At 40.2% G+C, this 144,179-nt stretch overlaps 6 protein-coding genes and 2 long non-coding RNA genes across 10 annotated transcripts; 2 read left to right on the top strand and 6 right to left on the bottom strand.

Annotated features, from left to right (window-relative positions):
* Positions 1 to 59,923: 59,923 nt before the first annotated feature.
* LOC308403122 lies at positions 59,924 to 62,920 on the bottom strand. The gene is made up of 4 exons (XR_013972863.1): positions 62,812 to 62,920; positions 61,952 to 62,217; positions 60,787 to 60,873; positions 59,924 to 60,666 (listed from the first exon to the last, which is right to left on the bottom strand). It is a non-coding gene; the product is annotated as an uncharacterized lncRNA (long non-coding RNA).
* A 7,355-nt stretch (positions 62,921 to 70,275) lies between these two features.
* Positions 70,276 to 71,394, bottom strand: LOC308402609. Its single transcript, XR_013972781.1, has 3 exons — positions 71,286 to 71,394; positions 70,426 to 70,691; positions 70,276 to 70,309 (listed from the first exon to the last, which is right to left on the bottom strand). It is a non-coding gene; the product is annotated as an uncharacterized lncRNA (long non-coding RNA).
* Positions 71,395 to 80,640: 9,246 nt separating this feature from the next.
* LOC308402821 (rac GTPase-activating protein 1-like) lies at positions 80,641 to 88,630 on the bottom strand. Of its 2 annotated transcripts, none has more exons than XM_080891920.1 (17): positions 88,479 to 88,630; positions 88,035 to 88,128; positions 86,829 to 87,031; positions 86,476 to 86,630; positions 86,155 to 86,224; positions 85,954 to 86,007; positions 85,720 to 85,797; positions 85,479 to 85,596; positions 85,181 to 85,329; positions 84,902 to 85,066; positions 84,701 to 84,796; positions 84,314 to 84,512; positions 84,019 to 84,124; positions 83,726 to 83,858; positions 83,434 to 83,542; positions 83,107 to 83,215; positions 80,641 to 82,150 (listed from the first exon to the last, which is right to left on the bottom strand). In XM_080891920.1, the coding sequence occupies exons 2-17, from the start codon at positions 88,117 to 88,119 to the stop codon at positions 82,075 to 82,077; spliced, it is 1,905 nt and encodes a 634-aa protein (XP_080748046.1). In that variant the 5' UTR covers positions 88,120 to 88,128; positions 88,479 to 88,630; the 3' UTR covers positions 80,641 to 82,074. The 2 variants fall into 2 exon arrangements, with proteins under 2 accessions (XP_080748046.1, XP_080748045.1); XM_080891919.1 differs by having other exon boundaries at positions 80,642 to 82,150; positions 88,035 to 88,143.
* A 5,462-nt stretch (positions 88,631 to 94,092) lies between these two features.
* On the bottom strand, positions 94,093 to 100,858 carry LOC308402316 (major intrinsically disordered Notch2-binding receptor 1-like). Its single transcript, XM_080891055.1, has 4 exons — positions 100,058 to 100,858; positions 97,168 to 99,181; positions 96,538 to 96,756; positions 94,093 to 96,255 (listed from the first exon to the last, which is right to left on the bottom strand). The coding sequence occupies exons 2-4, from the start codon at positions 99,169 to 99,171 to the stop codon at positions 96,061 to 96,063; spliced, it is 2,418 nt and encodes an 805-aa protein (XP_080747181.1). The 5' UTR covers positions 99,172 to 99,181; positions 100,058 to 100,858; the 3' UTR covers positions 94,093 to 96,060.
* Positions 100,859 to 100,864: 6 nt separating this feature from the next.
* evc (EvC ciliary complex subunit 1) lies at positions 100,865 to 113,104 on the bottom strand. 2 transcript variants are annotated; one of them, XM_080891053.1, is made up of 20 exons: positions 112,634 to 113,104; positions 112,416 to 112,529; positions 112,103 to 112,192; positions 111,386 to 111,609; positions 111,206 to 111,290; positions 111,008 to 111,106; positions 110,797 to 110,925; positions 110,530 to 110,691; positions 110,199 to 110,415; positions 109,325 to 109,473; positions 109,040 to 109,138; positions 108,752 to 108,964; positions 105,245 to 105,354; positions 104,927 to 105,128; positions 104,618 to 104,830; positions 104,371 to 104,506; positions 103,290 to 103,380; positions 101,591 to 101,717; positions 101,399 to 101,495; positions 100,865 to 101,311 (listed from the first exon to the last, which is right to left on the bottom strand). In XM_080891053.1, exons 1-20 carry the CDS (start codon positions 112,811 to 112,813, stop codon positions 101,163 to 101,165), a joined length of 2,886 nt encoding a protein of 961 aa, XP_080747179.1. In that variant the 5' UTR covers positions 112,814 to 113,104; the 3' UTR covers positions 100,865 to 101,162. The 2 variants fall into 2 exon arrangements, with proteins under 2 accessions (XP_080747179.1, XP_080747180.1); XM_080891054.1 differs by having other exon boundaries at positions 112,103 to 112,189.
* A 262-nt stretch (positions 113,105 to 113,366) lies between these two features.
* LOC308402463 (limbin-like) lies at positions 113,367 to 127,618 on the top strand. The gene is made up of 23 exons (XM_080891344.1): positions 113,367 to 113,888; positions 114,575 to 114,647; positions 114,921 to 115,102; positions 115,208 to 115,264; positions 115,359 to 115,545; positions 115,643 to 115,743; positions 115,872 to 115,937; positions 116,082 to 116,216; positions 116,405 to 116,544; positions 116,718 to 117,042; positions 117,473 to 117,712; positions 117,891 to 118,066; positions 118,293 to 118,452; positions 118,571 to 118,747; positions 118,851 to 119,149; positions 119,438 to 119,612; positions 120,349 to 120,492; positions 120,706 to 120,933; positions 121,081 to 121,313; positions 121,392 to 121,479; positions 121,607 to 121,782; positions 126,742 to 126,843; positions 127,084 to 127,618. The coding sequence occupies exons 1-23, from the start codon at positions 113,664 to 113,666 to the stop codon at positions 127,478 to 127,480; spliced, it is 4,086 nt and encodes a 1,361-aa protein (XP_080747470.1). The 5' UTR covers positions 113,367 to 113,663; the 3' UTR covers positions 127,481 to 127,618.
* A 141-nt stretch (positions 127,619 to 127,759) lies between these two features.
* On the top strand, positions 127,760 to 130,777 carry LOC308402465 (cytokine-like protein 1). Its single transcript, XM_080891345.1, has 4 exons — positions 127,760 to 128,420; positions 128,505 to 128,549; positions 128,864 to 129,010; positions 129,109 to 130,777. Exons 1-4 carry the CDS (start codon positions 128,274 to 128,276, stop codon positions 129,208 to 129,210), a joined length of 441 nt encoding a protein of 146 aa, XP_080747471.1. The 5' UTR covers positions 127,760 to 128,273; the 3' UTR covers positions 129,211 to 130,777.
* A 7,424-nt stretch (positions 130,778 to 138,201) lies between these two features.
* msx1a (muscle segment homeobox 1a) lies at positions 138,202 to 140,315 on the bottom strand. Its single transcript, XM_080891543.1, has 2 exons — positions 139,759 to 140,315; positions 138,202 to 139,554 (listed from the first exon to the last, which is right to left on the bottom strand). Exons 1-2 carry the CDS (start codon positions 140,189 to 140,191, stop codon positions 139,136 to 139,138), a joined length of 852 nt encoding a protein of 283 aa, XP_080747669.1. The 5' UTR covers positions 140,192 to 140,315; the 3' UTR covers positions 138,202 to 139,135.
* Between the last annotated feature and the right edge of the window lie 3,864 nt (positions 140,316 to 144,179).

Genomic DNA, 144,179 nt, shown 5'->3' with positions numbered 1-144,179 from the left:
CTGTGTTCGACTACTCCGCCTAGGCTGCACTGTCGAGCCTAGGCGGAATAGTCGAGCGCAGATCCACTGAGCGCTCAACACAGACAGCATAGTCAGAAGGAAGAGCGCAGGGCAAGCTAGCAAGACAGAAGTTAAGCTCTCCTTGCAACATGGACCTCCCCCACCCTCATTCAGATCTGGCGTTTGGAATTATTTTGATTTTCATGTGACGTATGACCCTGAAGGTAAGCGAGTCATGGACTAAAGTAAAACAGTATGTTGGATGTGCCATGCAATGCTCAATTACATGGGTGGGAACTAGTGTGTTAGCGCAGTTAGCTCGTTAACGTGTTGGCCGTCTAGCCCCACGCACGGGGCGATCGGCGGTAGCTCGTTAACGGAGATTTGCCGTGTTGTGGCGTTAAGGTCATTTCAACGAGATTAACCTGAAAGCACTAGTGGGAACACAACGAATATGACTGCACATTTACGCCGACATCATCCTAGTGCAAAGACCAAAACAACAAGCATGCAGCAACCCCGGTCCGTATCCGGGTCACGGCACCACTAGGTGCGGTGACTCCCAAGCTAGGCGAGTGGCTCCAGCAGATCCCGGGAACAACATCGGAGATCTCTGTCCAGAAGAGCGCAGTCCTGGGAACAGCTAAGATGCTGCGCAGGACCCTCAAGCTCCCAGGCCTCTGGTAGAGGACCCGAGCTTGAAGGATAGACCGCCCGCAGGGGCGTGCTGGGTGTTTTTATATATATATATATGAGACTCACAGCGAGATCCCGAGTTAGTTTTGCGAGATCTCGCAAAAGTCCGTCTTAATTTTTTTTTCTCCCATGTCCCCTGCGGGGCTCCGTAGTACGCATATGTATCAGACAATACAAATTTTTTTATTTATTTGATTAACTTTTCTTCTGACGATGCTGTCTGTGTTGAGCGCTCAGTGGATCTGCGTTCGACTACTCCGCCTAGGCTGCACTGTCGAGTGCAGATCCACTGAGCGCAGCGCAAGCTAGCGAGACAGAAGCTAAGCTCGTTGCAACATGGCAACTGCCTCAACGCTACCCGAAACTGAACCTCCCCCACCCTCATTCAGATCTGGCGTTTGGAACTATCTTGGTTTTCATGTGAAGCATGACCCTGAAGGTAAGCGCGTCATGGACAAAAGTAAAACAGTATGTCGGATGTGCCACGCAATGCTTAATTACATGGGTGGGAACTAGTGCGTTAGCACATTTAGCTCGTTAACGTGTTGACGCCGTCGAGCCTCACGCACGGGGCGATCCGCGGTAACTCGTTAACGAAGATTTGCCACGTTATGGCATTAACGTCATTTCAGATTAACGCTGACAACGCTAGTGGGAACACAATGAATATGACTGCACATTTACGCCGACATCATCCTAGTGCAAAGACAAGTGGAAGCAGACAAAAACAACAAGCACGCATGCTACAAACTTTACCTGAGTCATTTAGACAGCCGTTAGCACATGATTCTCCTTATAGGGACCTGATATGTTTAATATGCTGCTGAGAATATAGCCCAGAAGAAGCGTATAGTATAGCTTTTATTTTGGAAAGAGCCATTTCTCTGTAATAAACTCTCTTTTCCAAAGATGAGTGATTTCTCGATCAGATAGATTTATTTTTTTATTATTTTGTTGTTTCAGCAACATTAAATTTAAAAACCTTACTTTTGAGTTAAAATATATATTCATAATTTTAATAAATGACAAATTTAAAAGGCATGAACATTTTTTTGTGACACCAAAGTATCGAACCGAACCGAACCGTGAATTTTGTGTATCATTGCACCCCTAATATATACATATAGTACTGTAAATAGTATCCCAATAGAGCAATTCGCTCTCAGACTCTTGGATTATGACTCCCATTACGCCCACCATGACGTTTATGTTGCACATCGATTTTGATGTCGCGTCATGTCTCATGTGACAGGGTTATTTTACAGATGTTCCAGTACAATAGGGAGGGAGAACAGTTTGAAAACTTGCAAGTTTGTGGAAAAAGTTAGCAAAAAAATCATTTAGGAGGAAGACTGCAGCTGCTTTTTGCGCCTTAATGCCGGTTTAAATATAAGTGACTGTGAAATGAGGTTGTGGCGGTGAGCAATGAGACTATTTCAACACGTATACTGGGGCCTTTTTCTTTTGGTTACTGGGAGGGAAGAGAGTTTTTCCTTCCCTTGTCGCCACGTGCTTCTTTACAGGGGATTGTTTGATAATTGGGGTTTTCTCTGCATTATTGTAGAGTCTTTACCTTACAATAAAAAGCACCTTCAGATAACTGTTGTCATAATTTTGTGCTATATATTAAACTTCATTGAATTGAATTGAAAAATTTGTTGATGCTCTTACTTGTAAAGGTTGGGTATGTTAGTCAAGTACCCAAGCTCCCGCCCTCCCTGATAGTGAGACAACATGGTGTTAATCAACATCAGTTACTTACCCTTATTCAATAAAGATTAGACAGTAAAGTAAATACACATGAATCCAGGCTGCTGCATTTAGCCTTGTAGCATATGCAAGTCCGCTCAACCTGTGAGGTCAAACTGGTGCCCCAGAAACATCTTGACAGAGATTTTAGAGTGGTTTCTGAGCCTCTCTCCTTGCATCAGTGCTGAAAACTGAACAATTTACCTCCAAAACACTCTGTGGTGAAAGAAACCCTTGCCCTGTGGATAGAGTGTACACCTAACCTTTCCAGACATTTCTAGTCACCAGTCAGGTATTGTGCATTGTCTTGTGAGGCGATGAAATCTACCTCTGCCTTCCCAAATTTGTTCCACAACATCTGCACAAGTGCAGTACTCAACTTCCATTCATTGTGGGAGGGACCCACGGGAAACATCAAGCCCACTGCGCAGTTCTGTACTCCTGGGATTTAAACTGCTCTGGTGATGAGCAGGTGTTTGTGAGAACACAGCAGGAGGCTCCTGGCTATTTTCAGCAACAACACTGAGCGTACCTCAACCTGTTGCTTGATTTAAGCTAGTTATGTTGTGTGTTCTTATTCTCACATTCTATTTGTCAAAAGCGGAGCAATGAGGTTTTACAGCTTCCGGATCATGGGCATATCCAGACAGTCTATGTGACGAGACAGAGGCTTTTTCCATCTCTCTCCAACAAATTGAGCGAGACACCTTCCACCTAGAGACAGATTCAATCGAGTAGATTCATACGTGTGGCATACTGTTCCTGAGGAGAACCAGCCATGACAGAACATGTGGGATAGTCAGTATGAGTAGAAGTGTGACTCAGAACCATTACTAAGTTTTCCCTCATATAGAGCAGCTCCAAGAGGACAAGCCTGTAACTTGCAGACATTTCACCCAGAAGAAAAGTGAAGAAAGTGTGTGCATGTATGATCACCCCACTGAAAAGCCCAGCAGTGGCAAATATGGATCATTATTTAGCAGAACTGGCTTTGTTTGTTAGACCAGATTTTAAAAATAGGAATTATCGGAAATACATATGATTTGAAGTTAAATTACGCTTAAAGTTAAAGCCAAAGAGGCTAGTAGCAGCTTTTAAACTATGTTATGCAGAACTAAAAACTCTCCTAAGACTAACTTATAAACATAAGAAATTGAATTTCCAACCTTTGCATGCAGTGACTTGATCACTTACCTGCCATGAGTATTTGATGTTTGTGAAAGGTAATGCAATTTTACCTTAAAGAAACAGTGAAATACATTTTAAAAGTTCCAGTTCTGTGCTATCTGCCACCTATCACCTGCCATGGAAGAATCATTAATCACCTGTATGCCTATATTCCTGGATATTTGGACTGATAATCTATTCTTGGTGTCACTTCTGCTTTCCCACGCTGCCAAAAATCATATCAGCAATCTTCACTCTAGCCCAATCATTTTCTTGCCCGCCTTCTCCAAGCCAGTCAGCGTCTTTCTCTGCATGCTTTAAATCTCAGTCTTATTTATCAGTCTGCGTTTTAGACTCTCATTCATGCAGCCCGCCTCCTTTCCAACTCTACCTCTGTCATGGTCCGGGTGTGTGCCAGTGTGTCTCCCTCCGAGCCGGCGTCTCCACCCCTGGGAGGGGCCTCAGTGTTTTTGCTGATCGCTTACATCTGTGGGTAATTAGCCGGGGACTCATAAGGCCAGCGTTCTCAATCTCTCTTCACCAGATTCTCTGCTAAACATCAGTCAGTGCAGGCCACCACCATAAATTCCCTACGTGTTTTTTTGAATCACCTTGCCTCACTGTATGTTTGTTTTTTGTGCGCCTCCTTTTTCAGCTACACCTAACTGTCAACCCCTGGCGAAGAGCTTCTACTTGGATGCTGGACCTTCTGGCAGTCCCTCAGGCTATTACCAAAATTACCTACCTGCCTCTCTGCCTCCACGCCAGGAGTTTTTGGATTTACACACCCGGACTACTCACCCCTCTATGTCATCTCCGACCTCCGTTGGCAAGTACGCAGTACGAAGGAGGATTCTGAGCCAAACAACATATTCATATGCCTCCTTATCTATGTTTGAACATCTGCATTCTGTTACAGTGACCCCGACCTTTTCCTGGACCCTTTGTGACTTGCTTTCCAGTCCAATCCCCGGAATAGCTGTCCTCTCTGACCCGGACCAGATCGTTATTTAGTTTAACGTCTACGCTCACCTTTTGTTTATGAATATTTTGTGTAAACATTAAACATTATTCTTAAAATATACTTACGAGCTGTTCGGCGTCTTGCGTTTGAGTCCTGTCACTCGTCTGAAACGGTCTCGGCCGTAACAACCTCATCCTCCAATCTCTTACTGATCCTTCAGAGGCTTTTCTGTACATGTCAGCTAGAGATCCTCATCCAAGTCTCCAAGTGCTTCATCTCTGTCAGTACCAGCATCTATGCTGTGGTGAGTCTTGTCTTACTCGCTGCCATTGCTGGAATGCGCACTGCTACTGTGTGTAGCTTCATCATACAGCAATCACCAATTCATTAGCCCAAATATCAGATTAAACCTCACTTGATGTGGGTTGTGAGGGGGGAGACAGTTCCCTACCACAGAGAAGAAAAAATCAAGTGTTTGGTAATGTCAGGATGCTTCAATTCTTCCAATAACTTTAGCTGCACTGAGTGTTGTTCTTTTAGTATTGCAAAATATTTAATCCATTTTCACTCATGTGAGGAAGTGCACACCGAGGACAAACTTGCAAAGTTCCCCGTCACCTCCCCACCTGTTTGTATCATTAGGTGGTTGATTAGGATGTTGCGTTTTTGTCAGTGCTCATGGCTGCTTAATTTCTGATTTGTTTTCTGGCACACAGTATCAGGCATCCATCAAGCTTTCCTCCTATGTGCATTGGTCTTTGCTACTCTGCTCACCTTTGGACAACATGCTGAGCCACTGTAGGGAGACTTGGGCCAGGTGAACATTCTTTTTGGGAGATTCCCACCATCCCAGCAGCATATGGACACTGTTTACACTCCACCCATCCTACCATCCCTCACCCACCCAATCGTCAATCAAATCCTTCCTACTTACACCATCTGACCCTCGAGAAAGGATTAAAACATGACTGTAATTGCATTCAAACATAGAGCTTTTCCTCCTTTGCCAGAGTGCCAAAGTCCCTGCACACCAGCATCCACATTCATTCCCTGGCTGCACTAGATTAATCTCCCTCTGCAGCATATTAAAGAGTATATGACATGCTCACATCCTCCGATACCTGATTCTGATTCCACTTAGTGGGCCACCAGGATGGAGCAGGGATGTGAGGTATAAGGCTGCAGGAGATGCCAGAAACGGAGGCTGGGGATGCAGAATGGCTGGATGGGTTGTTCCCCTATTAATTAAATTGGAGCAGGTTTTGTAATCTGTGGATATTAGCTACCATGATGCTGCTGCAAGCTGCTGCTGGCTGTGGTTGGTGTACATGAGCAGCTGATGTATGTAGCCCTGGCTGTGCAGGGCTGCAGGATGTCGATGTAACTGGCAGCATGAAATACTTGAATGTGGAGCTTGGGCAATTATCCACGACACAAATGTGAATGAATGTGATTAGATTTATGGTGAAAATTTAAACAACTTGACAAATTGATACCAAATTGATAGCAGGCTAATGCCTCACTCCCTACGCTCAGGCATAAATCAGATGTCGTTTGGATTCCTAATGCAGCCAGATGGTATGTATTTAAGTTACTGTGTTTTTCCATCTGATGGTGGTTGCAAGCTTGTTTTACTGTGAATGTATAATGTAAGTCTGTGCGTGCGTATACGTGCGCATATCTTATTTCATTTTGCTGAAAGCGAGAAAGTGGCAAGTACAGTAAGTTTCTCATTAAAAGTCTCTACAGTGTGCGCTGCTTTTTCATGCAGCTTGGAGAGCATGCTGGAGGAATTTTAATATATCTCCAAAGATCCACCTATCTTGAAATTCACTAAATATTCAGGTTTCTTGTCTCTGTGTTTTTTCCTTCATATCTAAGGTAGAAACTACCCGAAGTGGCACACAGTGTGGCTTTCTGATGTACAACAGGGTGTGAAAACACAAGGCAGCAGTGTATACACAGTTCATAAATCCAATCTCGCACAGACTCAACTGCTCCATCCTGCAGTAGAGCCATTCAGTACCTCAGTTTTTGTTTTTTTTGTTTTTTACAAGAGAAAGAAAAACGCTTTGGTTTATGCTGACCCAGGTCTGATCAGAAATGATGTATAGCAGGCACAACTAGCACAGAACTATAATCGCCTGCCCGGGGCTTTTAATACTGTTTCTCCCTTTCAATTCGGAGGTCAATTACCGGCAGGTTAAAGACATCATTAAACTGGTGTTTCCTGAAGTGCCTCTTGCTCCCTGTCAAAATAACTTATGATGCATTGACAGGATTGATTTTAAATGGAGACCAACAGCGTGCCCAGAATGCCTCGGCACAGGCATCTATTTTCATTATGCATCACGTTGCGTCTCCAGCAAATCTTTCTCTTTCCCTGGACTGAACACGGGTGATTTGTCATTGTGGCTTTTTTCCCTGTTTTCTTTCATACATTTTTCACAATCCGAAGGCTCATTGGTGGACTAGGCTAGAATTCAGCTGGCACTGAATTTTTGATTTAGATGAAGGTTCCCTGTCCAATTATCTGTTGGGTGTGTGTGCATGTATGTGTGTGTGTGCTCGAATTTCTTTCTTCACGTGTCTCTGAATGTGTTTATCTGAGCGCAAAAATTAGCCAAGCCATTAGAGGACTATCTGCGTGTGGACCTCACTGTATGGTGCCGAAGGACTGAACTGACAGATTGACCCATGATCTGTCCATCTCTACCTGGTCATCCATGATGAGCTGGCTGTAAAAGTCACATTTATAAAAGATTGTAGGTGCAGATGTCATATTCTAATCTCTGCTGCCCTATTTCTATTTCCTGCCTGCTGGATATAAACCAGGCAGACCTGCAACTCCTCTGGCTCCACGCAGTCAGCTAATAAGCTGCATTTTCAGAAGCACAGTCATTGCATTTTAACTTACTGTTAGTTTCAGGTCATGTTTTTATGCTTGGTTAAGTTCTGGTGCACCGGATCACCCTTGGGCGTTTTCCCAGCACCTGAGGCTCTGAGATTCTAGACGCACCTTTAGTAATTAAAGGTGCAAATACAGGTAAGAGAAAGCAGGCAACCCAACACAGATATTAAATGAGTTCTTAGGTGTTTTTTGTCTTCAGTTCAATGATTAACATTTGCAGACAGGTACAGGACTGGCAAGACTAAGTCCACTGCAACACTTTGATCCTGAAAAACCGTTTTTTCTTTTTCTATATGTGGGACAGATGGAAGCAGGCCTCATTAAAAATGTCCACGCGTGGCATGCTGGAAGCCTTTTGCAATGCAACATTGATCCTCCACACTGGTGATATAAAATAGTGCTTAATGAATTCTGAACAAAATGATTGAGATTAGAGGAGCTATGCTGCTGCTGCTGGTGTTTCAGTAACAAAAAGAAACAGATAATGGCAGGGCAAGTCAGGGAGATTTAGGGGAGCAGAAAAGATGGGGCTATTCACGAGGGGGATGACACGGTATTGCCCCCTTTTTGCTTCTGGGAGTTTTTGTGTCTTTCTGAAGCTTTGCCAAGTTACTGTGCCCAAACCGTGTGGGGATGAGTGTGTGTATATGACTGTGTGTACTAGTAAGACAGAAACTGTAGGCTAAAATGTGAGATGCAGATATTTTTGAGTGGAGAATAATTTCTCTTTGTGTGTGTCAGAGGCCAACCTTAATTATAATTGCATAGCAGCTCAAAGCAGGGACTCGAACCAAGCCGAAGCCAAGCCATGCTGAACTAGACTAAACCAAGCTTGGACCTCCTCCACTCAACATGCTTTGCGCTTTAAGCCCTGGCTAATTGGGCTAAAGGCAAGCAAAAGCCCCTTCCCAGCTGTGACGGGCATTGGACTGGGAAAAGAGAGCGATGGAGCAAAAGGAAGAAAAGAACAAGGCAGAGACAGGGAAATTAGTTTCTCCCTGCATCAATTTACACATGCCCCATTGGATCAATACCATTTTTCTTCCCTTTTTAGACATTCTCTCTATTCTGTATGCACAGCCTTTTTTATTGGCTCAGCTGATAGGGAACCCCAGATGTTGCATTTGCACAGTTGCCCAGTGATGTAGAGAGACTATTAATGTCCAGGCAATCTGGCCAACTAAATAGGAGGGCCATGTGGAGAGGCCTTCGCTTGTTATTGCAACATGTAGTTCTCCCAGTCTGTCAATTTAAAGATAGGGATTGGCTGTCTCAAGTCCACCTACCAGCTGTTTTTAGCAGCAGGGGCCCCCTAGCCTTGCCACAAGGATGTCAGAGTATCGGATGCAAAAACACACACACACGTGCACGCGCGCACACACACACACACGTATTCACAGCAGACCTCCTGCTTCTCACCAGCAGAGTGACAGCATGACTACTGCATGCTTTCCTTCCATTATTCAACAGCATTACTGAGAAAGAGGAGAGAACACAAATGAAAGGTAACAAGAAAAAGAAAGAGGAGGAGGAGAAGAAAGGGCTGTTTGTGCTCGCACATGATGCTGAAAGCCAGAGACTGTTTCCAAAATAATGGAGGAATCTGTCTGTTTTGCATTCAAAACAAGGAGAGACAAATGAGACAGAGAGCATTACAGGTGAGAGTAGACAATGATAAAGAGAAAGCGGAAAATAGGAAAACAGAACAAGACAATTTGCGAGAGGAGCAGTATTAGTCACAAATTACCAGCCGTGCGGATATAATGGTCAGGAAGGTCTGGTATGAATTAAAAAGAAACTGCATTGGCTGACATCTGAATCTAAGTGAGTTTGCCACAAAGCAAAATTCTCTTATTATCAGTCTTCATGTGTCCCCACAGAGTCTGAGCTATCTCTGACCACAAATCAGGATATGTACTCCGAACAAAGAGAAAAAGAGATCTGGAGACATCGTGCATGATCAGAAAAGGCACTGTATCAGCATCATCTGGAATCCTGTCTTAAATGAAAGATAAGCTGAGGTGATAGCCTCCCCTGTTTCTGAACTGGATGATTAAAATGTTGATTTTAATGTGTTGCCTCAAGCTAAACTTTTGCATTTTCTCCTTGAACACAACATAGTCTCTTAGAATACCTGCCCTCCTAAGAATCAAGGTAGGAAAGGTTTAGCAGTGCAGAAAGAATGATAATTTTGTCCATTGTTAGAGCTGCTGTTTAGTAACACTATTTACTATCATGGAGACCTCCTCTGTCTACCTTTTAAACACTGTCTTCTCTTGGCAGCGATTATCAGTGATGGGTGAAAAACTGTGATACACGAGGAGGACTGATAATGCCTTAGAGAGTGCGTTGGACATCCAGTCTTTTTAGCAAACCGTGCATACCACAATGCTGGGCTCCACTCCAGTGTTAAGGGTGGGGAATATTTTGGCAGGTGGGCTGGCACTACCTGAGCAACCAGGGACTCACCTGGGCTGAATCTCACACTGAACCAGACACTATTTTGACGGTGTGGAAACTAGATAAGTACTTTAAACACTTGTTATCAGTGCACATTGCATCTGTTGGTCGTCTTTGAGAGGATTTAAAAACAGATTGGTGAGGGTGCCAATGCCGCCTGGAAGCATTAAACGCTTTGTGCATTTTTCTTCCTTCTCATTTAAGATTCAACTGGCTTGCACAATTGCTGTATTGTCATGTTAAGAATACAACCCTTTTCTAAGCTGGTGTATTAAACTACTGGTATAGTACTTGAACGGCATTTGTACTGCATCGCGTATCTGATAGTACTGCTACTATCTTCTACCACTGCTTGCAGAGATGTGCACATTTCCTTGCAGCAACACAGCGCCTACCAAAGTTTTCACAGTAAGTTTTCTCTTGGCAAGACTTTCTATTTTTGCCCCTTGTTTATCTTTTCTCCCTCATCATTCACTGTATTCTCATCATTATTCTCCCATTTAGCTCTATAAAACAACCACAAACCATTTATGCTGAACAATGTTAGCCTGAAATAGGCTTTTGTGTCTCTGAAAGGCCAGTCTGTAATTGTGTATAATTGAGAACACTGTACACAATACATTTGTGTGATTTCATATTAGTCCCCTTGAATACACAAAGCTCCAAGTCTGAGTGGTTTAGATTGGATCGCAACAATAAGCCCTACTCTACAGTGCGGTAATTATGCAAATGCAATGCATGTTTCAATCAAATCGTGTACATAAAGCACACTCGTGATGATTCGAATTAATCACAAGGCATTTAGGAAACTTACCACAAATGATTGAGTGCAGTGGAGAACAGTTTGGGTGATGTTATTAGGAATAGTTTTGCTAGTTTAATCAAAGAAACAAAACAATGTAGCAAGATTAGTTAACAAGCAATAAATCTACCTCTTCTTCCTGATTGCACTTTACCTTCTCATCTAATGAAAACTCGTGCATTAGAATACAGGAGGCCAGACACGGTTAGTGCTGTGGCACACTGATAAGATTTAGATCCTATAAGGATATTAAATGATAGCTTGTTTTTCATCTGTAGTCTTGAGAAAAGGTGGCAACATAAACAAACAAAAAACACATATAAGGTGTTAAACCAAGATATGAACGGCCTGTTCTGTCAACACTCACAAGCTGTCACATTTTAGACAGAAAGACCATTTTCTCACAGAAAAATGTCTCTTCATCTGCATCTACTGGAGACTCAAGGAGGGAGTCTTGGTTCAGAAGCCCAGTGTGTGGCTTCAGCTAATAAGGCAGCCCACTGAGACTTTACTAATAAAGCCAATGCTAATTGATATCTATTAATATTCATTTATGTTTACACAAGGCTTTTCACGTCTTTCTTAACACTCTAGCATAGTGACTGTTCATTTTTGGCTGTGTGGACAGTATAAATAGATAAAGCAATCAGTAACCCTTCACCAGCTTTTCAGGGTTTCGCTTCAAATCTCATCCGTGACCTCGCAGATGTGGTGATTGCACATATCTGTATGGCAGGCTTAATGAAACATCTACTTTTAAGAGGTTTACAATCACAGGTTAGTAATTCCAGTTTGACTGCATTAGCTGGCTCCACAAAACCTAAAACCCCAACTGGTATTATGAAGGTGATTATCAGATTTCTCTGTTAAGCCATGTTATCTGTTATCTTTCAGGTTCTCTGCACATCCACATAGGGTGTTGAGATGGGGCTTTTCACGCATCACATGACTTTACCAAACTAAATCATCCCTTTGACCCCCATTGAGTGACATTATCAGATGGCAATGGAAATGTTATCTCTATAGAACATGTTATTATACTTACTTATGTCCTAAAGCAGTAAAAACAGTGAAATAAAACTTTACAGATAAGTTAAATGTATGTTAAAATATAAACACACACACACAGAGCTATTGACTGTAGGCCTATCAGATGATGATGATGATAAAATGGTGATTAAAAATCTATAAAGAACATAAAAAATATAACAGCAAAATGCAAGGCTGTAAATAAGAAAAGAGATTAATGCTGCAGAAAATCATTAATCTTGGGATTTAGTGCACAGAGTGGTAAAATAAACATTTTAATTTAAGTTAATTGTTTTAATGCTCAGTGCACTCTCGGCGCTGCTCTGTTTCTACCGTGACAGCTGCACATTAGAGCTCTGAAACTTTAAACTGGATACATTTAAACATTTATTATCACTGTCCCGCAGCCTAATAAAGGATGCGCTGAAATCACTTTAGTTTTTCAGCAGATCAAAGTGAAATTAATTTTATTGATGAACATGTTTGTTGGTGTATGTTCTGTGGCTGCAGTTTCAGCTGTGAAAAACAGACTGAGCAGCAAATATAAATATAAAAAAATGAGAGAAGGGTTCAACATGTAAACAAATTGCTCTTTGATTCAAAATTATGGTTTATCGTGGTGATGTGTGCTTGAAGATTCAGATATATTCTGATACATATTTTGCAGCAACCAGTAGCAACAGGGATATCCATGCACTGCTGACAAGTACTGTTAGTCATTCCAGCTCTGATTAATGCAATCCAAACCAAATGCCCTTTGAGTGCTACCTGATGACAGCTAGGAACAAAGTTACAGCATTTAGGAGAACATATCATTTGGCTTCTGGGTTTCTGTAAGTTGCTGCTAGTTGTCTTCAAATTTTGCATTAGCTGACCTACCGGAACCACTGTGGCCCCACAGTATCAGATGAAAAGAAAACAACCTGATACTTGGAGAGAAACCAAAGTTATAACTCCCACATCCCTTCATTGCTCATCGCAGAGGTTTCCTCTCTAACCAGATCTGGCATGAACACAAATCCAGTACTGTACACCATGGCCACACGTATCCTAAACATTTGACAGACAGCCTTGGTTCATTCTAATCATTTAATGTAGTTTGTGTGTGAGTTACATTACACACTTTCTTCAGTTCAGTTCAAACTGTCAACTTTTAGAAAAGCTTGAATTCCGTCTATCATCTGTTTTCTTGACAGTATAAAACAAGTCGTAACAAAATTAAAAGTCAAACCGCCTGAAAGAGTTACATAATGAAAAGAGTGTCTAATGAAAACATGTCAACTCCCGCTGAGTGTTGAATTATTTAAAATCAAAAAATGCCATAATGATTTTTGTGATAACTATCACTCCACCTTCACAGCATGCATACCTGTGACAGTTTTTCTAATGGAAAGCAAAGCACTGTCATTTCAAACAGGACTCCTTCCATAGCTGAAATCCTGGGGTGCTATGATTGGGTGACACATGAAACTGGTGTCTAAACCCCTGATGTGTAATTTATGGAAAAAACAGAAATCCTTTATGCTCTCAGGTGTCTAGCTGTGTGAACTAATCAAAAGATGTGCTGTGACAGAATGGGGCAAGATGAGGCACTTGATGTTTTGTCAGTTGTGTTGGCACAGGGAAACGCTGGATTGCTGTACGATTCATCATTTAGGTGTTTTTATCAAAGAGAAAATACACTGGGGCTCCAGAGAGAGGGAGACGGGGCAAGAGATAGACAGAAATAAAGCGAGTGTGCCTGTGTGTGAGTGTGTGCACGGAGGTTACGCAAGTGCCTTCTTTGAACATCCACAGGGAGTCAAAGTTGGCGAAGTTTTTCTCAGAGCAGGACAGAGTGATAGATAGGTTAATGGGTAATTCAGCAGCACTTTACTGAGCTGTGGTTTCTGTGTTGGCCAGGTGCAGATGTGCTCAGTGTCCTGATGAGTCACCAGTTACAAAAAGAAGCAGTGATGACTCAAGGATTTTCATTTTGGTACATCAGTGTACAACAATCAACTGGGTGGTTTAGCTCCTAATTAAGACTGAGTACTTCCAGTCAACATGACATTTAGCTTGAACATAAATCAAGAGTTAAAAAATAAATAAATAAAAGAAGTATAACCAATCTGTAAATAGAAATGGTGTTTTAAGTCTTTAAGTGTGTGGTAGATGATAAGTCATGCATGCAAATTTGTAAATGATGAAAGTTTCAAGAAGTATCTGCAAAATCCAGGGTTGTGAAATGCACGATAGAAGAACCAAACACAGACTCCTGAGACAAACTGAGTAAACTGAAAGTACACCTTTAGTTCAACAGATGGAAGGTCGAAAACAAGCCCATGCAAAAAGGCAAGGAACACACAAGCAAAGGTAAAAGATGCTAAAACAAGGAATGAGGGAAAGACAGAGCTATTTGTTCACAAAGGGGTAAGCAGGACACATGAACACATGAGTATTGAGACAAAGGTGTTGATAATAAAACTCCCCTAACCCTAACAGGTAGGGGAGTAAGATTAATCATACATTGGCAGCGGGGGAAATCATTATTTGATCCTCTGAAAGCACTATAACAAAATTCAGGACCATGACATACAGGTACAGACCAAAAACTGCAAAGCTACAGCAGAGATATCTTCATAGGATTCAAGAGATAGATACCCACTGCTCCACTGCCCTCTCCACACTCCTCGTAATGTTATACAGTATGTAACTATTGTACGCCACTAACTATTTTAGACTCTTTTCTGTAGTTTCTGTTTCTTGTACATGGTTTACCTATGCTCCTCTTCTCTGTCATTTCTTTTCCTTCAAACCCCCAATTAGTAAAGGCAGGCTGCCTGAGCCTGGTCCTGCCAGTTGTCTCTTCCTGCTAAAAAGGAGTTCATCTTCCCCACAGTCACAAAGTGTTTATTTAAAAGGAATTACAAGACTTTTATGGGTTTATCTTTAATATTGTACGGTCAATAACTATAATTTGACTGTACATATAGCTTCCAAATAAATAAAGTAAGGTTGGTTGTGACCTGGTATTATTTATAATTGATTTTGATTGCTATTATACTTGCAAAGGTTGCGAAGGAGAAAACGTTTTATGAGGAGAGGTGGTAAAAATACAGACATTGTGTGCTCAACTAGAAGTACAGATACTAGTGTTAAAAATACTCCAGTGAAAGTACTGATTCAACTTCTTTACTAAAGTAAAAGTGAAAACAGACTTTGAAATGTACTCAAAGTAAGAAAGTGAAAAGTAACTCTTTGGAGGAGGTTTGCACTAGCTATTTTGTACAAAGCTACAGTAACTGAACTGTGTGCTATCTTAATGTAATAATAAAATTATATTAGTAGATGGGAATGCAAAACTTTACTTCAGTCTAAATTGAATTCTAATAAATGTATTCAACTTGAATCAGTTAAGCAAAACATGAGCAGAGAAAAAGAAGGAATATAAAAAGTAGCTCTATTTTCTGTTGCCTTCAATGTAGAGGTTGACTTGCATCCACACCATCCAACAGGAAAAAGAGCACAGTCAGGGGTTATAAAGTGAGATTCAGCAGGTGGGGGAACCCTATAATTGCTTGTAGTGGCTCAGCATGGGCAAAAGATTCCCAGCTGGCAACAATTTCTATTGAGAGCTCCAGCTTAATGTACAGACTGTAATCAGCTACTGCTGCTCTGAGATTTACAGCTCTTTGTGAATTTATACTACTGAATTCAAAAAGATGTCATCAGATGTTTCGTGAGTTGTCCTTACTGATATCCATCCCCTACATGAAGACTATACTGTTTATGCTGTAATTATACTAGATAGTATAGAAAGCTGATATGAAGGTGGAAATCTACACCTGCTGTAACTCTATGACTATAAACACCACAGCCACTGTGCACCAGTCCAACACAATGCTTTATTTGAAATCCATCACAGTGCAGCAAACTAACCAGTTTATCCTGCACTAAACTGCAAATTATTTTCATGCGACCTTATTATGACACTGTTAGTCTGCCTTAGTAGTTAAAAAATGTCACATGTGCAGACCAAATATCTGATTTAAAGACACAAGGACTTATATGTTAGCTTTAAATTTCCAGTTTATCAAATACCACTGAGCAGTCCTTACCTTACATTCTTCCTCTCCTGTGCTGTCTGTCTTATCTTCCCCATCTCTGAGTGAAGCTCTCATTCACTCCCTTAAAATACAGCAGCTGTACCTTTAGCTAGCAGACACTGTGACTAACTGCATGCAAACAGTTTGTGTGTTTGCTGATGTTTGTTGAGCTGATAGAAACGCTGCATTTGAAGTTACCCGCCACTTAAAACAAGTACTCCCTTTATGTTCACTCCTCTTTTGCAGGCCTAGATAGATGCAGAAGTATGGCAACTGCAACAGTCATTCTTGTGTAGTGAAAAAAATCTGTTTGATGTTTGAAGGCCTGCAGTGAAGTGAAACAATAAATCCTCTCAAATGTGTTAAACCAAAAGTAATGAGCCTGTTCTGAAAATGGAAGGAGTAGAGAGTACAGATATTTGTTTAAACATGGATGGAGTAAAAGTAGAAAGTCATCAGTAAAATAAAAACCGAAGTAAAGCAGAAATACCTGAAAATGCTACCTAAGTAATATAGTATTTGTACTTCATTGCTGTACTTAGTGTACTTCCCACCTCTGCATTTGTGGTACTACTAGATTTTAGCATTTCACTGATGGTTGCCTGAAAATGAAGTAACAAACCTTAAATATTTCTTTATGTTTAGCCAGTGAAGAACATCACAAATGCATCATTAGTGTCTAATAAAGTTTATATGACTTGGTGAACAGTTGTCTATTTCTGCACAGAGAAGAGATGGGACAATGCTAGCTTTAACAAGACTGTTCTCATTCCTGAAGTGTTGGGTTTTTCTCTGTATGTATTACTGTAGGGTCTACCTTACAACATAAAGCGCTTTGAGGCGACTGTTGTTGTGATTTGGCACTGTATAAATAAAACTTAATTGAATTGAAATTGAATTTAATTGAATTTATAATTCTTTGCGGTTTTTACTGAATAAAGATAGATAAACGGCCAAATGACACACTGTAGTCATCTGCTAATAACTTTGCTGTTTGGAGTTGGAAAGGTAGTGCACAAAGATATTATCTGAGGTTTTTGTGGCCTGCTGTGTTGGAAATGGTCACGATGAAAGAATGATTCAAACCACTAAAGTTGAAAGACATAATACCAAAACAATGAGCTGATCAACCCTTTTGCTTACAGGAAGAGAAGAAAGACTGAGATAATACTCTGTTGGCTTGAGATTTGAGCCAGTTGTTGCAAAAATATTGATCAATCCAGCTTAAACATGGTTGTAGATATGATGCACAGGGGTTAATATTTGATGCGGGCCTGATTGAATTTCAGATATCCCTGATTTTACCAAAGTGAAGTCCAGCACAGGAAGAAAACTCACCTGCATTCCTCATGCCACCACATTGTTCAAAGGAGCTACCACACGACATTACTTATCCACGATACCAGTTTAAATGATTGCACCTTTATTACAGACATACCTGGGGGATAGTATTGATTCTAGTTTGACCATAGCCTACTAAGCTATACAGTATTTATCCTTGCCGACACAAATAGATGAGCTCATACTAAGTATTTCATTAGAAATGTGGATGCGGGACTTTCAGTTTGACCAAGTATTCTTAATACCAGCTGCTCTGGAATCAATGCGCTTAATAAATAGCAGCTTACTGAGCCTGACCCCAAGGTCTAAGCTGATGAGTGCATTTGTCTGAGTGAGGAAGCAGACAATAGGAAAAGCTAATCTCGCTATCATCATCGGCGCATTGAATCAGATAGAGAAAGCTGGCGAGGGAGGCGGAGAGAGACAGAGGAAATGAAGAAAGAGGACCATGGGTATTTTGGTCATTATTTACACCAACTCGAAATAAAGAAAGGAAGATTAATGCTGCCATGGTAGAGTGACCATGGATAATACAGCATTTTCTTTTTATGCTCTGTCATGTCAGGTGCAGTACACTGCAACGACTGATTTTCTTTGTGAACATCGTGAATTGAACACAAATGGAATTATGCTTTAGCTACAGTTTCTCTTTAAGGATTTAAAGGGGAATTTGTTTCAAGACTCAGCTAAAAGCACCAGAGAGACACGAATATATGTGAATCATTTCTCATTTTAGTCATCGTGAGGTTTAGATGTTAAGAAACTCTTTTCTCAGCCTTAAGTAATGTTTCACTGTTTAATACCGCTTACATTACCTACCTTCTACTTCGAGATGAGTGTTTTTCCTGTCAAAGTGTTGTTATCATAATTCTTGACAACTCAGAAGAAAGAGGCAAAAATACAGAGGCAAATTTGAAACCACATTTATGCAGAGACAATGATTGCAACTCTGGCGGGAGTTGACGGAGTCATTTCCATTTTGTGGAGAGAGACAGAAAACAAGACAAATCTGGTGCTCTCTTTCAGACCTGCGGTTGTCTGTTATGTTGTAAAGTCTCATCAAGTTGAGATTACACAGCTTCGCTAACAAGCCATCTTTTGTTCTCTTGATAGCTCTTATTGAAAGAACAGTAATATCCTTTGTCTCCTCTCAATTTCCTGGTCTGTTATGTTATTGTCTGGTCTGTAAAGCTTGCCCAATTAGATTTTCGAAGAACAAGATACATATAAAAAGCAACATGTAATGAGATGTGCCAACTTTCTGTGATGTCTCCATTTTGGCACATATTTGATATCTATGGGTTTTTACTATAAGGTTAGCGGTTGCAGTGTGATGTGTCGGGTTTTTATGAAGGATCATTTTCCTCTAAAATGTAGAAATAAATGACCTCAAATGCATCCTTATCTACACTTTAGTAAGTGCACATTAAGAACGTGTAAAAAGATTCAGCACTAACATACATGACTGTTCATGCATGTTTCTGTAATTTCAGCTTGGTCAACTATGCAAACATAACTTCTGTCAGCTAAATCTGAAGGAGATTTACTCTGGTCCTAGCAATGTAAGAGAAAGTCTGCATTACCTTATGGAGAGCGCTGCGTTGCAGGCAGAGTGAGGACCCGGGAAACTCGGGAAACGAAACATGAATTTGAATTTGAACCCAACTTTTTGCTGGAGCAATGAAGCACAAACACAGAGCACACAGCATGGGGGAAATGCAAAACAATGGCATGAAAAGACCATGGGGAGGCTGGAATAATATTTACACAGGAGAGAATCAAGGCAGCGAGAACACACCTGAGCAACTGATGAGGCACAGGAAGCAAAAATGTACAAGACCCATATGAGACAAGGGAAAGTCATAATAAAAGAGGAACTAACACAGACACCAAGACCAAGAAAAGGATCACAAAAGGCATCATAATAAACAGAAGACTGAATGTCAACAACAGAAAAGGCAGGGACAATCAAAAATACAAAACCAGAGAGAACCTTAGCCTTCCGAAACTCAAACACTGAGCCTGAGACCCAGGAACATGACAGAGAGTCAATATTTGCTGCCTTTATTATTATTATAAAATCTGAACACTCTTATGCAAATAATTTCTTTAAGTAGTTTTCAGTAATAGTTCTCCAGGCTTCTTTGAAGGACATTCAAAGCTCCTCTTTGGATGTTGGCTGCCTTTTGTCTCTGTCAAGATGATCCCACGCTGCTTCAATAATGTTGATGACCAGGCTCTGAGGAGGCCCGTCTATGACTGACAGTGATCATTTGTGTTTTGTTTTTTTTATGCCCAGGTATGATGTTACTGCATTGACAGCGTGTTTGGAATTATTGTCATGCTGAAAAGTGAAGCTGTTTCCAATTAGATGCTTTCCAGATGGTGTTGCATGGTTGATCAAAATCTGATACTTTTCTGTGTTCATAATTCCATCTATCACCTACACCACTGACTGATACTTCAGCACCAAACCACAGCAAAGCCTCCACATCTTTTAAACTTTTTTTTTTCCAGATTGCTGTAGCACTCACTGTTCCTCTTTTCTGACCTCCTCCATGCATGTTGACGACAATTGGAACTGGATTCACATTTGTCATTCCATCAGACCTGCGTAATTTGTGTAATTTGGCATACCTCTGCCTTTTTTCCTGTTTCCTGTTTGCCACTGAGGCCATTTCTGATTTTCGGTTATTTTTCACACCAGCTTAAGAACATAATTTTCAGATACTGTTCATCTGCTGTAACAAGGTTTTTAGCCCTGCTGCACCTTTTTTTTTAAATCCTCCATTTATGCAGTTTCCTCAAATTTTTTAAGGACACACTGCATACCATGCTGCAATATGGAAAGTGTCAGCTAATTGCACATTGGGAATTCCTTGGCTGGTGCAAAAATACCATTTTATGCCTGCCGGTTACTATTTTAAGCCTGTTTAAAAATGATAATAAATATGAATAGTAAGACTTTTGCACAGTACTGTACACACAAACATCTTGGCATCCCTGGACATTTAAGATTGTTAAAATGTTATAAACTGATTCATATGAGAAGTCAACTCTTCATAGGACCTATCACCTGATGAATTTTATCAAACCCTGTGATAACAACCTCTCCTCCTCCCAGCACCTGAGTCAGGAAGCTAATGTGAACAAAGGAGGAAAAGGTTATAAATAAACATTAAAGTAGTTACATATTGCAGTTTGCAAAATGTCATTAAGAAATGGCATTCATGAGTAGTAGAAGTCTTTAAGATAAAAATGCCTGCCAGCTTTAGTGAAGGTTACAAATGATCTTCTTATGGCCTCTGACAGTGGACTCATCTCTGTGCTTGTCCTGCTAGACCTTAGTGCAGCGTTCGATACTGTTGACCATAATATCCTATTAGAGCGATTAGAACATGCTGTAGGTATTACAGGTACTGCACTGCAGTGGTTTGTATCATATCTATCTAATAGACTCCAATTTGTACATGTAAATGGAGAGTCCTCTTCACACACTGAGGTTAATTATGGAGTTCCACAGGGTTCAGTGCTAGGACCAATTCTGTTTACATTATACATGCTTCCCTTAGGCAGCATCATTAGAAGACATAGCATACATTTTCACTGCTATGCAGATGACACCCAGCTCTATCTGTCCATGAAGCCAGATAACACACACCAATTAGTTAAACTGCAGGAATGTCTTAAAGACATAAAGACCTGGATGGCCGCTAACTTCATGCTTCTTAATTCAGATAAAACTGAGGTTATTGTACTCGGCCCTGAAAAGCCTAGAAATATGGTATCTAACCGGATTCTTACTCTGGATGGCATTACCTTGGCCTCCAGTAACGCTGTGAGGAACCTTGGAGTCATTTTTGACCAGGACATGTCCTTCAACGCACATATTAAACAAATATGTAAGAATGCGTTCTTCCATTTGCGCAACATCTCTAAAATTAGAAATATCCTGTCTCAGAGTGACGCTGAAAAACTAGTTCATGCATTTATTACTTCCAGGCTGGACTACTGCAATTCATTATTATCAGGATGTCTAAAAAACTCACTGAAAAGCCTTCAGCTAATCCAAAATGCTGCAGCAAGAGGACAGGGACAGGGACTAGAAAGAGAGAGCAGATTTCTCCTGTTTTGGCTTCCCTTCATTGGCTTCCTGTTAAATCCAGAGTTGAAGTCAAAATCCTGCTCCTCACATACAAGGTCTTAAATAATCAGGCCCCATCATATCTTAATGACCTTGTAGTACCATATCACCCTATTAGAGCACTTCGCTCTCGCTCTGCAGGCCTACTTGTTGTTCCTAGAGTATTTAAAAGTAGAATGGGAGGGAGAGCCTTCGGTTTTCAGGCCCCTCTTCTGTGGAACCAGCTTCCAGTTTGGATTCGGGAGACAGACACTATCTCTACTTTTAAGATTAGGCTTAAAACTTTCCTTTTTGCTAAAGCATATAGTTAGGGCTGGACCAGGTGACCCTGAATCCTCCCTTAGTTATGCTGCAATAGATGTAGGCTGCCGGGGGATTCCCATGATGCATTGAGTTTTTCCTTTCCAGTCACCTTTCTCACTCACTATGTATTAACAGACCTCTCTGCATTGAATCATATCTGTTATTAACCTCTGTCTCTCTTCCACAGCATGTCTTTTATCCTGTCTTCCTTCTCTCACCCCAACCGGTCGCAGCAGATGGCCGCCCCTCCCTGAGCCTGGTTCTGCCGGAGGTTTCTTCCTGTTAAAAGGGAGTTTTTCCTTCCCACTGTCGCCAAAGTGCTTGCTCATAGGGGTCATATGATTGTTGGGTTTTTCTCTGTATCTATGAAGCGCCTTGAGGCGACTTTTGTTGTGATTTGGCGCTATATAAATAAAATTGAATTGAATTGAATTGATGGGCAGAAACAAACATGGCTGCATGGGCACTCCAGGAAGCTTTAACTGTTCTACCCTGCAGTGCTGACACACAGGCCGGTCTACATCCTGTCTCTACTGTCAGATATTTGAGGTTAATATGCACGTTCCCTCTCTAATTAAGCAAAGGAATATTTGTTTCCAACACTCGTCAGCTTACACTTCTTGCCACTAATGCAGCCTTCCTGTTATAATATCAGCCCTTAAAAATGCCCTACATCTGCCCTCAGGTTCTTCTTCCTCTCAGTCGCCTCCTCTGTGGCCCCTTCATCTGTCTGAGTAATCAGTGTTTGCACAGGCATGATTTCTGTGATTGTGATGACTTCTGAAAGACAAATCAATTTTCAAAGTTTAATATTTAAGAGAAGAGAGAGCACGGGGGCATCGTTGAATAATGCATTTGATTATTTAGCGTTGGAGACAGAGGGAGAGTCTGGACTGGCTCCAAGCCAGAGGATATGAAAGCTACAAAACAGTCAGCTAATGAAAAGGAGATGCATTCCTCAGGTCTCCAGTTTAAACTTTATAATGTAGAAAGATGCTTTAAACACATGCAAACATTTGCCTAGAAGCCATCTCATATTTTCATTGCACCTGCTCATTTTAGTGGCTTCTCTCAGGAAATATCTCTATATTGGCTCTGGTTGTATTTGATGTGTCATTTGCAGCTCGGTTAATGAGAACCTATCTATCTTTAACATGCTTCAAATTAGATTGCTAAAAACTAGAATTTGGGTGGCATTAAGGGCTCTTTAAAACCTACATGCTATTGCAAAACAGTTGATTATAGTATTGTTCCAAGGAAACACAAACTAACTCTGCACCAGAACTCAAAACGCCAGAGATTAAAAAATATGACAATATAAAGACTAAACTATAACCAACACAGTGAAGAAAAATAGGAAATCAGGAACTCGGCAGCATATGAAGGCAAAATCTAAACTAAAATCACCAAAACAAGCTCAAACCCAGGGATCGTGACAAATATGAGAGCAGGCTGCGCAGCCAGAGACATCTGATCATTCTGCCTAATCTCTCCTAGCTATCTGTTCAGCTAGAGCTTCTGTTTTTTGAAAGTATTCAAATCTATACAGGTAAAAGCCACAAACTACAATAATGTGACTGCTCCTGTAATTAGTGGCCTAAATTGCTTGCTAAATGTAAAATAATTTTAACGAGAATACAACTGAGTTATGTAAAAATGCAAAAAATCTGCACTCGAGCAACAGCTCAAAGCAAGTTGAAGGCAACAGTACACCGAATGGAACAGAGAATATTATGCTATAATTGTCACAGTTGCAAAGCTCCCCATCTCTCTGAAGAGGATGTTGTCGTGTGAATAGAGCTCAGTTTTGTTTCTCAGCATGAATCTCCCCTCTCATTTCTGTCCTTTCACTTTATCTCTCACTGCTGATCCCACTGTGCAATCAGATATGCAATTGTTACCGTTTCTTTAGACAAAAACATGTTTTCAAAGAAGGCGGCTGCTGAAGATGAGTCCCCTGAAAATAAGGCAATTGTCTTTTAATTGCTTTTCTTCTGCTCTAGCACCTACAGTGTACTGCTTCGCTCCTTTTAATTCATCTACCCCTCCCTCTTAATACAGAGGAAGAATAGAGGCAGAAAAATTAAAGTGGTGTCCTTTGACCCTCTTTCCTCTGTCCTTTCCACACTGCAACTAATGCAGTTTAATAGGTTTGATTCACCATGTCATTATAGGCTCAGACTGCATGTGTATGAGTTCACGGGTATGGTGCAGCTTGTACAGCTATGGGTGTCTATCCATGTTGAACTTTACGTCATGCTGCTCTTTTTGTATTGTCCAGTGGATCTGGTTAAGCTATAGAGTGTGGAAAACCAATACATGCCCTGAGGAAGCTTTCAAGTAAAGCGTTGCAGTCTTAGGACAGAGTGAAAAATTGGCAACAAGGAATAATTTCAAAGGTAGGTATGTGTTTGCACAAAGCCTTCTGCACATTACACTCATATATTAGGCAACGAATTCAATTCAATTCAATTCAATTTTATTTATATAGCGCCAAATCACAACAAAAGTCGCCTCAAGGCGCTTCATAGATACAGAGAAAAACCCAACAATCATATGACCCCCTATGAGCAAGCACTTTGGCGACAGTGGGAAGGAAAAACTCCCTTTTAACAGGAAGAAACCTCCGGCAGAACCAGGCTCAGGGAGGGGCGGCCATCTGCTGCGACCGGTTGGGGTGAGAGAAGGAAGACAGGATAAAAGACATGCTGTGGAAGAGAGACAGAGGTTAATAACAGATATGATTCAATGCAGAGAGGTCTATTAATACATAGTGAGTGAGAAAGGTGACTGGAAAGGAAAAACTCAATGCATCATGGGAATCCCCCGGCAGCCTACATCTATTGCAGCATAACAAAGGGAGGATTCAGGGTCACCTGGTCCAGCCCTAACTATATGCTTTAGAAAAAAGGAAAGTTTTAAGCCTAATCTTAAAAGTAGAGATAGTGTCTGTCTCCCGAATCCAAACTGGAAGCTGGTTCCACAGAAGAGGGGCCTGAAAACTGAAGGCTCTCCCTCCCATTCTACTTTTAAATACTCTAGGAACAACAAGTAGGCCTGCAGAGCGAGAGCGGAGCGCTCTAATAGGGTGATATGGTACTACAAGGTCATTAAGATAAGATGGGGCCTGATTATTTAAGACCTTGTATGTGAGGAGCAGGATTTTGAATTCAATTCTGGATTTAACAGGAAGCCAATGAAGGGAAGCCAAAACAGGAGAAATATGCTCTCTCTTTCTAGTCCCTGTCAGGACTCTTGCTGCAGCATTTTGGATTAGCTGAAGGCTTTTCAGCGAGTTTTTTGAACATCCTGATAATAATGAATTACAGTCGTCCAGCCTGGAAGTAATAAATGCATGAACTAGTTTTTCAGCGTCACTCTGAGACAGGATATTTCTAACTTTAGAGATGTTGCGCAAATGGAAGAAAGCAGTCTTACATATTTGTTTAATATGTGCGTTGAAGGACATGTCCTGGTCAAAAATGACTCCAAGGTTCCTCACAGCGTTACTGGAGGCCAAGGTAATGCCATCCAGAGTAAGAATCTGATTAGATACCATATTTCTAAGATTTTCAGGGCCGAGTACAATAACCTCAGTTTTATCTGAATTAAGAAGCAGAAAGTTAGCGGCCATCCAGGTCTTTATGTCTTTAAGACATTCCTGCAGTTTAACTAATTGGTGTGTGTTATCTGGCTTCATGGACAGATAGAGCTGGGTGTCATCTGCATAGCAGTGAAAATGTATGCTATGTCTTCTAATGATACTGCCTAAGGGAAGCATGTATAATGTAAACAGAATTGGTCCTAGCACTGAACCCTGTGGAACTCCATAATTAACCTCAGTGTGTGAAGAGGACTCTCCATTTACATGCACGAATTGGAGTCTATTAGATAGATATGATACAAACCACTGCAGCGCAGTACTTGTAATACCTACAGCATGTTCTAATCGCTCTAATAGGATATTATGATCAACAGTATCGAACGCTGCACTGAGGTCTAGCAGGACAAGCACAGAGATGAGCCCACTGTCAGAGGCCATAAGAAGATCATTTGTAACCTTCACTAAAGCTGTTTCTGTGCTGTGCTGAGCTCTGAAACCTGACTGAAACTCTTCAAATAAACCATTCCTCTGCAGATGATCTGTTAGCTGTTTGACAACTACTCTTTCAAGGATTTTTGATATGAAAGGAAGGTTGGAGATTGGCCTATAATTAGCTAAGACTGCTGGGTCTAGAGATGCTTTTTGAGTAAAGGTTTAACTACAGCCAGCTTGAAGGCCTGTGGTACATAGCCGATTATTAGAGATAGGTTGATCATATTTAAGATCGAAGAATTAATTAATGGCAGGACTTCTTTGAGCAGTTTTGTAGGAATGGGGTCTAAAAGACACGTTGATGGTTTGGAGGAAGTAATTATTGAAGTTAACTCAGAAAGATCAATTGGAGAAAAAGAGTCTAACTTAATATCAATGGTACTAAGAGTAACTGTAGATAATATTACATCTGTGGGATGATTATTGGTAATTTTTTCTCTAATGATAAAAATTTTATTTGTGAAGAAGTTCATGAAGTCATTACTAGTTAACGTTAAAGGGATGGTTGGCTCAAAAGAGCTCTGACTTTTTGTCAGCCTGGCTACAGTGCTGAAGAGAAACCTGGGGTTGTTCTTATTTTCTTCAATCAGTGATGAATAGTAAGATGTTCTGGCTTTGCGGAGGGCTTTCTTATAAAGCAGCAAACTATTTCTCCAGGCTAAATGATGATCCTCTAGATTTGTGACACGCTATTTCCTCTCCAGATTACGAGTCATCTGCTTTAGGGTACGTGTTTCAGAATTATACCACGGAGTCAGGTACTTCTGATTTGAGGCCTTAGTTTTCACAGGAGCTACAGTATCCAGAGTCGTATGTAGTGAGGAATGGTTCAGTAGATAATAATGACTTCCTCATTTCCATCAACGTGTCTCAAATGTGGCTCAGATGTTAAGAGCTCTGCACGTTTCGTGATTCTGAAACCCAGAAGTACTGACAATTAATTTTTAACAAAACATTAACTCAAAGCTTGTCTGATCATTTCCTGTCCACAACATCACTAATCTTGGTGCATATATTAACACAGAAGAATGTAAATGAATTCCATTTTAGGGTTACTGGAGGGCTGGAGACCACCCCAGCTGTCATGGCGTGAGGAGCAGGGTACACCCTGGACAGGCCGACAGTCTATCACAGTGCTGACGCATACTGACAGTAGAATCAACAATGAGGATATGTTTGGACTGTGGGAGGAAGTCGAAGTACTTGAGGAAAAGCCACGTGGGCACAGGGAGAAAATGCAAACTCAACACAGAAGGTCTCCAAACAGCCAGCTGAGTCAAACCCATGTAGTTCATGTAGTTACTGAAAAAAGAAGGCTCCAGGGATATTCACACTTAATATTATATTTACTCCAAATATCACAGAACCACAATATCAAGCTAATACATTACTGTGCAAAAGTCTTGAGCCATCCCTCACTTCTTTATATTTTCTAGGAAAAACAGAAACAGGTGCAATGATTTACTGCGCAATTGTAAATTTAAATAAAATATTTAAGGCAAAAAAAGACATTGTAGGATTCTAATGAGCTTGAAAATTAATATTTGGTAAGGGTACCTTTATTCATCCACACAGCCAGAAATCTCTTAGGCAGCTTTCTTGTCATTTCTTCAAGTAGTCTTCAGAAATAGTTCCTCAGGCTTTTTGAAGGACCTTCAAAGCTCTTCTTTGGATGCTGGCTGCCTTTTTTTCTGTCCTCTGTCAGGATGATCTCATGCCCTGCTCCCCTTGGAAGCAAAATACAGGGTGTATCAAAAAGAATGATCCAATTTCAAAAGACTTGTGGTAATTTTTAAAATACATGACTGAATATAAAGTTTTACACACAAAAAGCACAAGTACTTAATGTGCCTCCCTCCCAGACACAGCATAGTCAGTCTCATCTCATAATTATGTGAGCCACTGCTGTGATCACCTGCCTGTACTGGTAAACAGACTGTAGTCAATAGGACTTATGAAGGGGTTATATATAAATAAAAAAGAGTTCAACTTTTCTTCTATAACTCTACATTATTGTACCTACATTATAATTTATCCAGTCCTTTTTGGTCTTAACATATCTTCATTGGACTATTATGTTACATTTGTTGCAGTTTCTGGTTCAGGTCGCAAAATATTTTAAAAAATATTTTAAAAGTCAATGAGTCTTTTTAGCTGGTTAAATGAAAGGTACTTAAGTCACCTTGGCAAAAACTGACTGCAGCAGCATCAGATGATGTATCATCTCTGATACAGCTGCAGCTTTTTGTAAGTTTTTGAGACTTTTACATCATCAATGTGATTTCCTTCCTTTTGAGTAACCAAAATAAATTCCACAATGCATGTGCTGTACCAGTGTACCAGCACATGTGATGTGACAATAAAAGTGATTTGATTACGACTATCACAACACACACGAAAGCAAATTCCGATGATGTACGTATCATATTAGAGTCTAGAGTTATTTTTAATGCATTCTTAGTGGGCAGTTGGCTTTTTTAAAGCTGAAGAGAAGTGTATCAGTACTGTGTCTTTCTATTTACTGTAATATCATCAGCATACAGGTTTCCATAAACCGCTGAGTAACTGTTAACCTTTGGTTACACATATAAATGTAACACTGGCGTAGCATGAAATTAAAATATCCACATAACCTACAGGTAGTTGGAGAAAAGCATTTTTGTACTGTTCTTTGGTAAACATACTGGAGCTACTTTCCAGAACTGTTTTCTAGTGTAATACCCAGATCTGCTGTGTAGGTGTAAATGTACCCTCCCTGATTATGAAAAATTCAAGTTCTTCATCCAGTGCCTAGCAGACACGACTCATGTGTAAAATAGGTGTTCGAGACAGGCGTCCATCTTGTGCCTGTGTCTTCCCCGGTCCCTGTGCGTCTCACGTGTGTCTCTGTGCGTCGCAGGTTACGGGAGACCGCAGGCAGTGAAAAACGCATAGAGACTGCTCTTCTCGCAGCTCAGAAAGTCCCTAGTGGGTGCTGCTAGATAAAGTGAAGAGGAGGATGTAAGGGAGTGGGAGTTAGGCAGGCTGCCGATGGATTAGCAGCCATGTTTACATAGTGACTGATTTAGTCTGCTGGAGCTGCCCAAGAATGATTTATTGATACTGTGGGAAGTTGAGGGGATAAGAAGAGAAAGTGGGACGCAGAGGATATAGAGAAAGATAGAGAGCGGAAAACAGAAAAGCGTGGTCAGTGTGTCCCATATGTCTCTCCTACACGTGCCTGTATGTTCGGCTTTTGGTCAACTGACGATATAATCCTTCAAGCCCCTCTCCAATCAGAATCTGCAGCAGTTGAAAAAACCTGTTTGTAGGCTGCTTTGCGAAGTTCACCGATGCTGCTGATTTGAACGAGGAAACATTAAAGTGCACCCGTGGAATAGCCGACTGCAGCGCAAGAAGGTGGAGTTTGTGGAGTCATTCCTCAGTGCATTGTTCCGTTATTTATTGTCACAATACTTGGCAATTAAGATATTTGTGGTGGAGCACCTGATATACCTGCTGCCTCCAGTCAGCTACCGACACAGACAAGATCTCATTCTGTGGGAAACATTGCTCCAGGTGCATCTGTGTGAGAGAGACATAAAGAGAAATATCTTGTAAAACAGCTAAAAGAGCAACCCAGATCTGTCATAAATATACCGTATTACCCATCATTCAGTGCACCTTGCAGGGTGAACAGAGCAGGAGAGGGATGATGGGGGTGGATGAATAGAGCACGAGAAGGTGCACTGCATATACCTCTCAGGGCCTCATCCCGCCATTCTGACTTCTGACGGCTGACCTTAATGTGTAGAGCTGGTGACAGGCCTAAGCATGTCAGACAGAGATTCTGAGACAAGTGGTTGGTGTGATATAGGCGACAATTGAAGGTTTGTGGAGTGCAGCGAAAAGCTCAGTTTTCAAAGTTGCATAGACAGATTATCACAGGGTTACTGTGCTGCAGTTTTGGCTGGTAGACAAGTCAGTGTCAAAAGTAAATGTTAATGGTTAATGTGAACATTAATCAGAATCTGTAATTTAGAAAACAAATGCGACGCAAAGCTGGTTGTGCAACATAAAGAATGACAAGAGATGGAGGAAAGAAAATATTAACAAATAGCGATCACAGCTATCATGTAATTATGCAGCAAGTATTTATTTTCTGAAGGTGATAGGTTATCATTACAGCTCTAAGGAGAAAGAACACACACACACACACACACACACACACACACACACACACACACACACACACACACACACACACACACACACACACACACACACACACACAGGCACCCAACCACACATGCAATGATACATACACATCATTCTCAGTGGGGAGCTCTTTATTATTAAAATGTCTTGCAGTGCCCTCTAGGCACTTCTCCATCACATCACCTGGCAGCCCCCACCCTCGCATCCCTGATGTGGTTCCTAGCTGTCATTAGTCAGAGTAATATACCATTCTCTGTCTCGCTCTCTCTCTGCTTGTGTCTTCTTTGTATTAAACTGGACATATGTACAGCTTTTTTTTCTCTCCTGCTGACTGATTTTTCTAAAACATACAGTTGCTAAAAGCGCGTGGGGTTGGGGGGGGGACTACTGCCCACTTCATGCCTGCTAGTAGCTTGTGCTACGGTGTCTGTTTTAGGTGGAATTAAATGTGATCAGCCTGTTTCAAATAAAAAACAAAGTGAAACATAAGAAACATCAGAGAGTGCCACTAATTCTCAGAATTGTTTATCTCACTGTGGTTCAAGGTTTCAAATGACTAGAAATCAAATTAAAGATTCAATGATTTTAGTCTAAGGCTTAAATTTTAAACTTGCTTGCCCTGAGTAACATTTCACTGGTGACAAAGGATTCCACAAATGAATAACCTCATTTGTAAGATCGTCTGAATTTACAGGCAAATTGAAAACTTTTCATGTTACAGTTTGTGATCACAATTTAGCAGATGTGTTACGTCTCGGTAGAATCCTGACAGATGTGTGATCCGTGTGTAGGTTTAGGACATATGTGCATAGCTTATAGCTCCAAGCCTGAAAGTGGAAATGAAACACCTGGCATGAAAGCTTTCAAGCAAAAGAAACCTCAAAGAGCTAAAACTGCAAGCTAGTATCTCAAATATTTAACACACGGATGAAAATTGCACTCGTGGAAGCAAGTCATTTGGAACTGTTTATCTCCGAGGCTTTGCTAAGCACAAATCCTACTGGTCTCAAACACGCTGTTTGAACTGTCAGCACAAGGTTTTGTACGGACTAGTGAAAGCATCTCTTTCAGCCTTATAATAGAGTTTGCGGGAAATAAATCATCCCTATAAAAACACAAATACACATGTCATGTTCACTATAACAGCTCATTTCAAAAAACACACAGCTTTACTCCCATTTATCATCTTCAACAGCACCTGGGGCATTTTGTTGTTGTTGCACATTTCAGCTGGCTCCAGCGCAAGCCTCCCTCTCACACCCCTTTTAGCAAATTAGACCGTTTAATTAGGAAAAGCTCATTTGTATCATATCATTTACATGGTGCAGCCAGCCTTTGCCAGGATATTCTAATTGATTATTGTTGCCTGAGGTGGTGTTGGTGTGAGCGGGTGTGCCTTTGTGCGCGTGTGTATTTTTGTAAACGAGTAAGTGACTTTGTGGTAATTATATAAAGTAAGAAACTTTATCAGTGCAGTGATTGCTAAGATCATGTATTCCTGCATAGCAGAGTAAAAGCATCTTACTTGTAATATATCTTTGTAAAACCGATATGCATGTACTGTTAAGCCAATATTTTAATTAGCGGCAAATATCAGCAGTGCATATTCATTGTAAGATCAATCCTTCCTGCTATTTTCCTCTTGTTTACACATGTTATTGAATGCATTTCTTTCCCCTAGTCTTAAGGACCTCTTAGCACACTCTTGTGGTGATCCACATCATTTAATAACCTCCGCATGCACCACCCACCAATAGGAAACAAAGTTCCTTGATTCCATACTTCCCTTTTATAAAGCTTTATTTAGGAATAAAACCCTCTCAATAGTCCCTCTAAAATGCTTCTGTTGAGCCAAGCCCTATTAAGGAAAGGAGCAAGCCTACTTCCCCATTGAGACTCACAAACGACCCTTTGATGAGGCTGCTCTTTGACCCTTTATACAAAGCTGCTTGAACGCCAGAGAGCCAAGTGGAAGGGGCTTTGAAGGATCCAGGATAAAGAACACAGAAAAAGCAACGAGAGATTATTAGAATTCACCCAACGGTGCAATGAACAGCCTTTCAGCAGCAAGTTCCTCTTTCTATTCAGCAGCTACGCAACAAAGACATTAAATTATAATCAAATTGTTACCATGGTACCCAGCGTGAGTAAATGTATCAAATCTCTCTTCTCTTTCTTTGCATCTCCGAGACTTTTTTATGGACATCCTAATAACTCCAACAGGAGTAGAAGAGAAAATGTGTCAGTAATAGAAGGGGCAGAACTAAACTTTTATTTAAAAATAAAATGAAACTGCAGACTGCAGTGTAGATGCTTAAATATCCTTTAAAAGTGGACTAGCACAACATCAACGACAAGCAATTACTTAGACTTTAGAATTACTTAGACAAGTCTCGCTAACTATCAGCACAGTACTGCATAATAATTTCGATTAAGGAAGCCTTGTGTTGTAAAAAGACTGGAAACAACCACAATCAGCTACCCTGATAATCCCTAAAGGTGATCGTTCCCTAAGAACACTTCTAAAGCTCACTAATTATCCAGGTGAAGCTCATCTGTTATCCACAAACAGACATAAAAACTAACTAGAGTTACAGGCTATTCAAAAATACAAGAAAACACAATTAAATGAAAACGAAACTTTCAAAAATATTGCAAGTCCATTTAAAGAAAATCACTCTATTGACATTCTCTTCACGCACAATGTCAGGAGTTCACGTTGATGGATGAAAAAAATATCTTCATGAATACAGCTTTGCTAGTTACAGCAAGTAATTTTCTATATAACATCTTAGATTCTGTATTTAATGTAGAGAAACTATACATGGGTTATTCATTCATCTTCATGCACACTACAGTGGACATACTTCATGCTGATTAGCGCTAACCTCCACCTGTTTTAGCTCAAAATTGAACATACAGTCATGGTGCAGACATTCTTCATCTCATCTCACTCTTTGCATTGGTTATGTTTCTTAAAATGTCCTTAAAGTTGAAAAAAAAAAGGCCTCTTTTTTATTAATCAGCAGAGTGTTCACCTTAATCTCGCTGAAATAAAATTCCACTAGCCAGAAATGCAACTATAAGACACAGGTTATGTAATATCTGAATTTTCTTGTAATGATGCCTGAAAACTGCAGAACGTTATTGACGCATTCTGCTTTGCATTCAGCTGGTATGTATGTTTTGACCATTTGAACTGACTCTGTGCCGGGGGAAAAGAAGCAATTCCACAGCTCTCTCTGCAAATCAGGAAAATGACAACATAACCAATTTGACTCAGCCGCTGGACTCTTGGATTTACATGTTGCTCCAAACAGAAAGTACTTGAAATGTGTGGATATTATGGTCTGAAAATGCATGAGCCAGTTTAAAGAACTACTCTGTTAAATTAGGCTACAAGGCGATTCAGCAGAACTGAGGGAGTGACAATGGAGAAAAGAGAATGGTATTTTTTATTCTCATCAACCGTTTTTGCACTTGTAAGCTGCAGGAGAGCTATACACCCTGTGTATATGAGGGCGATGCATGCCTTATATAGCCTCATGTACTCTTCTTTGGGTCAGTGTTGTTGGTGGTTGGGATTGGTGTAGATAATACTTGAGACCTCATAGAAATGGAGTAACATGTTGTGTTTTAGTAGGGTTTTGGTCACATTGGCCCGTCCATCAACCAACAACCAGGTGGTGCAAGAAGAGACAAAGACTTGGAAAGGACAGAAAAAAGACACGGAGCAAGAAAAAAAAAGGAGATAAGTCACTTAAGGAGAGGAATTAATTAGAGGTTTAGAAATAACAAAGTAAAATAACATTTGACTGAAAAAGTCTTAGTGTGGCTTTTGAAGTTTTAAATACACTTTGAATTTTTTATGCTAATGTTTCACATGTTTCTTAGCTTAAGAAAATTATCTGTATTTTTGTCTGTACTTCCAGAAACCCTGCTGTGAATCAAATTTAGCTCCTCCGTGACAGAACCAACAGGCTTCCTCTCTGTTGTGCTCTTTTGATCAGATTATTCGGACCAGAGACAGGTGCTACAAAGCACTCCTGCCCGTTTATGATGTGTCTTTGTCTCTTCTTGTCTCAAAATGCCAGAGCTGGTATGCCAACAAATTCATTTTTGTCCCTCTGTGATCCAACCCAGATACATCTGTAGTCACATCAGAGAGAGGGGATTGTGGGTAGAGAGAGGTGCTTGAGGTTCCTTCTCTTTTGGTAATGGATTGGGTAGACATGAAGGGAATGTGGACAGAGATAACAGCACTGTTAAGGTTTTATGAAGACAGATATGAGAAAATATTAAGTTTAAATAGTCGTGGTCAAACATCAGTAATGAAAGCATGTTGACTCATAATGTAAAAACAACTTTTATCAGACTTTATATCAAAGCCAAGGCAGGCTTCCAGATAAATATTTCTCTGCTGATTGAATTCTTTTACAATGTGGCTATCTTACAACATAATGAGAACACAAGCCACAGATGAAACAGATAAATTATTAGTCTGTGCTGTTCAGCATCTTTGGGGGGCAGTAAATACAGACAGTAGTTGCATCCATATATAAGCTTGCTGTCACCAGCAGGATAATGGGATTGTATGTGCCATAGTTAAATTCAAATCTATCACACTTGCAAGGACTCTGAAATATGTATGCACACACTGGCAACTGAAGATACAAAAATATTTACACAGTTAGATCCCCAAAACCAAGATATTTTAGCATTACACTGCAATATAACAACATAGATATACAACTTGTCAGGGCCAGCTTGCTATTCAGTTCAATTCCATTTCATTTAAATAGCACCAAACTATAACAGTTACCTCAAGGCAAAGACCCGACAATAACAGAGAGAATATTCCAATAGTCAGACAACCACGTATGAGCAAGCACTAGGCAACAGTGGGGAGGAAAAAACCCCTGTTAACAGGAAGAAACCTGCAGAACGAGGCTCTGGAAGGGGCAGAGAAACAGGACAAAATGTGTAATAATTACTAATGATCAAATGCAGATGTGGTGTGTAAACGCATAAATTCAACAACGAGGTATTCAGTACTTTGTTTTCAATAATCACCTGTGAATATTATAGATCAACAATAGAAGCTGCTTTAACTGATTTTCATTGCCCAGGCGAGTGCCAGGGTAACACAGCAGACACGTCAAGGGAGACAGACAACCATCTATCCTGTTTGGACCTTTGGAGAACTAATGGAGAAAGCCCACACAGACAAAGGGCCAACCTGCAAAGTACACACAGAGAAGCACCAGCCAACCAGCAGGTTCCTCCCAGCTAGAACCTTCATGCTGGGAGGTGACAGTGCTTATCACTCCACCACTGTGCCACCCCAAGCACTGACATACTATCACAGTGGCATATTTGCACATCCAGCAGAGGGTGCAACATCAGCATTTATTTGGCATTGTGTCAATCTTTTATCTATGCTTTGATCTCCAACAGATCTCAGCAAAATAGCCCAGATTTTAGTTGGTTGGTTAAATGGTTTACTGTGTTCATTAGACAGCTGATGGGCAGAGTCAGTTGGTTTTGTGGAAAATGGCCTGTATTTATATAGCGCTTTACTAGTCCCTAAGGACCCCAAAGCGCTTTACATATCCAGTCATCCACCCATTCACACACACATTCACACACTGGTGATGGCAAGCTACATTGTAGCCACAGCCACCCTGGGGCGCACTGACAGAGGCGAGGCTGCCGGACACTGGCGCCACCGGGCCCTCTGACCACCACCAGTAGGCAACTGGTGAAGTGTCTTGCCCAAGGACACAACGACCGAGACTGTCCAAGCCAGGGCTCGAACCGGCAACCTTCCGATTACAAGACGAACTCCCAACTCTTGAGCCACGAGCCACAGTCTTGCTGTGATTAGAAATGAGACAGATAGTGGAATAGGACCTGTGGATATCTGTCACAGTGAACGACCCCTCTTCATGATGACATTTTAACTCCTGTCAACATAGCCTATCACTAAGAGGGGTTTTGTGTTTGTTTTTGGACATTAATAGAAGCGGAAACAATTTTTAAAAAAATATCTACACAGTGGAAAAAAATTAAGTAAATCCTTCAAGTTACAAAATGGGCACTGGTCCATTTGAGGTTTATAAATAACTAGCAGTGAAACAGCAACATTAAAAAAAGACCCACATTTTTCTGGAAATTGTGCAAATCAAATCAAATCAAATCAAATCAAATCACTTTTATTGTCACATCACATGTGCAGGCACACTGGCACAGCACATGCGAGTGAAATTCTTGTGTGCGAGCCCCACAAGCAACAGAGATGTGCAAACACAACAACACAAACGAGCAAAATACAAGAATGGCCAACCTGAAACTAATAAATATATGTACAATATATAATAGTGTATGCATTTCTGGATGTGTATACTAAATATTTTCCTACGTGTGTGTGTGTGTGTGTGTGTGTGTGTGTGTGTGTGTGTGTGTGTGTATACACATTTTTACAAATTAAATAGTAAAAAATAAATAAATAAATAATAATAATAATAATAATAATAAAATATATAAAATATACAGAGTTGAATATGTGCAAAACAAGTGGCATTTATATACAGTATGGAGTGCATAATGTTGAAGTTCCAGTAGTGAAGCTGAGGTGTCTATGACGTGTTCAGCAGTCTGATGGCCTGATGGAAAAAGCTGTCTCTCAGTCTGCTGGTACGGGACCGGATGCTGCAGAACCTCCTTCCTGATGGAAGCAGTCTGAACAGTTTATGGCTGGGGTGACTGGAGTCCTTGATGATCCTCCCCGCTTTCCTCAGGCACCGCTTCCTGTAGATGTCTTGGAGGGAGGGAAGCTCACCTCCAATTATCCGTTCAGAGCACCGCACTACTCGCTGGAGAGCTTTGCAGTTGTAGGCGGTGCTGTTGCCATACCAGGTGGTGATGCATCCAGTGAGGATGCTCTCAATGGCACAGCGATAGAAGGTCCTGAGGATGCGGGGGCTCATGCCGAATCTTTTCAGTCTCCTGAGAAAGAAGAGGCGCTGCTGCGCCTTCTTCACTGTTTTGTTTGTGTGTACTGACCACGTAAGATCCTCAGCCAGATGTACACCAAGGAACCGGAAGCTGCTCACTCTCTCCACAGCAGCGCCGTTGATGGTGATGGGGGTGTGTACTTCTCTGCACCTCCGGAAGTCCACTATCAACTCCTTTGTCTTTGCGACGTTGAGGGTGAGATGGTTGTCTTGACACCAGTGGGTCAGGGCGCTGACCTCCTCCCTGTAAGCCGTCTCATCACCGGAAGGATTTAACTGTTCTGGATGGGACGACATCTTCCACGCATTTCCTGATAAATCCACAGACTGAGTCTGTGTACTCATCGATGTCTCTGGCGGCCACGTGAAACATTTCCCAGTCCGCGTGATCAAAACAGTCCCGCAGCGCAGACTCCGATTGGTCCGTCCAACAGTGCACCGCCCTCCGGGTTGGAGCTTCCTGTTTCAGCTTCTGCCTGTAGGCGGGCAGGAGCAGGATGGAGCAGTGATCTGATTGGCCGAATGGGGCGCGGGGGAGGGCTTTGTACGCATCCCGGAAAGAGGTGTAACAGTGGTCGAGTAGCCGGTTTCCACGTGTGTTAAAAAGGATGTGTTGATGGAGTTTTGGTGAGACTTTCTTCAGGTTTCCCTTATTAAAGTCTCCGGCTGTGATAAACGCTGCCTCTGGGTGTGCGGTTTCCTCGCTGCTGATCGCGCTGTACAGTTCCCTGAGTGCACGGTCAGTGTCGGCTTGTGGGGGTATGTAAACAGCCGTAATGATCACTGCTGTAAATTCCCTCGGTAGCCAGAATGGCCGGCACTTAATCATCAGGTACTCCAGGTCCGGTGAGCAGAAGGATTTGACCGGGTGCACGTTCGCATAATCACACCAGCTGTTGTTGCTCATGAAACATACACCACCGCCTCTGCTTTTCCCAGTAAGATCCTGTGACCTGTCCGCGCGGTGCACAGAGAACCCCGGCAGTTGTATTGCGGAGTCCGGTACTTTGTCCGATAGCCAGGTTTCTGTGAGGCAGATCACGCAGCAGTCCCGCATCTCTCGCTGGAATGAGATCCGTGCCCGAAGCTCGCACAGCTTGTTCTCCAGAGACTGCACATTAGCCAGTAATAAACTGGGTAACGGTGTTCTGTAAGTGCGCCGTCTCAGTCGAACCAGAACGCCAGATCTTCTCCCTCTGCGTCGGCGTTTGCGGCCTCCAGGGCCAGAGAACAAAGGCGTCTCAGGTGAGATGAATGGGGGGTCTGCAAACGGAGCGTCCGTGTTGCAAAACTTAACACGATTATTAAACTGAAACACTAATAGCAAAGAAAAGAGGTTGTTGTAGTTTTTTCACAAATTAGTTTAATTGAGGACTCCTGCAGATTTTCGCCTTAGGACTTTTCCTGCAACTCTGACAGTTTTCTACCCCTCTGTAGGCGCTATCACCTGCTGCCACATAACAGGGCAGCAAACCAGTAAACAGTCTCAGTCATGTCATCAATCTCCCAATGTAACTAGTTGCCATCAAAGCACACAGCAGAGGAAACTCCAGTAGTGGCAGCTAAAAGATCTTCCACCTTATTCTTAACGTGCCAGTGTTGATGCCAGCGATGAAACGAGTGGGGAGATAAGAGGTGCTAACTGACCGGATAATGAGGACTTAGTTTTCCGCATTTCCCCTCCCACACTGCCACCGTCGCCCTTTGGAGCTTAGTGGAGCAGACAATGTGAGCTCACAGGTAGAGAGGAGAAAGAAGATAAAGTCAATACCTGTGACTGCTCTGATATTCTTAAAGAAGCAGAACAGAATAGGGAAAACCTGCAGAAACGTACAGTTTTACTCTGTGAGACATGCATAAAGTTAGACTATAGGACAGTATAAGATAACTATTGATCATTTTTAAAAACATCTTGCAGAGTACAAACTGTAAAAATATCACTTGACCATTTCTCTTCTTATGTTTTGCCACTGTTTCTCTGTCAGCCTTTATTCTTATGCTTTATTTTTTTTTTTTATCGAGCACAAGAAATGGACTTGTAGACAAAGAAAAATCCACAATCCTCTTTTTTTCTGTCTGTTTCACTCATGACATTATTTTCAAGAACCATATCTTCAAGTGCCTCCTGAGCTCAGTGGTTTGCTGCTCAAACATGCAACAGGTGTTCTTTCTCTTTCAGTCCTTCTCCGGCTTTCTCCTGCAGTGACAGCAGTACAGGTGATTTTCTCCTCATTGTCATTCGGCAGTCAGCCGTGTATGAAGGTCAATACTTTGAAGGAGAGCATGAGAGAAGCAAGCCAATCAGAGGAGAGAGATGAGACGAAAAGAATGATTGACTGGCTTGGAGGTGGGGGGGATGTTAGAGGTTGTTGGGGGATACAAAAGAAAATATGCATGCTCAATTAGGAATCAGGAGATGAAAGCCCCATGTTGCTATGGCAACACACCTGCTGTGGTAGAATATCAGTGCTGCTTCAATGATATAGGGACTATAGGGTTTTAGGGCATGGAGGCTGGTGTTAGGGGATGGTTTGGAGGTGAAAGCTCAGATGTTTGTGTGTGTGTCTGTGTGTGATTGTGTAGCACACTTGAGTAATGGAACACGTGTGCAGACAACCTAACACATACTGGCTTGCATTCACAAAAACAACTGTATTAGTTTCACTCTACACTCTGATGACTTTTTCTGCATGCAGGCAAAGCCTTATTTCAACACGACCGGTCAATATTAATCAGACTACAAACTGACTACAGACGGATTACAAACTGAAACGATAATCTATCTATCTATCTATCTATCTATCTATCTATCTATCTATCTATCTATCTATCTATCTATCTATCTATCTATCTATCTATCTATCTATCTATCTATCTATCTATCTATCTATCTATCTATCTATCTACACACGTGTGTGTGTGTGTGTGTGTGTGTGTGTGTGTGTGTGTGTGTGTGTGTGTGTGTGTGTGTGTAATGTAGGTGTATGTGTTATGTGTATATACGTATAACATACGTTATGTTCTTAATATACATTAAGTAATCATCATAGTTTCGGAAGTTAGCTTTATCCACCCATCTCTAAGGACTGACCTGAGGGCTCAGACTGTTCTTCTACAGTCTTAGCCTGTGAAAAAATCGTTCAGATTTTCTGAATTGAGTTGTCATTTCCTTGATGCTCTATGGGTCACAGGTCTTTAGTAGATAAAAAACATAGATAGTGCTGATCAACGATAAATAATACTACTTATCTTACTGTAAATCCTATGTGTTTCAAAACTGATAAGGATATTATGTATCTGTCTGGCTTTTTACCAAGTGTATTTTTCAATTTGCCTTTACAATTGTATCATATATGTAGTGAATCAAAGATGAAATCACCTATCAAAAAAATGTATTATACTCAAAGTATGGAGCAAGATAACTAGAAAGGCTTTTGAAACTTAAGTATTAAAAACTTCATCTCTTGAATCATTTTCGCTTTTTAGCCTTCAATTTTGTCAAAAGTATCACTTTATTATTAAAGACAGTTGGCTCCCTTTCACTGCTATACCTGCAGATGGAAAAATTGTAGGAGCAGAGAGACTTCAGGGAGAAGCTCAGAGATATTAGAAAAACAGGAGTTATTCTCATTGTGAGGCCATATGGAGAAAGGGCCTGTCGTTGTCATCGTTGCCCTCCACGTTCTCTTCTCCTCTCTCCCTCTCTCATTTATTTCAATTTGTCATGCTTTACTTTTCCCTTAAGAGGGCATGCTTGCTGGTGAACGGCCCCATATAGGCCGCGAAATTGTGTCTGCGCCTTGGCTGTAATGAAACATTTAGATGCAGGGGAGAGTGATGGTTGTGCATTAATACAAGCGGTGGCGTTGCCAGTGCAAGCTTCGGCTTCAAGCAGCAAGCTTGGCTTGGCACTCCAAACAACATAGTGGTGAGAGATCTCTCATCTTTGAAGTTGATGCAATTTTTTTTTCTTTTATTAGCTAAGGAGTGGTCAAAGGTTTTTCAGTGGTGCATACTAGTTAAGGGAATTTGACTTGTAATGAGGATGGAGTCACATCAGTGTAGGTCAGTTATGCTGATGATGTGTGAACAGGGAACAAAAATCTACTGTAATAGAGCACATCTTGTCCTGATGGTAGTGATTAGCCAAATTGCACTTAAGGTTTATTTCCCATGGTCTAAAATTTCTGTTTATGTCAGAATACTCTGATAAAGTTTGCTACAAAAAATACTACAGTAAAAATTTTACCTAAGTAACACCAGTAAAATATACTGAACTATCAAAAGGAAAAGCATAAATAGATCAGCACTCTGTTTATGTTCTTGTGTAACATGATTACTATCAGTGAAGTAATATGCAGATGTGTGAAGCTTAAAATATGCACACATTTTTATAAGCTCAAATTATGCTTCATAAGTAAATATTCAAATGTTAATAGTAACTATGTAAGTACATTAACTCACAGTCCAACAATCATCATTATCATTATTTATGTGATCATTATAGCAACACGGAATGAATTCAAAACACCCTATCATAAACAGATGCGTAGCTCTTCTATTTTTGATTGCTGGGAGAAATATGAAAGTAAATGTGTCACAAAGTGAATGTTGCTCACCAGAGCTTAATTAACCTCTGCCAGTCCCAGCTGTGCCTCGAACCAAGGAGCAGCACTGTCGACACTCCAGCACATGTTGCCGCATACCGTATGTTGTTAACTTTGTAGGTGTTAAAATTTTAAAGTAATGCATAATTTCACTTCAAAAGCATTAGCATTCATCTGCATGCATAAGTCTGCTAACCCTAGCCTTAGGTTTCAAACTGAAAGAAAAGCAACAGTCACAGCTTGCACTTACTTATGTATGAGTGCTGTACACAGATTTTGCCCTTATGCAAATAGCTCCTCTCATCTTGCTTTGCAGATCGACTGGGATAGCACTGCTTAATATATGAATTTAAAAATGTTTAACGTGATGAGTGTGTTATATAATGCTTTGGTTGACTAGTGAACCCTAAATTGCCCATTCTTTGAGAATAACATCTGAACCTTAGGCAACTAAATACATTCAGAATATACTTATTTTTCATCTTATTGACCAATGTAAATTATGTCCACCTTCATTGTTACCCCAGAAGCATGCAGTGGCTGACATAACCATTAAAAATCACTACTACACAACCATATTTCATTTCTGGTGTATTTGTGCATTTATCCAGATTTTCCACTATGCACTTTCCAATTCAGCATTACTGAAATAAAGTTAAACCATAGGGATATCCAATGAAGTTGACAGTGTCCTTTTTTCCCCTTTTTTATGCAGTAGTGGTTGTGGTTTCGGGCATATCTTGATGACATGTATAGCTCCAATGAGACTTTGTACACTTTCAAAAGGTCTTTTGTGTGAGTGTGTGTGTTTCAGAACCTGGTTAAGGGTCTGACATTGTAAGACATGGAGAATAGACTTTTGTTATGGAAAGATCAAAGGCAGACTTGTCATTGTGAATTCTTACATCTCTGTTCTGCTGGAAGCTGCGGGCTTTTGAGTGCTTCTTAAAGCGCTACAAAAATTGTGTGTTTTGCATGTGGGAGCGAGCATGCTTTAAAGAAGAAGAAATCATCAACTGGATTCTTCAGAGAGCAAAAGTTTATATTCTCGTACAAGTTCGGCATGTCCAAAATCACTATCTGGTTCTCTGGCATACACGAAACATGGTGGTCACATTGTTCTAAAACAGATGTGCCAATAACGGTAATGCATTACAACAGAGCAACAAGTGGAAAGAGGCTTCTCCAGGATAATATACGGTTATATATAATATACTCCACCATGTCGGCTTTTTATGTCCAAAATCATCTTAACTGGATGAGAGTGTGGAGTGTTAAGTTATCAGCCCATGCTGGTAAGCTTGCTACGACGCTGGAGCCATAAAATGTGCAGGTGGAAAGCTCTGACACTCATATCTGCTAATTAGTGCTAATGTAAGAGACTAATAAAACACTAACGCTGGGGCACAAACTTCTTAGATAATCAGCACCCTGCAGTCAGCCATAATTTTAGTGAGATAATCCACTAAAGTGCTCTAAAAGGCACCACAACCAACAATAACAACACACACACACACACACACACACACACACACACACACACACACACACACACACACACACACACACACACACACAGTGAAGAGGTCCACTTTAATGACTTGAAATAGTGAAGGTGAGGCCAAGCAGCTCCCTGTGTTAGGACCCTTATCTCCAGCATCCAGATGGATAAGTTTCAAAAATTCATCTCAGTCAGATTTGTTATGATGGGGGAAGCTATTCGTGAAAGCCAAAACTGTTTTGGTACCAGAGTACATTTTTAATGGTTCACAGTTCGGCATTCTAATCCGCGAGTTTATGAGTCAGTCTCAAGTGGCACCAAGAGAAACTGCAGTCCTTGCCATTTCTGCCAGAATAGCTGGCCTTTAAGTAAAAGAGACCGGCTTTTAATAAACTTGTTCTAGGTATCTCACATTGTCAACAGCCACAAAATAATTTAAGATTTGGTAAAGAAAACACAAACACAAAAAGATTTTTAGCTATCCAGTTTAATGCATGTAAACTGGATAGCTAGTCATTTGCATATTTATGAAAATGTTGCCTGCACTGTGACAGATGCATGTGTGCAGCAGCCTTTGGATCCCTTAAAGTAATAAAGGAGAAGCTGTATAAAGCAGTTTTGATTGAGAGATATTTACAGATTCTACCAACAATTCTACATCAAACACAGAGTTTTTATTTTTTGAGTCATTGTCTGAGTCCGTCATTCCTGATCATATGAGTTTAATGCATAGTTGATAATTGTGGCTGAGAGTAATGTAAATGGTAAATGAACTGATACTTGCAAAGCTCTGAGCTCTACTCTAACTGAGCACTCAAACCATCATTCAGACAATCACACACATTCATGCAAGTGTTTTATTCTATACCCAGCACCTTGTCTAACACACACATACACATTCCAATGGATGCATCAGGGGAAACTCAGGGTTCAGTATCTTGCCCGAGGATACTTTGACACGCTTTGACATTTGACACTAACTTTCTGATTGGTAGACGACCCACTCTACCTCCTGAGCCATAGCCAACCCATCTTCTGTGGCAGAACGCCACTTATCCCTCTAAAACGATTGACTTGGACCGCACAGGGTCGAGTAACTAGTTAGCATGTCACAATTTCATTCATTATCGGAATTAACCAGACAAATTGCTCCACCAACTAAGAACGGCCATTCAGGGGAGCCACCCACAGAATCGAGAAAGAGCTATCAATTTGTCAGTCCTTACTGTGTATGAGTTGGGTGAACTGACAAGTTAAAACACTGGAGAATCATGAACAATTGTTCCACTGGAGGTCATGATTCCTGCACCTTATTTCATGACAAGCATCATATATATACACTCATATATACCTCAGTCAAATGTCAGCCTCATTTTAGCAGTGAAAGGAACTTCGGGGACCAATGAAACCAGATGAATTCTTGTACAGATAACAAATGTACAGTACAATTTAGGTTTCCCTATCCATGGTTGTTGAGATATGTCAAATGATAGATCAACAAAACATCAACATCAGATCAACAAAAAAGCATATAGTGCTACTAAAAGAGAGTAAATTATTTTTGTGCTACACATTATCAGAGACAGTAGTCACAATTTGTCTTTTCATAGATGAAGGCTGTAGCAGCTGAGGAAAAACCATTGAAAAAGCTTGAGTATCTTAATGTGATGCTGCAAAAGAAGAGGCAGAGACAGACACCGAAGTAGCATTTGATAAACTGCACCAGAAATTAGCTTGTTAGACATTAATTTGCTCTCATAACTAATGTCCTCACAGCAGGACCGGTCTGTATGATCATTGCTTGTGTCAGGTCTATAACCTCAAGCCAAAGCATAACTTTTGCTCTATAGGTTCCCAGAACCAATTTAAAAATGGCCCAGATCTCCCCCTGGTAAGTCTATTCATTTGCACTATGCAAGCAGCATGGCAGACTTATGACATAACCATAATGGCTAATGTAATTAGTCTATAGTTATAAAAAGAATTGCGGTAATGAATTGTTTAATTCTGGAACCAGAGTAATCCGTTTTCCCGCTAAGTTCTAATATCTCATTGTAACACATCCTCTCTTAGAGGAAATACTTACTTGTTGAACACTGGAGGTATTTGTAGTGCCCAGTATGAAGGACAAATCCTATATTAACACATAAGCACACCGTGGTAATAACAGTCACACAATCATGCACAAATACACACATACAGAAGATAGCATCATAACTCCCTGTCTTGTTGGGCCTGTCTGTCTGATCTCCCCCTCAGGCGAGAAGAAGAGGGGGCAGAATGGAAGGACTCTGGGTGGGAGTGCCTCGGGTCTTTTACCAAGGGGCCCATATAGACTCTTCTGTCTGCTGGAGGGTGAAATGAGCCCAGGCAGAGCATACTGAGCAGTGGCTGGTGTAGCGAGACAAGACAGGAGGTTCTCCCACCTTTAGCCCTCCTGCATGTTTTCCAACTGATAAATTGCATATCTGGTCTAGGTGTGTGGAGCCGGGACGGTCCATCAGTTTTTTGAGTTGTGAGGCACTCAGCTGGTGAGTGTGTAGGATCGCCGTGATGCTATTGGTGGTGGCTGTGGACATACCAGCTGAAAATTCACTGATTCACTTGTGTTGCTCAACACCAATCAATAAAGCTCAGTAAACTAAAAGGAATGAAATATATCCTTTCCTCTACTGATAACAGATATTAGACATTCAGTATATTATGCTGCCGTAGAGCATGGATAAGCCTAGAATTGTGCAATTCGGTGGTAAATGTAACCTACAAGTAAACAGCTCTTTTAGAAATGTACAGAAATCTTACTGAGGCTATTTTATGCGGCACAATAAACTACAAAATCTAGTACTGTTAACAACCCAGTTCATCACCTCTCCCCAAGAGCAAAAAACCAACAACTTTCATCAGATTGATTTAGATGCAAATGGTGTACTCACACATGGTAGAAAATGACACTTGTTTCCTATTTTCTTATTTTTCCCCCCTCTGTGCACTGCTTTGCAAATTAAGTGGAGTGTTTGTGACAGCTTGATGCTGGCGGAAGCAACAGCAAGCAGAGCTTTGGATTGCAAATGTTCCCTGAGGGGGCCGGCCCCAGTTTGATATACTTAATAAACTTCAAATCCGACAGGCTGGCAGAGGCAGCACGCTTCTGCTTATTTCTCTCCCTTCCCATAGTGAGATATGGGGCCCTGTGGAAATGGGAATGGGAAAGTTTAGACAGTTTTTTAGAACAGATCAGCTAAGGAAAGTGTGTGTGTGTGTGTGTGTGTGTGTGTTTGTGTGTGTGTGTGTGTGTGTGTGTGTGTGTCTTTGTTATGGATTATTGAGCAATACACTGTAGAAGTAAGGGACACGATATTTACGCATTATTAGCAAAGTGTTAATAAAAGCATGCATGTACAGGGGATGAGCAATTATATATTATATAATATATAAAATATCTCCTCCTAAACTTTCATATTATATCGTTTGTCATCAGTTTGTCATATAATATTCAGGAAACTTTCAGGCAAGTGAGAGATGCTGATTAAACTGTAGTATTTTCTGATGGTATCATGTTATGTTTGTTAAGGTTTTTACATTAAATGGTAAATGGCCTGTATTTATATAGCGCTTTACTAGTCCCTAAGGACCCCAAAGCGCTTTACATATCCAGTCATCCACCCATTCACGCACACATTCACACACTGGTGATGGCAAGCTACATTGTAGCCACAGCCACCCTGGGGCACACTGACAGAGGCGAGGCTGCCGGACACTGGAGCCACCGGGCCCTCTGACCACCACCAGTAGGCAACGGGTGAAGTATCTTGCCCAAGGACACAACGACCGAGACTGCTCGAACCGGCAACCTTCCGATTACAAGGCGAACTCCCAACTCTTGAGCCACGATCGCCCCTGCACAGTAGCTCTACTGTCAGTTTGAACAGTTTGAACCCTAAAAAGATTAAGAATCACCACATTACTGGCTCTATGAGGCTATAGTTAAGCACAATTAAATGCAAATATTAGCATGCTAGAAAAAATGCCAACAGTGACAACTGCTTCAATGTGACTTTTTTGTAGTTATAATAAAGATAGTGAGAAGGTGAGGCAGGTTTTTACTTTATGGACAAAGTATTTTGTAGTGGGTGCAGTGGGGAAAAGAGTCATCATCATAATTTAAGTCACAATGCCCCTTTGATAGATTTACACAATTGAATTCAACATAATATAAGCAGGTATTACACAAGCTATCATATCTGATTTTGAAACCTTACGGTGTAAAGGTAGAATTCAGTGAGTACGCATCAATTTAAATTTATATTTCTGTCTGCTACCCTTAATGTAACTAATCTCTGACCATCAGAGATTGGCAGTAAGGCGTTACTGTAATCAGTATGTGAGAGTGCCTCATGACAATGTGCGACGTGCGTGGCAGCAACCAACGTGTGCAGATCAACAATGGATAACATGGAGTGCGGGAGAGAGTATGCAGCGTTTAAAGCGTGGACGTACTTACATTACTTTAAGCTTTAGTTACCATTAGCGTCCGCTGTACACTCTGCGTGGGAAGAAAACTTCTTTCTACAGCGAAAAATTAAACTTCAAATCTAAGTGAGCATCTAGCAAGCCGCCGCGAGAATGTGAAATTCACAGAGAAACCCCCGGATGCCCTCAGTGACATGACCGCTGCTGCACCGGGCAAACCTCCACCAGCCCCACTCCTGCTAAACAGGTGAAAATAGATTTAAGAGCGACAGGATTTAGTGCTGCTGAGTCTTTGATTTTATTTACTTTTTTGCTGTGTTTAACTGTCATCTACAGGGAGTGCAGAATTATTAGGCAAATGAGTATTTTGTCCACATCATCCTCTTCATGCATGTTGTCTTACTCCAAGCTGTATAGGCTCGAAAGCCTACTACCAATTAAGCACATTAGGTGATGTGCATCTCTGTAATGAGAAGGGGTGTGGTCTAATGACATCAACACCCTATATCAGGTGTGCATAATTATTAGGCAACATCCTTTCCTTTGGCAAAATGGGTCAAAAGAAGGACTTGACAGGCTCAGAAAAGTCAAAAATAGTGAGATATCTTGCAGAGGGATGCAGCAGTCTCAAAATTGCAAAGCTTCTGAAGCGTGATCATCGAACAATCAAGCGTTTCATTCAAAATAGTCAACAGGGTCACAAGAAGCGTGTGGAAAAACCAAGGCGCAAAATAACTGCCCATGAACTGAGAAAAGTCAAGCGTGCAGCTGCCAAGATGCCACTTGCCACCAGTTCGGCCATATTTCAGAGCTGCAACATCACTGGAGCGCCCAAAAGCACAAGGTGTGCAATACTCAGAGACATGGCCAAGGTAAGAAAGGCTGAAAGACGACCACCACTGAACAAGACACACAAGCTGAAACGTCAAGACTGGGCCAAGAAATATCTCAAGACTGGTTTTTCTAAGGTTTTATGGACTGATGAAATGAGAGTGAGTCTTGATGGGCCAGATGGATGGGCCCGTGGCTGGATTGGTAAAGGGCAGAGAGCTCCAGTCCGACTCAGACGCCAGCAAGGTGGAGGTGGAGTACTGGTTTGGGCTGGTATCATCAAAGATGAGCTTGTGGGGCCTTTTCGGGTTGAGGATGGAGTCAAGCTCAACTCCCAGTCCTACTGCCAGTTTCTGGAAGACACCTTCTTCAAGCAGTGGTACAGGAAGAAGTCTGCATCCTTCAAGAAAAACATGATTTTCATGCAGGACAATGCTCCATCACACGCGTCCAAGTACTCCACAGCGTGGCTGGCAAGAAAGGGTATAAAAGAAGAAAAACTAATGACATGGCCACCTTGTTCACCTGATCTGAACCCCATTGAGAACCTGTGGTCCATCATCAAATGTGAGATTTACAAGGAGGGAAAACAGTACACCTCTCTGAACAGTGTCTGGGAGGCTGTGGTTGCTGCTGCATGCAATGTTGATGGTGAACAGATCAAAACACTGACAGAATCCATGGATGGCAGGCTTTTGAGTGTCCTTGCAAAGAAAGGTGGCTATATTGGTCGCTGATTTGTTTTTGTTTTGTTTTTGAATGTCAGAAATGTATATTTGTGAATGTGGAGATGTTATATTGGTTTCACTGGTAAAAATAAATAATTGTAATGGGTATATATTTGTTTTTTGTTAAGTTTCCTAATAATTATGCACAGTAATAGTCACCTGCACACACAGATATCCCCCTAAAATAGCTAAAACTAAAAACAAACTAAAAACTACTTCCAAAAACATTCAGCTTTGATATTAATGAGTTTTTTGGGTTCATTGAGAACATGGTTGTTGTTCAATAATAAAATTATTCCTCAAAAATACAACTTGCCTAATAATTCTGCACTCCCTGTATTTGAAAGAGTAAGTGTAAACACAAAACATTACTATATTTTATATGCTGAAAATAAGTTTAAATGTTAAAGAATTTCTTCAAGTTAAAGACAGTTTCATATAATTTAATTTTTGCTTAATGCAATTTGCATAAAATTAAAAGATTAAAACTCATAAAAAAAATTTAAAAAGAGGCTTTCCATTTGATTACATTTTATATGATGGATTATGCAGAAAAAATAGAATTGGGCTGAAAGGTCTATTGCTTTATTATGTATTCAGGTTGAGTATCTATTTATTTTTTTAAGCAACTAAGTAACTAATTACTTTTGAAAATAAGTAATCAGTAAGGTAACAGGATTACTTTTTTGGAGAAATAATCAGTAATTAGTAACTAATGACCTTTTTCAAGTAACTTGACCATCACTGCTGACCATGAACACCACATCTGCTCTGTATCAGTCCATAAAGTATAAACTTTAGCACAATGTTGCAAAGTAACCTCTGTAGCCTCCTCTAAACTGTACTAAACTATCTAGCATTTTTATGTATTTTTGAACAAAATGTAAGTATATTTGAATTTATTTTGCAAGACATTTTACAATATGAAAGAAACATAACATGAGTTTCACATCGTGTATATAGCAGATCCAATATCTTTTCAAAAAAACTAAAAAATAAATTATTACATTCCAAGTAGGTTTTTAATTTCTTGTTGGTCAAAGGTCACTGAGCAGTCCTTACCTTTAAAAATAACCTCATCTTCTTCTCATATCCTGTCTTTCTTACATCTTTAGTGTATCAGATCCCTATACACCACCTCCATTTAGTTTGATGGCTAGAAGGTGCCTAGTGAAATAACTCATCTCAAGCATTTGACCTCACACAATGCATGAGCTAGTATTATCAGTAAACCTTTATTAAAACTCCCATTCTTTACAAAGAAATCTGCTCACTTTAGGCACTCATGAAGTTGCATATGCATATATATATATATACAGCCCATATATAAAGTGTGTATTAACACGCTTGCCAAGCCTCCTCTACATCTGTAAGCACCACCACCATGGCCCATTCCAAAGTGAAAACTTACCAGCAGGAAAGTGCCATAACATAATCCTGCAACATCTCTCAGGAGTTCCTTTTAATACCCTCCTACTAAATTAAAGTGAGAAATTGAATTAGAGGCTTTTCTTGTCCAATAATACAGATTTAGAACAAAGTATCTGATAGAGAGCAAATACGTAGTCCCCTCTATTCTGACATATCCTCAGAAGTCTAATCTCTCACGTACATGCTGTGTTTGATGTCCAATTAACCAGAATGCACACAACTGAATATCCCATTTAAACCCCATTATCTAGACAAGGGAAATGCTCACAGCTACCTCAGAGTCTCCTGTCAAAATGCCCATGTTCTGCATTTCCAATGATGCCAGCTATTTCCAGACTAAAGGAAGAGATAAAGGCAAGCAGTAAGGAAGGACAATGATGCTGCCAGTTGCAGTATAAATTTACCAATCAACAGATTGAACTCAGGCTTCACAGCTCATTATCCCAAATTCATGACATCCCTAATTAGAGTCAGTGAACACAAACTATTTAGATGATAAGGGCTGATTTAGTGGTATATTGTACAAAGAAAGAAAATTTAACAAACATGTTTCATGAGCTATGCATACAACCTTGTGAACCTTGAGAAACATCATCAGTCTTGTTGTGGAACAATTTTGACCAACTTTTCCTGATTGCTTCAAGTCATTGTGGTTCACAGGCATTCTTTATGCACAGCACTCTTGAGGTCAAATCAAAGCAGTTAAATCGGGTTGAGGTCTGGACTTCAACTGGGCAGTTGCAACCTTGTTTCTTTTCTTTTCTTTTTCAATCATTCTGTTCCAGATATGCTTCTGTGCTTGAGATCATTGTTGTGTCGCATGACTCAGTTTCAGCCAGATTTCAGCCAGATGACCTCACATTTATAGGGAGTGCAGAATTATTAGGCAAGTTGTATTTTTGAGGAATAATTTCATTATTGAACAACAACCATGTTCTCAATGAACCCAAAAAACTCATTAATATCAAAGCTGAATGTTTTTGGAAGTAGTTTTTAGTTTTAGCTATTTTAGGGGGATATCTGTGTGTGCAGGGGACTATTACTGTGCATAATTATTAGGAAACTTAACAAAAAACAAATATATACCCATTTCAATTACTTATTTTTACCAGTGAAACCAATATAACATCTCCACATTCACAAATATACATTTCTGACATTCAAAAACAAAACAAAAACAAATCAGCGACCAATATAGCCACCTTTCTTTGCAAGGACACTCAAAAGCCTGCCATCCATGGATTCTGTCAGTGTTTTGATCTGTTCACCATCAACATTGCGTGCAGCAGCAACCACAGCCTCCCAGACACTGTTCAGAGAGGTGTACTGTTTTCCCTCCTTGTAAATCTCACATTTGATGATGGACCACAGGTTCTCAATGGGGTTCAGATCAGGTGAACAAGGTGGCCATGTCATTAGTTTTTCTTCTTTTATACCCTTTCTTGCCAGCCACGCTGTGGAGTACTTGGACGCGTGTGATGGAGCATTGTCCTGCATGGAAATCATGTTTTTCTTGAAGGATGCAGACTTCTTCCTGTACCACTGCTTGAAGAAGGTGTCTTCCAGAAACTGGCAGTAGGACTGGGAGTTGAGCTTGACTCCATCCTCAACCTGACAAGGTCCCACAAGCTCATCTTTGATGATACCAGCCCAAACCAGTACTCCACCTCCACCTTGCTGGCGTCTGAGTCGGACTGGAGCTCTCTGCCCTTTACCAATCCAGCCACGGGCCCATCCATCTGGCCCATCAAGACTCACTCTCATTTCATCAGTCCATAAAACCTTAGAAAAACCAGTCTTGAGATATTTCTTGGCCCAGTCTTGACGTTTCAGCTTGTGTGTCTTGTTCAGTGGTGGTCGTCTTTCAGCCTTTCTTACCTTGGCCATGTCTCTGAGTATTGCACACCTTGTGCTTTTGGGCGCTCCAGTGATGTTGCAGCTCTGAAATATGGCCAAACTGGTGGCAAGTGGCATCTTGGCAGCTGCACGCTTGACTTTTCTCAGTTCATGGGCAGTTATTTTGCGCCTTGGTTTTTCCACACGCTTCTTGCGACCCTGTTGACTATTTTGAATGAAACGCTTGATTGTTCGATGATCACGCTTCAGAAGCTTTGCAATCTTGAGACTGCTGCATCCCTCTGCAAGATATCTCACTATTTTTGACTTTTCTGAGCCTGTCAAGTCCTTCTTTTGACCCATTTTGCCAAAGGAAAGGATGTTGCCTAATAATTATGCACACCTGATATAGGGTGTTGATGTCATTAGACCACACCCCTTCTCATTACAGAGATGCACATCACCTAATATGCTTAATTGGTAGTAGGCTTTTGAGCCTATACAGCTTGGAGTAAGACAACATGCATGAAGAGGATGATGTGGACAAAATACTCATTTGCCTAATAATTCTGCACTCCCTGTAGAATACTTTTCTTATACCGAGGTGTTCATGGTCGATTCAATGATCGTGAGTTGCCCACATCCTGTGAATGCAAAACATGCCGAAATCATCACCTCCGCTCAACTACCATTGTTGACAGCTGGTATGAGGTATTCGTGCTGATATGCTGTGGTTTGTTTTCTCTAAAGGTGGCGCTGTGTGATATGGTCACACAGTTCCATTGACCGAAATTCTTGATCCAGAAGTCTTGTGGTTTGTTCAGATGCGACTTTACAAATCTAAGGCATGTTATTGATGCTTTTATAGAGAAGAGGCTTTCTCCTGAAAACTCAGCCAAACATCCTATACTATCTGTCTTTTTTTCACTGTACTGTAAAATTTCACATTTAACATGGTAAGTGAGGCCTGTTGAGTGTGTCTTGAGTTTTCTGTGGTTTTTCTAAGAATTGTTTCTGTGAGCACTGAGAATTTGGGATGCCCATTCTTGGAAAGATTGTGTTATTGTGTTAGCACGAATGCTCCGGACCAGAAAACTGCTAAAGCTACTGGTTCCAAAGGAGTGCTCGCATCATCAATAACTTGATGATGAATTCATCAAGTTATTAGCTGTTACTTACCCTCTTAAGTCCTACAGAAGCAGTACATGTGTGCTTAGATTAGTGTGCTTAGTTTTTTGCAGGACTGCAGAGAGTCTTGTATAAATTTTCTTTTTCAGAAAATGTTTATAATGTACTGAAAACAAGTGTTTCACACAAAAAGGGCCAATGACAAGTAATTGTTCTTTTAATGTTTGCTGACAGAGATCAATTTTACACATTAGGGCTATAAGCCAATACTTTTACCATCCCTGTGGCCTTTCTTTGTGGGACCTTTTTTCATGTCATCCCACTTGTCTAGTCTCACCCTGTCAGCCATTTCCTGTCAGTCTTTATTGTCATTTGATGCCAAAATTCCCTTGAAATCTGTTCTATTACTGATCTCCTTTTTTAACCATGACAGACATCCATAGTTTTTAGTTGTGACTGACAGATAGTTCTCTCTCCATATAGCCTTACACAGTTAAGAGAATGGAGGCCATGAATGTGTACCTGCTGTATGATTAGAATCTCTAAAAGCAGAATTTCAAGCATGCTAGTGACCTTTCTGCTTAATGCTGCAGAGCCAATGCAGTAAGTGTCTGAAGTCTGGGTGATGGGAGTTTGGTAATTGTGAACCTCTCTTCTCTTCTCTCTGCTGGCTGTTGTGAGGGGAAGCAGTGAGCGTGTGCAGAGGTTGTGAAAAGCCCTACCATTCCCTCTAATAAGCCCCCCTGGGACCTACAGGAACACAGCTGCAAGTACGTGCGAGCCGTCTGTGAAGTGAGAACACCAGCTACTTTTAGGGGGACGCTTAGCGAGGCAAGTGTGAACATTCACGCTTATAGAATAATGACCTAATATCACTCTCTGCTCTCTGACAGGTTATAGCCAAACGCAGCGAGGTTACAATAAGATGTCAGATTCGATGATGGTTCAGCACTCAGTGCAGTATAAAATGTTGCCTTCCACAATAGCTGGAGTGAGGAGATTTGAATGTCTAATGTGGTAATATTAGGGAAGATGCTGGTCTAGTGCAAAGCTTCATTCAGCTGCTGGGGAAATGTTCTCTAATTTAAGTTAAAAAGGATTTAAGACAACTTTTCCACTGGCTTGACAGAGCAGTCCACTTCATCAGAGGTTTCATCAATGACTGACTTTAGTCTCCTGGTATATTGCATGTACGGCGTGTTGCTGAGATTGAGTGCCTTTTTATTTTTAGCATTAAATTATTATTCAAGTATAATTGATGAATCACAGAATGCCAGGAACAAAGTTGTCTTTAGAAGAAGAGCCGTGAGAAAGCTGAGTCACTGAGGTGCAATTTGCTTCTACATCCTGCTGTGCAAGTTTCCAGTGACTTAAGTCCGCATGCATATGATTTCTACTTAACTCTGGCTGTTGACACACAATCCTTTACCACAGCTTGTTTTGGTTTCCAACCAAGGCAGCCAACAAAGGCGAGCAGAAAGTCAACATGTGTTGAAGACGGGTGTATGAGGGCATCAGTATAATTAATTTCCTGGGAGCCTTGGCCCCTGAGCTCCAGAGCCGCTTTCTCTCGTTTTATATCAGGTCCAAGTATCTTCCCCCTCAGAGCTGGTAGTTCTGCTGCAGGGGTCTCCTGTCTTATCGGTAGCCCCGTCTTATCTCGAACTTGTCCCTGCAACCTGACTGTAGGAAGATTAGCTCCTTGCCTCTTGTCAGCTCCCGATTTTTTCTTCAGAGAAAACAGAAAAGAACCCAACATAAGCCAAGATTAAGCTGGTACTATGGGTGTGCTAACTGTGTTACATAGAGACTAGACGGAAAGCTTTCTTGGGAATATGTGCTACTTTTCTATACACCTGCTTTCTGTTCAGATGATGATCGGGCCCTCCTAAATGTAGATTCAACTTGGATTCCTGATGTCAGACTCTAATAAAAAATACAAGACAGGGAAATGAGTTCGGCGTAAAGTTCACTTTTTACCAGCTGTACAGAACTGTTGATCGGGGTCAGCTGCTGCCTCTGAGCTGTCAAAATGAGAGGGCTAAAAGAAAGACACTGACTGGACATGAGATCACAAGCTCAGCCAATTAGCAGCTGAAAGGCTGGAGTTGAACTCTGACCCTGATTGCTGTAGTTTTATTCTGCAGAGACATCTCATTTTGTTCATTAAGCCGGGTGTGGTATATTCTCTTCATTCTACAGCTTACAATTACACAAGAATCAGAGGCAGGGCAAGGTCTATCTGCACTTAGTCATCATGACATTAATATGTTGCAGAATTTACAGTTTTGTTTTGTTTTGTTTTTGGAGAATATGGGATTTTGTGATTTGGGAACAGTTTTTTTTAGCATATTGTTTCGCTAAAATTGACTTGAATTCAGCTTGTCAGTTGATGGGTTTGTGTTATAGCTGTGTAGAACTGCAGGTAACCCCAAAAACAAAGTATATAGACTTTCTAACTTTCTATACATGCCTTAATCACAGCTTAACTGTAACATAATAGCAACATAACCGCTCTAGGTATGCACAGAAGGTGTCTTATACTCCACTTTATAATAATGTCACACTATTAAGCATTATTAACCCTTTCATGCATGAATTATTTAATATAAGTATTTTTATTCATCTTTACGCATGAAAAGATTAATAAAAAAAATACTTGAGAAAAAAATCCTGATTGAGGTTGTCATAATTCATGCATGACAGGGTTAAATAACAATATTTATGATGAAACACATTGTACATCTATAGTAACATTAAACAACCAGTGGGTGGCAGGGTATGGAGTGACACATCAGTGTCCAATTTAGTGGTTATGTGCAAGTATACCATCAACACTGACACAAATACAAGAAAACAGTCTTTGAATAGCTGTCCACTGTAGTGACCACTAGGCTTAAGGTATTAGTAAGGTATTAGCAAATGCTTACTTCATTATTTATATAACATTATTCCTAGGCCTATCAGAAAGAAATGTATGAATACAGACTACGATTATTACTAGCAGTGATGTAGCAACAGTGATAGCTGTACATGGTGCAACAGTAACAGATGGATAAGCATATCTATATTTATAAAAGGAGAAGTAATGATATATATATATATATAAATGATGAATTAAGCACTTGCTAATACCTTAGTAATGCCTTACTAATTCTTAACTCATTCACTGCCATTGACGTCTATAGCCGTCAATTGCAGTGTATGAGTCAATGGGTTTAACTCATTCACTGCCAATGGCTGGCAGTGAATGAGTTAATAGTTTAACATTTTTATAATGTGCTACCGATACATGGACTGTTTTATTGATCACTGCTTGTTTTTGTAGTATGGCCTTAGCTAAATTATTATGCTCTGACTTGGAGATCCAGGTAAATTTGCAGAAGCTATTGCTGTGAGTTTTTCAGAGTGAACAAGAAGACAGGAAGTCAGGAAGAATGATGTTATTTTATTAGAATGCAAACTTTGAAAATGAGGAAAACTTTTACCGTCCCCTACCTTCAAATTCTTCTCTTTAACATCAGAAAGGAGATGGGGAATTGAAACTAAAACCCACTTAAAAAAAAAAGTCCATCTGTCTCAAAGTGAGAAAAAAAAGACAGCCCTGTCCGAATTTGCTGATGTGCACGGAAATTTGGAATCACTGTGAATCTCATGCAAGTGTCTGTTTCCCCTAAATATAGCCTTGGTTTATTGACAATGTCAGTGGACAAAGCCAGCAGGGGTTTGGTTCAGCAGGATGACCGTTTGATGAGCATGTACAGTGTTAGCAGACAAGTCATCTAATCTCAGGAAGGGTGGCTAAACCACGTAAAGTTAACACCAAATGTTCTATTTGAAGAAGGCACAACAAGGCAGCTGAATAATCACCAGCAAATAATCCATGTAATAGACATAAAAATACATGATTAGCTGGATTCCCTGTTATTAGAGTCAAGTTATTTGATGAAATATCATTGGTTGTACAACAGATTGATGAAAAGGGGTCAAACATATGCTATATCGACAAAGGTTCTTTTTTCTTTGTATATTGTAGGGTCTTTACCTTACAATGCAAAGCACATTAAACCAACTTTTGTTGTGATTTGGTGCTGTTCATATATATATAAATAAAATCAAATTTAATCAAAATTGAATTAAATTAAGATGTTTTCAGTCCTATTGCCATAGGTGTATAAAATCAAGCACCTACCCATGCAGACTCACTTTACAGAACAATAAGTCATTCTAAAAAAACTCTACTGCTACTGTAATAGGAAACTGTTATTGCAGCAAGTCAGTTTATGACATTTCTTCTGTGTTCTTCTTTCTTCTGTGTTGGAAACCACAGCAACTCGGCCACAAAGTAGCAGACCATGTAATGGTACAGAGCACAGTATGTAAAAGTCGCCAACGTTCTACTGACTCAGTAACGGGCACTTACAAACCTTTACTGGCATTAACATCAGCACAAAAACTGTGTGCTCAAAACTTCATGACTTTACTTTCCTTGGCAGCGCAGCTCCTGTAGGTGGCCCAGTACGTTTGTCCATATAGTATACTTTTGACACTGAAATGTCGTTCCCCTTCTGCACCTTCTCCTTGCCTACACATATCTTTATTTTGTGTTTAATTCTGCTCTTAACAGCTCACATATGCAGCAGAGGCTTTTAAATTTGAACTGGTTGCGTCATTTTCAAATATTTTAGCCATCTGCAGGAATTCTCAACAACACAAGTGGGACTCGTACAGCATGGCAGTGGCTAACAGTCAGTCTGCTGTGTTTGCACAGGTAAACTGTTCGAAATCTTTCATGCTCTCTGTTTATACTTCGTCGTTTTCCCTTAGTTATTTTAATTTGTCCTCATACAAAACAAAAACATAATATGGAAATTCAATTCACATTAAGATGAAAATTAATAATTAATAATAAGATGAATATCAATTAGATGAGATAATGAGATGGAAATTATTATTGGTTAGTAATTTAAAAAGAAAAAGAAAAAGACGCAATGGAAAAAAAATCACTTAACTTCTTCAAAATGATGTTTATACCCAAATTTCCAATATTAAATCGATATATCTAACAGTAATGCTATATAGCTGCATGTTAAATACTTTAGGAAATATTTTTCTTGCAGTCACATAAGTGAAGGTGAGTCAGGTGTTTACTGGACCAAAAACAACTGCTGTGTGAGCAGGTGGTACAGCTATCAAACCTCACACCACACAGTGTCTCATTTTGCCCACACTTCAAATCTAAGAAGCTGACAGAAACCATTCAAGCACAAAAGGAACTTTTAAAATGAATAAATCATTTTAATTTCAGGCACACAGAAAATGGGGCCTATACAACATGAACTAACTGGTAATTAATATTTTGCAATTCCCACATGAAGTTACTTGTTTGTTTTTTTTAATTGATGAGCTACATTTAAAAAGTCTTTTAGGTATTCTCACATTCACTTTTAGATATCGATTTAAGTTGGAAACAACATTTTGCGATTCCCAGCTAATTTTATGTTTGTTACCCTGAAATTTAAATATAACTGAACTGTCATCATTTAAATAACACAGGGACAAAGTATTGCTTCCTTAAGTAATAATTTTCAGTGTTTGTTGTCAATGAAGTGCATTCAAAGGTGAAAAAAAATGCTGGGAAAAAAAGAAAATAAAACATGTGTTGCTTGCTACCACATGCAACGCTTTATACATGTGGTTCTATTTTGAGACAGAGACAAGAGACAACTTTGGGATGACTGACAAGTAGCAGCTGGAAGGGAGGATAATGTAAGCCTGGAATACAGCGTCACAGGAAGACTGGTGTCATTCAGAACAGCTAATTAAAACAAAGCCAGCAGTGTTAATGAGAAATGATTGGTGAATGCTCGGCAGCTCTCATTCCTGTCAGTTTAACTTTGACAAAGTTATCATCAAAGAAAGACTTGATGATCTCGAGAAAGTTTGTTGACGAAAGAGGCTTGCCAACCCGAATTTGAAAAGCTCAGTAAAATGTAAACAAAAACAGAATGTTTGCATAACCTCATATGTTATTCACAATAAAACAGTAAAATATATTCAGATGTTTAAATTGAGAAACTGTAAATGTAATTTGTTTAGTTATATATTTTTGCAAATTGGGTTTAAAATTGCATCATAAAAGAAAGTATTCTCATTCTTATTCCGACTATTGTCTACAGAGTGGCCAGTTTACCTAAAAATAAAAAAATAATAATTTAAAAAGTCATGATTTTTATTTCCCTCCTCATTTATATGCATGTATTTGGCTTGGACAACAACAAAGGACGTGCTTTTTTAAAATTAAAGTTTCTCTCCACTCCACTCATGCTATTTCCCAAGTGTTCAGGTTGCCTTTAATATATGAACAGAAGCACAAACCCTCATTTTATAATTCAAATTAAGCAATTAAAGCACAGTAACAAATTCTCTTTCAATTGTTTATGCAGGAGCTAGCAGGAAGAGCATGGCTTATAGAAACTTAGAAACTATTATGGATTAGACTCTCACATGCAATGAAAGGAAATATAGGAAGCCCATAAATATACATTGTACCATTGACAGTAGAACATTTCTAAAACCTACGCATAAAACATGTTGGATTAAAGCCACTGAAATAAGAGGATGTGAGTCAACCGAAAACACCAGAAAATATCTTAGCTAGCTTTTTTTTCTGTCTCTTCGGGTTGTGGTAAAGACATGGCCCAATATTTCTCATAAATGAAACAAAAACAAATTTTGTACGACTTTTTATGAATTCCTTTTAATACATAGTATAAATAAATAGATATATTTCTTGTATGTATATAAAGCATATGTATTTGTATATAGATAGATAGATAGCACCTGTTGTCACTAAAAGTGTCATCTTTCACATACACAGTCATTCAATACGTTTTATCATATCAGGTAACATGTCAAAATTAGCAGAATTTTCATGTATTTTCCTCTTAGAAAAAGGAACCAGATCCAGAGATCTCCATATCTTCAAAACCTCTGCTAAACTGACTGATTTTGTCTTGCAAGAGGTCTCTTTCTCTCAGTAGGCTTTGCAGCAGGTTGTTGCAGCAGGAACATAAGTGGGTTGAATTCGACTGAAATTGCTCGGTCTGGCACATGTCTTCTATCACAGAGGTGTTGCAAGGAAACTGATTGATATCCTCTTTTGAATAAACTGGAAATAAACATAATTTTGGGGTCATATTTGTTTTTAACTTTCCATCAGAAAACATGTTACAGTACTTATGATACATTTATTTTCCATTATAAATATATATTTGTGTTCACAACTTACCAGCAAGGTGCAGGGAGATATTGAGGATGGCTTGTAAGATACATAATACTCCTAAAGTTACAATCCCCATCCTCAGGAGTCTTCTTTCTGTAAACATACAGATAAATACAGGGAGTGCAGAATTATTAGGCAAATGAGTATTTTGTCCACATCATCCTCTTCATGCATGTTGTCTTACTCCAAGCTGTATAGGCCCGAAAGCCTACTACCAATTAAGCATATTAGGTGATGTGCATCTCTGTAATGAGAAGGGGTGTGGTCTAATGACATCAACACCCTATATCAGGTGTGCATAATTATTAGGGGCCTTTTCGGGTTGAGGATGGAGTCAAGCTCAACTCCCAGTCCTACTGCCAGTTTCTGGAAGACACCTTCTTCAAGCAGTGGTACAGGAAGAAGTCTGCATCCTTCAAGAAAAACATGATTTTCATGCAGGACAATGCTCCATCACACGCGTCCAAGTACTCCACAGCGTGGCTGGCAAGAAAGGGTATAAAAGAAGAAAAACTAATGACATGGCCACCTTGTTCACCTGATCTGAACCCCATTGAGAACCTGTGGTCCATCATCAAATGTGAGATTTACAAGGAGGGAAAACAGTACACCTCTCTGAACAGTGTCTGGGAGGCTGTGGTTGCTGCTGCACGCAATGTTGATGGTGAACAGATCAAAACACTGACAGAATCCATGGATGGCAGGCTTTTGAGTGTCCTTGCAAAGAAAGGTGGCTATATTGGTCGCTGATTTGTTTTTGTTTTGTTTTTGAATGTCAGAAATGTATATTTGTGAATGTGTAGATGTTATATTGGTTTCACTGGTGAAAAGAAATAATTGTAATGGGTATATATTTGTTTTTTGTTAAGTTTCCTAATAATTATGCACAGTAATAGTCACCTGCACACACAGATATCCCCCTAAAATAGCTAAAACTAAAAACAAACTAAAAACTACTTCCAAAAACATTCAGCTTTGATATTAATGAGTTTTTTGGGTTCATTGAGAACATGGTTGTTGTTCAATAATAAAATTATTCCTCAAAAATACAACTTGCCTAATAATTCTGCACTCCCTGTACATAGTACATTCACAATAGTGAGACAGCTTTCTGATTACTTCAAAATCGTGACTGTTTCTTTTTTAGTTTGCATTTTTCTCATATTCTTACCTGATTGAGCAGAGTTGATGCTGCTTGTTCCAGTTTTGACCTTTTTTCCCCCAAGGTCATGTATGGTGGAATACTCAGAAAGCTCTAATTCTTCCGCCATGAGGTTAACTTACAGTGAGATGGGTTAGTCGTGCCTCAGTTTCTGTGCCCTGGCATCTGTTGTTTCTCAAATGTGACGAGTTGCCTTGACGTTATTTTCTAAAGAAAAAGCTGCTCTTGATTTGAGGAAGTGTTTTCATTGTGGTTTTATGTTGATGAGTCAGCCTCTGGAAAGATTAAATTCCGATGTAATTTTAGTTTCGAAAATTATGTTTCTGTACATAGTTGATTAATCACATTTATCTTTTTACTTAATTTATAATCCATTTGCATAAATACCCACCCGCCTTTTAAAGACTTCATTCTTTATGCAGTTTAAAATGGTCACAAACTCAACAGAGAACCAATTTGTTAAGGTCTTGAACCAGGCTGGTCAAATTTGCTATAAATTGATCTGCAACAGCAAGCAGTTCATTTTGTTTGTCAATCAATGTTGTCAGCAGATTTCAGTCTACAGTTGTGATTTTGTAAAGGACAAAGGTAAAAATGTTTATTGCAAGAATTTTGATATTCAGGTTGTAGCATCCAGTCGAACTGAGAAGGCCAGAACTGATGGTTGTTGAATGACCTTTATTATTCCTTGCCGTGTATCAGACAACGAACCAACGTAAGAGCTAGACAAACAAATAAAACAATTACCATATTATTCATGTAACACCATCTAAACTGCTCATTACGCTGGTCTAACCGTTTTCTATTAAACTATATAATACATATTATGCATTTCAGATTGCTCAAATTAAATCATATACATTACAAACCTTGTTCCCCTGTCGACTGTAGCTAGAACCATTCGTCTTTGTACAATTTAACCATATTCTTCTCTCCCTTTTCTCCGTTAGCATTAGTTTTCCGTTTTCTTCCGTCTTTTTGTACATCAAGTTGTTTACCATTAAACCATTCACTTCCGGTCACACAGGAAGTTACCAAAATAAAAGCACAAATGTTATATTGCGTGAATATGCGCTAGCTTTACATATCCGCCGTTACACTCCCACCAAATTATTTGCTGTTACAAACAAAATAAAACACAAATAATTTCTAAACAGGTAACTTAACAATGATAATACCTTTGTATATGCAACAACAAATTTTCATTGCATTTTAACTGCTTAGTGCATCTTGCTTTTCACAACTTTCTAACAGTAGAACCAACTTATGAACTGGGCGTTCCACTGTAGACATCTTATGCAAACGTTCACCCCTTTTACTAAGGTTTCTGTCTGCAAAGGTTACTTTGACCTTTCTCACAAGTCCATCTTCGTCTGTTATGGTGTCCACAACCCTACCAAGTCTCCATTGGGATCGTGGCAGTATTTCTTCCTTGTCCATCACTATGTCACCTACTTGCATATTCCTTTTAGCAGCATGCCATCTCTGCCGAACCCTGATGTTGTGAAGATATTCTCTCTTCCATCTGCTCCAAAATTGCTCCGTTAGGTATTGTACCTGACGCCATTGCTTCCGAGCGTACAGATCCTCTTTAACAAACTGTCCTGGAGGAGGCAAAGCTGTTGTGGTTTTCATAGTTAGGAGATGATTTGGAGTTATTGGTTTCAAACTGTTTGGATCATTGAGATTGTCTGTCGTCAACGGGCGGCTGTTTACTATTGCAGCTGCTTCATAGAGAAAGGTTCTGAGTGATGAATCGGTGAGTCGTCTCTTTGCGAGAGCAAGTGTGGCGTTGAGGACGTTTCTCACAGTCCGAATTTGTCGTTCCCATACTCCACCTGCGTGGCTTTTCTTTTCTTTTCTTGCTTGTTTGGTTAGGAACGGGCCGAAAACATCCATACCACAGTATGTGAAAGGCGGAGAGCGTTCGACTCTTTCTGTGGGGAGATCTTTCATTTTTTGTCCTTCCACAGCTCTCCTTAGTCTCCGACATGTCACACACTGACGGATGTAGTCTGATACTGTTTGACTTAGCTTGGGAATCCAATAACCGCTGGACCGTATTTCGTTCATTGTGAAGCTCTTTCCTTGATGATTTATTCTTTCGTGACAGTGAGCGATTATGAGTTTTGTAATATGATGGTCTCTTGGAATGACAGTTGGATGTTTGAATGTGTTAGGAAGCGATGAGTGTTGTAGCCTTCCTCCCACCTTGAGCACATTGTCTTCGTCCAAGAAAGGATCCAAGTTGTACATTTTGTTGCTCTCATGTAGTGCCTTTCCTTTGCTTAATCTCTTTATCTCATCTGAAAATGTTAGTCCTTGTAAGTTTTTGATAATCATCATTTCAGCATTTTGTCTTTCAGTTACAGTGCTGAGTGACTTTGATTTGTCTCTGAGTAGGAAACGTTTGAGACGTGCTATGGCACCGACAGCATGTGACCAGGATGAGAACCTTGTGAGACGGTCACAGAGACTTACACATACTTGTGATGTTATGATCTCACACTGTTCTGGTTGCAGAGACTTTTGCCGTTCAGTCATTTGGTCAGCTTCTCCTTCTGGACTGTGATCCAAACTAAGACTTTATCAACAAATACCCAGATATCTCAGCAATGAAATTGGGAATGGAAAGCCAAGGGCCATGGGGAAGAGTCATAATGATTTGACTGATCACCTACTTCTCATCTACTGGAACCATCAGCGAAAAGAAGAAAGAAAAGAAACGCATCACGCAAGAATGATCTTGATCAAAAGAATTCAACAGATTTATTGAGCACATTTACTTATACTCCCCTACAGCACAAATCCTTTTAATTTGAGTACTCAATATACTTTCTCCAAGTTCCAGCCTCAAGCCAAGATTTTCATTTTATCATTGAAATGTTGCCATTTATATCACTGATGGAACAGATTTAACATTTCATAGTTTTGAAAAGCTCTAAAAAAAATTTGTTTCATACTATTTTTTTCAATATTCTTTTATTCTTTTTATAGCCATAACACAGATTTCTCTCATGATTGCATGCAATTCTTAAAGGTATACATGCATGCAAATTGTATTTACATATGCAAATGATTCAAATTAACATACTCTAAATATGTTTTATAAATAAATGTAAAACTTTTAACATAACCCTGTGCAAAAAAAAGTCCTCATTTAAAATATTCTTAACAACTAAATGTAAAACAGATGTACAGTATAAGGTAAACACAACAGTTGGATAGTGTAAGCCAGGAACACAGTGTGACAGAAACACTGGTGTCATTCAGAACAGCTAATTAAAACAAAGCCAACAGTGTTAATGAAAAGTGATTAGTGAATGCTCTGTAGTTCTCATTGCTGTCAGTTTAACTTTGACCAAATTATCATCAAAGAAAGACTTGATGATTTCAAGGTTTGTTGGCAACACAGAAGAAGATTATCAACCCTATTCTGAAAAAAAGGGATGCCGAGTAAAATGTAAATAAAAGCTGAATTTAAAGATTTGCAAATCTCACAACCCCAAATTTTATTCACAAAAAACCCATCAAAAACACACTTTACATACTTCACAAGTATGTAAAGTGTGTTTATTAAGCGCAAGCAATCAGACAAGCAATCACAAAGTGGTGTACACAAAAGGCTAAAATAAACATGAACATTAAACTCCCAGGACCTGGCGTCCACATATGTGGACATCACATTTTGGGTTGTCTAGACCAAAATACTAATTTTGCTCTACAAGGGCCTGATATCCACTTACGAGGGTGTTGTACTTCCACTGTTCTATCAAAATGTAAAGCGAATGTCCTCATATATGGAAACAAAAATCAGGTTAAAAAAAACAAACATGTAATTTTTGGTTTTTACATTCATCAGGTCCTAATCAGCCCAAATAGCCAAGAAAATTAAAAATGCATGCCATGAAAGAGTTTGGGTCTTAGGAGGTTAAGTGTGAAAAAAATGAAATAAGATATAATAAAATAAACTGTTAGTTTCAAAATAAGTAAAACATAATTCAATAAAAAATTCTCAGGAAAAGGCCTGTTTGAAAAAAGTTTTAACTGCTTTTTAAAATAATGCACAGAGTCAACTAATTGTAGTTTTGATGGTAAAGTGTGCCACAGCTTTGGTGCCACAAGCTCAAAGGGTCTGTCACCCTTAGTTTTTAGTCAGGTATGGGGAACAACAAATTCAGAGTCTGTGAATGGAGACGACAAGAAGCAGTGTATTTTGTAAAAATCTGAGATAAATAATCTGTGACCTGGCCATTTAGTGCTCTGTATGTTAAAACAAGAATTTTTAAACGAATCCTAAAATCTACTGGGAGCCAATAAAGAATATAAAATAGGAGTAATTTGAACTTGTTAGCTAGAACTTGTTAGTAGTCTGACTGCAGCATTTTGAATAGCTTTGAGGTGTGAAAGAGAGTGTCCGTGGTTAACTTTATTTATTAACAAGACATTATTCAGGTGAAATAATGACACTCAGACAAGTTCTGTTAAAATAGCAACGTGCACGGGTGAGCGGCTCTCAGGAGACACTCACACCGAGTGCAGGCGATAGCTCTTTATTTATAAGACACATCGCATATGCAAATACCTTCATCTTCCTTTAATACATGTTCTGTTAAAAACTTCCTGTCACTGAGTGTGTGTACGTTTGTATGGGGTCATATGAGTGTACTCTAATTTCGGGAACTGCTGTTAGAGATTTAATCTCTTGTCGCTGTCTCTGGCCTTCATCAACATACAGAGTTAAAATGTCAGTGTGCACAAAATGAAAAGTACAGCATATTTGTGAAATATATGAACACATCAATATGAGCTTATAGTAAACAGTAGTAAATAAACGTATATATGTTAAAAATCTCATGACAGAGAGGATCTGTCCAAGCTGGTAAACAGAGCATTAAAATAATCTAAATGCGATGACACAAATGCAAGAACTATTTTTTCCAGCTCAGCTGAGGCGACAATATGTCGCAATTTTGAAATGTTCCTTAAATGAAAGAAACAGGAACAAGACAAAGATTTTATATGCAAGTCAAGGCCCAAAGAAGACTCAAATATTACTCCAAGATTTTGAATGTTGGTGTTAGTAGTTGAACAAAAAGAAGCAAGAACCCGACTGATTTAAGAATGTAGTTCAGGAGGAGCTATAATCATGGTCTAAGGTTTGTTAGTGTTTGAAACAAGGTAATTGCTAGAGAGCCAATCAGTAACCTGAGTTACCCAGTGGACTAAGCTGGACAGCCTATCCAGCTAATGAGGCTTAAAAGACTGTCATCGGCACAGAAATGATAAGAAATGTCACTAAAAGATTGAAAAATGCCAGCGAGAAAGAAGAAGCACCTAGAAAGAAAATAATGTATGCAAACCTGAACCCTGTGGAACCCTGCAGGTTAGGGAGGCTATGATAGAGGTGAACTTGTTTGTTCTAACAGAGAAGGTCCTGTCAGATAAGTAAGAAGAAAACCAGTCTAAGGCAGAGCCAGATACACCAGCCAGAACATTCAGCATATTAAGTAGGATTTTATGATCAATTGTATCAATGGCTGCACTGAGATCAAGCAATATGATTACAGAACAATTCCCTGCATCAGAAGCCATTAAAAGATTATTATAAACCTTCAAGAGGGCGATCTCAGTGGAGCGCTGCTTTTGAAAGCCAGATTGAAAAAGGTAACAAATCTTTAATTTGCATAGTAAAGATCTGAACTGATTTTCTACAAGTTTTTCTAATAATTTGCTTATAAGTGACAATTTTTTTTTTTTTTTTTTTTTTGTCTCTCTTCCCCCTCCTTCTCACCGTCTCTTCTCCCCTTTGGTTTTCTTTCTTTCTCTCCCCCTCTCTCTCTCATTCATTCCCCCTGTCCTATTTATTAAAAGGAAAAAAAAAAAAAAAAAAAAAAATGACAAAGGATGAACTGAAGCTCTGCCATCACGTAATGTCGCATACTGCTGTTTCTGATGTCATTTGAAAAAAAAAAAAAAAAAAAAAAAAAAAAAAAAAAAAAAAAAAAAAAAAAAAATAAGTGACAATTTTGAAAATAGGCCAATAATTACCAGTAAAGTTGGGATGAACATTCAACATATTTAAAATACGATGGAACATAACTTTGCCTCAGTTCCACATGATAGACAGCAATGTGGGACCAATGCTGGTGAGTCCAAGACAGGAGAAAAGCAGGTAATGTATCTAAGGAGCATGACAAGAATTTCATTTTACCTATTACTGTAGTTAAGTCATTAAGTGTAATTGGAGGGAAAGAAAAGTAAATGACCCAGGGCACTGAGGACCATCATAAGGGAAGCTACTTGAGGAGATTTTGGATCTTAAGCCCATCATCTTATTTACAAAGTGATTGAGAAATGTATTGCAATCATCGTCAGAAAAGAACATAGCATGCTGGGTTGGAGGGGAAACAATCCTGTTGATAGTCTCAAATAATACCCTTGGATTATTCTTATGGAAATGTATGAGATTATTGAAATAAGAGGATCTAGCCTCTTTCACTGACTCATTATATGTGTGAAGAAGCTCTACAAAGTATTTGTGATGGAAACTTAGACCCGTGCTTCCACAGATGTTCTGCTCTTTGACGGGAATGTCGAAGATCACAAGTTTGATTATCTAACCAGGGTGTGCAGGAACTGACAGAGCAATGACTACTCTGGTTTTGTGAGGAGCGATCTGAATAAAAGTGGCTATCAGGGTTCAATACAAGACTTAACAAGGAGCTCAACATGGTCACAAAAAGTTATGAAATTAAAAAGAAAACTTAGAAACGATAGCTATCAATAAAGCGCCTGTACCTAATACAAACTTGGGAAAAAGTTTAAAAGTTTAAGAGTCCATAATGCTCAGGAAATTCCTAGTGGTACTATTTGATGGGTCCTCTGCACGAATGTTGAAGTCCCCAACAAAGATGACCTTGCCCAACTTAATAGCAGAAGTCTGACAGAAAAGATGCTGCAGACCCAGGTGGACCATAAATTGAAATACCATACATCGGTTGATCTCTTCCAGTTTTGATCATAATTATCTCAAAAGAGCTGTAACAGCTCGAAGAGATCATCTGGCATAAAAATGTCTTTTTAAAAATCACAGCTGTTCCACCTTCTCGTCCAGAGATCTGAAGTTCACAGAAAAATGAACAGTCTGCAGTGCATAGCTCTAAAAGATGTGAGACTTCATGCTGCCATGTCTCAGAGATAAACATAAAATCAAGCTAAATATAAGCTAAATTATATCAAATATAAGACTGTTGTCAATTGAGCGGCCATTGAAAACTCATTATTATACAAAATTTCAGTTATGTGAAAACAAAAAAAAATTAATTATCATCATTCAGAGTAACAATAACATTTAAAGTTGATATAGCAAGTTCCATTAAAAACACTTTCTAAATTCTGCTAGTACAAAATAGTCAACATTGTTTTTTGCTGTTATTTAGTGTGTTTGTTGGCCACACATACATGCAAATCCAATATTCTTTAACACAGCTTGGGTCGGGTCTCTACCACCTACTGGTAGAAGCATCTGTTCTTTGGGTTTCTGAATACACCACCAGCCAAAACCTAAACTGAGCACATGTTGTCACTAAAAACGTCATCTTTCACATACACAACCATTCAATACATTTTATCATATTACTAAAATGGCATGTCATTTTTTTTTATCCATTAGCAAAGTATTAATATATGTACATAATAAATTTTGCATTAAATATGCAACAATATAATAAAAGTATTTACCTGAGTGCAACTGTTAATCACTGCTTGACTCTTTCAAAATATATATCTAATTAAAATGTGGTTGGCTGTTGTTTTTGTACCAGAGATTTCAAAGTGTGTAAATGGATGCAGTCGTCTGACTTAAATGACTTGTTTCAAATTCCTGAATGTTGTCTGCGTTCATCTTCAAACTAACAAGAAATCGAAAGAATTGGAACCAGATCCAAAGATCTGCATATCGTCAACATCTCCAGGTTTACCTCTGCTAAACTGACTGATTTTGTCTTGCAAGAGGTCTCTTTCTCTCAGTAGGCTTTGCAGCAGGTTGTTGCAGCAGGAACATAAGTGGGTTGAATTCGACTGAAATTGCTCGGTCTGGCACATGTCTTCTATCACAGAGGTGTTGCAAGGAAACTGATTGATATCCTCTTTTGAATAAACTGGAAATAAACATAATTTTGGGGTCATATTTTTTATACTTTCCATCAGAAAACATGTTACAGTACTTATGATACATTTATTTTCCATTATAAATATATATTTGTGTTCACAACTTACCGGCAAGGTAGAGGGAGATATTGAGGATGGCTTGTAAGATACACAATACTCCTAAAGTTACAATCCCCATCCTCAGGAGTCTTCTTTCTGTAAACACAAAAACAGATAAATACATAGTACATTCACAATAGTGAGACAGCTTTCTGATTACTTCAAAATCGTGACTGTTTCTTTTTTAGTTTGCATTTTTCTCATATTCTTACCTGATTGAGCAGAGTTGATGCTGCTTGTTCCAGTTTTGACCTTTTTTCCCCCAAGGTCATGTATGGTGGAATACTCAGAAAGCTCTAATTCTTCCGCCATGAGGTTAACTTACAGTGAGATGGGTTAGTCGTGCCTCAGTTTCTGTGCCCTGGCATCTGTTGTTTCTCAAATGTGACGAGTTGCCTTGACGTTATTTTCTAAAGAAAAAGCTGCTCTTGATTTGAGGAAGTGTTTTCATTGTGGTTTTATGTTGATGAGTCAGCCTCTGGAAAGATTAAATTCCGATGTAATTTTAGTTTCGAAAATTATGTTTCTGTACATAGTTGATTAATCACATTTATCTTTTTACTTAATTTATAATCCATTTGCATAAATACCCACCCGCCTTTTAAAGACTTCATTCTTTATGCAGTTTAAAATGGTCACAAACTCAACAGAGAACCAATTTGTTAAGGTCTTGAACCAGGCTGGTCAAATTTGCTATAAATTGATCTGCAACAGCAAGAAGTTCATTTTGTTTGTCAATCAATGTTGTCAGCAGATTTCAGTCTACAGTTGTGATTTTGTAAAGGACAAAGGTAAAAATGTTTATTGCAAGAATTTTGATATTCAGGTTGTAGCATCCAGTCGAACTGAGAAGGCCAGAACTGATGGTTGTTGAATGACCTTTATTATTCCTTGCCGTGTATCAGACAACGAACCAACGTAAGAGCTAGACAAACAAATAAAACAATTACCATATTATTCATGTAACACCATCTAAACTGCTCATTACGCTGGTCTAACCGTTTTCTATTAAACTATATAATACATATTATGCATTTCAGATTGCTCAAATTAAATCATATACATTACAAACCTTGTTCCCCTGTCGACTGTAGCTAGAACCATTCGTCTTTGTACAATTTAACCATATTCTTCTCTCCCTTTTCTCCGTTAGCATTAGTTTTCCGTTTTCTTCCGTCTTTTTGTACACAAATGTTATATTGCGTGAATATGCGCTAGCTTTACATATCCGCCGTTACACTCCCACCAAATTATTTGCTGTTACAAACAAAATAAAACACAAATAATTTCTAAACAGGTAACTTAACAATGATAATACCTTTGTATATGCAACAACAAATTTTCATTGCATTTTAACTGCTTAGTGCATCTTGCTTTTCACAACTTTCTAACAATAGAACCAACTTATGAACTGGGCATTCCACTGTAGACATCTTATGCAAACGTTCACCCCTTTTACTAAGGTTTCTGTCTGCAAAGGTTACTTTGACCTTTCTCACAAGTCCATCTTTGTCTGTTATGGTGTCCACAACCCTACCAAGTCTCCATTGGGATCGTGGCAGTATTTCTGCGCTGGAGGGTCCGAGGGGCCCGTTCAGCCACCAGCAGCCTCATCCACACCAGCTGCGGCCGCCGTGTCTCCGCCCACGCAGTTGCCTAGTCCAGCTTCATCAGAGTCTGCATCCTCGCCGTCGCCTGGTCCGGCCTCTGCTGCATCCTTGCCATCGCCTGGTCCGGCTTCGGCATCGCCTTCGCCTGGTCCAGCCTCAGCCTCAGCCTCAGCCTCGTCTTCGCCTGGTCCAGCTCTAGCATCTGCTTCTGCTACGCCTGGTCCAGCCTCTGCATCTGCTTCTGCTACGCCTGGTCCGGTCCCCGCATCGCCTTCGCCTGGTCCCACCTCGTCTGGTCCTGTGCCCACCGGGCCTCGGCCAGTACGCCTGACACTGGAGAGCCGCCGCTGCCTTCCGCACGGCCAGCCCCCTGAACTGCTCCGTCTCCTTCGCCGCCGCCACTGCCTTCCGCGCGGTCGGCCCCCTGAACTGCTCCGTCGTCACCTTCGCCGCCGCAGTTGCCTTTCGCACGGCTGGCCTCCTGACCGGCTCTATCACCTGTGTCGCCCGCCTGGTTGGCCCCCCGACCGTGTGACCCTTGAACTCTTGTGCCCGCAGGCTCCGGGTCGGCCTCCTGAACTGCACCACTGCTGCCTTCTGCACGACCGGCCTCCAGATACGAGAGGACGTGGCCTGTTGTGTTGCCGCCCTCCAGGCCGACCCCCTGAACTTTCTTTGGACTATTGTCTTGTGCTCCTGTGTTTTCTGTCGATTGTTTTGTTCCCTGTTCTGGTCCCTCCGTCCTGGTCCCCCGCCTCCCGCCCCGGGTGGGTTGTTTTCTGTTTTTCTTGTTTTGTTCGCGGGTTTGGGCTGTCGGGCTGCCAGCCCTTGAGGGGGGGGGGTCATGTCATGGTCCTGGGCCATGTGGGCCCAGTATTCTCAGTTTTTGTGTGTTTTGTATTTTATTCCCTAGTTATGCCTTGGTTCCTAGGATTATTTAGTTAAAATGTTCCTTATTTGGTTACCTCCTGTGTGCCCCTGTGTATCTGTGAGCCCTCGTCTCTCCTTGTGTTTTATTCTGTTTTCCCCAGCCCGTTATGTCTGTGTTTTCCCCGTGCTCTCTCTCCTCCTGTCTGAACCTCTGTACTTCCTGTTTTACTTTGCCCGTCTCCCGTCAGTGTTGCGTTCACTCTTGCCGTGTCTTGTTATGACTATCAGTGTCACCTGTGTTCCCCTTGTGCTCCCACTTCCCTCGTTAACCCTCTGTGTATTTATGTCTGCGTCTCCCTCGGTTCTGTGTCACATTCTCCCTCATGTTGTGTGTGTGTTCCTCCCTGTTCCTTGGCGAGCTTTGTATTTAGTTTTCCCAGTTTAGTTTTGTATTTCCTACGTTCTGCCTCTCCAGCATTAAAGCTGTGATTTTTGAGTTCATCCCCGAGTCTGTGAGTTTTGCAATTTGGGTCCTCCTCCTGCCTGCCACACAGCGATCCATGACACACTGTTCTGGTTGCAGAGACTTTTGCCGTTCAGTCATTTGGTCAGCTTCTCCTTCTGGACTGTGATCCAAACTAAGACTTTATCAACAAATACCCACATATCTCAGCAATGAAATTGGGAATGGAAAGCCAAGGGCCATGGGGAAGAGTCATAATGATTTGACTGATCACCTACTTCTCATCTACTGGAACCATCAGCGAAAAGAAGAAAAAAGAAACACATCACGCAAGAATGATCTTGATCAAAAGAATTCAACAGATTTATTGAGCACATTTACTTATACTCCCCTACAGCACAAATCCTTTTAATTTGAGTACTCAATATACTTTCTCCAGGTTCCAGCCTCAAGCCAAGATGTCATTTTCATTTTATTATTGAAATGTTGCCATTTATATCACTGATGGAACAGATTTAATATTTCACAGTTTTGAAAAGCTCTAAAAATACAAAATTAGTTTTATACTAATACAGCTATAATGCTGCAGCCTTAAGGGATTTTTGTTTTCCTTCTGCAATCACTTGCATGCAATTCTTAAAAGTATGCTTGCATGCAAATCCAGACATATCTTCATTACTGCATTCAAAGCTAGTTGTGTTCAAAAGACTCCTTCATGGCTTTAAAGACAACTGACTTACCTTTGAATAAATAATGTGTGACTGTAGCAGAGTAATGCAGTAGTATTACTGCTCTATATAAATATACAATATCAAACCGAAACCAGCACTTTTTGCAACAAAAAAATGTCTTCAATGAAAAAAATCTTGTCCTGTCACTGAGGTAAACACACTCGCTACATAAGTCAACAATTTGAAGAGGGTGCGCATGCTTCATAGTGGGTAGTAGAAAGAGGGAATATAGACTTTGCCCATCCTATTGTTATAATCTGTCTGCAATGCGATGGCAAGATTCAGGCAAAAGTTTTTGCAGAGCAGTATGCAGTATCACCTGGCATTAAGAACCCAGCCTTGATATCCTTCAGCAGCTTTGTCACCAAATACACCTCCATCCATCGCATGTACAGTTAAAATAAAGAAAAAATGAAAAGGGTATGGAAAAGAAAAAAAATTGAACTGGTGCTTTTATTCCCAAAGACTTGATTGCCAATTGAAAAGCAACAGATGTTTGCCCATGTGAGAAACCAACTGATGGGTTGCATTCTCAATGGCAGTGATTTCCATGTAAACACATGAAACTCTTTGAGAGAAGAGATGGAGCACAGAAGTGTTTTGTTCATTGTGTTTCAACACCCAGTGTTAGGCTGCACAGCTGACAGACAGTGTAGCTGGTGTTTCACGGTCATTCTCTTTGAACGTACAGTATACAGTTTCCTAACAACACCAGGTGAATATGGAAAACTTTTTTTTTAAAAATCACAAACAGCACTAAATAATGGATAGAAAGATAAATTTCCCATGAGACATATTTTACCTAAGTCCTTTACACAGAGAAGAAGAAGCCTGTTATAATGTAATAGTAAAATGAAATAAAGCTGTGGCAACAGTAACAGCTCTTGGAAATTAGGGACTGTGAAATGAAATTAAATACGTGCTAACATATTACTACAAGCTGAAACTAAATCGAAGATGCATTTCATAGATATGTTTTAATTAAAAGGAATTATGCATTTGTTGAGTGTTACAACATAGAATAGTCTGTGTAAAACACACACACAGGAAATCCCACAAAAAACTGACAATAGACAACTGTCTGTTGAATATGCAGCTTTAAAGAATTTTCAATCATTTTTCCACCCAAAGTTTATTTTGTTTAAAAGGAGAAGGCAGCTTCTGACCAATCAGCATCTTCAGAGCTACCAGAGTCAGGGCACCTGGCTATCGTAGTGAGTCTACAGCAGGGGTGTCAAACTCAAATACACAGTGGGTCAAAATTCAAAACTGGAACAAAGTCGCGGGCTAACATTAATATTTATTGAAAAAAATTTTTTTCCTCCAGATATAAGAATGAATCTTTTCTTATGGACTCAAATACGTTTTGCTGGAAAACTGAATATGGAACAAGCAAAGCTTTATACTAAACAATATATATATTAGCTGTATAATACCAGTAGGCCAGCTCTAATAGTAATTTGGTATGGCTTCGCGGGCCAAATGTAATTAGGCTGCGGGCCAAATTTGGCCCACGGGCCAGAGTTTGACACCTATGGTCTATAGGTTGTATGATCTATTCTATACTGTTTAAATAACTGTATAAAACAAACTACGCACTGACTTGTATACAGTATGTTTTACATCATTAAAATGCTGAAAATTCGAAACCATTATTGGCACTAACAGGCCCTAAAGAGTGTGTGACTCACCCATGCAACATCCACAGTAATATCCACAGACTAACCAGTTAACAAGCTAACAAGCACTGACTTTACTGTCTGTCTCTCTATAAGCCCCGAGGCTCCAAAGCAGTCTGTTTGGTATTCTTTGTCATACATGCTGCAGTTTGGGATGAACAAGCTAGTATCAGCACCAATGGAGATAAGTTGAGTGTACAGTTTTGTACGGGTTTGTACTACTGAACTGCCTCAGCAGCAAGAAAATACAGGGAGCCAAAGAGGAAAACACGATTACATTAGACACAACCTGTTCTGCTGTTAAAGTCTGTGATGTCTCCGATTTTAATTGCTGACAGTTAATTTTTTAACGGTAAAAAAACTAAGTAGGCGTTAGACAGGTAACACTTTTGTAAGTAAAAGCATATCTGGTGTCCTATTGTACAAACTTAGTTCATATCAAACCTCCAGGTATACCAGTGGAAAAGATGTGGCTGAGTATAGCATTATCCATGTTGTCATCTAACCATGACTAATCATAGCACTCTTATATTTTGTCTTTCAAAATGTGGAAATGCTATCTCAGTGTTTTTAAGCTTACATAACAAAGATTGCACATTTGACTGGCATAACCTTCTACCCAAAATGTAGTGGTATGCAAAAACTTGTGTCATCATATGCAGGATCAGCCACCGCCTGTCAACCTCAGGGCGAAGCTGTAACAAGGTACATGTGAATTACACATGTGATGGGGCTCCTACATACACTGACGCCTGTTAAGCTTACATTTATGTATGAACTCTGATCCAGCCAATTTAATTTTCCCCAGAGGTGAAATGCTTGGGAGGAAAATGCTAATATATGTCACCTGAGTAGACTGCCACTGTCAAAGCAATACTTTATCATTTCAAATTAAAGCTTGAGTGCTGCAAATGATACAAATACTGACAATGCTGTACCACTCCCATATCCTCCTAACAACCACATGGGAGTCCTACATGATAGAGATGTGGAGATGGGTGAAATTAATGGGTGTGTTCAGACAGAGCAGCACTGCTTCGTGACATGCAAGTGGATTACAGGAGGCAACAGTGCATTCTAGTGGCCAAGAGGAACATAAGTTGCATTGGGTTGTAGTTAGTGCCAGAATTTTGGGGAAAAGACGCTTTTCAAATGACTAAAACAGTGATCCAATGTCTTTGTATTTTTGATATTACATGTTTACAGGTTTCCTTTTTAATCAAAAAATCATACCGTCATGCTGCTAAGGCTCAACTTTAACTAACCTGGCAAAACCAATTGGTGATTGGTAGTGCTCTCACTCATGACTAGAGTGAGAGCACTACCAAAAAAATAAATAAAAGATGATTTTGGGCTGTGTGGCTTTGAAAGATACAAGTATATCATACGGTATTTATAGCTGTGTCCATCCATGCAGAAAAAAACAATCCCAAAATCAGAGGCAGAGGCACACACACTGCACACATGGTCACTGCACACATTCACTAGCAAACACTGAGCCTTTCATGCATACCGCCGTCTCCCAATATTTCATATCATGCACCTGTGCACACACACTTTCACATTCAGTTAAATGTATTCAGATGCACTGGTGCAGGAGGGCACGCAGAAGGATCCAGCAGCACACGTACAGTTATTTTAGTGTGTGTTTGCACACAGAGCTGGTTTTTGAAAAACAATACATTTATCGTGGAAACAATAGAAACAGAAGTCATAGGTGTGCAGGTGTGTGTGTCTGGATGTATCCACTAGTGCTTACACTGTCATTCAGCTGGCAGGAACCACATATATCAACGTAGCAGGTATTTGAGGGACTGCTTTTAGCCAGCATACTAAACAGATGCCTCAGTATATTTAATATTATTTAGCGTAAAATGTTTCTCAGGGTTTTCAAAGCACTCTTGGCAACCAGCTCTATTTTTTGCAAACCATCGCCTACAATTTGGTTAGTGTGCAATGCCGACTTCAAATACAGAGTGTGCGTATATCATGTGCAACTTTGTCTACCATAAAATCGGTCAGGATGACCGACAATTCGTCTTCTGCGAAAGAAATGAGCCTGATGTGACATGTTGTTTCTCATTAGTGGCGTGCAGCTCACTCCTTTCCCTCTTAAAACAAATATTCTGCCTTGAATATGTGCGTGACAGCTGGAGATGAGTACTCAGTTAAGTGGAAGAAAATAAATCAAAGCACAGTTGCCATCTTTTTGTGATGATTTGTCTAATTCTTGTGCGTCCACGCAGGGGAGGGGAGGAGAAGAGATGGAGAGGTAGCAAGGGAATGAGGAAGAAGAGGTGGTGTGTGTGCGTGTGGCATGGAGATTTGTGAGAATGTAAGGTGGAAAAGATGGGCACAGAGCGAGTCAGAGAGACAGAGACAGAGAGAAAGTGTGTGTTTGGACCAGCTGCACAGCAAATCTGTTTATTCTGCACAGTTTGGCATCAAACACAACAGACTGCTGAGTGCTTGCTACTGCTTGTGGTGCCCCATTAAAATGGAATTTATTGCTGCCTTAAGAGCAAGCCCGAATTACACATTTTTCCCTCTCTGCTTCGTTCTTCTTTCTCTCTCATTTGCACTTTTTTTCTCCGGCTGTGGTGATGGCAGTGCCTCCAATTCTTGCACCACCTGTCAGTCAAGTCAGAACGGCTCATTACAGACCCAAACAGGCAGGTATTGTAGGCATGCCCACCCATAAGTCAGCCATCACCACCATCTCCACTGTCACGTGAGTGAGTAGCACTGAGACATCACTGGAAAGAACCTGGAGTTTTCATGAATGCCATGATAATATTGCGGCATGCAAATGCTATATAATACTTGTGTTTCATTTTCCAGCACGTCTCCCGCTTATTTCGTTGAAAAATGTCATCAAAACGCGCAGGCCGGCTTATAATAATCAAATATTTGGTTGAACATCAGTCTGCGAACGTTTCCATTAACACTTGTAACCAGAACTTCTGCGGCAAAGCGAGCACGAACTCTGTGCCCACATCACGCAACATAAATCTCCTCAACCAATGATAAATTCATATTTAATGACCATTGCCATCGTCTGGGAAGGAGGTGCATTCTTTCATTATTGCCTCTTTCCCCTGCTGCTTGGTTGAGATAATTGATTTCTCTGTGGTAACAAGGTATCGACCACAAATGGTAGCCAGCTAAGACAGCGGTTCGATTCAAAGGAGGGGTGGAGAGGGAGTGGAGTTTAAAAAAAAAAGAGAGAACAAGGGATGGAGCTGAAGACGAGAGCGCAAGAGTTCTGAAAGTCAAAAAGCCACACAATTATTTGCAGTTAAGCAAACACGGGTGGGTGTAAATTGGACAATGATCCTTGTCCTGTTTTCAGGCTTTTTAAAGGCAGAACATAGTTTGGTATTTCAGCTGTTCGCAGTGCTGTGCATTTAATCCGCCAAATGGAAAGCATATTGATCACACAATCTGTCACATAATTCATTGAAAAGAGTGTCAAAAACAAATCTGGAGGACCACTTTTCAAGCACATGCTTAGCCTGCTAAAGAAGCAGTTTATTGGCCCCGTTTACGAATATGCACGACCGTACCTTTGCTCGGCAAAAAACCTGAATTAACAGCTGGTTCAGCCCAGCTCCTTTTCTTGATATGATTTTAAAAGTATACCTCAATGATGCCTTGCCTAATTCACAAACAGGTTTTCCACTCTGAAGATCAAGTTCTCAAAACACAGAATTAACGTGTACAGAGCATTTCTCTGGTGCTTTACTTGACTTTTTTTCCTTCAGAGATGTATTGATTAGATGCGTTATTAGATGTTCGGATTTGACAGTCATCCATTTCTTTGACATCAACCTGACCTTAAGCAGACAATGGTGTAGACGGCGTGTACATGCCACACGGCCGAAAGGTTGACACGTACACTTTATTTTCACTCAATAATGGCAATAAGTAAACCTTGTGAATTGGGTAATTTATTGATTACATTCAGTTTCCAGAGACGGTGGTGGTAGTATTGTTGTTCCCTTTGCCATCACTGCCTGCGATTCACTGTATAAATAGAGGAATTAAACAGTGTTGTTGTTATGTGTTTACCAGCTTACACTGTAATTTATTTAAGAGCTCTTAATTGGACTACTTACTCATTTGGCCCTCGCTGGTCCCATAGCAGAACGGAGCTCTATCACTGCACACTGGGGCATGCTGGAATATGGAGCTACAGAGACACACTGCACACAGCCAGCTGTTTGATGTCTGCAACTGTAGAGCGTATGCTGCACCGTACAGCATAAATAAACACACAATCCCCCGATGAGAGGACAGATCGACACACAGGAGACCTTATTTCAGGCTAATGAACTATTAATGCTGATTTGAAATTCAAACATTTTTGGAGGGTCTTTTTTTTTTGCAGTCATTCGAGGCTCGCTGTGTGTGAGACAGAGAATGAAAGGAAGAGAGAACAAACCAATTTGGATGAACTATGCGCACACTATTTTCACACGCACGCACGCACACACTCGACACAGCTGGGCTTAGATCTCTGAGGGGCTGATGCGTTGCTGAAGCTCTGTATTAAATGAGGCCATAGAAAATCTATGTCAATGGGTTCAGCCTGGCTTAGCACTCTCCACAGCAACTGTTAATGGAATAACTATAAGATGTATAAATGATCACTGCTTTAATTCATAATAATGTTGGACCTCATCGCCTGCCCATTCAGCCCAACAGATTATGGAAATAGCTGTAATGACTATTGGAACAATGAGCCAAATTGCATTATCATTCAGTGCCACGTCAGCTTTGGAATAGCTGGTACGGTGCTTTTGCCCTTTCACTGAAGATCTTCAATAGCAATGGCCAGCATTCAATTTACACCAGGAAAAATTAAGCATTAAACATGAAAGGTTTTAGGCTGTGCATTAATAACCTGCTGATTTAATAGGGTAATACTAATCCATGTTCAAGTATAAGAGGGTTTTGTTTAGACTGAATTACCAGTAACAAAATCATATCCTACACGTCTGGTCTTACATGCTCTACAGTCTTCTTTCAGCCGGGTTCCTCAACCCACATGTCTAACCTCTTGCACAAATACCACCTACCAACACAAAAGAAACACTCTTTGCGTTTTATTTTTAGTTCAGGCATTGACTTCCACGTTATATGAGCAAAGACAAAGGGATAAATGTTAAGATTCACAGGCTCTCTGATGAATGACAATCGTTTACACGTTATTTCATTAGAGAAAAAGAACCACATGAAGGAATACATGTACAAGGATGTATCAAATATGCATAAAATAATGCAGTATTACAGGATTCTTACAACCACAAACAGCAGGATGTAGTTTTCATAAGTCAAAATGTTTCAGTTTTTATCCAAATGAATATCCCCAAATGCCTTTATTTGAACCAGTACCATCACACAGAGATTTGCTACAGGTGATGATGAGAGCAGAAGACTGACTTTTCTTATCGTTAGTCTAATGGTGCAAGAAAACTACAAATACTTCACTGTGCATACATGCAAATGAGTTTTCACAGTAATACATTAAAACAGCTGAAGCTTTATTTTGTTATGACCGCATAAATGTGAGTCACAGATCTCTTGACTTAACCATCCCACATTAGTAGAGTAACTTCTAAATATCTGCTGATATATTAAATGAAAGGAGTGCCAGGATTTCTGACTGATTACGTACATAGTATACAGTATGGTGTCTTTATAGGTTACGATTGCATATGGAAAGTGGTGCAACAGCAGCCTCTAGTGGTAAATGTTACCATGTAGAAAATACACTTTGGTTTTTACAGTGTGCAAAAAGCATTCTAATTTCCCAGTGGGTATCAGTGTTTACACAGAATATATTTTTTAAGTATTTGAAAGTTTTTCTCAAAAAAATGCCATGATTGGTAAAGATCAGAGTGTGTCAACATGAATATATAAAACAAAACATAAAATCATTAAAACAAATGTTTAAATGATACGGCAACCAATGCTCTCAACAAGCCAATATTAGTGATTCTCACCTCTTTGTTCATTCTAGCTCTTTGTGCTTTTCATGTGTGCTGATGCATACCAATGACTTTCTTATGGTCTATGATGCATCCATGTAACTGTGGTTACAACCACATGTTCAGGGAGGGGGGGGGGGCAGCATTGAAAACAGCATTAAACATCACATGAAGTAGGAAATCTCAATCCCTAAATTAGTGTGAGTATGGTTGCTCGGTCATTAAAAACTCTTATAATCAGAGACGGAGCCGATAATAAAACATTAGTGATTAAAGATACAAAAAAACAAAAAAACAAACCACAAATCCTACATTCTCTCATCTTTTAAAAAGAACAAAAATCTTGTTAGAAAGCTTTCTTAAAAAATATCTTCAGTAATTAAATTGGTAAAGTTATTGTGCTAAATTTGCATAGTCATATTCCAACATGATTATATAAATATACATATATATTCATTTACTGCAGTAAGTAACCTAGAAGCATAATGTAGTGAGGGGTTTTTCTTTCGTTACCATTACTTCAGCTGGGGGGAAGCAAAGAAGCTTCCTTGGCGATTACAGGCAGATGTCGCTTTGCTCTTGCTCCCAAATCTAAGGATGAAGAGGTCGGGGTTGAAGGGAGCACACAGAATTACAAGGTTAGTAAAAGTCATTTCAGACAAACAACTGAATCACTATTAAGATTATTGTTTTCAGGGAAAACCAGGAATCAATTCTTTATATGTGGACAACTGAGTTAACTTAATTTGATTATTGACTGCTCTCTATGCAGGCAGTCATGTTACCTACACGTGGCTTTTAGCGCCCTGAAAAACTTTCACAATCCAACATTTTCCAATTCTCTCTACCTAAAATATTGAGAGACAAATTTCTGCATATCCAATCTGAAGCCTTTAGTTAATATCATAAATGCATAGGAATATCCACAAGATGTTTTATTTCCCGCTGATTAAATGACAAGAACAGCAATGGATCTGCTCTAGTCCAGAGTCTCAGTAAGTACTGCTAGTGGCACAGCATGTTGTCGTACTTTTTACAATGTGACAAATTGAAATGTGTCATGTCTCTTGGAACCTATGAGGGAAGAAACAGCTTCACTTTTTTTAGACAAGTATGTGGATTTTGAATGCTGAAGTTCCAAAATCCTGAAGTCTCTACATGATGTTGCTCACAGGATGAGATGTGAGGTCAAATATGTCCAATATTCTGTCGTTTTGCCAGTTGATGCATCATATACAGTACCAAATAAATTATAGCCAGAATCTTTTTACTTATGTATTTTCTTGATTGCTTATCCACCTCAGGGTCTTTGTAATAGTATACAGAAAAATAAACTGGAAATGTAAAATTTGTCTGTCTTTAGCTCAGAATTAAAGTGTGTGTTTTGGAACTTCCTGAAGCTTGTTATGTTAAGGGCAGAGATGTGAAAAAACTAAACCATCAGATGTAAATTTGACTGATTTAAACTGATAACATTTCAGTCTGGATAAGATGTATGTTCGATCTTGTTTACTGTGAAAAGAATTGGAAAAAGAGAGTGAACTCACAAGGTGGTACTGGAGAGGGTGTGCTTCATGCGCTGAGACAGTGAACTGGAGGAAGGTGTTTTGGCCATCATCTGGTGCTCTGGAGTAGTTACTGGCCCCAGTATGCTCACTACAGATAAACCCATAAATCAACAGAACCTCAATTTAACAAGACAATATTATCAAATCTGTTGAGTATAAATGCTGAAAAAAAGGATTAAGGTTGGTTGATTTGATTCGATTTTTATCGTATGCCCATTTGCTCCACCAGTTCTAAAATCTAATCAAACCCACTTTTATCGGGGTATTCATTTTAGAGGAGCCTTAATGTACCTTTCATTGATTTACCTTTGTGGTTTGGAGTGTCAGTGTTGTGAGCATTGTCAATGCTTGCATTATCTGGATAAGCAAACTGGCTCCAATAGCTGTCTGGAATACTGAGCAAGCGCTCTATAACCTAAGAAGACAGGAAATAAATCCATTATTTATAGTCGAACACACTGAAGGACAAACACTGATCACTGAGGTACAACCATATACACCCACACACACACACACTATGTGCTACTTTATAAGACATGCGTTAGAGTTCTAAACATAATGCCTATTCTGAGAAGCCAGTCCTTATTCTTCACTTTACCCTTGGTTGCCTGTTGGTGTCGTGCAGGATGGTCATAGGGTCTGGGTTAGGAACAGCATGACCTACAAGGGTGGGGCCAAACACCCTGGCCAGGTTATTTACATCCATCTTGGTGTCCACACTTCGAGACACCCTGATAATAGAAAGAAATTCAGTCTTCTTGAGCTGACCTTATAATGCAGATTCAAGATATTTCATAATTACAAACTGTAAATCTTGTGTGTTAAGCAGAGTAAATTAAAAAATAAGATAAAAGGATTCTTAACACGACTAAAGAAAGGAATGAAAATTACTTCTGCAGATGGATCATCACACATGCCAGTGTGTCTCGGTTTGGTTGAGGCAGCTCACTCATCGTCTGATACAACATAGCAAGACTGTTGTCATCATCCTGGATTTCTACAACATCCAAAAAAATAAATTAATAAATAATAAGTACATAAGATATTTTATATTCATGGATACTCTTCCCTCTATCCCAGGCAGGAAATTCAACCACTCAGTGCAAATTCAGCTCTCTTAAAATAAAAGCGTCAAACATTCAAACACATACGAATTCCTGCAGGTCCTGCAGTCTCACGAACTCACCCGCTGCTTCCATGAAGGCTTTGTTGAGGTGGAAGGTGAGCAGTGGCTCTGGAAGGTTTCTGAGGAAGTCTTTGAGGACGCCTGCAATGACATTGATGTCTTCGACTTTGTTAAGAGGAGGTAGAGTCTTTCCTCTAATGAGCTTTTCCTTCAGCTCTTTCACCACACGCTCATGGCCAGAGACTCTGTACAGGCCAACCTGGGGTAAGGAGGAAAAAAGAAACTAGAGCTCAGCTCTCACTGTCCAGCCTTACTGTGACTCTGCTTTACTTTGAAGTAAAATACCTAATTAGATGGAAACAATCTACTGTAATCACTTAACGGAAAGGATTGAACTGTTAACATGCAAACAACAAGTAAACAGGGCTTCAATAATGCCTTTCCCACCTCATGTAGGCCTCTTTTTTCAATCTCCTTAATGCAGTAGATAACCAAAGCAGGGATCATTGGAGCAGTGAGTGGAGCAAAGTCAGCCAGAGTAGACTACACAAGAATTATATCAATTAATTACTATGTAGGTGTGAAAAAAAAAACAAATCATGCAAAATATATGGAATAGAAGCGATGAGACCAATAAGAACAATGTACCTCTGTGTTCTTGACAGGAGTATTAAGAGCAGTAGGATTACAGGGCATGGGACACAGGTCACGACACTCAGGATGGGCCACAGCCCTGCAATCCTGGCAGCGAAGATACAGCTTGCCAAACTTTGTTCTTCTTCCACATGACACACAAAACTCTGACCGGATCACCTTAGTGATAGAGGGAACACAACTCAATTAAACAGGCCAGTAGGGATTAAGAAGATAGAAATATAATCTCAGTTATTTACAGTGAATTCATTTTAGTCAAGAATTTAGCCGTACTGTTTTGGAGATGAAGTGATGTTTCTTTCCTCCTTCATTAGTTTTGGGAGTCTGGAGTTGGGCTGGAAATTCTGAGACAGGTGTTCTGGGAGCCTCGCTGACAGTTTCAGAGTTGTCAGTAGTTGGTGTATCAATCCAAGATGGAGCAACTGCACATGTAAATCAAACCCCAAAACACTGAGGAAACTCACCAGTCCAAATCACTTATTTCAAGCGTACATTGGTTGTTTGGTATGATCATGTTGCTTTCAAGTGTGTTCGTAAGAGGCTATAAATAAAAGATGAAGAAAATTCTTACCGCTCTTCTTTCTGCTGCGCGTCCAGTAGGGCACGGTCTCAATGGTGGAGACGGCCTCAACAGCGCCACCATTTACAGGTACAGTGATGGTTGTTTTGGCCACAATGGATTCATTCATCTGAAGTGTAAGGAAGGAGATATTTCATACTAATTCATAGATACAATCACCTAAACTTAGGCTTTCAGATCCAGACTTTTTTTAATGTTATTTAGCACATCCAGCTGCAGAGGTCAGTATTACCCTATCTGATGGGCATCCAGTAGAGCGAGGCTTCTTCACTGCCTGCAAGTGACCTTCTGAAGGTTTTCTGGAGGAACGCTGTGGATTGAAATTGAATTTTCAGAACCAAAGTAAATATCAAGAGACATCTGATGTCCCTTCTGACACTGAAACATGTCAAGATGACAGAAAATAAAAAAAATCAATGCAAGAAAAGATTCATGTGTGCAAAATGTGATTTAAGGCATGACTCACTCGTTTCTGTCGTCTGCGCAATCTAACATTCTTCATCACAGATGAATCCCAGTCCTGCAGAAAACCACAGCATTTTACATTCACTTGGCCAATTTACTATCAATGTTTCTCAAAAACAAACAAAAAAAAAAAACAACAACTATGCTGTCACACCATTTGATCAGCAGTTCTCATAAGATAAACCTTTAAGGATCATTTTACCAAAGAGTCATCCGTATGGTCGTAGCTGATGTCTGACACCAAAGAAGCTGATTCATCAATAGTAGTCAGTCTGTAAGACAGATCAAGTTAGTTGTCTGTGTATATGCCAAGTTTAAGAATAACACGGTTTTAATCACGCATATGAAATTCTCTCCCTTAAAATGTTCATGCATATGTGCTAACCTGCTACACGCAATAAAAGTTTAGCTTGTCTTTGCTCAGAGTATAGCCATTTCTTCTCAGCTTGTTTTTGTCCCTCTCCCATGCAAAGAAAAAAAGGAGAAGAAGAAGAAGAAAGAAACAGAAGTGTCTCCTTCTGACCTTCGGCTGGAGTTGAGGTTGCTATTTGCAGCTTGTGCTGCCTGGGAGTGGGCACTGAGGAAGGCCAGGGCTGAACGTTGTTCCTCACTGAGGAGGACGCTGCCACCGTTGTTCTCTGAAACCAGCAGCTCTCGGATCAGCTGTAGCTGCCGCTCCTTTTATACGCAAGGTTGAAAGAAACATAACTGTCAGTCAGCAACAAATTAATATTGTAATCTTCACAGTGAAATGGGCATCGTCATTATCTGAATATGAATCTTCATCTATTCTTTCTCCATCTAATTTCACATCAGCAATCCTGCTGGTTACATAAAGAAAGAGTAGAAAGAAAAAAAAAACAGAGTAGCACTGACTAGCTTCTCATATACGGCCTCAGCTTTCTGCCGCCGGCGGATCTCCACGTCCACCTGGTTTCGAGCGTGTTTTAGTTTGACCTCCAAGGCTCCCCTCTCCGTCTCTGCTTTAGCCAGCATCTCCTTACTGGAAACTAACTCCTCGCCTGCCTGCAGCCATTTCTTGCGGCAATCCTCAAAGTTCACTGCCATCTGGAGGAACTCTGGAAAACAAGACAAGGGGATTGCTGTATTGCTGCTGTGCACACTATACAGTTCATTATTTTTATTACAAAATTTATGTATAAGTTCAACAAGGAAGATCTGTATCTCCTCATCTGTCCATTTTTACAGTGTTTGGCTGTTAGTCTATTTATTACATCACTTCTACTTTCCCACGCTGCAAAGCTCAATGCTAACACCATTGCTGTAGTCCAATCATCTTTCTTCAAACCAATTACCCTCAACTCTTCTTTAAATAGTACTGCTTATCTTTCATTCTCTCTTCCAGACTCCTTTGTGCAACCCACCTCCTCCCCATCCTTGCTTCATCCAAGCCTCCATCTTATCTTCAACGCCACAATCAGCATCTACACTCAAGGGGATCATGTCTTAATTCCCATCACTGCTGGGATTTTGTTCTGTTGTGATGGATCATTGGATTGTAATCGTCAAATAGCATAACTGAATTCTCTGTTACAATAAATCATGTTCAATTGCTTCTAATGATGGCTCCTAATTGAGATTTAGATCTGTTATTTATAATCTATACTATTTAGAAAGAGGACAAAAACATAAGATTGTTTGTAGTAAGTGAATAAATAAAAAATAAATGGAGATGATTGTGACTTTCTATTTATTTTACTAGACTCCAAATAGTTATTTCAATTTCTATTTGTATCATCAGGTGCGTTATCAGTATTCACTAGCTTTCTATAACCCTGACTGAGTGAACCTTTAAATTACTAATGCAGAGGCTCTATAATCAGTGCTGCTTCTGTGTCCATACAATTCATCACACCCTCTAACAAGTACTCGGATGGGAGGAGCAGGTTGGTGTTAATAAGTTGGCTGAAATACATCCACCTTAGTACAGCTACCAAGTATAACACAATTCCAGAGCAGACGCGCTTAATGCTGTTACTTAATGCTTACAAACACTGCAGTTTCACTGAAAGGCTTCTACAAAGGTGACTAATACCAAAGCTACGTAAGAAATTAACTTACGTGGTTCAATGCTCTCATTCAGGCCGTCGACCTGGGCTCTGAGACTCTCAAACTGGTTGTACAGGTTCAATGCTGACAGCTCCATGGTGTCTTTCTGTAGATGTGTTAGCTGAAGATTAGTAAGACAATGTTCCTTTCACTTTAATTACACTTCACACTCTCAGTAATGAATCAAGTCAAAATGGGCAGTCACGTTAGACAAAAGGTTTATCGTATGACAAATAAATACTAAGTTTGTTTCCTTGTTGTTTAAGCACTAATATTGGCATTATCGTCAGTTTATTCAAACACTCGCAAGCGGCTAAGCTAACTCCATGCTAGGTTTATCATTACGATGAAGTCACTGGCATGCTAGCGCTAACTTTAGCAGGCTTGAGGTCAGCTGACTGTGCAGCCTATCGTTAAAGTAACCGAAAGAACACTGAAACAACAAAAACAACGTACCTATGCAATAAAGATGTTGTAACAGTGTGACGGGCAATGTAATGTAACACAATCCGATGCTAAGAGGGACGCTTATCCCCACAGTAACAACAAAGCCACACCTGCCCGATTAAGTTTACACATTCTTCTCCAAAGTTCAAAATCAGCGCCGCTTTTCTTACTCGTCTATTGAAACCGGAAGTTTGTGCGCCCTGGCACCCCCATGGAACCGGAGTTGTAACTGCACCATAAATGTGCGGCTCTTTATGTCCGATACACATATGCAGGTGTTACAATCTGTAATATCCATTATATATATCGTTAAAATACATCAAATGCAGTACATAGACACATGTTTCATATAAATATACTCTATAAATTTCTTATTTTCTTTAGCCCACATAATTAAACATTTCAGTTACATAAAACATGCAAATTTTGATTTTATGTACTGTATAGCCTATATAATAAGTATGTAGTCCAATAGGTATAAAATCCAGAAAGCTACACAACATAGGGGGGGTTCATTTACAAACACAAGTCTAACTTAGTTTCACTCCCTTATTTTCTTAGAAAAACAAAAACAAAAACAAAAACAATCAATGCTTACATGCTTAAATTTACACAAAATGCCAGAAATCTGCAGTCATGAACACATTTTTCACCAACATCTCAAAAACTATTAAAGATTAAAGGTGAGTGGATGGAATGACCGCTATATTAAACAGTTTAAAGGTAATGTTTGAAAAGCACATGCCAACTCAGAGTGTAATGAAAGAAACAAAACCTTAAATAAACACTGCATTCTTGATGGATTTTTACTGACTTAGTGCAAGCAATCGTTGCCAGTACGATTGTTTATTATGTTATTATTACTCTATGTGTTAATGTGTTGCATCATCTGTTATAGGTTTCCCGTTCATTTTTAGTTGTGTTAAATACATAAATAAAAAATACAGTGAAACAATAAAACTGGGGTTTCTGACAGTATTCATCTTTGCTGAAGCTCCACATAACTGCACTGGACCACATCCACACATACAGATGTCACATTGCATATGGACAAAAATCAAGCCATGAAGTCACAGCTAAACCTCAATTTCCTCTGTATCTCATTGTAAATGTGTATAGTGAAAATACTGCAAAAATGCATGCTGTTCTATCTGTAAACCTTAATAATGTGGTCTGGGTGTTCTATGAATGTTCCAAGAACCAATAAACACAAAATAGTTTGAACTGGCCCTCATCTTCCAAGATGGAGTGGCACATTCCCTCTATGTCTGATTTCCTTCCAACCTTGACCCATTCCCTCTATGTCTGGTTAAACCCTTAAAATTGTGCATTCATATCAGTGTAGCAATGTGAAGAAAATACAGGCAGAACTAAGAAGATCCAGTTTTTCTATGAAAAATTCACTATGTGTATGGAAACATTGTTATCCTTTGCAAAAAAAAAAAACAAGCTCACAAACAAAAATGCAGAAAACCTGTTCAAATTTAGTTCTTACCACTGTGTGTTTTTAGTCAACAACAATCCATATACTGCCATGCCTCTGCTTCTCTTTGCAAATAAACAAGTTTACCTCAAGCTGAAGTGGAGAAAGTGATGATGGTGTACGAAAGACGCCTGCATGAAACAGGAGGAGATGTGATGAAAGAAATTGAATCAATCAGGACGGTTCCTCAGGTTTGTGATGATCATTTGACATAAACTGACTGGACTGACCAACTCAGCTACAAGAAAACAAAAAGGTCACCTATGTTAATCATGACATAATCAGAGAAATTAAGGGTTTAAATCTCAAGACATGTACAGATCATAGTAAAGAACAACTTTGCATGTTCTTGGTGACTGTGAACAAAGTTTTGTGATAAATGAATGCAATCTATAATATTTGTGAATCATGAACACATTGCCATTAAGCTTGCATAGAGTTTCAGTGATGTTTAATAATGAATTCGTGTTCAGCACTTAGGTTTTCATATTTGTATTTCGGTTAAATATCAGTCTATTGAAAATAAAACAGCTAAAGTCAGGTGAGAAACCTCAAGCCTGCTTATTGTATGCACACAATTTAAATTTATCACCCATAACATACATCTGTACGGAGCCCCCCAGGGGACATGGGAGAAAAAAAAATTACGGAGCGCTCGCAAAAGTCCGTCTTAATTTTTTTTTTTCTCCCTAATTTTTTTTTTTTTCCTCCGTAATTTTTTTTTCTCCCATGTCCCCTGGGGGGCTCCGTACCCTTTGATAAAGACGTTTCGCCCTTTTTCCCTACAGAATAAAATTTACCTGAAATGTATAACAAACGCCTGTTTATAATGATTTATGCCCAACTTTTAACTTTAAACTATTTTACAAACGCAAATTTCAAATTTAAAAAATAGCTATCCGTTACGCTTTTACAATAGCCTATGAAGGTTAGAATTTAAACTAAATAAGCTGCTGCATTTGTCATTTTTTATTGAAAATATCTCTCCGTAAATGTTGTAAAGTCAAATAAAACTGGCAAATTAAAGTAAATCTCTACACCGCACCAGTCTTTTTTACACAGTATAGCCTCATAAAATCGATACAGCTGTGACATTAACCAAAAACACCAAGATGTACCAGAATCCTCTTGCTATACCATGACCTGGTTACAGGGTCCAAGGAGTTTCCTTATATTGCATTCAGGGGATTCATTGACCCCAGACCCACTGCAGCTGACGACACCTTTTACGTGCTGCAGAGTCCGAGGGAGAACACCATTCCACCGCCTCACCAGACTCACCAGCTGGTATGATGGTGCTCCCTGCTGGGTCAAGCCTCCATTCTCAGGGCAGTGGAATCAGGACACTGGTTCCCTTCAGATAATGCCACTGCTGATAGAAGCAGCAGGATGAATTCATAACTGCGCAGTGCAGTACTATAATCTCTCCTCAGATTTGTCTGACGTCGGTTGATTGGACTGCTTTTAACAGTGGAACTCCATAAGGACCCAAAATGTGCTGCAAAAACAACTCAAAATTATGTTCTTAATTGTTTTTTATCGCAGAGCTCCTCCTTTCCTTTGGAAGACTTTCATTAGCAGCAAGGAATGGTGATCTAGCTGCTGCATGAATTTGGATGTCAGTGGGACAGTGGTGGTGCAGGCAAACTCTGCTTACACCTGCAAACATTTAATAATTACAAAGTAAAATGTAAAAAAAAGTGTTCTGTGGACCCCAACAATATGATATAGGATAAGGTTAGGCGATTGGACGAATATATCGACCACCGACGATAGTCTGAGGCTTTCACCGATCATTTGTACAAGAGCGATTTATTTATTTGCCCATGAGTATGTTTGGTAATAATGTTGGTGGAAGCTAAGAGAAGCAGTCAACAGAAAAAAATAATAGGGTTGTTTTAACAGCACCCTCTTCCAGCTGCGAACAAATTCATTCATTCATTTACTCAAACTCATAACAAAATAAATGGACTTGTGCCTGCCCAGCTTTCAAGCTTGGAGATGCGTTTCAAAAAAACATGTCCTGTAATAACACATAAAGCAAACCTGTGGCTAAACTAAGAATCATTTCGAAAACGAATATTACTAGTTCAAAACTGCCTTAGACCTTTGCTGTTCTTCATGCTATGGAAGAATGTCTGTCCATGACCAATTTAAACTTAAGTGCCACAAAAACACAGCCCTATATCAGTAGTCCTGTGCATATTCTCTATAGTAACAAATGACATTTGCACATTAACATCACACACAGAGAGTAAATGCTTTTTATTATGTGTGATAAACAGGACACTAACATGATTGGCCAAAAGTTGGAGAAAAGCCACAGTTGTCCTTCCCAAAAGGTTGATTCTGTCCATCTGGACATAGTGGGAGAAACGTTTCGTCACTCAACCAAGTGACTTCTTTAGTCTCAGCTGACTGCAGGTTTCCCCAAACTTATAAACAGTACATTCGCACAATGACTGAAACCAGCCCACTAGATGATTGAGCATACACACAGTTGTCTGTATTTGGCTGAGATTCAGCACTTCAGCACACGTCTTCTTCTGCAGCTTTCTGAGCATCTCCTTCTGTGGACACGCCACTTCACCCATCACCACAGCAACCACCTCTTGTCCTCCACCAAGCCTCTAAAAACATACTGTTACCAACTTTACATATTATGTTAGAAAAACATACTTACACAGATAACGGTTCAGATGTTTCCTCACAGAGTGGAGTCTTGCCTAGGATTTTCATCACTTTTAAAAATATCATTGCTCGGCACAATCAAAGGCATTGGTTACTACTGACAACAAGAAATAACCATTTTTTAGTAGTGGGGAGGGAGGGTAACAGTATGCAATATACTCAGTTTTAGGTATTCAGTGTTAACTGTAGCTAGGCTCAAAGTGTTAATGCTAGCTTATTTTAAAAAACAACATTGGCATATGCAAAAACCTAGGGTGGCACTACGGGTGGCAAGAGATTATTTTAGGGTGGCACATAACACCCTTGTTGATCCGCCCCTGAGTATAAGGCGGCTGTGGCACTACAAAGTGCTGTTTCTTTGTTATTTATTGTAGACTGTACTATTTTTTATTCTTTATCATGCTGTTGCAACACAACAGTTTCACTTGTGGTATCAATAAAGTATCTATTTATCTATCTATCTATTTATTTAAACAAACAAATAATCATCATGGGCATTTTTAATATTCCTGAAATGTATAGAACAAAAGTATTAAATGTTTTTATTTTTTTTAAGATTTTCACATGAGGCCACTTAGTTTGACATGCCTACCTTACTGACTGTGAGTAAATATTAGTCAGTGATATCAGTAACTTTTATATATAGACTATGCAGTTTTCACTATAAGTTTTATTCAGAGTAAGCCACCACAATATATATACTTCCTGCTCTTTCTGTGTATATTATTGAATGCAATACAGCAATGGGAAATTATGTGTGAAATTATAAAGTTGTGAAACAGTGAGTAATTGTGCCTTGTGTCTCGTTGCCATCATCGTGCCAACTGGGATGCAACCAACAGCATCATTAATCAGCAGCGGATGGCATATCTGGGTGTAGCAGGAGCTCTTTGTGCAAGATTTAATGACAACAACACACACACACGCTTTCAACTGCAGAACTTACATGTAAGTGTCCATATTAGAACAGTTTACAATTCAAAAAAGGTTTTAGCTGGTTTATTTTTTTATTTTTTTAAATGAGCATTACTTCAGAACTGTCTGAGTACTTCAAGTCCACTATAGCTGATTTGAGATAATCAGATTTGTCAGTCGATGCGTCCTTTATGTCTTTATCAATTATTCATCTTTATTTGTACATTTCCTCTAGTCATGGATCATTTGACTGCCAGAATATCTCTTTTCCCCTCTAATCAGCAGCTCTTTCTTAAAATGGATGGACTTGTTCTGTCTGCAAGTGTAACCACACACTTGAGGAAAAATGAGACATAATTAAATTTGCAGTGCAGTTCTTTTCTGCAGGATTTCCCCCATTCTCTGTGTTGCTATAAGTGCATGATTATGATATATTACATTTAGGTTTGCATTTAGAGTTTATTAAATCAGACAAACTGCTGTAAAAGGCACACACCCCTTTTAATGAGTTTATGCAGACAGGCAAGTCAACAAACATCCTTGCATCATTGAAGCATTGCACACCAGAAAACTGTATGGTGACATGTTTTTCTTACATTCGCGATCAAGTTTTCTTTTTTAGGCATTGTTTACTCGAATAACAAGTTTACAGATTTCCTCTGTCTGTCTAAAAGTTGCGTGGATACTACAAAAACAAGATCGACATTACAAACAAAAGTGTTATGTGCATTTCAAGACTAAAAAAGTATGAGGATGGTCTAATGCACAGAAGTTTGAAAGGAAGCACCGTGCAGATTGTGCTGAGTTAAGTCTTCTCACTGGCACCATTGGAAAGGTAATGGATCCACAAACAGCCTCATGGGGAGCACTTGGCAGGTATATAGTGCATCTACTTAGGCCCATACACTGAAGCACGACCCACTCTCTCTATACATCCTGTGCAAAGTGAAGTTTTTATGGCATGACAACTGTCCAATCCACATCAGAGGAAGATGTGTACCTAAAAGATGCAATGCAATCCAATTAGTCCTGAAAAATACTGAAGTTGAGCAGCTTACAATGTTACATTTTTGTTGAGGTGGTGTATTTAATTCAATTATCTGGTCATTGAAAGGCTGTGGTTTCCGATGAGGATGTATTAGATTACAGTCTACTGTAAGTGTGCTTTATATTTTAACCACAATAAAGGGAACTCTGCACATTACATCACAGCCTTACTTTAGAGTTCAAGCAACAGCACTCTGACAGCAAAAGCTGAAAGATAGAAGCTTTACACAGGTAGTTTTGTTGCAGAGATATATTGTTGTATCCCACTATAGATGAACAGATTTGACATCAGCCGCAATGTATTCTTTAGTCAGGGACAAAAAATTAGCATACTTAGTTCACAGGACGTTTTCAAAGGACAGCAGAGGAATCTGCTAAGTGAGTCTGCAAAAATGTGGAAAAGCTATTGGCAAGTGAGTACTGTGAAAAGATAATGTGCATAGGTGGACTCCAAAACATCCCATCAATTAAATTACAAGTGGAATCATCCACTCAGAGAGTGGTTACTGGAAAGGGCTCCCTCCTTTTTTCACTGCTCCAGAGCCAAAGCATCACGAACGACAACAAAAACAACAACAACTTTCATTTCGTGAAACCTGACGCTTGGTAAACACTCTGCTCCACAAGTCAGACACATTCAAAAATGGATTAGACAGTTTGAAAATGGGCGAAAACTCTATAAAAATATTATTTTTTTAATAACTTAACATTTTATGAGCAGTATATCTTTTAAAGTACAAGAAGAAATGTTGAAACTAAACTTAATTATAAAAAGAAATCCAACTCTATTTATAAATTACAGATGTTAAACTCTGATTTACTAATGAAACAATTATCTTACATAGAGGTGAAATAAGCCCTAGTTTGTTCTCAGGCGAACAGCAAGAACAAGTCAGGCAGTGTTCAGTGCTCAAGCATATTCACAATGCATTTTTTAACAGTGCTGTTTCTCAGAAAAGTGCAGACGAAAGGAGGGGGAAAAAAAAAAAGTCCCTTTTGCATTGGCTCAGTATTACTAGTTTCAACATATGCTATCAGTTACTGTAGAACTGTTTAAAACCTTTAAAGTTAGTTACTTCCTTTGCAGTCGCTTCAGTTTAGTAGGAACATAAGTCATGAAATAAATCATAGCAAATGGGAGAAAAAAATGGCATGGGAGATGATTTACAGTGTGTATGTAACTGTACGAGGGAATGGCTATATGTAATTTCCAGTAACAGTTAAAATCCTCCTGTATTTCTGAAGTAATAAATAATGATGGTGCATGCAGAGAAATAAAAGGAGGTATTGATCATTCGCAGATCATCAAACCCGCTCAAGAGTCACAGTCTCTCCTCCACTAATCTCAATAAGAATCCCATATATGGTCCTAGGCACAGCTCATAGCTGCTGAAAATAAATATATTAACAAATTAAATGAAATCAGGCAAGAAAGTGAGTTTTCTGGAAGAGGCTTCACTGGGCCATGGTGCAAATGGGAATGACGATGATGAGAATGATAGTCACTGCAGTGGCTATAAGTGCAATCAGCTTGCAGATCTTGGCCCGGCGGAGATCAGCTTCTTTACGCCTGAGTAGAGCATCGTAGCCTGGATTGTAGATGTCGTCCATCCAGAACTCCATGTTGTTCGGGTTCAGAGACTCGGGAGCCTGAGGGACATAATTCCATTTAGTTTCTATACCAAGTAGATATATATTTATTATTTCACACTTGTTCCATGTTTTTATTGGCTGACCATTCATTTCCTTTTGCACTAAGACATTAAATGTGCAACACATAAATATAAATAAAGTTTGACTGATCGATATGGATGTCAGCTGACTCTGCATTAGGCACTGATATTAGGCAATCAAAAAAAAAAAATCATACAACATATTTGCTTGTGTCATTTCCACACTGCTTGTGTCGCTTTAAAAGTCAGAAATTCTTGCCTGTAAGTCCAATGGTGAGATTCGTGCTTCTCTGTCATCTACAGTCCATATTGGTCTTCCCCTTCCCTCGGCCAATCTGGGGTCCAGGACCTTTCCAGAGCTTAGCCCCCCTGTGAGACTGCTGTCTTTGTGGTGGAACAGGGATGAGTTAAACACTTGTTCCACCAGGCTGGCAGGCTTTTGGGAGAGTAGGTTAGTGGTGCTGCCCGACTGATCTGCCTAGAATAAATATGCACCAAACACAGATTTTATGTATGCTGTTTAGATGACAACACATCTTTAAAGTATTTAAAATTCCGTAAGTCGACAATGTTAGTTATGCTAAATACCACAATGTATATACATTTCAATATACTTCTTTTCAGTCTTGACCAAATCTTAGTCATCCTAAAAGTTTAAACCAATAGCTCACTTGTCAAACAACCACATAATCACAGATGTCTAGTCGGCAAAATACAGAGTTAAAAACATGCCTTTTTGAGGCTGAACATCATGTTTATACTCATGGCTGAAACTGTTGTGTACATTTAAGGGCGATTAATTATATGCTTATGAACTAATCTCTAATCTAACATTTATTTTTTGTATCATAGAAAATATAGGATCAAATACTATGTGGAATTACTCTACCTGCCCGGTTTTTCTTTGTGAAGCTTTGCCATCTTTACTTTTCGAGAATGACACAGTCCAGTCTCTTGCAGAGTTAGACACATTCAGTTGTTTGGAGTCAGAGACACTTTTCTCTTCAGGCTGGGTTTTAGAGGCACGACTAGATGATGCATCCTTCTTCCCTTCTTTCACGCCCTTTGAATCTGCCTGACCTTTGCTGCTTTCTGTTTGATCTCCTGGAGTATTCCAACGGCTCCAGTCCAGACTACTGGAGCTGGTAGCGGGAAACAGATGTCCAGATGCAGACAAAGGTTGAGGTTCTGATGATTCGGAAGGAGTTAAAGGGTGGCTCATGAAAGAGGAGACACCACTAAGAGGTTCAAGCCATCTCCCACCTGTAACTTGTCCGCCACCTCCGGGTGGCTGCTGGATCTTTTCATCTAATCGCTGTAAAGCAGAAAGTACCTGGGAAATCTCAGACTTCACATCATTCAGCGATTCTAGTTGTCTTTCTATCTGGCTCATACGAAGCAGTAACTTACAGACACTGGCTTTCAGCCCATCATCACTGCTTTCTAGAGAGTGAAAGAGCCTCTGGAGTTGACCTAGCCGGCCACGTCTAGCCTCAGGGGTGTCCTGGTTAGCGGTGCTATCACTGGGGTGCAGGACTCCTGTGGAACCACACATACTAATGTCATCTAAGAAACGAAAGATTGCACTGATGTCATCTTCCCCAAACTCAGGGTCATCTAATGAGGTCATAAAAGAGAGGCGATCAGCATGAACAAGGCTACGGAGTCGCCGAGGGTCCGGTGGGTCTGTCTGTGTTGCCTGAGCTTTGAATCCATCAGCTCCACCTGGCAATCCACTATCTCCACTCTCTCCTCCTGAAGACCCCCCAAAGCCCCTACTGATAGCAGGGGTTGAACGTCTTGGAAGTTGCCCCCCTTGTGATTCTATGCCCATCCCAATGCTGTCTAGGCCTAGCCGATCCTCTAGACTGTGACTTTTACTGCTCCATGCATGCTTTTTTGTCCTAGGAGGTTGAAGGTGCCGTGGGGATGGCTCCGGGATAGAGCCGGGTCCGAAATACGTTGAGTCCTGTAGGTCATCCAAGCTTTCATGTTTAACTCGCTGCTCTGGAGTCTGGTAAACTGCTGTTGGTGATGGGTAAGGATTAGGGATCATATCAAAGCTGAGATTGTCGAATCCTTTCTGCCCTTTGTTGGGACTGGGAGACTCACTGCTAACAGTGACCTGGGGTATTAAAGGTGGCTGGTTGTGGAAGTCTTTCCTGAAGATGTTTCTCTTCTGGTCAACCGATGTTCCCTGTTCAGCTTCAAACACCTCCACGGTGGCAGAATCTCCACTAGACTCACTGTCTGTTTCCAAAGGTAGGTAGATATTCTTCATTGCGTTGTCAGAGATTTGACTGCTAGGATACAGAAGGGTGGTGTGAGGCAAGTCGAAAGACACAGCCCTCGCTCTTATTGGGGGGGAGGACACAAGTGAGATAGGATCCGGGGGAAGACTTGCTCGTTTCCGCGCTGAGTAATTTGATTTTGGAAAAAGCAAGTGCTGGTCAATTGGCTGGCCACTGGAGTCAGAGTGGGTGTGTACTCGTTCTCGACCAGGGATATTCAGCTGGTGGATCCCAGGCAGACTGGGGCCTGGGGACTGGTCAACAGGCAGGACAGTGGGAGCTCTCATTGGTTGGCTCCCTTCAGAGACCCCACCCGTCATCTGAATAAGATTGAAGATAGTTACTATGTCAGCAGCGACACCTATGGGTGATAGCCCCTGGCCTCTGGTAGAAACTCTGTCCCTGAACAGAGTGGCTGGGAAACAGGGATCCCTGCTAGCTGCAGCAAAGAGCAAACTCCTGAGCTCAATAAGGTGCTCGAGGTCAAAGCGGCTGCTGACCATACGACAAAGATCCTGGAACGTAAGCCACTGGCGCATATTGGCCAGTTCCTCCAGGATCCCCAGAAGAACTCCAGGGTATTCCTGCTGCAGGTTAGCCATGGTTGCTCACCTGACAAGCAGAAGAAAGCAGTTAGGATAGGCAAAGTTTGCTACAATTTAAATATAGCAATTCTCAAATGCAAGACAATGCCACAAAACTACTAAGTATTAAAGCCACTTAAACATGATTGCAAAGGGAATTGAAGTCCTATATTTGACCAGTCAAAAAGTGAGTGAAGATAAAATAGTTTCCCCAGGAAAGCATGTTTGTTGAATTACTTAAATCAGAATAATGCACATGCTGTGTATAAATAACAAAATAGTGATGTAAGTGAAGTTATTGTAGCCTAGGCATTACTACTACTACACATTTCTTTTGTATTATTATTATAAAAATATAGTTTACCAGTTCTAAATGATGTCTTACTCATTTTACAGTCACATTTATTATGCTGAGGTTCTTATATTAGCTTACAAGTTTCTGTTAGTTACAGAAGTGATTCAGACACCTTCCTGTACAGAGGATACTTTTTTCAGTTTTGGAAAGCGACCTTATTCTGGGGTCCTAAAATAAACGATCATCTGATCTGATGACGGCGTCACACTGCGCACACTTACCTCACTGGACATTTTTAATCCACCTTTTCTATTAACAGCTTCAGGGCATTTACTGAACAAATGAAGACCATATGGATGAACATACTGACGTGCATTTGGAAACTCCAATTGTTGCATTTGTAAATGATCTAAATATACAAACAGTATGGACCGCTGTCTTTCTTTTGTTTTTAAAGAAAAAAAAAAGACCATGACCTCTTTTGGATTAGTGTGTCAGATGGGATAAAACCAATTACAGAAAAATGCTGCAAATATGCAATTTAGGTTGTAAACACGTCGGTAACAGTGAAGCATATCCCAAGGCAAACCTAAGTGTATTTCCACTTACCTGAATCTACCAGTGCAGAATTACAGCCACGCCTGTATCCATCAACCAAACATCCAGATTTACACTGACAGAGAAACCGTATTCCAAATAGGTCTGGTGTAGCATCGTTTTAGTCATTCTTCTCACGGGCTTCTCTGCGTTTGAATCAGTGTCGAGCCCACAGCCCAGGCAGGAGAGGAGAAAATTAGAAATCAGGTCATCTTCCCACAAGTCCCTGCAGTCCCCTAAGGGACCTCAAAATACATCCAAACGGTTTCCCCTCACCACAGATCAGCGACGACACTTGTAAAGTCAACAGTACACCGACATTTCTAACTGACACAGTGCAGGAGAAACACTCTTGGCAGGGCACTGTGATGTGCAAGAGTGGGTCAGGACCTGGAGCATATTTTCTCAGGCTGCCATGGCAATAATTGGCTATGTGTGCAAGATGAGCATGAAAATAAAGGGCAGATTAAAAATTGATGTTTGCTAATTGACACTCCTTAAACTTCAAACCGACAGTGAACCATAAGGTGCAGGCTAAATTGCCTGCTGGATTGCTGTGCACACACAAAAGTGTCTGCCAGACTCCAGCCCTCCCAGAGTTTTCACCATTACTCTGCATTATCATCCATAAAGGGTTGTACTTAAAACCCCATTAGACCAAGAGAGATGCGAGGCTTTCATCGCTGAGTAGTAGCACTCTGCTACAATGAGGATGGACATCTCTAATTCATCCAACAACTCACTAGAAAAGCATCCATCATCCTGTGTACTCAGGAATCAATACAGAGAATGAGCAGTGGTATGAAAAGCAGTGTGGGTGTAGGCAGTAAATGCTTTACTGACAGGGCCAGTTGAGTAGCAGCTCTCATAGTCGGGTATGAAAGAAAGACACAATTCATCACTTTCAGTGAGTTGTTATGTCATGATACACTTAAAAATACAGAAAAACTGAGGGAAACATTTCAGAATAACAGTATTTAAACTCTGACTTAAAACCTTTTTATGACAATACTAGTATCAACAGAGACATTTTGGCTTTATAAGAGGAAAACTATAACAACAACAAAAGAGTCAACAGAATATTACTGCAGGAAAATGTAAACGCTGTGAAATGATGTCAACTCTGATGAGATTCTCGTTTTCTTTCCTTCTTCTGTTTTGAACTCTTCACTGGTGTTACTACAGTCGGGGTGAGTGAAGGGTTCAAAGCTGGATCTAATGCTGGATTAAGGGCCAGCAGGTCCAGTATCGGGGCACTCTGATCACCTGTTCAAACGCAAACAAATTAAAAAGGACATGAAAGAGTGAAATGGGAATATACACAATTTAATTGTCTGGGGTAAGGGTGGTTACCAATGTCGTCCTCTTCACTGCTGTGTTCTGGATCATGGCTCTGGACAGAAATCCGGGCCAAAGCTGCAAGCTCAGTTATGAAGCTTTCTTCTGCCTCCTAATGGACAAAGCATCACAATGTTAACACAACACATCTAAAGGATGTAAATACACCTACTAGCAAAAAGTACAGTGCAGACGAAGCATACTAACCAGTAACTCTTCTTTGACCCTTTGCATGGTTTGATCCTGGGCTATTTTCTTTTGCCTAAGCTGCTCGCAAGTCATCTCCTGATCCAGATCATATTGCTCCAGCACCTTTCTTTTGTGAAGTTCAACCCTAATACATTTGAAAACAAAGATAAATTGAAAATTATATACAGTGGTCCCTCGTTTATCGAGCGAGTTACGTTCTAAAAATAACCCGCGAAGTAGCGCGCTGGGCCATTTATATGGATACATCATAATAACATCAGAATGGTTGGTAATATTAAAGTCCTGTTTGTGGCACATTAGTATATGTGAGGGGGCAAACTCCTCAAGATGGGTGGTGACCATGGTGGCCATTGAGAAGTCGGCTATCTTGGATACAACTTTTTCAATAGGAAGAGGGCCATGTGACACAGTTGTTGGAACAACAAAAGTGATGGTTTGGTGTGGTATATGGGTTACAACGATAGTGGGTCCATTCTTCATCAATGGAAACCTCAAGGCGACTGGATATTTGAAATTGCTACATGATGATGTGTTTCCCTCTTCATGCACTGAAGCTGGCACGTTCCCTGAGTTTTTCCAGCAAGATGGTGCACCACCACATTATGGGTGCCAGGTCCGAGCATTCCTAGATGAACAGTTTCCTGGAAAGTGGATTGGTCGTCGTGGGCCAGTTGAACGGCCCCCAAGGTCTCCCGGTCTGACCCCCTTAGACTTTTATCTTTGGGGTCATCTGAAGGCAATTGTCTATGGTGTGAAGATACGAGATGTGCAGCACCTGAAACTACGGATACTGGATGGCTGTGCTGGCATTTCTCCTGCGGTGTTGCTATCAGTGTTTGAAGAGTGGGAGAAGAGGGTTGCATTGACAATCCAACACAATGGGCAGCACATTGAACACATTTTTTAAGTGGTGAGAAACTTGTAAAAAAGAATAAAGTTACGTTGAAACCAAGCACACCATTGTTTTTCTTGTGACATTACCAATAAGTTTGATGTGTCACATGGCCCTCTTCCTATTGAAAAAACAAAAGTTGTATCTAAGATGGCCGACTTCTAAATGGCCACCATGGTCACCACCCATCTTGAGGAGTTTGCCCCCTCACATATACTAATGTGCCACAATAAGGACTTTAATATCACCAACCATTCCCATGTTATTATGATGTATCCATATAAATGGCCCACCCTGTATAATCCGTTGTGCCATATGGTCTGAAAACCCCCCCGGTAACTTCTGCCTTCCTTTAGCATGTCCAGAAGTCCAACTTTTTGTGCGATGGTTAGCATCTTCCTCTGCCTTTTGGGTGCTAGGGCAGGTACCTTTTACAGTGCAAAATGTTTCGTCGACATTGTTGTGTTTGTTGGGGAGAAAACTTACAAACATACAGTACAGCACTTCGAGTCACAATGCTAGCGATCTGTAATTCTGTAATGTACAGGAGACACAGCACGGAGGAGATTGATTGACAATGGTCTCCAGCTGATCAGGACACAGAACACAATGTGCTGTAAAAAAATAAATAAATAAAAAAAAAGCATGCAAGATTGCACACCAAAAAAAATCGTCGAAACAGTGAGGGTACGAAAGGTGAACCGTATTATACCAAGGGACCACTGTACATGTTTTGTAAGAATTAATTTACAATAAAGTACCACTTAAAAAAAAAAAAATACCAGCTCTACCAGTTTTATGTACCTCTGTTGGAATTCAGCAGATCCGGGTTTCTTGCTCCAGTTCATTAGCTCTCTCAGCAAGGCCCTGCTGCTCTCTTGCCCCTCATTCACCTCTGAAGGATTGAAGGAAATGTTTACAAGAGTAAAAAGAGTAAGGTGGATTTTCTGTCTACTGACTACTAGCTGCCGTACAATTTTAAATGTAAAACTTGCCATTTATTATGCTCATTTCAGCTCTATTATGTTATTTTCTGACTCTAATAGAACACCTCTTCTTGATTCACAGATCAAAAGAAGCTTCAGTTATCTCACATTGGAAAATGGTGAACTCTATTCGATCGAGCACTTCTGAAGCAAGTCATTTCAGCTTCTCCTTCCTCCTTACAGGAAATCATTCATAGCTTAAGCAATAACAACACATCTGACTAGCATCATCTGCTCTCTTCTGTTAACAGTTTATCTCAACCCTGTACTATCACAGCTCTTACAGTAACACTCGCTAAGTGTTCACAGTCAGTGCTGTGTACTGGGAGAAAATGCCTAGAGTATTGCCTCCTTTTGAGGGAAATCAAATAACCACTTTATATATGAGTTACCTATCACCTTGAAGTAGTTTATAGGTAACAAGTCCTATTCTTCATACCTTGTTACAACTAAGGTATACCAAAGAGCATCTCTGAGCACACAACACATCAACCTTGAAGTAGATTGGCTACAGCAGCAGAAGACCACAATGAGTGGCACACCTGTCAGCTAAGAACAGGAAACTGAGGCTAGGCTCACCAAAACATTGGAAATACAAATCGAGTGTAACCAACATGAAGGCACCAATCCATCCTTCCTCTTCAACCATTTTACATCAAATAGCTCAAAGTGGTTTGTTGACAATAAGTTCATTGTACTTAATTGTCCTCCAGTCACCAGATTTCAAACCGAAAGAACTCCTTTGGGATTATTTGGAAGGGGACATTTGTAACAAATGAGAAAATTATTTTACAAATAAGAAGGCAGCTCCTTCAAGATTTCTGAGTACTCAGTAATGAATACAGGGTTACTCTGGTTACTTTAGTTTAAAAACTAAACTCATGCTGGGTCTGTCTCACCCTGGTTTATTTTTGAATCATCCTGGCGCAGTTTTCTGGTAATATCCTGTAGGTGGGAATAGTAGCTTCGGACCAGCGAAGTAAGAGAATCTTTGGTCAAGTAAACGCTCTCTGCAGCAGCTTCCGTCAGGTGGTGCTAGTGGAATAAAAAGGTTTTAGCCTGCAACCTAATGAAAACCAACCACTGGAAGCTAATTCTCAGTTTATTAAAATAAGTGAAATTAAATAACTTTCACCCAGGTCTTACCTTCAGGCTAGAAGCGGTCTGTAACTCTGTAGGCGGGTCTTCCCTCATTTGTTGAATGGCATAGCTTAGGGTGTTGCCTAGTACCAGCTGTGCATGGCTCTGAAGGAGCTCTGTTCCCGTTTCCAGTTCAGACAGGAACTCCTGCTGGAAGCTATTCCCCAAGAGCTGACTCTCTGGGCCCAGATGTCTCTCTGCTAGGCTGGGCCTGCCATTCTGTGACCGTTAGCAGATAACAGTGTTCAACAGAAGAATTATTAAAACACTGAACAAATTAAAAAAAACTGTGTTTATATGTGTGAATTTTCCCACCTTGAGAGTTAAATTGACACACAGCGGGTTTTTACTGGGATCTTCTATTAGTAGAGCTCTGAAATCAGTCTGAGATAGTGCCTTCAGCTTGGACAGCCTCATCTCTTTCAGCATATGTAGACAAAAGTGCCTGACCACAAAGTGCCTCTGCACAACCAGCAGAAAGTGCTCATGTTTCTTCTCTATCAGCTTCCCCATTTCACTAAGAGAAATATTACATTCCATTACTTCCTATTAACTCATAAGTGGATTTGGCCACAGTGCAGACCTAGTTTTTTTATACACTCAATATGTCATAAATATTTTTTACGATTTTACCTGTTGAGTGTGTAGCTCTGTTTGGCTACCATGTCTTGGATGAGCTTCATCTGTTGTTCCCTCAGGTGTTGCAGACAGGACTGCCCTAAAGCAATCCCTTCAGTCCATACCTACACAAAGAGAAGCTCAGTTTAAAACAAGGAAAAGCAATTTTGTAAGATTCTCATTTAATTAGATCACTGGGCAGGGTTTAAAAATCGGAAGAAATTACTGTATTTTCCGCACTATAAGGCGCATGTAAAATCCTGAAATCTTCACAAAAATCAACAGTGCGCCTTATAATCTAGTGCGCCTTATGTATGAATTTTGGTTTGTGTTTACTGACCTCAAACTGATTTTATGTGGTACACGATGCTCAAAAATCTGTCAAAAACATTTTTTAGTACCACTTTTCGGAGCATTACGGTTACCGTTGCCAGGATCCTCGCGGAGTAATACGTACTGTGCTTCAACATAACATTACCGTGTTGTGTGTGTATAACGACTCCAAAATGGCACCCCTCGAAGAGACATGCTTACGAAGTGGATTTTAAACTCTGAGCAATCAGTTATGCAGTAAAAAATGGAAATAGAGCAGCTACGAGACAATTCGGTATTAATGAGTCCATGGTGCGCAAGAGGAGGAAGCAAGAAGATGACCTAAAACTAATAAAGAAGACCAAAAGGAGTTTCCGAAGGGAACAAGGCGCGATTGCCGCAGTTAGAGGACAAAATTGAACAGTTATTGAACAGAGAACAGTAGGTAGAAGTGTCTCTACAGTCTCTATTCGACTCAAGGCAACAGCGGTAGCACGTGACATGCAGATCAACGACTTTCGAGGGGGACCCTCTTGGTGCTTCCGTTTTATGAAAAGGCATAATCTCTCAATCCGCACAAGAACTACTATCTCACAGCAACTACCAAACGATTACAAAGAAAAGCTGGCCATTTTCCGCACCTACTGCCAGAATAAGATCACTGAAAAGAAGACCCGGCCAGAACTCATCACTAACATGGACGAGGTCCACCTCACCTTTGACATCCCTGTGAACCGCACTGTCGAGAAAACAGGGACCAGTACGGTATCTATATGCACCGCAGAGAAGGAGAAGTCATCCTTCACTGTAGTTCTGGGCTGCCAAGCTAATGGCCAGAAACTACCACCCATGGTCATTTTCAAGAGGAAGACTTTGCCAAAAGAAAAGTTTCCGGCCGGCGTCATCGTCAAGGCTAACTCAAAGGGATGGATGGACGAGAAGATGAGCGAGTGGCTGAGGGAAGTTTATGTCAAGAGACCGGATGGCTTTTTCCACAAATCTCTGTCTCTTTTGATCTACAACTCCATGCGTGCCTGTCTCACCACTACAGGGAGTGCAGAATTATTAGGCAAATGAGTATTTTGTCCACATCATCCTCTTCATGCATGTTGTCTTACTCCAAGCTGTATAGGCTCGAAAGCCTACTACCAATTAAGCATATTAGGTGATGTGCATCTCTGTAATGAGAAGGGGTGTGGTCTAATGACATCAACACCCTATATCAGGTGTGCATAATTATTAGGCAACGTCCTTTCCTTTGGCAAAATGGGTCAAAAGAAGGACTTGACAGGCTCAGAAAAGTCAAAAATAGTGAGATATCTTGCAGAGGGATGCAGCAGTCTCAAGATTGCAAAGCTTCTGAAGCGTGATCATCAAACAATCAAGCGTTTCATTCAAAATAGTCAACAGGGTCGCAAGAAGTGTGTGGAAAAACCAAGGTGCCAAATAACTGCCCATGAACTGAGAAAAGTGAAGCGTGCAGCTGCCAAGATGCCACTTGCCACCAGTTTGGCCATATTTCAGAGCTGCAACATCACTGGAGTGCCCAAAAGCACAAGGTGTGCAATACTCAGAGACATGGCCAAGGTAAGAAAGGCTGAAAGACGACCACCACTGAACAAGACACACAAGCTGAAACGTCAAGACTGGGCCAAGAAATATCTCAAGACTGGTTTTTCTAAGGTTTTATGGACTGATGAAATGAGAGTGAGTCTTGATGGGCCAGATGGATGGGCCCGTGGCTGGATTGGTAAAGGGCAGAGAGCTCCAGTCCGACTCAGACGCCAGCAAGGTGGAGGTGGAGTACTGGTTTGAGCTGGTATCATCAAAGATGAGCTTGTGGGGCCTTTTCGGGTTGAGGATGGAGTCAAGCTCAACTCCCAGTCCTACTGCCAGTTTCTGGAAGACACCTTCTTCAAGCAGTGGTACAGGAAGAAGTCTGCATCCTTCAAGAAAAACATGATCTTCATGCAGGACAATGCTCCATCACACGCATCCAAGTACTCCACAGCGTGGCTGGCAAGAAAGGGTATAAAAGAAGAAAAACTAATGACATGGCCACCTTGTTCACCTGATCTGAACCCCATTGAGAACCTGTGGTCCATCATCAAATGTGAGATTTACAAGGAGGGAAAACAGTACACCTCTCTGAACAGTGTCTGGGAGGCTGTGGTTGCTGCTGCACGCAATGTTGATGGTGAACAGATCAAAACACTGACAGAATCCATGGATGGCAGGCTTTTGAGTGTCCTTGCAAAGAAAGGTGGCTATATTGGTCGCGGATTTGTTTTTGTTTTGTTTTTGAATGTCAGAAATGTATATTTGTGAATGTGGAGATGTTATATTGGTTTCACTGGTAAAAATAAATAATTGAAATGGGTATATATTTGTTTTTTGTTAAGTTTCCTAATAATTATGCACAGTAATAGTCACCTGCACACACAGATATCCCCCTAAAATAGCTAAAACTAAAAACAAACTAAAAACTACTTCCAAAAACATTCAGCTTTGATATTAATGAGTTTTTTGGGTTCATTGAGAACATGGTTGTTGTTCAATAATAAAATTATTCCTCAAAAATACAACTTGCCTAATAATTCTGCACTCCCTGTAGATACTGGTGTCAACAGGTCGTTCAAAGTTAAATTATGAGCTGCGTGGGAGCATTGGATGACAGAAGGCGAACACACATTCACCAAGACAGGGAGGCAACGCCGAGCAAGTTACGCCACTATCTGTCAATGGATCGTGGATGCTTGGGCTAAGGTATCAGTCAAGTGTTGTCCGAGCTTTCACAAAGGCTGGAATAATCACTGAACAGCTAAGTAACAGCAACGAGACTGATTCGGATAATGATGAGAGGGATCCGGGCATGCTTAATGCCGAAATTGCCCAGATGTTTAACTCAGACATGGAAGGTGAAGAATCTGATGGAATTGTGGAAGTTGAATGGACTGAAAAAGTTACAGCGTAGTGTTACAGCTTAACAACGTTAAGAGTTACTGTGAATGAGCTTAATAAAGGTCGAGTTATCTGACTGTTTTGTTTGTCTTAATGCGCCTTATAATATGGTGCGCCTTATGTATGAAAACAGACCCACTCTTCAACAGTGCGCCTTATAGTGCGGAAAAAACGGTACAGGGAAAAAAAATTCATTAAATTTGAAATGTGAAATGAAACAATGACACAGATTCAACACAAGTTTTCTACCTGTTCATATGTATCCAGCTCAGCCCTAATGTCATCCAGTTGCTGCCTGGTAGTGCACTCCACCTGCTGTAGCTGAGCAGACAGCTCCTGCTCCAGATCCAGCCACAGTTTCTCACAGTGTTCAGCAGAGAGCTTTGTCTGAGCAGGAACAGAGGAGAGAAAAACATCCTTGGCCAGCTCCCCGAGCCTCTTGGACCAAGAGGTACGAAGTTTCTGAAGACACAGAAACTACATAAGAAAAACAGACGAGCTCTGTAAGCAGACAGAATTTAGCGATTGATCATTTACCTTCCAGAGGTCACAGAGGCCGTCAACCACCCTTCTGTCCTGCTGCTGCTCCAAGTCCCAAATCTGTTGCCTGTGCTTCATCAGCAACTCATGATATACCTGGAGGGCACATAAGCTCAGACTTACTTGCACACTTTCCATGGTCTCTTTTGCCTAGTTATTGTAACTACAGTGACTAAAACTGACAAGAGGAAAATTCCTCAAGTACCAACAGAAAATCATATTCTTTAAAGCTCTTTCACACAATCCCATTTCAACAGTAATCCTTAAGGTATTGTACCTGACCTTGGTAAGCTCCTGTAGGTCACTGGGACTCTGTTTCAGTTCTAAGGCACGGCTCTTCTCCTTGGTGTGACTCCTCTGAAGCTTCTTCCTCTTGGACACCTTTTTGCTGCACTTCTCATTCACCAGCTCATTTGTCTTTTTCATGCAATCTGCAGCATAGAGGAATCTGTCAAGCTCAGGATTATCAAGACAACTGCATTTGTTTTATTGCAGTGCAAAGATAGTTTGATGAATATAGAATAAAAGTTAAGTAATATGCTTTACTTGGTGTATTTAGCAAGTAGTCGTGACAGAACAATGTCTCCTAACTGCATAGCTCCATAGTCTACTTAGGTTTCTCACAATTATTAAAATCTCGAGCACAAAAGGAAATAAAAGTACCAATAAGTCCAAAAAGAAAAGATTCTTTGGCTGAAAATTGTAGGCACAGTTAACATCTAAACAGCATTGTCCTGTTTTTGTTGTCTATGACAACAGTGAGGGATATGTAGAAAGAGGCTGAGAGTCTGGGATGCACTAATACATACAGTATGATACTCTCTGCTGTCCTGAAAGAACTTGACCTTATTTAAGGAGCTAAAGAGGATTCCCAGAAAATGGCCTATTTTCAGAGTCCAACACTTAAATTTAAGAACTAGGCTAGATATTACAGATTGCCATTTGTCTCTGGGAACCATTTGAGTATATTAGAAGATAACTCCACACACATTTGGTCAATCACTGCAAAACTGTCATTACATTTTTTTTTCCTGTTTAGTAAATATATGCCTTAAGAAACATACATCTTACTGTCAAATATAATTCTCTTATTTGGTAGAACCACACAATAATTTCATGAGATTCAACTAAAACTATTTCAGTTTATTCGTCTTACCGTCAGTGCACTGCTGAAGGCCTTCAATCAGTGTAGCCTGAATTTTTGAAAGTATCTTTTCCATTTGGCTAAATTTCAACATGTTATCGCTTGTCAGCTGTTCCAGAGTTGTAGCCATCAAGCCTTGCCTTAGAGTCACCTCCTGTCTTAGCAAGGCAGGCTGGGATTGAATGAGACCTGTCAGCTCCTCCCACCACAACAACTTCTGTTGCATTTTCTAAGAAATGGAAAATAACAGAAATACTCAGAAGCATTTTTTCAGTCTTAAAATGATGACAAAAGTGATGAGAATAAAAATAAACGCTACTCCAAATGACGAGTGTTGGTTAACCTTTAGATCTACTTCTTGAGCCTTCAGCAGATGCTTCTCTACTAACAGAAGTGTCTGAATCAGAGTCTGAATCACATTCTGAGCTTCATCTGGAGAGAAAGAGCTGGTCTTCTTAAGTAGCTGTTTGCACAAGTCCTCCACCTGTTTGCTGAAACTTTTGGACTATGAAGAGAAACAAACATTGTGCAGCCATGTTTATTCATGGAAGGACAGCATAAATAGATGGAGTCCAAAAGATGTGAAACAGCTGTTCCTCTCGACTTTTACCATTTGAAGGCCACGTTCAAGAAGATCTTTCTGACTTCTCTCAATTTCTTCCAATGTGCACGGATCATCTTGACTCTTCTCACTCACAGCTTGGCCTGCAGTTAACTGTTTCCTCAACTCATTCAGTTCCTTAAACGATAAAAACTGATGCTTACATTAAAAGTTTTAAAAGTCAGTGATTCTAAATAGAGTACTAGTAATTGACTCCTACCTTTTCTTGCATCTGAAGAATATTCTTGGAAAAGGAAGCATCATTTTTGTCTTTTGGAAACCGATAGTTCAATATTATTTTCACCATCTGTAGAAAAATCTAAAATATGAATAAAAAATATATATTAGTATGACAACATTCTTTAAAGGATATCTACAAGAAATCTAGTACATTATAAGACAGATGATTAAAGCTCACCAGATATTTTCCGTCTTGAAGCTGAGAGCAGTGATGTTGTATGTCCTGCAGGGCCAAACAGTAAAGGCTGATCCTACTTCCAAAACTGTGTAAACAAATGGGTGAGTGTTGTTACTTGGATCTGTGCAATGTGCCATGATTAATTGGTGGTTATAATGTGTGTGTACAGTTATTTTTTACCCCGTTTGTGTCAGTGTGTGAGGATAGTGGGAAACCCTGTTAAATCTCTGGTTCTGTAAGCTCTTGGGGAACAGCGAAGAGAAAATGAACTGACTGCTGCCATCGTTGTCCTGCTCTTGGCTCACAGACTCTCCATCCATGAAGGAGGACAACTCTTCATTAGGCATCACTGGCAACTTTGAGTGCTCATGTAGAGACGGATTGGATGCTCCATCTGCTAAAGGCTGACAGGAACAGTGAAACATAAAGCGGAATCAGTAGCCAAGTAGGCCATGTTTCCTTCTTGTCATTGTAAAACACAACTTATACATATTCTTTATATCAATTGTATTTCTAACTAGCATTGTGCATATTGTAGTTAATGAAATATGCAGTTAATGGAAGAATGCAACTACTACTTATTAGTGTATGTCAATCGAAGCCAAACTTCCATCAGTTAATTTGCATCAAGTTAATATTCAATCCACTTTGATCACATGCACTTAACAATACTGTGGGTATATTTGGCAAAATATTTTTCAACTGCAATGTTAGTTAATCACGTGGATTCGTCTGCATACGTAAATTCATTCACATTCTACTGATATTTGTGGTAAACAGACAAAATTAACAGCTTTAGCCCCCCAAAAAAGGAAAGACTTTAGCATATCTGGAATAAAACACTGTTTAGTTGTGTACGTGTAATTCTGCCACATGTTCTAGAGATGGTGGACTTACTCTGTATTTTTGGTTGATGGGATAAACCACTTTTGCTCTGGATGCAAAAGCAGCCACATCGCTGTTCACGGGTGGCTGCTTCTTCTCCTGCTCAATAAGTAAACAGAGTAAACTATTAAAGAGAAGTCTTAACCATCAAAAACTTTGTGACACTGAATAAAAATCCAAGTTTATGTATGCACAGTTTTGGTCAGAAGTTTACAAGCAGTCATCATGGGCATGAATGTTGTGGTAATTTTGGACTTGATTTACCTCATTCATGTACCTGTGCAAAACAACACTAACTTTCAGTAATTGAGTCTTAGAGTAATACTTTGTCATGAGTGGTTCCACTTGGAGCCTCCTCCTTGCATTTGCTGACATAGTCCCTTTGGTTGTTGTCTAATTCAGCATCATCAGGTTCAAGCAGTCTACTTGCATTGTAACCCTGATGGGACAAAAGAGAAAACAAACATCTCAAATATGGAATGTAAAGTGTAAGGAATCAATACAGTGGATTCAGCGGATGTGGAAGAGACTATTTATGCTTACTTGTCTCGTCAACAGCAAAGGCTTCAGACAGAAGACATACAAAAGAGCAGCAGCTAATATTCCCGACAGCCCTCCGCACACTGTAGTTACTGTCAGCAGTCCTGTGTACAGATGCAGCGACTCGGGGAAACTGACCAAAACGTCGGTGGCGCATTCCGCCATCATTTCCCTCTCTTCCATCTTTGCTTTGCTTCAAACTGTAGAAATAATACGGAGCATTTTGTAGGACTCACCGAGTAAACAATAACATCTGACGCTAGCTAAAAAAAAACAAAAAAAAACAAAACAATCTCTACACCAAACTTATCTGCTCGAGAATGATTTCAAAGGTTTTCGTGTTTCGTTAAAAAATACGGTTCTAAACTTGAGCAAGCTACGATTTCCAGCAACTTATTTGAGCCAAAACCTTGTCCTAAAACGACTAACTAAAAAAAAAGAGGGCTGGAAGGAGATTTTCAGAGTGAGTCAAGACCGTGCTGCTAGATCGGAAATGAAATACGTTTGCTTTCAATGTTAAAGCACGATGAATTATCTCTGCATAAAAATAAGGGAGTCAATGTCTATAAGAACACTGACACAAGTAAGAGAAAAAAAGATTTCCAGCAAACTTAGAGTTTCTTAACATATGTGGTTTTTTTCTAGCGCTATAAAAGTATTTGATTTTAGGCTGATATTTTATTTTGAAACCACAGACCGGAAACTATCCAGTGCACTTTGTTCCTCTTGACTTTCTTGGAGTTAAACAGTTCTTCCCAAGTTTTGGAGATGTTTTCCGAAGTTTTTCCGCAGTAGCGGTTATTATGAAGCTTGACTTTGTTTAGGTCTATAAATCGTTGAAACGGCGTAAGCCGTTTCTCCGTATATGTTAAAGTTCAAGGACGACGGTCTTGAGCACCGGAGACGCTGTTACATTAGGTGTTTCTCAAGAAAAGCTAGAGAAATGTTTTCGTCGCCACAGCACAGTGAAGTGCAGACACAATGCAGACAGTTAGCTAGCGGCTTCCCTCGGTGGTAGCACACCAAGTCACGAATGCTTCGGGTACACTTTACCGTGGAGAGGGTCGCAATATGTATATATTTCTTAAATATCGAAGTATCGTGTTTTGCTCCAGCCTTTTTATATTCACGTTGCGGTCCCGATGTAACAAGGCGCACCGGTGTTTTGGAGGACACAACTGGAAACCAGTCTTGTTATAACGGCACTGCCCTGAGTACATCATGGCACACAACATCTTCTTTCCCTGTGAAACATAGGGTGAGTTGCTCAGTGGTAAAAAAAAAAAAAAAAAAGCCAATGGTATTTGTTTAGCTGTCAGCTAGAAATTAAATTTAGCAACCAATAGATTGATTCACATCATCTAAATAAATTAACCGTTCTTTCGTAACAAACTCTTGTTTTTGTTTGTTTGTTGTTGTTGTTTTTACAGTTGCAGTCATAAGTTTACATCCACTCATCACGAGCTTGACTTTCATGGTAATTTGGGGGCTTTTAATGATTTCTATGAACTGGTGGAATGATGGTACCGCTCCATCTTCAATGGCTCTAAAAAAACAAGAACTGTGTGCACAAGTTTGAATTTATGTTGGATTTTCTCTAATCCTTCTCCTTGGTGATCATGACTGACTACAACTGTTAGTTTCTTTTTAACACCATAAAAAGGATTTGTTTGATACCACTCATGGATTGATCAGTGCTCAGAACAATGGGAAAGTCCAAGGAACTCAGTGAAGATCTGAAAAGGAGAATTCTACCAAATCATTAAATATGTATGCAAGTATTCCACCCTTTAAAAAGAGCGGTGAAAATAAATAATTCAAAATTACCATGACAATCACTATCATGATGAGTGCATGTCAACCTCTGACCATAACTGCTGGCCATAACATAATTACATATTTAATATAATAGATGTGTACCTCTTAATGCTCTTATCCCATCAGATCCTTGCCAGTATGGATTCAATACAACATGACCCAGGCAGACAATCAGCAGACCCATTACTTAGAAAGGATGGTTTGTGCTTTTTCTTAGCCAATAACACAGAAAATAACTTTTAAAATAATGAAATAATATGCTGATTCAACTGTACATTACTCCATGATGTGAAAAATAATGTTTGGTTGTGCTTTTTTTGCCCACTTGTGTTGTTCATTTGAGTGTAAATTTCCATAATGAACGCTGTAATAGTTTTGCTTGGGGAATGTGTGATATACAGGCTCTCTTTCAGCTTTTGTAGCTGCTTTTTTCAAGCTGTTCAAGCACCATGTGTACACATTTACCTGACAGGTACAGTGGAAATTGGTGAGGCTAAAGCCTTTTTCGGGAGGGGACCTCTCGCATCTTCAGCTCCTGCTGGTCCGTGGGGACACTCTTTTTACTCTTCATTTTCCTATGTATCAAATGGCTTGCACCTCAGGAACAGCAGAAGCACCCTCACCCGATATAACCTGGGCCACTCGCTGCCTCAGGTATGTTTCTACATGATTATTACTAAACTATTCCAAAAAAATTGTGTTGGAAGAAACTAAATATATATTGTTTTGGGGTTTTTTTTCTTTTTTATAATCCTGCAGGTTCAGAGTGTAGTGCCTCCAGCTGCATTTGGAGTAAAATTTCACAAGTGTGCACAGGTACATCAACAATATTGAAAGAATTTAAAAATAAATGCACATTTAATGAACCAATTAACCTGATATAAATTTATTTTTCAATCATGTGACCAAGGTGAAGCTTGACACTGATCCCCCTCAGTTGACGTTCTTTCTGCTGGTTCGCAACGTGGGCCCTGTGGGTGGCACCAACCTATCTCAGGTGGCTATCCGGGACTCGATTTCAGGATTAGTACCTCTAAAATCTGAAGGCAGGGTTGTGGAAAGAGGCTACCAGACATTTGCCATTGAGTTGTTGTTGGGTATGTTTGGGAATGAGGATGTTTAAGAAGATTATTTTTAGCCAGACTATGTCTGCATGCTGCTTCGGCAGTTGATATGTTTATTTTGCTCACTTAGCTGGATCTCAAGTTGTTCTCAATTATACTGCTCACGTAAGGAGTCAAAAGAGCGAAGTCCTTGACCTTCCAGCTTTTCTCACCTTCTCTAATGCCTCACAGGTACTTTTTTCAATCTTCCTAATTGGCAACACTGTCAAACCAAAGCTTTCTAGATCCTAATTTGCAGGATAATAAGGTCATTTCCAGTCCTGTTAGCCTGGTTGTTTATTTCTTTCTTGGTTCCACAGAATGATGTCAGCATGTTTGGCCCATTAAGGGCTAATCTAACGCTGAGGATGAATTCCACAGACAGGGTAAGTTTGGGGCAGCACCTTAATTTGTAACAAAATCTACATGACAGCATAAGTTGTTTATTGTTGTCATTTCTTCAGTGTTATATTTAGCGTGTTCATAAAAGGGACTTAATTGTAAGTGTGACATATAGGTCTCTCTTTTAGATCTATCCTAACCACGGTGTTCATTTTGCTGGATTTGTTGCTGGGTTCTTTGTCACCATGGTGCTGCTACTGCTGGGGTTTCTGGCCATAAACGTGATAGGACTCAGAACTAGACTGAATCTTCTTCAAAAAAGGGTATCACAAGTTCATCTCTTAAACCTAAGGATAAAGTGTAATATTGACCATGAACAATTTAAATGCAGTTGCTATAACAGTGCTTAATGCTTATTGCAATATATTTCATTTGCATAGTAATGTCTGTATATGTTCTTTTGTTTTGTTCTTCATCTTCATTCTGCCGTATGGTGTTTCTTTTGCTTCAGAGAAACAGAAGTGATTCAGACCCTGAGTTTGCAGACTCCAACTTGAGTGAGACAGTCAAGGATGAGGCAACATTTGAAGACAAGATTGTGGACACCATGGTTCTGGAGGATCCACAGAACATGTACAGGGCTTTGGAAAAGTGAGTAGATCAGCCCAGCATGACTTAATTTCCATTAATGGAACAATACCAAAAAACAATTAGTACAAAAATGAATCGTTAATTGTGTTACTGTAAAGTTGTTCCTTTTTCTACATTATGTCAAAATCAATACCTGCACCTTATTCTGTTTATTGTGTGTTTTATCTCTTTAGTCTTGAAATGTCTTCACTGCTACATGCCACCAATAACCTGGAAGCCATCCGGATTCAGATTTACAAGGGCGTGATGTCCTCCTTGCTTGCCAGACTTCAATTTCAGGGCCAGGCCAGTGCTCAAGCCCAGGAGAGGCTGCTTAGTGTGCTTCACGGGCAGCTGCTAGGCATGGAGGGACGGCTCAAGGAGGAGCGAGGGGCTCGCATGGTTGCCTTGGCTGGTCAGTGTAACCTGGAGACTCGGGAAGAAATGGAAACAGAGCACTGCAGAGAGGCTGCTGAGAAGGCCCAGGCTGAGCTTCTGTGTCAACATGCAGATCAACAGGTAGTAACAATCTGTTTTTGCATTGTTAACTCTGCCAAGGATGTTAGCATTATGGGATTACACAAAAACTACTAGGTCAGTGTTTATGATATTGGACAAAGGAAGAAATCTGTTCTGAATCAAGGTGTGTATACTAGTTTTGTTTTTAACAGTTCAGTCACACTGGCAGCTGGTAGTGTAGTAGGGTGTAGGGCATCTACCGTAAAACTGCCAACTTAAACATGTAGAGCTATCTGCTGTGATGGGGGACCCCAGCCATCAAGGGCTGACTGAAATGTAATCGTTAAACCACTATGGCAGAGGCACCGCAAGTACAACAGCTGTTTTGGAATATGAAGGTTTCTATGAATAAAATAAATATAAACATGTGTTAGAAGAAAGATTTCATTTTCACAACTTTAAGATTAATTTTGAAATCTTGAAATCTCAGGAACTTCTTCAGTGTAGTGTCCTCCTGGAGAAGCTGCACAAGTTGAGCCAGAGTCAGCTTCAACGCATCTTATTGGTTCGTCATGAAGAGGCCTCAGCGAAGCTCCAGAGGCAGATCATTGAGTGGCGACGGGTGGAGCTGCACAAGATTTTCTCAGAGGAACTGGAGGAGGCCACCAGGATGGGAGAGTTGGAGAAGAGCACAGCCAAGAATCTTCAGCACGAATACTTTACTTGTCAGGTGAACAGTCAGAGCCTTTTGAGTTGGGTTATCATTTAATTGTCATGCCTGTTTAAAGAAAAATGTTGTGATATGCATACATCTACACTTGTGGTGAAACATTAACATGAAACACAAAGGACGTAAATAGTGATGACTTCATAAAGTTGTTGTTTTGTTTTTGTTTGTTTTTATCCAGGATCAGCTAGAGGAGGTGCTGGATGTAGTCCTTGCCAATCTGCGCTATGTGCTAGCTGAACGCAGCGCACAGAGGAAGTTTCTGGTGCACAGCCTCCACAGCCTTAACAGCCTGATTTCTGACACTTTCTCCAGCACCTCCAGCAACTTGGACAGCTGGTTCACTTACATCAGGGGGTTGGTGCCAATTTAAAAAAAAACACAAATGTTCCTGCGTCTTAATAAAAAAATAACTGAAACATGTCTGGTAATCATGTGATATATACAAAACAAAATATGCAGTATCTAAAAGTTCAGGGACATAAATGCTCTAGTGTTTTTAAAAATCTTGTTGATATCTACAAATACAAGTACACTATGCTAGAGTTGTTTCACTGTGGTACTCTGCTCCCTTCTCCACCAGAGGGAGCAAACTGCCTGCAGTGCAGGTCGACCACCTACAGGAGAAGGCTCAGAAAGAGCTGGTGATGCTGAGACAGAGACTGGATGAGGCACTGAAGCAGGAGAGGAGAGCCATGCATTGTGGACTGATTAAGAAGAGGAGGGAGCTCATATCTGACATGGTGAGCAAAAGTGGATATACACAGGTCTCTGCGTTTATTCATTGTAACTGATGTCAAAAATATGTTTTGCAAGGTATTTCCGTTTGAAAAATGAAATCCTTTTTTTTGCCTTGTCCAGGTGACGGTCCACAAACAGAGACAGAAGGACCTGTCAAACATGTGCAAGGGTCTGGAGGGAGGGATAGAGGTAGGACAGCATCTGCACTGTTGGCAGAATTTACTGACAGCTCACAGCTTGGAGCTAGCAGAGCTTATCAACAACCTGGATGAGGAAGCTGCTGCAGACATCCGCAAGGTGCCACACTCAGACTTCACATCACTTTGTGTGTCAATTTTCTCCTGTGAGACATGAAGTTGCATAAATATGAAGTGAGGTTGGTCTCATACCTGTTCTTTAGGTCACCATGCGTGTGATCCAGGGTGCCATAGCAGACATCAAAGCCATCCAGCCTTCTGCAGCTCAGGCTGTATTAGCCCTCTTGCCTCCAGGAGAGCAAGACTTTCCACTGCAGATGGAACCAGGGCAAGGATCAGGACAGGGAGCGAGTGCTCTCCTGGTGGGTCAGGAAAGACTGCACCAGGAAGGCAAGGCAGCCTTGCGTATCCTCAGCTCCACCAGGGAGGCTCTGAAGGAAGACATGGAGAAAGAGCTACAGGAGCAGAAGGCACTTAGGACACGCTGCAAAGATTTCTTCAGGTCAGTGAGGCAATTTTACTGATTTCAGAAACTAAAGATTGTGTATGCGGTCCCAGTAGAAGATGGAAAATCAAAGAAAGAAACAACAAACTGGTTCCACAGGTTTAGGATGATAGCAGGTGGGAATTCTTAAAGCAGCTGCAATGGTAGCAGATGCCACACACTGTTTACTTCCAAGGAACTTTTTATCTTTTATAAATAATATATACATTGGATAATGCTACCCAGTAAGTTTAGAAGAGTCAAGCTGGTTCACCTGTCACATTTCTCTTTTCCTTTCTATCATAGGTGTTTGTGTTTGTCCCAGCTAACTCTGTCTGAAGATGACAGGCTAAAGATGAAACTGGAGTTTCAGAAATGTCTTTCTGTGATAGATCGCTGTCTGGTGATGCCACACGCTGTCGCCAGAACTAAACTTCTGTGTGCTCTGGCAGCTTGGAGGAAGGAGAGCGAGAAACAGATGGTGCATATATAATCACATGTTACTCATTTTAAATGCTCTTAAAATGTTGCTGTATAGAATTGCATATTGTACTGATTGTCATTCATTTCATAGTTTGAAAAAAAGTTCGTGCTACCCTGAATTGGAAAGTGGATGGATTGGGTGGGGGGCTTTTTCCTGCCTTATTCACTAAACTTAAAATTAAATCAACAATGCCGTCATAGATTTCTCCCCCTCTTCTTTTAAAAGGCATTAGCTAAAGCAGTATGGCTAAACAATTTAGCTTCTTTGCACTGCAGTTTTTCAACTGCTGGCAATGCTCTGAATTAAATTTCCCTGGGAAACGCTGATCAAAGCATGCATCGTTTTATGGAGGCATGTAATGTGGTGGTAAAGCAAGTACTCATCTCATTTTCATCACCAGGCCTTTATGCATTTTGGTATTGATAAGTTCTTTTGAGTCAGTTCGTGGCATTTTTCCCATGGGAAATATTTTTCCCATGTTTATTCAGTATGCATTAATATCTTCTTGTTTTTGAATCTCTTTATAATATTCTTAAGGTAACTCAAAGTAAGAAACTGACCAGTGGAAAACCACACTGCTGTAATCCTCAATTGTGTGGCTGCTGGATGAGTGTACATTGTTATTGAGAAATTATAAAGGGGATCCACAGAGTGGCTTCATTTCTGATCACGTCATGACATTTAGCTTGGAGTTCTTTCCCAACCACCTTCCGGATACTGTGGCTTTTTGCAGATGAATCCACAATCCAAGGGGAAAACCAGTGAGGCCAGACAGAAAGCAGACACATCCGACCTGCAACTTTTCCAGAAAAAGCTTAAGGATAGGATTCAACTATATGAGAGGGAGAAGGAGATGGAGAGCAGTATAATGAGCAAGGTATAGCTGTTTCCTAAAACCTTGATAATTTATTTTTAAGTTTATTTATTATCATCCTGTATTTTTACAGCATGTTAAAGTGATCCAGGAAATTCACAGAGCAAAGAAAACCAGAAGTCTTGAAGACAGTTTGAGTTTAACATCACAATTGTGCATCAGTAGGTTTTGAGTTTATACCAGATGACTGAAAATCATCCATTCTCAATATGGCAGGTGTTGGAGGAGATGAAGCATGAGAGAGAAGATGATCTGCACTCTCAGGCAGACAGCCTGGCTGTGCAAATGGCTATCGTCCATTACCAGAAGGCTGAGAGGCGAGCCAAAGTTTTGGAGACCTGCAGAGCAATGCTGACTCTCCATAGCCTGCTTGTTCAACAGCTCAAAGAAAGGAAGCATTTGGAGAGACAAGACATGGCTCAGAGTATACAAAGCCACTGCTTGGTAGGTAGTATCTGACTTGTGTGCGGTAGCTGCTTCTCTCCTGAAGCCTATAAATTTTCATTCTGTGAAATTTTTCATTTTTATCTTTAATTATTGGGTTTCTTCTGAGACTTGGTTATTTGAAGGTCACTTTGACTTTTGCCACAGGGCCTAGAGGAAGCAGAGCAACAGCTTCAGGAGGAAAGAACAACGTTGGACAGCCTGCAAATGTCTCAGCCCACTATAAAGTCAAGTAAAACACATCAGGACGACTCTGGTGTGGGAGATGAGAACTGTGAGCAAGAAACCGTGTTTCAGTTGCAGACAGATTGCAGGATGGGGGCCATCCTTCAGGATGCACTTTATAAGCGTGAGCAGGTTACTTCACTGATGGCTGAGAGGTAAGCTATTATTCAGCATTATTTAGAGAGCAATGAGGACTTTGGGGGTATTGATATAAGCCATTCTGATGTTTTCAGGTTTCACTTAATGACTGCCAAGAGTCAAAGCATGGAAGATTTAAAAGAACAAATGGAGCTCAAGAGACTGTATGCAAACTGTGACCAGGTCTCAGGTTTTTTTTCCCATGATAAGTGTTTGGATAATATGTGTAATAAAAGCAATCAAAACTTTGTACCAGTTAGTTCAGACAAAATGTGGGCTAACGAATACTCTGCACTGCTCTTCGTTACAGGATCTGGACTTTGCATCTCAGCTGGTCAAGCGGTGTCATGTGTCTACCGAGGTTCTCCTGGAGGCCCTACGTCTCCTTCTCCCAACCCTGCCTGAAAGTGAACTCCTTTCAATCAGTGATGCCCTGTGCCCCAAGCAGCACCCTCCCTCAGGGTCTGCAGAACAGGAACACCCAGGGTAAGAACCAGGTTCTGAGTTTCTATCCTTTTATAAGAATCTGGAGGTTCATACGTCATCTGTCAACAGTGTTCAGTGCGTTTGACTTATGAGAGTGAATCTTATTATATTGTAACAGTAAATAGAGTTCTGTCAAAGAGATAATCAACTTTTTTTTCCTGAAGGAATATCTGAACAGAATAACATAACCACTACAGTTTGCTAGGGAAAAGGGAAGTAATGTAAATGAGCCGGTAGAAATGGTTGACAACAAAATTGCAATCTTTAATGAGTGAAATTAATACATATGCTAAGAACAAACGGAGCAGAAAACACAATGAAAGAACTTTTGTGTTTTCATTGATTTTGGAAATGGTGTCTTTCCAGCAACCTTATAGATTTATTCATTACTTCATACGATTTTTCATGAAGTCATACTTCACTGACTTGTTGCAGTTCTGTGCCTGGGCATGGTTAGTGATCACACTATGGGTATACTGCATCAGGGCATGCTACTCTTAACCATTATCAGGCACTGTACACAGCAATCACTGCACACAGCTGGACTTTGGAGGTCAAACGTGCTCAGGCTTTGTAGGATACCTATAATGAGTACATCCTAAGAGCCTGGGGGCTCTCTTAAGCAGGTGAGTAAATTACAGATTCAGTCTGATTCACACATGAGGCTGGGACACTGGTTCAGTCCAGCACAAGGGCCAATGGAGTAGATGACTCACAAGAAAGCAACAGAATATCAAGTGCAGCCACTAATCTTGATTGAGCAATAAAACTTATAAATTTTTTATCAGGGCAATAACATTAGACGGTGAAGTTCTTTGAGGAAATTTAAATTGGACATATTGGAGCATAATGCTATTAGTTTGACTCTTGGCTTAATCTATTATAGCTGTGCAGTATTTAATGTGTGTCATGCTCTTTTACTGAAACTCTAAAGATTGTTTGTTCCTTGTTTAGCTGAGTGATTTAATGAAGTTAGATGAAATTACTTCTCATCATTTTTAAGTTGGGTCTCCAGCATACATAACCTGCATGCAACAACAAGTTGGTCTAGTCTTGCTAAGGAAATGATAATGTTTTGTTTTTCTTTTTTTCTTTCTGCTAGTACACAGCCAGTCTCAACAGTTCAAGTTCTGTTTTTTTAAGAAAATATATTTGAAGTCTCTTATTTGAGAAGAAACAAAACTCTGTGTTTCCCCAGCAGCCAGTTGAAACACAACCATCTCTGCGTATTGTCTTAAATGTAAATAATAACAAAAGCTGTTTTCCCTGAGCCAAGATAAAGAGATAAATGATTTTACTCATCATTTAATTTCCCCTCTTGTCCTGGTGCACTGGAACAGTTTTGTGTGCACCCCGCTGAGTCTGGATTGTTTTACTGATGAATGATGCCTCATGCTTTGGATCTGAGCTTCTGGCCAAAGGACAAGGGAGTGAAAAGTTTGGAACAATATGCAAGACATATGTTTTTCTTTTCATTAGTTCTTTTGTTTCTGCTTTTTGTTTGGAGAATGGAGTTCACCAATTCTTAACAGCTGTTTTAGTTTTATTGAAAAGAGAATTCATGTATATAGTATTGTTTAATTTTAACAGTGACTATTATATTCATTTTTAGCTCCCTATTTTATTCGCTGGACTGTGCTACAGTAGCTTTGCGTGATTTACAGTTCAAAATAATTCTTGCTGGGCCTTTAGTGCTGCCCCTCTGTCTGAAAGAAGCCCTTTCAGCTCTTCTCCCTTTAAGACCATCATCCAAGAAGCCAGCGCTCTTTCCATTGGCTGCCCCTCATAAACACGGCAGATAGGCGGGACTTGTGTGCTCCAAGCCAAAACTGTGTTCTTGAGAGCCATATTAGAAATATATGCTCGCACTAACATAATTCAGAGTACCAAAAATGATCTGAAATCTGATTTTTTGACTCATATTTAAATATTATTTATACACACATATAGTCTGTGAACTCCTGTTTTGAAGAGTTGGTAGTTATGTCTGCTGTTCTGAGGACAAATGTCTCCCTTGATTTGTCAGTGTCCTTTGCTAATTTGGACACTAATATAAAGCAATCAGGTTGCTCCAAAGTGGTCAGGCTTTAAATTTCCCTCTATCCAATACCACAGTTTGCTTTAATACACTGCAAAAAAGCAAATGTTGACAAAACTCAAAATACTGAGGCAGCTTGGTTCAATGGCTGTCTTGAGTTTTCTTGGCTTTTCACTGTTCATGTTGATTTTAGACTTTCATGTTGAAACAGCAGTTTTGGCAACTTGAAAATCACCTTATTCATCATAATATACCTACAGTGTAGGAGAATTATTTGAGGACTTGTCATAGCATGCTGTATTAAATCCATAGGTAGGTGTTCAGAGGTTCTGTCCATGCCATCTGCTCGCTGCATAGCTAATGTACCACATATAGTCCCCCCATTACAAAACCCTGTTGATGACTCATTTGCATTTTGACAGATATTGTCTATGAAGTGTCACAAGTACAGAGAAACCAGAAGACTTGCACTGTTTACTGTCAAAATAAAGACTGCCTGAGGGATATACAGGGTCTTTGCCTGGTTTTAGCAGGAGATTAATGTTTGCAGAATTCATATTTGATGGAAGTCTGCCCTTTTCTTTAATTTCCAACAACGTTCTGTAGAAAACTGGTGCTAGAATCGACCAGAATTCTTGGTAGAATTCTGCAGGAAAGCCATCTGGACCTGGAGCCTTATTATTGTGCATACTTATCAGGGCTTCCTGGAGTTCACCTGGTGTCAGTGGTGAATCCAGTGCCATTGCTTGAGTGTCCAATAATTTTGGAAGAGTTATGTTGTCCAAAAACTGATCAATTTCTTTTTTAGATGGGTTTATTTGTGGTGAATACAACGTTTTATAGAAATCCCTGAAAATGTTGTTTATTTGTATCGGTTCATATATTGTGTTCCCAGATGAATCTTGAACAGCACATATAGTTGTTTTTTCTTTATTTATTTTTAGCTGGTTTGCTAGAAATTGACCGGATTTATTACCATGTTCATAATTTTGTAGGCGTAGTCTTTGTACTAAGAATTTTGTTTTTTTATCAATTATCTCATTTAATTCTAGTTTTGTTTTGCGTATTTTGTTCAATGTTTCCTGATCTTGGTGGGACGCGTAGGCTTCTTCTAGTGATTTGATGTTTTTTTCTAATTCCTGAATATTTTTGTTTTCTTTTTTCTTTTTATGTGATGAGAAAGAAATTATTTTACCTCTCATCACAGCTTTCCCTGCTTCCCATAGAACAGAAGCTGATGTTTCGGGAGTGTCATTATAGTTCAAATATGAAGTCCACTCTTTTTTAAAATATTTAATAAAGTCTTCATCTTTAAGTAGTGATATATTAAATCTCCAGTTTTTTCTTGGCGTAGTATTATTCTTGTGCATTAGTGTTAAAGATACAGGACCATGATCGCTGACAGCTATAGGGTGAATCTCAGTGTCTGAAATGTCGTTCAGCAGTGAGCTGCTGACCAAAAAATAATCCAGACGAGAGTAGGAGTGATGGACATGTGAGAAAAAAGTATATTCCTTACTGGTGGGGTGAAGGGAGCGCCATGCATCGCAAAGACCAAAGTCGCTCATATATTGTTTGATTATATTTGTGGACTGCCAATTACGCTGAGTTCCCGCTGTATTGAGCCTATCCATGTCTTCATTTAGTCCAAGGTTGAGGTCACCTCCAAGAACAAGTGTGCCATCTAAGTGTTCAGAGAGTGCACTGAAAAAACCGTGAAAGAATGAGGGATCATCAACATTTGGACCATATACACTTGCAATACATAGCTTTTTATCACGTATAGATAGTTTAATGATTAAGAATCTGCCCTCTGGATCTATAACTGTATCGAGTACTGTGAAATTAATATTTTTATGTATTAAAATTGCTGCTCCCCTTTGTCTAGAATTATAACAAGCTGAGAACACATTAGGAAACTCAGGTGTTTTAAGTTCATTCGAACCTCTAAGAGGTCTGTGGGTCTCTTGTAATAGGACAACATCTGCCTGTAGTTTTTTGAGTTGGTTAAATATTTTTAACCTCTTTTCTCTGGAGCCAGCTCCATTTATATTCCATGTAATGAACCTCAGTGTACCCATAGATGTTTGTGTATAACTAGGGATGTATGCTGTGTGTGTTGCTTAGACAGGTGGAGAGAATACGTCACTTGTTCATAAATAAAGAGAAGGAGAGAGAGAAAAAATGTGTGGCGAGATGCTCCCTGAGTCTGACTTTGTGTATGCATAGTTACTAATATGAGTAGGCTTGGCTTAAGTGTGTGTGTATCTTATATGACTGTGTGCGCTGTCTGACTGATGTAAATGTGCTGCCGTTGAGCGCATGGTGCGTATGTGTCGAAATAAAGGATGTTTGTGGATGAGTGTCGAAGCAGGTGATCGAGGCAGTGAAAGGAATAAAGAAAGAAACCAAGGACAGGGGTGAGCAGCATAAAACCAAGAGGGGGAAAAGAGAGGAGGAAAAAAAAAAAAAACGAGAAGAAAAAAAAACAGAAACAAAACGTAAACATTCCAATTCAGTTTGGTAAAGTAAATCCGTTGGGCATCTTTCTTTGCCTTTAGACAACAATTCTGATGGCAAAAGAGCCAAACGGGACAGGCCAAAAAAAATAAAAATAAAGACTGCCTACCTAAGACCGACTCTGTGTTTTTTGAAGGCAATCTTAAAAATATAGTAATTCTCCTAAAGGTTTTTTCAGTTAGACTTATCCGGATTTATTAATTAAACTTCCCAGCTTAACATGTTGTACCCTACTACGAAGGAGATAAAATATTTAATCATTTTTCTCTAAATGTGAGATTACAAAACTGATGAATTGTTGCAGTGTGTGAATAGTTAGGAATTGTTTTATTAAACCAGTTGTCTGCAGACTTTGTAAAGCAGCTGACAGTTTTGTATTCTGTTGGTGACTTTTTGTTTAGGTGTGCTGAGGAGCTGAACAGAGTTCTTCCTGTGAAACTGAGAGAAGATGTGGTGCATAAAAATATGCTGAATATTCCAAGTTGTGCTTTGGATAAAGAGGGGTGAGTTAAACACATTTCTTTGTTCTTCTACCAACCACCATATAAAGACTTCATGTTACACCACAGCCAAGGCTAATTTGTAGTTTAGTGGTCACCAGATATTACTGTCAGATCCTTAAATTGAAGTGAAATGTGCCTGTCGGATTGCATGGTTTGGCTGCGGTGACCACACGCATGAGGTAAGCGCGTTAACACTCTAGTCCTGCTAACAAAAGCTCCTTTGTCCTCCAAATCTCACAGACTCCAGGAAAAGAGGCAAAGTCTGATGGAAAAACTGCTCCCCAGGTCCGGTCTTGTGCTTCAAGGGGATACTGCACCGCTGCTGACTAAGGAGAAGGGAAAGAAGAACAGCTGTAGCAAAGCACAGCAGCCACTTTATAAATCTGGGCTGCCTGTTAAAGAGCAGCAGAGCGACAGTGGAAGAGAAGAAGTTGTGGACACGGTAAAGGAAGCAGAGGAACACATGCCTTCAGCCTCTGCTTGCTGTGCGCCGGGGAGCCCAGCAACCGGGGAAAAGCTGTTTGTTTTCCGGGATCCACCTGAATCATGTAACAGTGTAGATGTCCCAAATAGAAAAAGGAAGAGGAATTTCCTCAATCTGAAGAAAGGTTCAGTGGCCCCAACAAACCTACCTTGAAATTTGTCTTGCCTTTTGTATTATTTTTTTTAATGAGGATGGTATTTTATATATGATCATGCTCCAAAAAATCTGGTACTTCAAAGTGTTTATATGATCTGACTTTGTTTTATTTTTTAATAAAATCAGCTGGCTTAAGTTGTTTCCAGTCATTTCTCCCTGTCTTCTCAATAATTCAGATTGCTAATAAGCTGGTCAGAAATGACTGGTTGAGTAATAAATTGTTATGTTGTCCTAAACATCTTCCCAAAAGGCAAAACTTCACTAATCAATAATAGGAGAAAGGAACATGCCAAAGTGAAACCTTGTAGCTGTGTGTTAATGAGAAAGCTGCTACTTTCAAACATCTGTGTTAAAAGCCCTACATTGGACAAACGGATACAAAGTTTCCAAACACGCTCACACCTGTGATTTCTACTAATGAACTTCGTGACTGCAGGTCAGATGATTTAACGTACAAAGTGGCTGACTTTAGTCTTTGATTAATAGCTCTCCTTAATATCTTGCTTTTATGTAATGACGGGCAGTAGGACAGAAAACACCGCAAAATCCGTCCGCCCATTGTCAGCAGGGAGAAATCAGTCACCGCTGCTATTTAGACATGGCTGATTTGCTCTCCACAACGCAGAAGATCCCAAATGTCTTTTTGGGTTTTTTTTGTGTGAGCTGTGCTGCTCCTCCACGTCATCCTACGTGTTTTTTTTCTTCCACTCCATCCTTAAAACAGCAGCCGGCCCTCCTCTGTACTACTTGACAGGCTCTACCAGTCCAGTCCTGCAGAGCGTTATCCGACATGAAGCTGGGACTCGCAGCTCTCCTGTGCCTCTCCAGCGTCGTGTGGCTGTCGGAGTGCACACCTCCGACCTGCTACTCCAGAGCTCTCGACCTGAGCAAAGAAATCATGATGCTGCTGGATAAAATACACACTTCTCATCGCACGGTAAGAGAGTCTACGTTTGTGGCGCTTTTGGCATCTTGATGCCACCAGTTATTTAACTCAACTCTCATGTTTGCTGGGTTGCAGAAAACATGTGCTGAGATTCTGCCTGCCATCTTCCTGGACGTGCATGTAAGTTGTTAATTTTTTAAATGTTCAATTTTCTCTTACTGTATAATTTCCCAGTAAATGAAGCGCTAAATGTATCAATTTAATACAAAATCAACTGTCTAATTTAGCTGTTAAACTGGCAGACGACAAATATTTCCTGTGGCAAATTTGTACAGTTTGGATATGTGCATTGAGAATGCCCGAGGCACAAAATCTTAAGCTTTGATTTGACCTGATGTGCAAATGTTTGCAGTTTGACAGCTGCGCTGTGCAAAAGAAAAAAAACAAGTATTTCTCTTGGAGATTGAATGTAAATACTTGTTTCATGACTCCAGAACTCCTGCATCACTACCAAGCTCCGTGACTTTCTTTACGTGGTGTTGAACCATCCCAACCAGTACTGCAGAGAGAAACCCAGAATGGTTCTGCTGAAGCGCAAAATCCAGAACCTTTACAGCATCATCACCAGAATCTGTTATCGGGTAAGCACTCCGCAGTGTGTGTGGGTTTCTTTTTGAGCTTTTATGTTTTCAAGTAGAGCAGCTACACCACATGTTTCTTGTTTCTTGTTTCTTGGCAGGACTTGGTGTTTTTCACAGACGACTGCCAGGCTATTGATACTGGAAACACCAGTCCTTACTATGCAGAGGACAGGCTTCAGCTGCTCCAAGAGGACAGATGATCAACAAAAACACAGATATCCGGGCATACGCTGCTGTTACATTCATATAAATACCACAGTAACAACACGTAGAATGGTAGAACATGCACCATAAACACCACATACTAAAGTGTATCAGATGCAGCATAAACACATCATAAGGCTTTGGTAGTGCACGCAGTGCTGCTTCACACTGTACCCAGTTGGGTACACACTCATGTTATTGGACATGCATGGCTACATTCCAGCAAGGAGTGCAGAACTTTCCACAGGAAATTTGCTGAATGCCAACCATGCCGATGAAAACCTTGAAATAACAAACCAAGGGAGCCAGCCTTAACCGCTGCTTACTTACCAGGGCTGATCAAAGCTCCGCGTGTCATTAAGAGAAATATATCGTTGTTGTCGCAACCTGTAGCCTGACAAACATGTATTTGAGGGAGCACTGTAACGCATTTTGTAAACATCTGAAGACCTGAACATGGTGGGGAAAGTGTTATGCAAGAAATAGATATCTAAGCCATGCTTGTACAGTATGTTCCTTCTGATAGGGTTTGAAATAGTTGTGTCAGTTCTGCTGCTTGTACTCATGCTGAATGAATATCATGGATCAACGGCATTAAGCAGACTGAATGTAAAATAACAGATGTATCACTGTCAGAGAGAGAAACTCACTGCCTTTTATGAGTACTTACCCATGATTACCCACATATGCAATAAACCCTCTCTTTATGTGTCAGAGTTCATGCCCTTGTTGATTTGTTCTTCAGAGTTATTAAAAAAATGTCTGCCAGTTGTTTTTGGAAAGAAGGGATTATAAAAACAAAAAGAAAAGAACTGGAGGGTGAGTCAGCAGAGGAGCCCTCCCTGAAAACATTATTCATACTCTTAACTTATTTTTCATTCAGCTCTTATTGATTAATTTAACTTAATTAGAAAGCTTTTTGTTTTTTATTTAAAGCTGTTCTGTATTGAGTTACCACTGTGTCATTTGTCTCTTCAGTAAGCGGTGAATGTGTTTTGAAATGTGACCCATTAACTGTGACTGAAAGAAATCCACAGACAAAATGACTTTTTATTTCATTTTGGCGTTTTGGCCACACAAGGTTACTTGGACAAATAATTATGCTGAAATCTTGGATTTTCAAGACTGTTCTTCCCAGATGTGAGTTGTGGCCTTTGCTGCCCTCTGTTGCTGAAACCACACAACCAACCTACGGAAAATCTCCTACTTTTGTTAATTTATACAGACAGAAAAGAATTCTGGGATTTGTTGACCTTTCAAAACTAAAATGTACAAGAAAAAGTTGTCCTCTTTTCACATACATTTTTCAAAGTGTGAAACTGTTTTCTCATCACAGGCTGAAATTTTGCTTTTTATGTATACAGCACTTTTCTCAGCGCCCTATATTACTGCTTGGATGTCATTCAAACAATTATGAATAGATCTGCTTTATGAGTCATTTTGGATGAGGTCATGGTGTTTTGAATGCCGGCCTCTGTGGCGATGCAAGTCCTTGGTTTCCGTTCATATCAGTGTAAAAATAAAATGGAGTGCTTGAAATTACCTGTAAGGTACAGCATTACCTATTAGACATTCTCATTTAAATTTTTTGACAAAAGACAAGAGGCTTAATTATTTTTACATGACAAAGTTGCTCTTTTCTTTCACTGTCAAGTCACAGAAAGAATGGCCAAAACAGGAACATGCTTCATGAAAGAAACCAGTTGAAAATTCTAGTGAATTATTTAGCTCTTGAATTTTTCATTTGACATCAATACATCAATACTATTCAAAAGTAGTCTGAAATTCTGATCTAGGTTTGCTTTTTTGTTTATTTTTTTAGAGTAATTGATGTATCTGATGTTGCAAGTGTAAAGTATTATGTTTTAAATTTGTCCCAAGTTTACCGATGCCTGATGCCACCCCAGCTTGTTGTTAGATTTGCATTTTTAAACATTACAGACTGAGATTACCTAATGTGTTCAGTGTATTGTTGAGCTCTAAAACAGCTGGTCATAAGTACATCTAGACTGTGTTGTCTCTCTCTTTTTTTTCACTTTTTATTCAGCAATTTAAATCAAGAAAAACAGAACAGGTGGGATACTGCATTGCACTGCATTCTTACAAAAAGGTAGCTTGCTCCTCAGCTTACATAAAGGCGACCCATTTCTTCAACTTCTTTAGAAAGGTGTCTCCTTTAGAGTTTGGCAAGAAAGTCAACCTCTCCATTATAAAGATTCCCCTAACAGTGTCAATCTATTCATTAAGACTTGGAGGGACTTTGGTTTTAATATTCAGATACTGGATTTATCCTTGATAGGTAGTTCTCATTTGTTTCATAGTCAAGTCTCAGCTTTAGAAGGATTTTGACAGTGCTCTGATCTGTCACAAGGTGGTGCTGATTGACCTATAATTCTACATCTTATATCATTCTACATGTACATCTGCAACAGAAATGCATTTTAAACCTAACCTTTGAATGAAAGTAATACTAGAAAAAACACTTTTAAAGGGTCTTACACTGTTTATCTTTCAATTGCAGTATTTTTTAAGCAATCATCACCCTCTGATTCATTTTGTTCAGAAGCCATCACTTGACCTATCCGTCTTAGGTAATTATAAGCCTTTTTCCATCCATGCTTTTATTTAAAAAATTCTTGAAAGAGTAGTTGTAAAACAGCTAACTGAACATATGCGGTGGAATTGTTTATTTGAAGAGTTTCAATCTGGTTTCAGAGCTTTAGTGAAGGTTACAAGTGATCTTCTTTCAGCCTCTGACAGTGGACTCATCTCTGTGCTTGTCCTGGTAGATTTCAGTGCAGCGTTCAATACTGTTGACAATAACATTTTATTACTGCGATTAGAACATGCTGTAGATATTAAAGGTACTGTGCTGCAGTGGTCTGAATCATATCTATTTAGTAGACTCCAGTTTGCTCATGTAAACGGAGAGTCCTCTTCACACACTAAGATTAATTATGGAGTTCCACAGGGTTCTGTGCGAGGACCAGCTCTGTTTACATTATACATGCTTCCCTTAGGCAGTATCAGTATTAACTATGCAGATGACACCCAACTTTATCTGTCCATGAAGTCAGATAACACACACCAATTAGTTAACTACAGTAATGTCTTAAAGACCTGGATTACCTTAAATTTTCTGCTTTTAAATTAAGATAAAACTGAGGCCCTGAAAATCTTAGAAATGCAGTTTCTAGCCAAATGCTTTCTCTGGATGGCATTACTCTGGCCTCCAGTAACACTGTTAGGAATCTTAGAGTCCTTTTTGATGAGGACATGTCCTTAAATGCACATTTTGAACAAATATCTAGGACTGCTTTCTTCCATTTGCACAATATCTATAAAATTCTTTTAGAGTGGCGCTGAAAAACTAGTTCAGTGCAGCATTTATTACTTCTAGGCTGGACTAAAAACTCCCTGAAAACCCTTCAGTTAATCTAAAATGCTGCAGCAAGAGTGCTGACAGGGACTAGAAATAGAGCATATTACTCCTGTATTGGCTTCCCTTCATTGGATCCCTATTAAATCTAGAATTGAAATTAAAATCCTGCTCCTCAAATACAAGTTCTTTAATAATCAGTCTCATTGTATCTTAATGACATCAGAGTACCACATCACCCCATTAGAGTTCTTCACTCTCAGACTGCAAGTTTACTTGTGGTTCCTAGAGTATTTAAAAGTAGAATGAGAGACAGAGCCTTCAGATTTCAGGCCACTCTTCTTCTTCTGTTTCCGCTTTTAAGATTAGGCTTAAAACTTTCCTTTTTGATACGGTATGTTGATAGGGTTGGATCAGGTGACCCTGAATACACCCTTAGTTGCGCTGCAATAGGTGTAGGCTGCTGGGGGATTCCTATGTTGCATTGAATGTTTCTTCTTCAGTCACTCAGTCACTGGCTATGTGTTTATACACCTCTCTACATTTAATTATTTTTTATTATTAATCTCTGGTTCTCTTCCACAGTGTGTCTTTGTCCTGTCTTTATCCACCTAACCCAACTCGGGTTAAACTCTTTCACAAGTATAGTACAGCTGGACCATTTGAAGTTCAGTGCACACACACACACACACACACACACACACACACACACACACACACACACACACACACACACACACACACACACACACACATATATATATACACAATAAGCAATAAGCAATTTAAGCAAAAAAAATTGAAAAATGCTAGAATACTGTGCATCATAAATATTGGGTCTAACAAAAATACTCAGTCTCTTTTTAATAAATATATAAATGACTCGTACATTTATATATTTTATAGTTTGGATCATGTTGCATAAGCATTTTATTTGATCAATTTTCTGCATTCGGAATCATCAGGTCTGAACTCTTCACAGCTAATTAACCTACCCTGCAGAGGCGAAAAAGTTAGCAAACAGCTCTTTAAGAAATCCGCCTGCAGTGCGCTAATAAAGCTTAATTGCTGAGCTTGTTAATCATCATTCTAGGGCCTCAGAATCCACCTTCTTTTAAGGCAAACGAGAACAGATCATTTAAACCACATGCGGCCAAGTTATTAAACAATTTTATGTCCTGTGACACTGCACCAAAAATGTTAAATGCTGCACAATAAAAGCACAACTTTGCCGAAGGGTGACAGAAATCATTGTCTGCCTTGCTAAAATAAATGTCCTTATAAATGACAGATCATAAACTTATTTACATGAAAGGATCTCTGATGCAGTTTGTGATTTCGTTTGGTTTACGGGGTTTTCAGGCAATTTTCCATCACATTTAGCACTTTTATTGCACTTTAAAAGAAAACGCTGCCTCATTAGAGCGCATAAGAAAATGTTTCCCCCTTGTTTTCCACTAGATGACTGGCGCACTCAACGCGATAGTTACAATAATTACGCTGTTTGGCAAATGTGGCTGTGTAGTGTTCGGGCTGCATGGCGATTCAAAACTCTCATACTGCAGAGCCACGTTTCTCCCACGCCTGCAGTAAAGGCACCTTTTAAACGCACAGTTCAGATTATGAGCTCGCTCGCTCGGGTCAGCAGGGCACCGATGCAGTTCAACAAACGTGGTTGTAAACGAATCATTTAACAGTTCCACTCCTGATGGCCTGTTTGTTGTCCCCGTGGTTAACGACCTGAGCCACGTGCAAAGTCAGGTCACGGGCACAGGCCATTGAGGGCCTGTGTGACACGTAACGGAGCCAAAACGGTACTGCCCCCTCCGGTGGGCCTTACCGTCCACGTAAGCGCGAGAAGGACAGTAATCCAGTAATCTACACATTCTGCATGCAACATTTGTAATACCATATATATATTTGACAAACAGATGACAGTGGATAAACTAATTGATAAACTATTGGTTTAAAATAAATATATTTAAATGAAACTGATATAAAATCTGATCCTGTGAGCGCATATACGCCCACCGTCATATATGCCAAACTACTACTGAGAGATTATTGAACTTTTAAAAAAAATATTCTCTTTTGTAAATTCATTTTATTCCCATAAATTCCCGCAAATTTGGGTTGAATAGTCATTTTTTTTACGAGCTTTCTAACATTAATATTGTCCTAATCTTTTAGTTTTCACTGAAGGGTTTCACACTATTGCTGAGGCCTTTATTCGTGGGTTAATTAATAGCTATATGTTTGTTAGCTTCACTCTAATGGGGAAATAGGTTAAAAAAAGACAGGGCAGGAGAGAGAAAGTGTTTTCAAAATGTAAGAACTTATCAGCAAGTGATATTTGCCAAAGATGAAATTTATTTTCTCTGTTTTTCCTATTTGACACTGGATTTGTAGATATTTTTGTTTTTTGTTTTTGTTTTTTTTAAAGAAATTAAATACTTTAACTTAAAGTAGGAAAAGCATGCTAAGTTACAGTACCGTTTACAGTGATTTTTCCTGGTGCAGGACAGGCTGCGGTGCGGTGTCCATGGTCACTATTAGATTAGGTTGAAGGTAGCAATCTGATGATGCTCTGTATAGTTTCTATTGCCAAATTCCGCCTTTATACTGAACTGAAACTGGTTAAGGAATGGAACCCAGTCATGATCGTATGATAGCTCATATAATAGGTGCTAATATATCGCAGACTCCAGGTGGCTAAATCCATGAAAACAGTTGAACACAGTCTGTGCACAAAGAAAAACAAAAATCTACTGGCGCTCACATCAGAGCGGATGTTAGGGTTCCATCTCCTTTCATGTTACATTCCACTTTAAATCCTGCCTTTAGTTACAGAGCATGGATGCGTATTTGACATTACTCGGAGTTCAATTAATTATTTTTAAGAAAAAAAAATCACATAACATTAACTTATTAATATGGGAGTTAAATGCGTTAAAAGTTTATCTGTTACTACAATCAATCCTCAACAAGCGCCCACGAAATGTTTCTTTTAACAGTTTTAACAGAAGTATTTCGAAAATAGCTTTAATATATTATTGTTATTCATAATAATAATAATAATAATAATAATAATAATAATAATAATAATAATAATAATAATAATAATAATTTATTTTGCTCACTAAGAAAATAAACGTTTAAGTTGAAAAGAACCAAAGGCTTACCACGAAACAAAATATGAATAATCGCATTGTGTATTAAGTAGTAATTCATGCGTTTTAAATGGATGGTTTTGGTTAGGTCAAACTTTGCAGTTATTATTATTATTACTGGAACAAACCAGGCTGTGTTATGTTACTCTGCGAACAGTAGATGGTGTTGTGGTACCTGAAAAAAGTTGGGGGGGGGGGGGGGGGTTTCAGATTTTATGGATTTTGGCTTTAAAAAGGTGTGAGGTCAAAATGTCTCCGTATTTATTTATTTTTTAAGTAATAACAATAGCCTATTGTGAGCATCGTTCTTTACACTTGTTGTTTATAACATTTGCAATATTGCATATCTTGGTAACACTCTAACTTTTTGTATTTAAAAATATATGGTCTTTTTTTAAATAAAAATCGATACCCTTAATGTGCAGACATTTTCAAATCATTTACACAGTTGTACCATAATTGTATTTATTTAGAAAACAACATCAAATTACAGTAACAAATTTCCGAACTTTCTTTAACTCAAATGTAAGTGCTTTCATAATCTCTACTTGGTTTTATTCTCTAAGCTTCTTTAATGATCAAGTAGCATACGGGTAAAATAATGAATTGTATCGTTTTGAAAATAAAGAGAACAACCAGTTTAACCCATATTCATGGCTTAATACGCTTCAACGAAAGGCCAGTCGGCGTTTTTTCAGTTCGCTGTTTCCTAAAACTACAAATTCACACTGATCGTCGTAATTGATCGGGACTAACACGAATTGTGTGATATGAATTTTTTTTTCTGAGATACTTCATTTAATAATTCAGCCCAAAGAGCCACATAACGCAGGCCTATCCCACATGAAAAAGTAATGCAGAGTAAAGGGCCCATTCCTTAATCATTTATCCAGGCTGCTTTGACGGCATCTAATAACCCATTTTTCTTTCGTGAGGATCAAGAGGTTTTACTACGGAGTCAAACAGCCTCCTGTGATCTTTTGGATGATCTAAACAAGTGACTTTTGTTTTCTGTTTGGCTCCTGGCAAGATAGAGTGCTGGAGACAAAAGAATGAAAGAGTTTCAAAGAATCGGCCGATCCCCTTAGGCTCTTTTGTGTCAAGTTTCTCTTCTTTTTCAGATAGAGCGTTCATCCGTGTGATTTGAACCTATTGTCGGGGATTATGTATAAATTCATCCCTCATGGACGGACTGGAGATTATCTGAGAAAAATAGATGAAATTTAAAAAACGGGTATAAATCAAATCGAAAGAAAAAAACACTTTACCTTAAACTCAGACTGAAAGCTGTAATATTGCAAAAACTTCGAAGCCGAAGGAGAAACGTGTCTTTGAGAGTGCCTGAATAAATGGGAAACTCTTTGGGAACACTTTCCAGGACAGAAACCTTTCAGAAGTGAGGAGGAGGAAATCACGGCGCACTGAGGAGTGTTGCCCGTCCCAGTCCCCCGTTGACATTTTAGGAATGATAAAAGTTCCGCCTTGCCTGGAGCTACAGCCACGCTGGAGCCGGCCTCTGTCTGTGGCAGATTGCCTTTGCTCATTACAGCAATTATTTTACTCGAGTTTAACCCCTGCTTGAATGGCAGGGAAGTCAAAAGAAAGCCTTTAAAACTGCTGTGGAGTGGCCTGTAATCCCCCCCCACCCCTTCTCCACCTCCTCCTCCTTTATCTGATCCGCAGAAAATGGCAGAAAATGACTCCGGTGTTCAAATTCAGGTTAAGATGTTTTCTTTATGTGCCACATGGCTCCTGACACCCTGTCTTCCCCCTCAAAACGAGGTGTCACCTGGCTCGTTTTACACCCTAAATGCACATAATGACACTCAAGCGGATAGTTTACGAGGAGTTTAGCCCCGGAGAAGCAATCTCCCAATATTTATCGGCGTGTTTTGAAGTCAGCACAACTGGTTGTCTCACCCCCTTCTCTTTCTCTTTCTTCCTCTCCCGCAATCTCCACCCCCTCTAAACTCTTCTGGCGCCAACAAAATCTAGGTTAGTTGTTTCAAAGCGAGAGGCGACAGCTGTAGCAATACATTCCACCAAATACCATGTGACAAGTTTAAATTCACAGCGCACACCAGCCGGAGCGCACAGTGAGTGTGACAGGCTCAACTGCAAGGAAAACTAAAGCAAATGTGGGGCTTTCTATTGTCACTCTGTCAGTATGGGTCACGTGAAGACTTTAATCGTCCCTGTGACGTTTTAAAATAAAAATAATAATTAAATGTTGAAGTCATCGAGCTCATTAGAAGCCTGTTTTTTTATTTCTACTCCTTAATAGACCTGATAGATTTTTTTTGAAGTAGAAGAAATATTTTTTTCTGTTCATTAAGGCGTTAAAAAGATTAAATACTGACTAAAGTTCCTTACAGTAATTTGCCTCACCGTCGGCGCAACAGTGTGCATCCTGTCAGTCAAAACGAGCAACCTCTCAGTGAAAAAAGAATAAACAATTTATTGTTAAGTTATGTCACAAATATATTCATAATATAAATGAGGATATTCTTCAAATATACATTATTTTACAGTACAATTATCCCTTCCGAAGGGAATCAATCCGACAACAGACAGTGCTGTCATAAGAAAATAATAAAAATAACAATAAAAAAAATGCTGTGGTTTTCAAAATTCACAAAAGAGCACTCACCTATACTGGATTTAGTAACCCACTATAGTTACGCATTGATATGAATGCAATAAAAAGAAAGAAAGAAAATGAAAAGTATGGATGTTGTGGTGTGGCAGCAGCCTACAGATGCAATTAAAAAAAAGCCCAGCCTAAAGTTTTTTTTGGTGCATAGTCTCTGATGTGCAGCCCTTTCGCCTTTTCACCTGGCTGTAAGCACTCGCGAAGGAGTGAGCTGTGTGGCCACAGCACTACAGTCCATACTTAAAAGTCCATTAGTGATATACCATAGGGCTACAGGTTTAAGCTGTTTTCTACCTCCGCGCCGCAAAAATGTCCACCTTAAAGTCATTTAAAGTCTCATCCTATTTATTCAAATAAGATTTTACATTGTTTATGTTCTCCTTCGTTCAAATTCATTTCGGTACAACACAGTTGACATTAAATGACGAATTAAAGTTGGATTATTTGTGCAGTGTGGGAACTTACTGGCGAGGTCTAGAGAAGTGCCTAAACTTCAAGAGCCTCAGAAGGGGGGGGGGGGGGGGGGGGGGTCTGTGAAGAAGCCTCGCCCTCACCTGACAAGGTGTGACACTGACCTCGGCACCAGGATGCTTCTTTATGTGGTGCAGTGTCACCTCACTGGTCCAAAGGGGTCCCCTCTGAATAGGGGCCCTCACAAAACATCCTTAACCCCCCCCCCTTTGCGTCCCGCTGCTCGTTGCGCTCGTCCTCCGTCCTTGTCAAGCGAGGTGATACATACTGTATCCGACGTGAGCGGCGTACAGTCCAACCGGAGAAACCGGCAGCGAGTGCCTCTGGAACGGATGCGACCCTGCATAGGACGCGGGGACGTGCGTACCGAGAGGAAAGGAAATCCCGAAAGCTGGAGGCAGCATAGGCTTTGCTGCCATTTTCAGTTTTTCAAGTTCTGCCTCTTGCAGGCGTTTGGCCTTAGCTCTTCTGTTCTGAAACCAGATTTTAACCTGGGTCTCCGTCAGGTTGAGAGAACTGGAGAACTCTGCGCGCTCGGCGATAGAAAGGTACTGCTTCTGGCGGAACTTCCTCTCTAGGGCGAGCAGCTGGGATGTGGTGAAGGGGGTCCGGGGCTTTCTGTTCGTCTTGTGTTTTCGCAGTGGACAGGCAGGAGGACTCAACCTTCCTATGGGAAGACAGAACGATTTAATTCAAAACTCTGGTGTCGACGCGCAATGCCAGATCAACACAAGACCAACAGAAAGTATTACAGACATGTAAAACACAATACCAAGAGAAAAAAACTAGATATTCTCGCTTACATATGCTTATATCGCTAAGAGACATTTTTAAATTCTAATTTAGTAACTTAACTGAAACTTAAACTTACTTGGAGATGTGGGAGAAAAGCGTGGACTCTGTATCCACGAAGTCCTGTCTTTACTGTCCGGGCTCTCGGGTTTAATCAGCACGTCTTCGGGCATGTTCATGATCTCGCCCACTGAAAATGTAGAGCTCATAGGTAAAGTCGAGACTGGTGTATCCAGGCTACCAAAAGAACCCATCCGCGCCCCCTTTCCCAGCACTTGGGACGTCCCGGCTACAGAAGCAGGATCCGGCGATGGCACCTCTTTGCTGGGTTTCCTGTCAGCCATCAGCGCCTCTACGCTGAAGGGCAGAATAGGGACTTTTGGCTTCCCGGTCTCCCCCGTGGGACTCAAGCTGGTCTGCATTTCGCCTCTGCTGACGAGAACCGAGCGGGGAGAAATATCTTCAGCCTTCAAACCAGCAGCCAGAGCGGACATGGATATCGATGGGGCCATACAAGGCCGACCGGCACCGCTGAAACGACTCGTTACAAAGCAGTGTCGTGGGGAAGAGATGCTATTGAGTTGGTGCGGTGCTGCCCTAATGTGACGGTATCCTCATGTTTGTGTGGCCAAATTGGAGCGCAGCTCCTATAATAAGGCAGACGTGGACAGAGAGGCAGCCAATCAGGGAAGACGTGGGCTGGACCCGGAGTGAAAGGGGGCTGAAGAAAGTTTCTTTTTTTCTTCTTCTTTTTTTGCAACAACCAATGTCAGATAAACATAAACACGACAAAACTCTTGATGGAGTGTGGTTTCATCAACCCCACACCCCACCCCCTCGCCCCCAATCACTCCACCACCACTACCATTCTAGTGAGTAAAGCTCCAACCATGAAAAGCCAAGGGTGGTTTAAAGGCGTGTGGGTTCCTTCTATTATTGCCCCTACTCGTTTGCCATGTTTGATAACACAAATATACAGTCTCAAACATTTTGACTGGGTCGACCCATTTTCCACTTTGGCCTCGCAGTGCTTTAGGTAAGTCCTGACTGTTGCACAACAATTTCCTCCCTCTGTGCCACGCACCCCTTTTGGAGTGCGCAGTTTATTGATGGCTGCGGGGGCTCTAATCAGATTGAAACACACAGGCCTTCGCAGTCATTTAGGGGTAATTATCGGGCTTGAGGGGGGGTGTCAGTGGGATTTTTCCCCATCTTTGACTCCATCCCTTAAAGTAAAAAAAAAAAAAACCCTGAAAACTGATGATCAGTGGGAGCCAGGGAGAGATATTTTAAACTGTCATTGATTTGCCTAGATGTAGCTCGCATACCCTCTCATTTTCTGGCCACTCCACGAAGAGGGGGTTTTATATAAACCCACTAAAGCTATCTATTCCCCCTGCATTTAAAAAAAAAAAAAGGGGGGGGGGGGAGCACAGCCCTGCCTCACTGGATGCACGCATTTGTAAATATAATATTCAAAAAGAAATCCCAGAAATTCACAAACCTTTGGAGTAAAGACAGGCAAGAGATTACCTTTTTTAATTGATGTATTTAGTGATTGATTTTGAGCGCAGTCAGTTCTCGTGATGGCTCCTGCGTTGCTAACTGCCAGGCATTAACAATCTGTCACGATTTGTCAGTCTTCCTAATGGGCAGACAACTTATGTTGTTTTTAGGCGCCAGCAGCGGCGCGGATCAAAGCGCCCCACGTTTTAGGGAGACTATTGAAAAAGTTGAACCCGCACCGAGAGCGCGGCACCGCCTCCTCCTTCTATCCGCCCTATAGCCCGGGGACACTGAGCCATTCAGCCTGAAAAATTAGTTTTCTCTCAGCCGATCGCACGCTATTTCCATCCATTCAAATGAGAGCTATAGTCGTGTAATAGCAGGCTTCTCAGAAGAAAAGGTCAGCGCCCACGGAAGGTTACTTGTGAGCGCGTATCCTCGCTGAAAGGGATTCCATGGTGCAAGTGTTTCCCAAGATACGCGTCAGACCGCGGATCCCTGAGGAGACGAGTTGTCATGATTCGGTGCGGGACTGTGTAGGGTGCTGAGACCTCGAAACAGTCTCAGGGAGGGAAATCCGGAAAATCCATGTTGTGCTGTAGTCATGGTTAAAAATGCAAATGTTTCCTTCGCATGAACGGTGCAAATAACATTCATCAGCGATTTGCCAGCTGTTAACGACAAAGTAAAGCCGATGAGTTAATAATTTGCTGTTCACTGAGGCTTGCCGTCAGTACATATCAAGGAGCCCACGCTGTGTGTGAATGATAGTTTCAGAGAAATGATGGATCCTGAAAAACAATATAAAATCATTCAAATGATCAGTTAAACTTCAGGTCTGTCTCGACTGATTTCCGGTTGTCACTTTCATTTTTAAAGCCTGGTTGCTGTTTTGGGGTTTAGAGCATATAAAATGGAAACGCGTAACGCGCACGTCACCATTTATCATCACCTCAGCCGCACATCCTGTGTGTCAGTCAGTGTGTGCGTGTCTGTGCAGGTAGGAGTCTCCACGTGGAGCTGTTGTGTGTTTGGAAACACTTCAAACCTCAAACCTGAAGCGAGTGGCATCGTTTCTGGAAGCTTTTGAAGTCACACCGGGGTCTCCTATATCCGACTGTCCCCTCTGCTTGGGGCTCAAACACTTAACCCGCACTCTTAATAAACAGCGAGTCCTCAAATAAGTGTGCGCAAACACAAATAGGCACACAATAAAGTTAAAGTGAACAGCATTGAGGTTCAACCTGCTTTTTTCCCGGTGATGTCCACTATGAAAGTAACGGATGTTTTGTTTTACTTTTAATAACACAGGTCTGTGATCAGGGAGTGTGTGTTTTTGCTTTAGTGACCACAATCACGCGATAATAACGATCTTCTGATATCCATCAGCTATTGACAGATAGTGTCTGGTGTGCGCGCTTCGCACACCAGACACTATTTCCTCACATATCTCAGAAAACTATGATTTTAATAAAGTCACAATTAAACCCCGCGGTGCCTGAACGCTGCAGTGTCATTGTTTCCGATTAATTTGCCTTGTGAACAGAGGGCCGGCGGTGCTGGCAAACAATGTTGATGCAATTAGCATCCCAAACAGTGACCTTAAAAAAAGAAAAAAAGAAAGAAAGACCGATATGCCGTGGAGAAGACGATTACCATAGCGTTTCATTTAAATCCCGAGGCAACAAATGAGGGCCGCGTTGAGTTACAAAAAACTGTAAGGCTCATCGGGCCTTTATTTAACTTAATAAACTACCTCTGATTCCTAGTGAGGAGGCAGGGACTCCCGACAAAGGCCTATTGTTGCCCGCTCTGAAAGTTGTCTTAACCTTTTTCATGCAAGGTCTGTCCGTTTAGACTGTAAAGACATAAAAGACAGAGTCCACGTCAAAAGGCATTTCGAGGCAAAAAAAAGTTTGCTCGACCTTCATCTGGGGATCGTGACATCGCGCGCGTGAGTATAACTGCTAAAATCTTGATTTTTTTGGAAACGAACAGGTTCCATCAGCGACGATGAAGTCCGGATAAATATTATCAGAACGCCTGACCTGTAACATTAAGTGGCTTTGAGTTAATTGGATGGCGACTTCGTGATGCACCTAAGAGAGATGAAAGGAACAGCCGCCCAAGGTCTCCGTAATGATACGTAATGTATCCCATTTCAAAGCAATTAGCGCAATCAGGCGGATCGGGGCACTTTGCTGCCGCTAAGTAACAATGCCTCACGGCCATTTAAGCTTAAGATGCAATTGACACTCTGCAGACTGGTGGTTCAGTCGCTTTAGCAGGTGTACTCATCCAAAGTTCGCAAGTCTCCTTTTTCTGAAGACGGTTTTTAATTCTGTCAAACCTCGCTCACCCATCCAAGCCAAGGCTTCTAACATAATAGTCTGATTAAATCTTAAAGCTTACATGTTTTAAGCTTAAACATGTAAGCTTATATAACTTTGAACAGGAAATAAATAACATAACAAAGACTGTCTCGATCATGATTTTAAAAAAGTAAAATTGAATAAAAGTAAGAAGAAGAGTGTGGTCCCCATCAAAACATGCATTTGGAAAAATTACGCAAATTCAGCATTTTGGAAAACATGAACGTTGAATAGTCATGCATTTCGTGTCATTGTATTTTAGTTATTTCAGTGTGTGTGTGTGTGTGTGTGTGTGTGTGTGTGTGTGTGTGTGTGTGTGTGTGTGTGTGTGTGTGTGTGTGTTTACAGTGTAAGTCAGGGTGAAAAATTAAACAATAAACAGGATGATTATATATCCTGTAATCATCGTGCGCTGGTGTCTCAGAGAATCACAAAGGGCTCGTCTTTAAAGCAGCCATGCCCCGTGGAATAGCGTGGAAAAGAGAGCACAGAGAAATCAGATCAGATCCAAATGTGAAGCCGTGCCGAGCTGACGGCGATAGGTGCGTTTGCAGCTTGGCAGCGATTTCAACGACTGCGTGCGGGTTACGGAGAAGAAATAAAGACAATTGTTGTTTCTGTT

Source organism: Rhamphochromis sp. 'chilingali', assembly GCF_963969265.1.
Source record: "Rhamphochromis sp. 'chilingali' genome assembly, chromosome: 9".
In the NCBI taxonomy this organism is placed as follows: Eukaryota; Metazoa; Chordata; class Actinopteri; order Cichliformes; family Cichlidae; genus Rhamphochromis; species Rhamphochromis sp. 'chilingali'.
This window is presented reverse-complemented; position numbering and strand designations above follow the sequence as displayed.

Coding starts and splice junctions, on each gene's coding strand:
- LOC308402821 (XM_080891920.1), bottom strand. CDS start 88,119: ATGGAGCTGTCAGCATTGAACCTGTACAACCAGTTTGAGAGTCTCAGA. Junction 85,798..85,953: donor TGCGCAGACGACAGAAACGA/GTGAGTCATGCC, acceptor TTCAATCCACAG/CGTTCCTCCAGAAAACCTTC. Junction 85,597..85,719: donor CTGGATGCCCATCAGATAGG/GTAATACTGACC, acceptor CTTACACTTCAG/ATGAATGAATCCATTGTGGC.
- LOC308402316 (XM_080891055.1), bottom strand. CDS start 99,171: ATGGCTAACCTGCAGCAGGAATACCCTGGAGTTCTTCTGGGGATCCTG. Junction 96,757..97,167: donor CACAAAGAAAAACCGGGCAG/GTAGAGTAATTC, acceptor TATTTATTCTAG/GCAGATCAGTCGGGCAGCAC. Junction 96,256..96,537: donor TCTCACCATTGGACTTACAG/GCAAGAATTTCT, acceptor TATGTCCCTCAG/GCTCCCGAGTCTCTGAACCC.
- evc (XM_080891053.1), bottom strand. CDS start 112,813: ATGGAAGAGAGGGAAATGATGGCGGAATGCGCCACCGACGTTTTGGTC. Junction 110,692..110,796: donor TTGAACGTGGCCTTCAAATG/GTAAAAGTCGAG, acceptor TTCTCTTCATAG/TCCAAAAGTTTCAGCAAACA. Junction 101,718..103,289: donor TCTGCTGAATTCCAACAGAG/GTACATAAAACT, acceptor CAAATGTATTAG/GGTTGAACTTCACAAAAGAA.
- LOC308402463 (XM_080891344.1), top strand. CDS start 113,664: ATGCTTCGGGTACACTTTACCGTGGAGAGGGTCGCAATATGTATATAT. Junction 115,546..115,642: donor TGCCATTGAGTTGTTGTTGG/GTATGTTTGGGA, acceptor TTGCTCACTTAG/CTGGATCTCAAGTTGTTCTC. Junction 115,744..115,871: donor CCTTCTCTAATGCCTCACAG/GTACTTTTTTCA, acceptor TTGGTTCCACAG/AATGATGTCAGCATGTTTGG.
- LOC308402465 (XM_080891345.1), top strand. CDS start 128,274: ATGAAGCTGGGACTCGCAGCTCTCCTGTGCCTCTCCAGCGTCGTGTGG. Junction 128,421..128,504: donor TACACACTTCTCATCGCACG/GTAAGAGAGTCT, acceptor GCTGGGTTGCAG/AAAACATGTGCTGAGATTCT. Junction 128,550..128,863: donor CCATCTTCCTGGACGTGCAT/GTAAGTTGTTAA, acceptor TCATGACTCCAG/AACTCCTGCATCACTACCAA.
- msx1a (XM_080891543.1), bottom strand. CDS start 140,191: ATGGCCCCATCGATATCCATGTCCGCTCTGGCTGCTGGTTTGAAGGCT. Junction 139,555..139,758: donor CTTTTCTCCCACATCTCCAA/GTAAGTTTAAGT, acceptor GTCTTCCCATAG/GAAGGTTGAGTCCTCCTGCC.